The following is a 139,152-nucleotide window of genomic DNA, read 5'->3' as shown; positions in this document are numbered from 1 at the left end:
ATGAAAACAAAACCAAAACTCATAAATCTGTGTGTGTCAGGGGGCAGCACTGGTGCTGGCTGGGGGTCTCTGTACAAATCACAAATGGGACGGGACTGCTGGGGAATGCGTCTCGAGCTGTTTATCTTCCAGCATCACTCTCATTACATGGTTATGGCAATGGGAAGATGCCAGCAGCTCACATCCCCGGCAGCAGACAAAGAACTCAATGTTACAACTCATTTAAAAAGTTTTTTGACCAATCACACAAAGCAAAAGCATATTGACAGTACTTCTATCCAAACACTATGAGCACATGTACCTTTAGTTAAAACAATGCTTGCTTATTTAGAATAAAACACCTACTTGTAAACCTTAAAATACAATGCACAGAGCTCCATTATTAAGCTTAGAACTTCCTAATATCTCACTAGATAAACTTTTCTGTAGCTTAATGAGTTATTGTATCCAAGCTTTAATACACAGACCATTGTTCTATTCATCCTTTCTTTCTACTTCTTATATAACTTTTCTACTGATGAATCTTATGGCTACTGCTTAGCTCTAGTCACAGTCCTGCTGTCTCTGAGGCCTGCCTTTCGCAGCTTTACCAAAACCCTCTGATTTTAAGGATTCCCGCACAACACTTTTCCTTCCAGATGTCTGATGAGCCCTGCTTCACCACTGAAGTGTTATCTGAGGTTGCTGTACCCAATTAAATGAAGACTTGGAAGGAACACTGGGTAAATCTCCCTCCATGGGCCAATGATAAAGCTCATATCACCAGTGCCATCATCATCAGTGCCACCTGGAAGCATACAAAGCCTTGCAGAGGTGATACTCACCTCACCTTAACAAATGTGCAGGTTTGCCAGCTGTCAGACACAGAATGAACACCTGCAGGGAGCTCCCATTGCTATCCATCAGTCACTGCTCAGAGGCAAAGGCTGAAGATTTACAAAATCTGATGACCTCTGGCCCATCATTGCCCAAGGCTCCTGCACTGTGCTCATAGGAAGAGAGGATTCACATGATTACTCACATCATTGCCAGGGTCACCAGCTTCCCCTTCATCACCTTTAGGTCCGACATAGCCTTTTGTTCCCTGAAAAACAGTATGGATGAGTCTGCTGCGTGACTAGCTGTTGCTATTGTGGTGAAGTTGGTGCTGGCATTTGGTGACCTCATGAAAGCTGGTTTGGGACAGGGGGGGAGAGCAGCACACAGGCTCCCAGCACCAGATTTCAGTGTTCTTGATGACGAGAACTTCTTTGGTGGCTTTCACTGCTACAGAATCACGGAATTGTTTAGGTTGGAAAAATCCTCTAAGATCAAATCCAAACATTAACCCAACACTAAATCAATCCCTCAGCATAGCATTATCCAGCTCCCCTGGGTGACATTCCCAACCCCAAACTCTGGCTCTGGGACTGCTTCAGAGAGCACCCAGCACAAGCTGCTGCCCCTGGGTGTTACAGCCAGAGCAGGACACTTCCACTGGAAGCATCCACTGCAGGGAGAGGTGGGCAGAGAGAAAAGAGGGTTCTGGAGATGCAGGTTGCTTCAGGTAGCCCATTCCAACATGCAGTTGATGGAGAAGTTCCAAGTGCCAAACCACCAGCAAGGGTAAATCCTGTGTAGCTGAGGAAGCTGCACACTTACATTAATGCCAGGGTTGCCTCTGTCTCCTGGCTGCCCCTGGGGATGGAGAAAAGGAGCTGTGTTAGGTTGGACAAGTAGACATAATGGTATTACAGTTTCAAGGCAGCACAAAAAACTTACTGGGGCACCTGTGAATCCAATTGTGCCATTCCCAGGAGGACCATCCTCCCCCTGGAAAGGAAGGCAGACACAAATGAGATAAAGAAATGCAGACCCCCTCAGATAGCATGGCAGCAGGATGCTGGTCTCCTTGGACAGTGTATCTCCCCAGCAGTATCACTCACCCTTTCTCCCATCAGCCCAGGGTCCCCAGGCAGCCCAGGTGCTCCAGGCAATCCCTTTGGACCCTGAAAGAGGCAGAAGAAGGAGTCAAGCATTGCACATCATCATGTGAGCTGGGAAAACAATGACTTCTGAGGCAACCAGCTACCAAAACGAGCCCATTGTGGAGGTGTTCTGCTTATACAAGAGCAATGTGAGGATTGATGCCAGAAAGTTCTTTATTCAGAGGCTGGAACAGGTTGCCCAGACAGACTGTGGCTGCCCCATTCCTGGAGGTGTTCCAGGCCAGGTTGGACGGGGCTTGGAGTAACCTGAATAGTGGAAGGTGTCCCTGCCCATGGCAGGGGGGGGAACAGGATGAGCTTTAAGATCAGTCCCAACCCAAACTAGGATTCAAACTAGGATCAAATGTTCTAGGATTTCTATGTAAGCCAACAGCTATGCTTGGCTTCCATTTGCTCCCCACCCTGGGGATCAAACCTGCTGCTGGCAGATTCAGGTGGCTGCCCCCAGACAGCATCTTCCCCAGCTCTCGTGATGGGAAGCTCTGTGGTTTGTGGTGTAGCTATAACCTCTCCAAAAAATGACCTGAGGGAGGTGGGGGAAAAGGCAGCTGTGGCCTGAAGGACCCATGGAAATGCCTGGATGTGTCTGCCGGGAAGCCAGTACTGGAGCCTGTACCAATAGGTTGAATAGCATTGCAGTATCCATGGGATTTGGGGAAAGCCCTAATGGGCAGCACCTGCTGCACATCCCTGCATCCCCTCCCTGCAGAAGAAGCGATGATGAAGCAGCACTGACCTCACTGCCAGGGGGGCCATCATCTCCCCTGTAGCCTTTGGGTCCTGAAGGTCCAGGCTCACCCTAGGGAAACACAGAAAGTTCTCTCAAAGAGGCTTTCTCTTGCTGCCACTCCTGCCCTGAAAGGGCTGGTTCCTTTGTTTTGTGGTTTGATGGGTAGAGGTGCCCATTGGCAAGTTAGGTCCACCTTGGAAAGCCTCAGAATGGACCTATAGATGTGGGTGAATACTGATGGGGAGGTGCTTCAGGAGCCATGCCTGGCTTCTCCTTTTCCTCCTTCCTCCTTTAGCACTATTTTCTCTGTGAAACCCTGTGGGAGGTAGATCCCTGCTGAGCACGAACCAAACCCAAAAACTTTCTGGGCTGAGGTGCAACACTGCAGGTATGGGCCACACATCATGTGCTTTTAGTGGGAGCTGAGGCCCCCAAAGCCATCCCTCTCTTTCAGAGCTCACCCCAGTAACAGAGGACCTGGTGGGAAGAGGACCAGGGAGGATGGGCAGATGCTTTCCAGCATCAAAGCACAGCTGTGTGGCACAGTGGCACCTCATCAGCTGTGACACAGGTGCCCCTGGAGGACAGTCCTTGGTGCAAGCACATCACCCTGAAGGTGACACAAACCTCCATGTGCCTTCTGGCTTGGACAAGTCTGGGTCCCAGCCAGGGTGGCTCTGGGGAGTTTCTGTTCTCAGGAGGCTGCAGAGCCCTGGCAGCGTTTTCTGGAACAGACCAAAGCTGTCACGCTGTCACATCCCATCTGGGCAGTGGCTGCTTGCTCCACCAGCTGCAGGGCTGGCCAGAGGCACCATGAGACAGGAGAGGAGGCAGGAAGAGTGCTCTTTTCTCTGAGAGCTCTGCAGATGCCCAAGGGAGCCCCTCCACCTTCTACTCAGTGCTCACAGCCCTTTGCAGGGTTTGCTTTCCAGGAGGTGAGATATGATGGTGGACAATGAGTGGGTAGTGATGCTCTGCCATCACATCAAATATTCAGGCAGCATTTTGAGTGGAGCTGAGTGTGCAGCCAGTCCTCAGGCAATGGAGAGGACAGAGGGATGCAGAGACCTGGTGCTGAACATCCATACATGTCATACATACCCTTCTCCCAAGGAAAGGTGTCCTTGTGGGTGCAGAAAACTTGAAATAGCACAGTGCAGAGCACTGAACTGCTTCAAGGCATGTGACCTTATTTCTGCACAAAAGCCCAGAAGAGAGAAATCTTGGAAGGAAGGACAGGAACTTGTGATCCTTCACACCAGCCAAGGCTGGAGCCACGGCACCCTTGGCTCACACTGGCCACTCTCATCCTCACTGCAACCACACAGCGCAAATCCCTCATGGTCTTGAAGGAGTTTATGATGGATGATGCAGGATTTTGGGTGAGTATATCTTGTCCACTACTTCTCTGGGTGCAACAAGCACGTGACAGAAGGGATGGGCACCATGGCCAGGAACAGAGAAGGGCCACCAGACCTGTCCCATGAGGCTCAGGGAAAGAGCGTGCTGGCCTTCAGCTTCTCTCAGATAGAAACAGGATGAAAGGAAGTCATAGGTTAGCGGGAGCACTTTCCCCTTGCCAAGAGAAACACACTCCAAGGTCCAGAGCTCGCAGATAACATGGCTTGAAAAATACTTGTGTTTGCCAAGGCCCCACTCTTACCCAAACCTAATTACACATTTATTTTTAATTTGGACGAACACAAGCATTTTTCCTCAGCTAATGGAAAAATCATCCTCACTTTGCAACTGCTGTTCAAATCTCCCTGGAGTGGTGGGAGCAGTGGGGCAGCCTCTGGCCTGGGGAGGCACTGGAGCTGCTTTTGTAATGCTTCCCTCTCTGACAGGGGTTTGACTCAAGTTCAGTGGTGGGGAGGGAAAACTGGTGGCCCATAGGAGATGCCATTCTTTCTCCTCTTCCTCCCCAACAGGAAAGGCTGGCTGGAAGTAGGATCTGTCCCAGCCTGGCTCCCCACTACGCTTGCATCAAATTTTTGTCTTCTACATGGTCTTTCTCCTGCCTTGAACCTGGAACGTGCCTTTACCACACAGAGGTAGAGGCAGCTGGGGCTCCAGCCCCAGCCTCTTTTGCTGGCACCAGCTTGCAGCACTGATCAGTGGATCGTTACATGCACACATCTGAAGAATTGCTTTCCCACCAGGGCCACCTCCCAAAAAGACACCTGAGCAAGCTGGATTCTGCCAAACTTTCTCTGCACAGTGCAGGTCTGACATGGGGGTCACCCATGCTGGGGACAATATGAATGCAACAGCCCCCCCTTCATGTTCTGCACTCCAGATCTTCTCCAAGGGCTCTCCAACACTTGGCCAGGAGAAAGGAGTTTAAAAGCTGTCTCACATCTGTCTGCATGCTGGCCTCCATGCTTCACCTCTTGTGGGAGTCCTGCTCTGCCAGTGTGGGAGTGTTTATCTTGATACATTCCTTTATCTTGGGATCCATCAAAACTCTGATGGTGTGGGTAGAAGGGGAATTGTCCTACAGAGCCCAGTTCAAGGGTGATGTCAAAGTGTGCTTGCTCAGGTGCAAAGATCCTGTTGGCCATTGCAACCAGTGCCATGGCCATGAAGGAATGACCCAGCAACACCTCCAGACCTCAAGTTATCAGTTGGGAAGAAGGAGCCTTCAACTGTGCAGGGGACAGAAGCCTTCCTCAGGCTGGAGGTGGTCAACCCCTGCTCTCCAGCAAGTCTGTGACAAGATGTGTCACTGACACCCCTAAGTGAAGTGATCAGTTTCTGGCCCCAGGCCTGGACATTTTGTGTGTGGCTGCATCTTGCACTTGCCAGTTTCCAGTTCTGTCAGATGTGTTGGCATCTGTTTCCACGGGATTGGGAAATGGTGTGCAGGTTGTTCTGCCCACAGCCCAGCAGCTAAGTCTCCATTTTTTTGGTCCTGTTCATATCCCGGATTCTCATAGAAATCCCTGCCCTTTTTCACCAGCTTTGCTTCCTGGTCTAGAAGATGCTGAGAAGTTGCCCCAAGATGCTGTGTCATTAATTAAACTTCCCATCCCACTCTCTCTGATGTCCCAAACACTTCCATCCAAGATCCAGAAGGTTAAACCAAGCTCTTACCTGGTCGCCAGGTGGACCGAGGGGTCCTTCCCGCCCTTGGTCACCAGGTGGTCCTGGCTCTCCCTGAAAACACACACAGAGGAGCAGGTGTGGGTGCAAAGGGACCTGTGTGCAATGGGGAGCAGGGGTGCAGCACCCACAGTGGGATGGAAATGCAGCCATCCAAACAGGCAAGGATTTGAGGCAGATTCAGGAATTGAGTAGGGAGCTGTCAGAGATGGAGGAAGATAAAGACAGGCTAGTGTGGCCACATTGAATTCAAGAAGATAGCCCTAAGAGGAAGGCTGTGTGAAGCTTGCATCTAGGGGACATTTTCCCACCCATTTTGTGCCACAAAAGCAAAAGTGTGGAGAGATTCATCTTTTGCAGATACACAGAGCTGGCCCTGGGCCCAAACTAGCCACACTCAGCACTCACGGCTGCTCTTCTAGAGCAGCTCCTGCCCTGGGCAGTCTGCATGGGGAGGAGCACAGCTTTCAGGATCCTGCATCCTTCCTCCAGCCTGCCATCCTTATGGAGCTAAGGGGATTTCCATGGGAATGAGGCACAGATGAAGAGAGACACCCTCACCTCTCACTCCCCTCTCCTTTGCTAACACTCAGAGACCTGAGCCAAGGCTCTTTGCAGAGAACTGATAGGACAGTAGGGCACAGAAAACCTGAGTCTCAGTGGTTTTGCACCCCATCAGTTCCACTAGAAGGAAATACCCCATGGACAGGGCTCAGTTCTCTTTCACTGAACAGCCTTCCACAAATCCAGCAGAGCTGCATCTCAACAGGGCAGTGTGACTGCCAAGCCGAGGCTGGCTCTGCAGCACCTTCCTCATCCAGACACATAGCCAGGAACTAACAAGTCAGGGAGGCAGAGGAGAGAGGAATTTGGGGAAAGCAGTTGAGAGGTTGGTGACCTAAAGCTGTTGTTTGCAACCTAGAAGTGTCCAGATGCATAAGCCAAACAGCAAATATAAAACCCAATTTCCAAATGGCCCTGAGACATTTCTGGCAAGGTTGCACAGCCTCGTGCTTGGACTCAAAGTTGGAAGGAAGCAGCACATCGTCTGCTGAACAATTTAACTGCAGGACGCTGGCATGCCTTCATCTCCTGCACATCTGCCCCGCACACCCCGTGCAGTAACGCTGACACTCCCTGAACAGTAAACAGGAAGGGGGAGGCTGCCAGAGGCCCCCTCTGAGCCAGAGCTGCCCTCTTGCAAGGCAGACCTTTGCCCCTGTCCAAGCTGGTGGCTCGCTGTCCTTGCTGCAGGGACAGGAAATGAGTGGTGCAACAGTGGACGGGATTATGGGATGCTGCTGTGCGATGCTCTGGCTCCCACCACCCCCAACCCGCACAGAGCGCCCCTTGCCCCTCCCTATGACGTGTGGCATGGCTGTTGCTTGCCACATGTTTGTCCTGGCCTGCTGAGGGTTCCTGCCTGTCCCTCCCACGCTCACGCTTGATGACTCACCCCAGCAGGCTGGAAACATACTTTCCTAGTGATTCCCACTCAAAAGGGGAGAGAAGAGTGTTTTCCCTTCCATCCATACCCACTCATGCTGCCCTGATGCTGATTGTACCTGTGCCCTCCTACCCGAGTCACTGGTAGCTCACGCAGCCCCTTTCCTCTTCATTAACTAGTTTTCCAGTTGTGAGGAAGGAATTGACAGCTGTTCACTTGCTCTTGGCTTGCTGGGCATGCTCTCTTCTGGATTTTGGCTGTTTGGTGATCACCTGCCAGCATAAAGGGGCAACAGCAGATCCCTCCCAAACTGGAATGTCAAGGCACTGAGCTTGCCTGCTGGCCCAGATGCTGGTGGAGTTAGCTACTGGACACCTATTCCCAGTCCCCAGCTTCCAAGCATCACCCCTCTTGCAAGCAAATGTAGAAGGCTGCCCTGCGTGTGCAGTTACCGGCTGTCCTCTCGGTCCACGGTCACCTGGTGAACCTGGGGGTCCTCTCTCTCCATTGCTGCCCTGCAAAGAGAGGGTGGCATCACAAAATCAAGGCCTGTTCCCAGCAGGCCAAACCCCTCCTTCACTGCCCACCTCTGAGCAGGCTCAGCCCCAGGCCCCCTCCTCCTCTTCCAGAGGGTACCAGCCCCTGCCCTGGGGGTGGGTGAGAGGTGCTCTCACTTACCCGTTCTCCAGGAGGGCCATCCTCACCTAGAGCACCCTGTGGAGAAACAAGAGGGGTAGTCAGGGGGTGGGGATGGCCAGCAAGCACACACATGGGCATCACAGGTAGAGAACTCACCTCATCACCAGTCTCTCCAGCTGGTCCAGGCTCACCTCGGTTCCCAGGAGCTCCCTGCAAGGCATGGGGATGCACACAAGAAGTCAGACAGTTCTGGATCAAAGTCCTGCACACTTGAAGAGCTTTGGGCAAGCTCTGCTTCAAAGCTCAGGCTGTAGCAGGGGTCCTCTCACAGAGAGCAAGAGGATGTTCACACAAGGGTTCTTCTTCACCCACCTTCTCTCCAGGGTTGCCAGGAATCCCCTGTCGGCCAGGCTTTCCATCATTCCCAGGCTCCCCCTTCACAAGAACACAAGGTAGCATCAAGACTGCATCCAGCAGTGGATTTCAGCTCCCACAGCACAGAAGCTGTCAGGAGCCACAGTGCACCCCAAGCATCTTTCAGGGTTTTGGTGTCTCCCCATCCCAACAGATCCCTCCCTACTCCACTCCCAGTGAAAGCCACCTTTTCACAGCACTCCCCTGATATCTCAGGGATGCTTTATGCCAGGCTTGTGGGCACCCTCGAACTGTGGGCACACTGTGGGTGATGGGAGCCTCCTCTAGTGAAAAGGCCAGGTCGGACAGGGCTTGGAGCAACCTGGTCTAGTGGAAGGTTCCCCCTGCCATGGCAGGGGGTGGAATGAGGTGGACTTTAAGGTCCCTTCCCATCCAAACCATTCTGATTCTGTGATAGTCTTGCCCCCAATCAGTGCAAGCAATTTCCACCTCTTCCTCCTGCATCCCTCCTCAGCTGAGGCTGGGCAGAGCAACTCACCTTTGCTCCCTTGGGTCCAAAAGCACCAGGATCTCCCTTCGGTCCAGGCGGGCCTTGAGCTCCCTGTTGAAATTAAAGGCAGTGTCACTGAAACCTGAACTGGTGACACCATCTGCAGGAAACTGGGCATGGACTGAGCATCCCAGCAGCCTGGCAGGCAGCTCCCAGTTGGGATGGACGGGAGGGATATGGTCAGAAGGGACTCCTGCACCATGGAGCTGTGCTAGCAATGCTGCACCCACATTGCTGAAACACTTCTGAAGCTCAGAGGAAAATGATGGAAAAGGTGGTTTTGGGCTGCTGTAGCTGGACTACAGTGACATTGGTGCCAGCACAAATGTGTCATCCTGGGAGCATGGAAAAGGCAGGAAAACTGGGAAAATGCAATGTCAGGTGGCCCCAGGGCAACTGAGGACAGCTTCCAGGCAAGGATGAGGCAGAGTGCCCCAGGGTCAGTCCCGAGGTGCCATGCCTGGGATATAAGCATCACACATTTCCAAGCAATCCCCTATTTCCACACACCATCACAGCAGAGCTGTTCACCTGCATGCAAGGGGCACCCACAGGGTACCTACATCGAATCCAGGAGAGCCTTTGCAGCCAGGTAATCCAGGGTATCCCGCTTCACCCTGTCAGGCAGCCAAAACAGGGGTCCCCAATGAGTGACACTCCCAGGAAGACCCCATCCATCATCCCAGACCCTTGGAAGGGACATTCCAGCCCCATCCCTGGCTGGCAGATGGATGGCCCTGCAGGGAGGGAACCCCACTGCCCCACAGGCTTCATCACCAGACCCCACAATGGTTTTGGAGGGGCAAAAGCCAGGGTGTTTAGGCCAAGCAAAGTCCCCTGCAGCAGAGATTTACCTTCTTGCCATCAATGCCATCGATTCCACGCCTGCCTTTCTCACCCTGAAACAGAGTACCAGGATTGTGAAGTGATTCCCAAATTCCCAGTGCCTCCCAAACGTCAAACAGAGGAAAATGATGCAAAAGCAGAGTCTGACCTTGGCTCCTTTGGCTCCTCTTGAGCCCTGCAGAGGGAAGGACAGAGGTGTCAGATGTCTATGCAGAGCAGATCCATCCCCCCAACACAGTGCAGTCCCCACACCAGCTCAGTCTGAGGACTCAGGCATTTACCACTCCTCTGTACGCCACTGGATCCCACTGGATCCTGCTGGATCCCTGTTCTTGGCTCAGGCAGTGCCAGCAGGAGGGGTGGATGTGGGGGCGCATAGGAGACCCCAACACCACACAGCTGCAGGGCCAGCCCAGGATAACCACTAATGGGGACATAGGGATCTCTCCCAAACATCCCTGCTGTCCTCACCTTTTCTCCTCGGCTTCCTTTGTCACCCTAGAGAGGAAGGGAGAAAGGGAAATGGGAGAATGAGAACACTGGCAGCACAAAGCCCGTGGCCCATCTCTGAACCACCTCTGTGAGCCTGCAACCCCACATACCTTCATTCCTTGGTATCCAACAGGTCCCATGTCTCCTGGTCTGCCCTAGGGGACAGAAACACTGTGTAATAGACGCAGATACAGTCACCACCACTGGACAGCATCCCCCGAGACTCTTGATATGGGACTCAGCTGCCATTCTCTCACACAGGAGCCTCTCCCATAACTCTGCTCCTCGTTTTTCTAGTCTGAGAGCATGGGATCATTGTGGAGAGCCAAGAGGACTTGCCTTCACCTCCACCATCTCCAGCTCTTCATGGAGGTGAGGGAAACTGGGTGCTTGGGGACATGTCATTTGAGAGGAAAGGGAAGAAAACCCTTGGGAAGAAAAAATGCATGGCATGGGGTTTCCAGTTTGGGAGCACACAAGATGGGTAACTGCATGCTTAGGTGTGTGGGAGAAATGTGCCTCCCAAAAATAAGTGTGCCTAGTAAAATAAAAGAGGGAGGAGGAGGGAAATAGTTTCCTCATGCTCTCAGGTTATTTACCAAAGATTTCCCTGTAACACTGCTGTGCTTGTGTCAGAGGAGGCAGGAGGGAGCCCAGAGTCCACCCCTGGGCTGGCACACATGAGTCAGAGACATGTCCTGCAGGAGGGACGGCTATTTTGGGTGAGGAACAAGGAAGCCTTGTAGCAAGAGGAGGAGCCTCCCCACTGCACAACATGCATGACTGCACACCCCATAGAAACAGGATGATGCTGGGGAGGATGCATCCGAGAGGTCTGGCCACAAGCAGCCAAAAAACAGCCCCTGTGCAGAGTCACCAGGGCTGGTCCTTCACTTACTGGGTCTCCAGCCTCTCCTTTCTGGCCGGGCAGACCTGGCTTGCCTCGTTCTCCCTGCAATACAGGAGAGAAACACAGTTAATCATCCCCAGGAACATAACGATGACCTGTTGAAAGAAGAGCAGGGAGGATGGGAGCAGAAATGCTCCATAGATAGAGGGAGCAGATGGTGCTGGCCATATGGGAGCATGGTGTGGGTCCATGCCCCACAGGTGATGCTGAGAATGATAATGATTCCAGGTGTCTGAGCATCCCCAGTGAGCCCATCCCACTGTCCCAGTCCCACAATGCAACTACAACCAATCCCTCACCTCATGGCCAGGGTCACCAGGAGGTCCAGGGGGCCCTCGGGGAGGCTGCGGGAGAGATGTGTGGGTTAGACCAGCCTGAGGCACAGCCTGGGACCACAGGGATAAGAGGGAAGGGGACAGGGCTCTCAAAAGCCTGACTCACCTGGCACTCGAAGGAGCAGCACTGCACAGAGGGAAGGAGGAAACAGCATTAGAGGAGGTGGCAGTAGCAGGGTCACCCTGCACCCTGCTTGGGGGGGGGCTTCCCAGGCTTACAGGGGTTGCCTGCAGGGCAGGGCTGTGCCACCAAGCCCCCCTAGCCATGGGTCACCCACAGGGGACAGGCTCAGTCACAGGGCGACACTCACCGATTGCTCTGTGTTAAGTTTCTGCAAGACAAGAAAGCAAAGAGAAGGGATTTAAGAGGGACAGGAGGGCCTGGGGAGGGGGCGGCCTGGGGAGGGCATGGGCAGTGCTCACAATCATGTCAATGATGGTGTTGATGGTCTCCTCCACATCGATCTCCCGAGTGGGCTTCAGGCTGGTGGCAGTGAAATTGCGGCGGTAGGCATGGTCTGTGGCAATGATGTTCAGCCGCTGGTCCTGGGGGTGGGGAGGGCAGAGTGAGACCTGTGGGCACCTGTGCAGGCTCTGAGTGCCCCTCCTTTGTACCCTGGGGGTCCCATGGTCCCACTGGTGACCCCCTGCCAGGAGCATCCCTGCTGCGTGGTCCCTACCAAGTGGTTGGGGGAGATGGCAACAGAGAAAACTTTGATCCCCAGGAGTTTCGCTTCATTGGCAGCATCATCCAGGCCTCCACAGGGCTCCTTGTAACCTTCCAAGGGATGTCCATCAGTCACCACAATCAGGTATTTATTCTCCTTGTGATGGGAACCACTGGAAGGGTTTAAACACAGGATTTAACGCTGAAAGAATTTAGCTGGAGAGGAGTGGTTGGACATCTGGGGACACTCACCCCAGACAGTGCCCTAGTCTGTGGTCAGGGCGTGGCTCATTCCAGCAAAGCTGGAGCAACTTGCCACCCCTTTCCCCACGCTGTGATCTCTTTTCCCAGCCTGGGGACAGCTCTGCACAATGCACAGGGATGTCCCAACCCTCCACCGACCAGAGCCACACCACCCCCATCCTGCTGTGCCCGCTGCAGCCTCGCCGCCTGACCCAATGAGTAGCTCCTCGATGCCACGCTTTATGGCGCAGTCAGTGTAGGTGCCCTTCCCGATGTAGTTGACAGAAGACACGCGATTCTTCAGCTCGCTCTGCCCGCTGGGCATCGGCGTGAGGCTCTTGATGAGCACCACCTCGTCACTGTAGTGCAGCGCTCCCGCATTCCACACCAGGTTGCGGTCACAGCGGTAGTACCTGCACAGGCACACCAGGACACAGGGTTCACTTCACTCACACCAGCACAGCAAATGCAAATCCTCTGCAGAACAGGGATTTGCCAGGGTTCCCTGCTCTCCTGCAAAGCTGGGCCATGCTTCCCATGCAAAGTACACCATGGGACCCCAGGATAACTTGTCCCATGGGTGGAAGGGCAAAGCGATGCAATGGGTGGGCATCTGCAGGGATCAAACAGCTTGGCAAGAGAGGCTTCTGGAAGAGGTGCCAGGGGCTGGAGCTGGGCAGGAGGGGCTGAGCCAGATAGCCAGGTGTGTGTGTGTGCAAAGCAGGTAACCACCGAAACGTCCCGCAAAGAGGTTTTCCACTGCCAGATGTGTTAACATCAAAGAGGGATGCCTCCCTTGGAAGGATGCTCTGACTTGGGGAAGGATAAGTGTGTGTGTGTTGCAGCCCTGTTCTGTGCACTGACATATCCAGCACCTGTGACTCCCTGGGAAAGAAGCACCACCTGTGCTTTGGCCATTGCCCCAAAAAAGATCTTTTCAGGATATGAGGACCAATCCCAAAGGGATGTGATTTCTTTTTCAGTAAGTGGGGGCCAGTCCCAAAGGAGTGGTGTTGCACATCTTCTCTCTGCCCATCAGGAGCTGTCCCAAAGCCACCTGAGCCTTGTCCACTGCTGTTCCCTCTATCCCACTGCAGAACTGAGCCTGCAGGCCTGAGCACAGGGGAGAGTGATGCTGCACTCATGGAGGCCTGGCAGGTTGCTCCCAAGCACAAGGCTCCTGATCACTCAAAGCCTTGTGAGACAACTCTTCTGCCTGGGCAATGGACAGGTGAGCTGCCCCCTCCTAACCCTCCTGAGATAGGACATTGCCCTTCCAGCTGGTGCAGCACTGGGACATCCCCACAGTGCACCTCTGGGCACCAGCACACATCTCCTGCTGCCCTGAGGAGCTCAGCAAGACCCATGTGCCTCCAGCACTTGTGGTGCCCCTGTGCATCCATGGATCTCCTGCCCGCAGTCAAGCCCAGCACCACCCCCTCTGGGATCCAGGAGCTTTGGTGCTCCTGGGCATCCCTGGGCATTTCCTTGGGAAAGCCAGGGTCCAACCTTGGTTGGTGGCTGCAGAGGTGGGTGAGGAGAAGACAGATAAAGAGCTGGGGAATGGGGTGGGTAAGGGGCACCCAAAGCGGGGATGTGCCAGTGGCAAGGGAGGGTTTGCTCTGCAGCTCACCCTGTGAGTGCTGAATTTAACCCCAGAGGTGCCCTACTGCCACCCCTGCACCCAGGTGGTTCTGGGCCCAAGCACAGGGACCAGCATCACTTTGGCACTGCACAATAACCACATAGCCACCCAGAGGTGGTGGGGTTGGGCTGCCATGTCTGCCACTCCAGCAATTCCTCCCTTTCCTGAGGGTGGGTGCTAGCAGCCCTGTTAAAGCCACGCTGCTGCTGTCAGCACAGACAGAGAAAAAACCAAGCAGCTGAGTGCTGGGAGAGGGGGGAGAGGCTCCCATCCCCCTTCCCAGCATCTCTGCTTTCCTTCTTTTCTTCTGTGGACAGACACACAGGGGGATCTCAGCATCCCACCCAGCAGCAGGCTCCATCCCCAAAGCAGTCTGGATAAACCCTTGGGGGATGTACCTCTGGGTGAGTTTATCAATGAACCGGTTGGTGAAATCTTTCACTTGGGTAACCAGGTCCCCAAAGGGCTTCACCCTCAGGGCAACACTCTCCGATGTGTCCAGGACGAAGAACAGGTCCACAGGGCAGTCTGGGAAGAAGTGGAGAGGCAGGAATTGGCCAGCAGTCCTGCTGCATCGCCTCCCCCTCCCAGGCTTCCCACACTGCCCACCCCATTTCCCACTTAGCAGGCTCCTGGGATCTGGGCTAAGGGGAATGCTTTCACATCTTTATCCCCTTGGCATCAAGAGTAAGCAAGATCACTTTTTCAGAAAACATAATTTTGTGTAATTTAACACTTTCCTATACTTTCTTTCCTGTTTCCATTCAAAGGATATCTTTGCAAGACCTATACTACTTATTATACCAAATAACATGCAGCTGCAGGAACCACTCAAAGAAATAAAACCAGTTTAGCAATCAATGCAGTAAGAAAGTTAAAATTTTCTGACACATCCTGCCAAAAATACAATTTTAAGAAAGAGCAATAACATAAACTCCCCTTAAGAGCCAGCATCCAGCCAGAATAGTTCAGACAGCTGGATTGGTATCCGTTGTTATCCCCCTCTCCTCCATCCCACTGCTACGGGTAACTCCAGACCAGACAGAACCAAGTAAAAAGAGCCAAAAAACACGAAAGGGGGTACTTCTTGCAGATCCTCTCTAATCCTACACTGCTCTCCTCAGCAAGCCCAAACGTCCCGACAAATCTGTGGTGTGTCTGCAGCAGAGGCATCCGTCTGGAGGGAAATAGCAGTCAGGCTTCTCTGCTGATCCTGGGAAGAAAAACCACCCTGGAAAGCATTCCAGGCTTACCTTCTGTGCTGGAGACTTGGGTGATGATTTCTGGGCGCTGAGCACATGAGCCCCCCCACAGGAGGCCAGCCGGGAGCAGCAGAGTGAGCAGAAAGTCTCGCACCCTCATGTTTCTCGGTTCAGATTACCATCGAGCTGGATCCAAGGAAATAAGCAGGGCAGGAAAACCCAGCAGCTGAGCGAGGCCACAGTCTGGAGGCAGGAGTCGCTGAAGATATTTTTTTTTACTGCTTTCCTCTTGGTTTCTGTGGGAGGAAGAGAAGGCAGGAGGGTAAGGGTGAGGAGGAGACTTCTCCACCCTGAGGACAGAGGGAGGGATCAGGAGGTGTCAGCTGTGAGTCAAACTTAGGAAGCATTTCTCCTTGCCCTTTTTATGGATGTCACTATGGATGTCACTATGGATGTCACTATGGATGTCACCTGCAATGGCAGCCCAGCCACTGGTGCCTGGGACCCCCACAAGCCTTGCAGGGAGCCCTGGAGCAGGCAGTGCCCACCAGCTTTGGGGCTCAGGCTGCTTGCTGGAGCAGGGGAGCTTGGGACACCTGCCAGCATTTTCCTCTCAGCTCCTGGGACAAGAAAGCTGCGCCAGGGGGACAGGCATTCCCATCACATCCCAACCTGCAGGACATCTGGTCTGGGTTCTGCCAGGGGAGTCCCCACCACGCGGCACAGCTGAAGCTGGGGGCATAGGGGCACCATGGAGGCACAACATTTTTTGAGAAGCACTTTCTTCAAAGACTTTTGGAGAGACTCTCTTCTCAGTTTTGGAGAAGCACTTTCAGGGCTTTCTGCTCAAGCCAGTCAGGAACAAGAGAGGCTTGTTACTGAGGACAAACCCACAGGGTCACCCAAGATTGCAAAAAACCCTTCTCCTCAGGGCCATGCTCAGGGCAGGGAGTTGGGAACAAGGTCAAAGCTGTCAAGGCCAGGAGGTAGAAACAGGAGCACAAGTCCTTAGGGATATATGGAGATGAGCCTCTTGTCACTTGGTAAGATGGCAGGAGAGCCTGTGGACCTCTACAGCAAGGCACCCCAAGGTGGGATTGACCATCTGCTCTTTATGGCCAGATCTGGAGATAGTCCTGGAGAAGTCCCAGGTCCTGCCAAACCCCACATGGGTGGGAGCATTAATTGCTATGGAGGGGTAGGGGGAGAGGTGAAGTACCTGAGGGCTGACCCTGGTACAGCTGCAGCTGTAACTTGCTCCCAAAAGCACAGGAGGGCACCAAAAGCTTTAAATAAAACATTTTAAAGCATAAAATAAAATAAAAATAAAGCATTAAATAAAACGTTGGTGGCTCCAAAGAGCAGAGTCAACAGCACAAACCCAGCTGGCACAAAGTTTGCACCCAGGCTGGGCACATGGAGGCAGCAGGAGACATGCCACACTGGAGGACCATGGAGGGCTGCTGCCACCTCTGTCACCCTGCCTGTCCTCTGACAGCATCTCTGTGGGGATGGTCAGGCAGAAACATTGCAGGTTTGGCTGTTGGAGGTGTCCCAAGTTGAGACAACTCAGAAGAACCCAGAAGCTCCACTGATTACAAGTTAAAGCAGTGGAGGACCCTGTCCACTCTACATAGGCAGATACATCAAATAATGATGCTTTGGATAAACAGCATCCAAAACCAGTGGAAAATAATCTGCAGAATGTGCTGAACTGAAACCTAACAAACCCAAAAAACTTCAGGCACACTTTTCACTTCAACATGAATTTACAGAATCACAGAATAAGGTGAGTTGGAAGGGACCGTCAAGGATCATCGAGTCCAGTCAACCACCCAGGCACTGAGGTGTGTGGGCTTTGCTGGGCAGCACATGTGGCACCAGGAGATGAGGGCACTGCAAGGCAAATTTTCACAACATCTCAAACCTACTGAAGATGCTCTCCCAGAGAGCAAGCATGCCCAGGACAAGTCCTGCTGCCTGACACTTCATGGGGATCAGACCTGATCTGGCTTTCCAACACACCTCCTCAGGCTCCCACAAGGGAACTCTCCTAGGATTTTGAAAACCAGTCAGCAATTCCCAGAAAAGGTTTGCTGGGAAGGGATCTGTCTTCATGCATCAGCTCAGCAGAGTCATTTCCTCTTAGCATTCTCCTTTCCTCTCTCCCCTTCCCTCACAGGGGATTATCCCAAGAAGAAGAGCTGACCTCCCCCTCCCTGCAGGCAGGGAAAAGCAACCCCTGTTGGGCGCAGCTCTGCAGAGATGGAGAAAGCTGGAGGCCAGCTGGCTGTGTCAGCAAAGACTTAATGATCGTGGTATGGCCTGTGCAAGGCGCCTGCTGACTGTACAAGGCCCGGAGCAGCTGCAGCCTGTCAGACCCCGTATGCCCTGGGGAGCTCTTCTCACCTCACTGGGGACCCCTGTCCCTGCCTGGAACCCGGGCCTGACCCCCCCAGGGCTGTCATCAGGCATGGTGTTCCAGGAGCATCTCACCAAATCGCTGGACTGGAGAAGTGTCCGGCTTCCAAAGCATTTTAAATCATTGTTTTTTCCAGGTCTGTGGTGCTAAACCACGGACAACAGCCAGCAGTGTCCTCAGGACATTGAATAGCTATTTCTTTGGAAGAGCGTGAGCTAGTTTTGCAGGAAACAAATCCACTCCCAAGTCAGTGGAACTAGCAGCATGCCACCGTGTCTCAAAATCCAACAACACATGCCTGTGAAGGATGTCCCCGTCTCCTTCCTCTTCAGATGAGGACAGAGAAATTGAGCCCAATGGCTCTGTCCCCCCTGACAAGAGCAGGGAACCTCCTCCATCTATCATCCTCGCTCTGGAGTGCCATGAAGATGGGCAAGGGAAGCCCCTCCAGGGTACCTAAGTGCCCCAGGGAATGGGTGTCCTCCTTCCCCTGTCTCAGACCACAACACTGCATTAAACTTTCAGTCCAGTTCCAGACCAAACTGGGTGCTGGAAAAAAAATGTACGCTTGAGACAGAATTTTTGCTTTTTCTTCTCCCAGAGATTGAAAAAAGAGTGAGTTTGCTCTGTTTTTCTGATATTAACTCTTCCATATAACCATTTCTTCCCTTTAATCAAATTCACTTGGAAATGGAAAATAGTGCTTCCACAGGAAACATGGAAAGGAGCTGAAATTAATTCCCATGGGAGAAGCCAGGATTGAACCCATCAGTACACACAGAACCAAAGGGTGCTTTGGAAAGCAGAGAAGGACCGAGTGCCAGGTCACAGCTGGGGCTACTTTGTCCCCTCAGATGGTTCTGGGAGATGCCCCAGATAGGGAACACCAAAATTTCCCTGGTTGTAACCACACAAAGCACACCAGTGCCCTGCCAACTGCCTGAGTCATCTTTTTCACCTTCCACCCACTCCTGGGGACGTGGGCACCCAGTGATGGAAATGTTTGGGATGATGGATATTTCCATATGTCTGGTTACCAGGGGCTGCACCTCCCCAGACTGGCTGTAGGACCCCAAGCTGTCTTTCCCAGCCTCCATCCCAGTGTCCTCTCCATCTCTGTGCCCAGTCCTGCACCATAGAAGCAACTGTGCTGTGAGCCCGGTGCTGCACCAACCACAAACCCCACTGGAAAGAACGTGGCTTGTGGTGCTTCTGCTCATGATAATTCAGCTTTCCACAGTGGATCTCTGCAGGAGGAGGCAACGGAGAAACCCCTCTGAGCAGGAAAACATCACCTCTCCCAGAGGTGCCTTGGCAGAATCTCACCATGGCAGAGCAGGCCTAGGCAGCACCAGAGGGGGGTCTGGCATCCACCCACCTGCAAAAACACCCCAAGGAAGAGACAACCCATATTCCAAAACCCTTGATAGTCCTACAAAATGGCCCTTGGCACCCTCTCCTTGCTAAGGGCTCGAAGCCACCCCAGAAGACGCAGCCCAGCTGGGACATTGGTGCTTCTCCGAACCGCTGACCCAGCACGAACTTGCTGCTGTGCTGCTTGCCAGCTGTGTCCGAGCTGGCTGGGGGGAGCCTTCCCTCCCTTCCAGTGCTGCTTGGGGATACACTCTTCCCTTCCCAAGCCACCTCAGGGGGTCACCACCACTCCAGTGGGGAATTCCAGCTCCCATCCATCCAGCACACCGAGGGTGTGAGTGTCCCCCTCCAGCCCACTTTACAGACCCCCTCCATGCTGGCACAGACAGGACACAGCATGGCTCCAGCAGCAAATCCACGTCCCCACACCCAGGATGGTGCGTGCTGGGTTAATGTTTTCCCCATTACTTCACTCTGGCCTCTGTTCCTATGGAAAAAACCAAACCATCTGGTAATAATATTTCCCTAATAGCTGTCTGGGTCTGTGGGAAAGCTTGGCTCAGCTTCTTAGGGAAGATGAGAGGGTCGAATGAGAGGGAGGTTGTGGATACGGCATGGGAGCTGGAGGAGAGGAGATAATGCTTTCAGGATCCCTTTCCTAGGCCACCCCAGTGCTTGCAGGACTTCACGAATCACAGGGGAGCCACAGGACACCAGGATGACACACATTTGGGGTACCCCACAATTTAAGAGTCACACTCTCTTCCTCTGTCCCACAGTGGAGGCGTGAAGGTGGGCAGTAAGATTCACTTTCAGGACTTTCCCCCCACCGCCGTTTTACACTCAGAAAATAGAAACAGCCCAAAGCATGGGGTCTGGGGAGTTGGGAGCATCATTGTTTGGGAACAAAACTGGCTCAAACCAGAAAGATCAGCAGCACCTGCATCGTCTTGCTGTTCTTGGAGAAAAGGCAGCACCCTGGGACATGCTGCCTTCAGCCCTGGGGACAACACTAGAAGAGCAGGGGACAGAGGAACCCCCTCTTGTGGAGTACACCCAGGAAAAACAGATGGAAAACCATGCGCTAACCCCATCAGCAGCTGAGCAGGGAATATTTTCCACTCTTCTTTGATAAAAGGCGTAGCTTGGGTGATTCCCAGGAAGCAGAGCATGCCTGTCAGGCTTGGGCACATGTTCCCTGGGGAAGGCAGGCCCCAGGCGCTCAAGGAAAAGCGGAGCAGCCACCAGACACAGCCCTGCCTGCAGCTGGGGGGACTGCAAGCACTGGTTCCAGCCAGCCCCATGCTCCCAGAGCCCGGCCTGCATCTCTGGACTGCAAAGGGACAGGCTATACAGGTTGAAAACCTGCTTTTCCTCTGCTGTGGATTGCAGCCCCTCTCTGCATCCGTGTGGATGCAGGCATCAAACCAAAGCATCAATCCCAAAGCCTTGGGAAGGACAGAAAAAGCATCTTCCTTGTTGGCTGCCCTCTGCATATCTCAGCTGGCTTTCTGGCACAGCGCAGCACAGAGCCAGCCGGATCCTTTCCATAGTTTTCTACAGGGATTGTCCAACCCAGCCCAGGAGCTTGAGCGTATCTAGCAAGCTCCCAGAAGTTCCCAGTAGCCCCTTCCCAGGCTGTTTCTGCTCCCATTTTTATTGAGCATGCATGTTCATACTCGTTATTTTATCACCTCAGCAGCTGTCCAGGCTCTGGGTGTGTCTGTGCCCTTCCAGAGCAGTGCTGTGATGCAGCAAGGCATGCAGCCCAGCTCCCTCCACACCAGAGCCAGATCCAGCTGCAGCCTTTTCCTAGAAGGATGAAACAAGTCAACCATCCTTCCTGGCAGGAATGCCTTCCCAGCCCACTCTAAGCAGTGCCGAGCATCTTCTTTGGATCTTTCACAGACAATGAGGAGCAAATGCAAACCATCCAGCCATGGAGAAGGGGGAATGACTTTACACTGAAAGTAGGGTTTTGTTGGATATATGGAAGGAAATGCTTCCCTTTGAGGGTGGTCAGGCCCTGGCACATGGTGCCCAGAGCAGCTGTGGCTACCCCTGGATCCCTGGAAGTGTCCAAGGCCAGGCAGGACAGGGCTTGGAGCAGCCTGGGATAGTGGAAGGTGTCCCTGCCCATGGCAGGGGGTGGAATGAGATGGTCTTTAAGGTCCCTTCTAACCCAAACCACCCCATGGTTCTAGGATTGCTCCCTCTCAGGCCTATTTCCTCTGGTCCATGCAGCAGATTCCAGCACAAGCTGCAGCCAGCGGAATCCCAGCAGGGTGTAAAGATAAGCATCTCCCCCCCACAAGTTTATTATTTTTTAGAGGCACAGCCAAAGGTAAACAGGCTGTTTTAATCTCCAAACACTCACCCTCTCAGCAGGAAGCGATGGAGCTGCAGCCAGCACAAAGGGCTGGATGCAATGAACAGGGCTGTGGGGCCTCTGCACCCTTAAATGCCTTCAGTGGGGCACAGCAGCTTTCTCTTGCAGCTGATGAGTCCTGCAGAGGTTAAGCCAGTGCATTCAGGTGGTTCACATCCCTCTGCATCCCATCTCTCCAGCCTGGGCAGGGATTCAAGCCATGTACTGGGGTGGGTGGGCACAATAACCTTTGGGGTTGTTTGTGCACACAGCCCCACTGACTCCTTCCCCAGGGCTTCTCCCACCTGAGGCTGGCTCTGACTCTGGGAAAGTCTCCCAGCTCAGCAAAGGCCACAGAAGGTACTTCATGGATGGCCCAAAGCTTGCAGGGAGGGGGGAAAGGAGCCCTGAGCCACATTTGCCAGAGCATTGCTCTGTCAGTGACGCCCCGCTTTGGGGTGGTCTCCATGGCGCTGTTGCTCTGGGAAGGGGATGGGAACAGCAACAGGGGCTTTTCTCCAAGTGAAAGCATACAATCAATTCCTGGGCAGGAGAAACCCAGGAAACCTGGTTTTTAGTCAAAAGTGGGTGCCAGGCCTGGAGCTGTATGTTGTGGTTGGCTTGTCAGGGAGCAGGGCTGGGCACCCCAGCCAAGGCATGTCAGAGGTGGCACAAACAAGGGGAGGATGACTTCCAGATCCCACAGAGATTTGGAGCTGCTGCTCCCTGGGTTTGAGCAAGGGTGTAGAGAAGGGTTAACTGCCCTGCCTGCCTGCCACCACCCCTTTGCAGGGCCAAATGGGAGAAGGGGTGATGTGCACTTGGAAAATATAATTCCAGATGGAGAAAAAAGGTTAATATAGCTTTTTTGCCTTTGTTTCCACATAAGACAGAGGTCTGGGCAGGCAGTGCTGGCCCCTCCTGGATGTGTGTCAAGCCCAAGGCTGGATGGGCTGGAGATGGAGACCCTCACCGCACCAGGGCAACATGCAGAGCTGGGGCAGTGCTCTGGCTTCTCTTCTCGAGTAGAAAGGAAGCATCCCAGAGGAAAACCATGCCCCAATGTGTCCAAAAATAGCACCAGGGCTGCTCCAAGGTCCAGCAGGGCTGGCACATGGTGGGCTGGTGGGGTGTGTTTGAGAGCTGCCATTGTGTGGGGCTGGATGGGGAGCCTGTACACCATCTAGATCACTAGCAGCCCCTGGATTGCTGGGCTGCTCCCAGGGCCCGGCAGTGACTCACACTTGCTATAAACACGTCTCCCGATGGATAATGAATCCCAGTCATCACCGCCTTTCAGGAACACTCTGGATTCTCTTTGCAGTGCTCCCCCTGTCCCGTTCCCCCTCCCTCCTGGCAGCCCTGCTCCCATGTGGGATCATTTCCTGATGCTGAGTGGAGCCAGGGCTCTGAGGCCCATTTCCCAAACCACGTTTTGCTTCATGGGCTGTTTCCCTATTAACCATTCTGGGGGCATCGAGGCTTTTGTGCTACGGGGGCACCCCAGCACTCCACCTCTCTCCTTGTGGGTGCCCCACTGCCCAAACCCCAGCTTGGTCCCCAGCCTCATTCCACTCACCACGGAGGGCACTTCAAGCAACAAAAGCTTTATTGCAATGACACAGATAAGCCACGAAATACATCGCAAAGCATCAGGGGCGTGAGGGGCGATGAGGAAGTGCAGATAAGGGCGGTGGGAAGCAGTGGCTCGCACTGGGAACCGCTGCACGCTGGCTGCAAGCTGCTGTCCTCCTGAGACCTGCTGCCCCAGCCCCCCGAGCCTGCTGCTGCCCCATGCCCCGGCTGAGGGAGCAGGGTCTGGACAGCCATGGGTGGGGGGTTCGGGCAGTGGCCCCAAGGGTGCCAAAAAGGAGCGGGAGAAGCTCACTGGAAGCTGGCAGCATCTTCGGAGGGGGCTCAAGCATCAGCCATTGGCACCAGGTCAGGCGGTGAAGGTGTTCCTCCCGTGGGGGTCAGGGTCTGCAGAGCTGGGGGGCAAGCAAGGGAGATGGTCAGGGCTCAGCCAAGGCTCCCGTACCAGCGCCTCCTGGCCTCTCAGGCTACACAAACATGAGGCTGCTTCAACACCCTGAGCAACTCTCTAGTGTGATGCTGAAATAACCCACACCCTAAAAAGCCAAGCTGGAGGAGACATGCCCACACAGCTCTGCTACACCACAACAAATCTCCCTTTTTTTCCATTGGAACTCACATCCAGCATGAGCTAGGCTGCCAGGTGAGCCCAGGTGGTTGCCTGGCATGCTGCATTTGCCTCATGGGTTCTTACTGAGGGCTGAGAGTGGCCTTTTGGGAGCTTCAGAGAAGCCATCTGAACACACTGAGGCTGTTGCTGGGCTGAGGATCTGCCCTTTCTCTGCCCTACAAACCCATGCCTGCAGGGATGGTGACTGTGGAGAGCTGGTTCTGCTGGACCCCATCAACAAGACTTGGGTGTGATGAGCAAGGGCACAGCTGTGCTGGGGGTGATGGGCAGCTGAGAGAGGAGCATTGGGGAAGGGCACACATTCCCTACAACCTCTGCCTGGTGCTGCACTGCACCGCCCTGCCTCTGGAAATCACACTTCAGCCCAAAATACGTTGAGGGGAGATCTACTTGCAACAAGAATAAAGTTTAGTCTGCAACTGAAAAATTGTTTTAAGCATAGAAATGGCAGTTTCTCTGGGTTTGCATTTTTAACCGGCTTTTTACTGACAGTTCCTTTGCAGTGCTCCTGTAAGAGATTTGGGAGCATGGCTGCGTGCTGCACAGAGCAGCATCCCTTGGGAAAACCACATCACCAGCTGCAGCAGCAGTGTCAGGTTACATCACTGCAATGTCCTCCCACCAAAAACCCCTCTAGACCGCTAACTGACTGGTTTTGGGTGAGCACATTATGGACTGCTCCTCTTTCCACTGGGAAATCCTGTTGGATATCTGTTGTGGTTTGATCCCAAGCTGTGCACGCAATCCTCAGTTCCGGCGCGATGCTGCCCCATCCCTCAGTGCTCTGTGGGCCTGGCCACGCTGCCAGCTGGCTGCTGGCCCATCACCACTGTGCCCATGCTTGCACAGAGCATCTCACACCCTCAACATGCCCATGCTCCCATGGGGCATCCTGTGCTACCCAGTCCCATTGGACACAAGAAAACCCAGAGAAGCTCCAGAGACAAGTGCCACTCATCCCATTTAATCCAGACACAAATTCTCTCAGACACAGGCTTTCTCCAGGGACAAATAGTGACACTGCCTGCAGGCAACCAGGACACGGCGCTCCAAGTGTGCTACAAATATTCTGGTCCTCATACACATCCCAGCCTATCCTTTTGGGATCAAAGCAATTCCTTCTGGAAACAGCACGTGTGTCCTAAATCAGCCACAGTTCTCTGTTCAGCATGGGGCTCACACACAAAGCTTCCTCCCACTGCTCCATCCTCAGCCCCATCTCCTGGCTGATTTTCTTCCTGTTGTGCAGAGTGGACTTGATCATCATTTCTGGGGAGACATCACTGTGGTTAAACTGCCTAAACACAAGTGTGGGAATCTAGAGCCAGCCTGGCTTTGAACTTGGCTGTATTTGTTCTCTGGGATGCTTTTGCAGCAATCTGGAGTGTCATCTTCCTCTTTGCAGGACAAGGGCGCTGGGGCAGTCAGAGGAGGGCTGCACATCTGGGTGGAGGGAGTTGCACATCTGGTACATTCAGTACTTCCTAAAAGTCACTGCCACGTTACCCTTTGGACGGGGGCCTGGGGCTCGCTGCATAGCACAGCAGATGAGGATCTGCAGCTGCATTCCTTTTGAAGGAAAAACAAAAATATCCCTCTCAGCAGAGTCCCAGCTCCCTGTAACATCCAGCATGGGAGCACGGGGACTGCATGGAGACCACGACCTTTCTGCAAGTCATTCCAGCAGCTGCAGAGGCTCCTGCTGCCAGCCAAGGCACAGAGCAGCCAGCTTGGGAATGCCTCCCTGGGGCCCACAGGCACAGAGACCCGTTGGATCTCCCCAGAAAAACCTTGTCCTTCTGCCAGCCTTCAGAGGGGCTCGGGCCAGCATAAGGGGGCGGCTTGTGCCACCCACGGCCGAGGAGGTGCTCGACACACGTCCTTGCCCATGTGGGCTGGCTCCATGAAGGTCCCAGCACTGACGGGGGGCCATTCCTGCAGAGGGGCACGGTGCCAGTAACCCGCTCGCGTGATGTCACTGCCCGTCACCAGTGTCACGGACACACACAGAAAACCCCACTCCCTTCCCAGCAGCGCGGGATGTTTGTCCTCTGCACGCATTGGAGCAGCGGCTGGAAGCACGGACATCGCAGTGCCGCCCGCATCCCGGCGTGGCTGGGGATGCATTCATGAAAAGCTGGGCAATGGGGACATCTAGTGACCAGCCGGAGGCGCCTAGGCCGGGGCGGGGGGCCGCAGCCAGGCAGGGCTGGGGGAGATGCCTTCCATCCCTGTGGCCAAGAAGAAAATGGGATTAAGCATTCATCCCTGCCACACCACACAGAGATCTCCCAGAAACTCTACCTCTGCCCGTACAGGAGGTACGGCTCCTTGGTAATGGAGCGTAAACTGGGAATTAATATAATTAAAAGTGACTAGCATGGATACAATAACAAATGCTGGAATAACAGCTCAAAGAGAGTATGAAATTTAAAGAGTCTCCCCGGTGAAAGTCACTTTCCCTTAGGGGAAACAGTCTATTTTTTTCAGCCTTATTCTGTACAAGAGGGAAAAAATGCACAGAACAATACTCCAAACAATTTTGGAGCATGATAAGGATATGCCGGGGCAGTGGGGACCTTCAGCTGAGGCTAAAGGGCTGAGCACAGACCTCAACTGCCCCCTCTCTGATGGAGACCTCCACACTCCAGGGACAGGAGGAGGCATTGGACCAATACTTTCTAGTAAAAGTCAGAATATCCCCCTAAATAACTCATTCCTAAAGAGTTTGACTGAGTTGGTTGCTTCCAGAAATGTTAAATCATTCTGGCTGGATAATACTGCATTGTTTTGGGAGAGAAAAGCAATGTACTAAAGCTATTCTGTTGATTAACTGGGACATTCACCTTGTACTGAATATTCACTGCAATATTCGAGTTTTTTTTCCCAGTGGCATGGCTGTGGACACATCATCACAGTATTTTAAGTTAATCTAAAACGGAAACCCAAGACCTATCACAAATCAAAGCAAAACACTGAGGGTCCTTCCAAAGAAAATAGCAAATCTCCTTTTGAGTCATCCCAAGGAAATCAAAGCTGAGTTTGATACATTCCTTGTAATTTTGTTGTTATCCTTGTTGATATCAACATGCTCCCAGGAGATGCTGCAACGGAGCTTTTTTTTTTCTTTTTAAATTTGCAAAATAAGCTTGGCAATGTGACCCCCAAAGAAAAGTTGTGAAGTCAAGGAGAATGCCAGGAGGAGAGATGCTTCAGGTTGTCCTATGCAGTATCAGGAGCTGGACTTGATGATCCCTGTGGATCCCTTCCAGCTGAGGATATTCTAGGATTCTATGACTGTGCAGTGCTCCTGTGAGGTGACCCAGTGACTGCTACTGCTTGGACTGTCCCTTATCCCCCTGTGACCACATCCAGCATTCCCTGGAGCATTCCCATGAGCACAGATCCTTGTGGTAGCACAAGCCTTGACACAACATCTCGGACACCTGCCTGACGCCAGAGCAACACTCATATCCAGCCTCTTCTGCCTCACCCCTGATTCCTGGGGTGACTTTCCTGCAGCCTGGCTGGGTGATGGATGCCTGGCAGTGGGCTGGGATGCGGATGGTACCCAGAAGGGGTGGTTCACTCGTGTGGGGATAGGTGCAGAGGTATTGCTGCAGTCTGCTCCCCCTCTCCAGCAGCCTCTGAGCTCAGCTGCATCTGGCAGACCCAACCTGGCATTTGTTATTTTTGGCAGCACTTTCTCTGTGGAGGTGGGGAACGGCACAGGGAGCACACACACACACAGAGCAGAGGAATTCAGGGCAGCTGTGATCTGCAGGCACTGTGCAAAGACATTTCTGTGTCCAGGATGCTGTCACATTCCCTGGCCTTCCCCAGGTGTCTGAATCCCACAGCCTTGCTGGCCTGTGATGGATTTCTCAGTCTTGGTCAATGTGATTCTGCTGCTGCTATGCCTCCATCTTCTCCTCATGAAGAAGCTCTCCTCATACTCCAGCTTGTCCTACAGCTCCACAGAGGAGCTAAGAATGACAGGATAGGCTGGCTTCCTCCATACACCATCCCCCTCTGAGGAGACAGCACCCCATTGGCAGGCTGCCATGGAGTGTGGTGGAAGCGGGATGGGAAGCTTTTGCCGTGGCTCACCCCCCAGGCCACTGGGGTGGTTATTTTCACTGGGTCTCACACACAGATATTTCATTCTTCCAACAGATAAAACATTTGTTCTAAAGCAGAACGAGGAACAGGAGAAATTGAGGAGTGCCCCTTGCCAAACAGCTCACTCACCACCTTGCCAGGTGGGTCTGTGCTTTGCTAGCCAGTTGGTGACTTGGAGGAGGCCCTGTTTGGTGCCTGACTCCCTCCATCCTCAGCATCAGCACAAACACAGCGGGGAGGTGACAGCAAAGGCTGCCAGCTCCACCTGAGCCCCTCAGCACTCCCCACAGCACCTGTGCTCCTCTGGATGGGGAACCAGGGGATGCTCTTGAGCTTGTGTGGCTGCTGGGCCACCCAAAACGCACAGCTGAACCCAAAGTGCCAGGGAGAGCAGGGCAAGCAGTTGGCGACAGGCAGCAAAGCACCTTATGGAGGATCTGGGAGCACCTGGGAGCACTTTCAGCCACAGAAGCTTGGAACGCTTCAGACAGCTGAAGCAGGAACAGGTTTCAGGATACCTGAGCAGAGCAAACCCTGATGCTCAGTGGCACCACCTTCACCTTTCTGGGCTGCTGGGCTGTGCTCTCATCCTCACCAGCTCCCTGCTGGAGCCCACAACCCCCGGCCCATCCTTGGCTCCACTGATGCAGTGGCATCACCTGGGATCCCTGACACAGCCTGAGTGCTGAGCACGCAGTGCTGGAGACAGGAGGAGAAGTGGCCCAGCATCCTGGCAGGAGAAGGGTGGGAAACTGCCAGTGGTGCCTGCTGGTACTGAGGGTTGAAGAGAGGGAAAGGCCCAGGAAGTCTTGGGGCTCACCTCAAAAAACAATGCATTTTCCATGTGGTACAGTGCAAAAATGTACTGTGTGGCTGCCTCAGCTGTCTGGGGACACAGTGTATCATTGTCCCCTCATGTGCAATCTGGGAAAAGGGACAGTCAGGAATTAACAAATGAAAAATGTACATTTCCCTGCTGGAGAGGCAGGAGAGAGAAGAAAAGTCTGGAAGCAGAAGGCAGGGCTGGGCAGAGAGGGTCGTGGGGAAGGGTGTGGGAGACACACATGGCAGATCTGTCCAGACAAGGGGGCAGTGGAAGATGATGGTTGTCACACCATAACTTATAAATGAATTTCAGGGAAAACCAAAGGATTATCCAAACCAAATACTCTCCCTTTGGAAAAAAAAAAAAAAAAAGAAAAAACAGAAAGCGTGGAATCACTCAGGAAGTGCATTGGTCATTTCTCTTAAAAAATTAAAACAGAAAAAAAATTATTATGCTGATGAGAAATAATAATAGTAATAATAGTAATAATAATGATAATAATAAAAAATTGGAGAACTCTTGCATACAACCCCCACCTTCCCTCCAAGTAGCTAAAAAGGTGTGGAAGGATGCAGAGGGAAGGATGGGGCTGGCATTGTTGGGGCGACCCAGGAGAAGAACAATCGGAGCCCATCAGTACGAGAGCTGCACAGACATTTATTGAACACAAACAATGACAAACACAGCTGGCTCACAGAGCTTCCTGAGGTTTTGCTTGTGGGGGATTGCCAAAAGAGTGCTTTCAAAGGCCCCTGGGGGTGTGAATCCCATACAGCTGAGTTCTTCCCACTTCCAGGTGCTTGTTAGTTAAAAAAGAAAAGAGCATTTGTGTTTATCTGTGTGTGTGTGATTCCCTCAGCTTAGTAGGAAAATGGGCTTGTCTGGACCATGCCATGTTCCAAGAGAGAAGCTTGCGGGCTGAACCCGTACTTGGCTTCTGCTTCCCAAATAACACAGGGTGAAAAGTATGCCCTTACCCTAAGGGCAGGGGATGAGGTGGCGAAGGTGAGCCAGGACAAGCAAGGGGGAGCACCAAAGGAAGGAGGGTGAGAAAAATTAATTCATCTGAAACATGCACAGCTCTGGGTGGCATCATTATGTCCACACGCTACAGAAAGTATCGCCAATGTCAACTCAATGTATAGGGAGCTATGCTAGACTGACACTAGAGACCCCGCCAGCTCCTGAAGTCTTGCCAGTGAGAGAAAAAAAACAACGCCCCCCCCTCCCCCTTGTCCCCAAAAAGCAGATGAAGCAGATGAAGAATTAACACCCTAACGCTGAAACAAGGACCATAACCAAAGAGTTTGGGAGCAGCTTTGGGAGCACAGATTAAAAAGCTTGTAAAGAAACGTTCCAGTGTGTGCATACGCACCTGTGTGTTTATATATATATATATATATATGTTAGTAAAGAAAAGAGTATCTGTGGAGGCAAAGGGAAGACGGTAAAACGGTAAATGTACAGGCAGTACAGGCTGGGTGGAGTGCCGGTGGCTGGAGAGGGTCAGGTGGTGCGGAGTGGAGGATGGTGGGTGGAAATTAGAGTGCGCCCATTCCAGTGACCTCAGACGTCAGCCTAGAATAGACAGGGGCAGAGAGAGGGGTGGGGGGGAGACAAAAAACAAGTGCTTAATCACCAGAGCAGAAAAGAAAACGAAGACCCTGCGGGGCAGCGCTCCTCCTCTTGCCCAGATCCCGTGTAGATGGAGTGGGCAGAGCATCACTGGGTGGCCTGGCGGTCCCCTGAGGAGGACATGGGGGGCTGGAGCACAGAGCCAGCACAATGGCTGGCTGGCTTTCCCTCTCCTCACTGCAGCCAGGACGTGGCAGAGGTGTCACCCACCAGAGGTGCTGGCAGGAGTCATCCCAGAGCACAGCTTCTTTTCCAGCAGCATCCCTTCACAGGGGACAGGCAGCTGTGCCAGCTCCCCAGGCTGCTTTGTTTTACTCTGGTTGAGAGAGGCTGAGCCCTGTTGTGCCGCCCCACCAGGTCACCTCTGCACAGGGGCAGCTCAGCCAGCCCTTCCCAGCAACTAAGAGCCACTTCTTTTTCTTTTCTTTCTCTTTCCTGTCTTAGGGAGGGGGAGGGGGGGGGGGCGGAGATTGGCAAGGATCTGTAGGGAAGCCACTCAGCCATGCCCGTGGGTGGGGGGCTGGCCCCGTCCCTCACCCGAGCCAGGGGAGAGGTGCCACGGGCATGGGCAGCAGGATAGCAGGGCAGGATGGGATGGCGGGGGTCTACTACGGGTCGGGGCTCGAGTGGGTTGGGTGCAAGGAGGAGAAAGCACATACAGACCTCACCGGTGCTCCCAGCCCACACCCCAACAAGTGTCCGTCACCGCCAACAGCCCCCCGTCCTCGGGGCCCTGCCAGCAGCCTCCATCCTGCGCGGATCCAGGGCTGGCAGCGGGCTGGCACAGCATCAATCCTGCCCAGGCGGATGGGCCCATTTGAGTAGCTCTGCCAGGTGGGTGCAAAGATACCAGAAAGGTCCTGTATCTCCTTAAACTCACTTCCCACAAGTCCATAGACACAGGCAAACAGTGTGCACTCTGGACACAGCTCCCTGCCTGCATAGAACAGGTCCCCAGCTCATCTCTGCAGCTACGCCTCACCATGGCACGGGCTGCATCTCTCCCCAGACGGCAGCAGCGCTGGGAACCCTTGGCCCCTCTGAAGTCCTGCAGCGCCAGGCTTTTCATGATGAAAAGGAAGCAGTCAGGCCATTCCCATGTCTTGCATTTATTGGACTGATTGTTTTCACTGAATGGAGGAAAGCCTTTTGGAGGCCTGGAAGCACGTGGAAGAGGCAGTAAGCGATGATGGGATCCCAGAAAGCAGGTCCCAAGTGATGCCTCCCTGCCAGTGGCTCAGCTCCACTCCTGCCCCTGTCCCTTGCCTTATTCACAGGAAAGACGGTGGCAACTTTGCCCACCCACGAGCAAAATCCTTGAGCGAGGGTGGAGGGAAGGCAGGCGCCCAGCGCGACCTGTGGCCACTCCGCCAGCAGCATGGTGGCTCCTGGTCCCCAGCCAAAGTGCCAACTGAGGCCAGATGTCCTGCTGGCAATGTCTGGTCCCTGCTCAGAGGTCTTAGCAAGACACCGTCCATCCCAGCCGGCCTCAGGAAGCCCCTGCTGGCCCATGGCACCAGGAGCGTGGGTTGCTCCCAGTGAGCCAGCGGGACGGGATCGGCTGTGGTGGGAGGCGGTGGAGGTCGGCGGGGGGTCTCACCTGGCGTTGATGAGGTACTGCGCAAGGCTGATGTTTGCAGGGGTTCCTGTGATGGTAATTTGGCGCTCCGATGACCCTTCTGTGGCGTTCGCGATTTTGATCTGCGCTCCCGACATCTGCCGAATTTCATTGATTTTGGTCCCTTGGCGTCCGATTATGCAGCCTATTAGCTAGGAAAGAAAGCACGGAGGGAATGTCTGAGAAGCAGCAGCTCTGGCAGTCACCAGCAGGACATGAGCACACCTGGGACAAGAGTGACCTTAATGCTCATGAAAACAGGAGAGGGACAGCCCAGGGTGATTCCTACCAGCATGTGAGCACGGTCCTCCAAGGACACATCCAGAGTCCTGCTCTGCTCTGCTCCTTGTGGGGAAGAATCTCCATTTTCTGCACATGACGCCCAGCACCTCAGAGGACTTCAAGGAGGGCTCATTTCAGTAATAATAATTTTCATGGTTTAATGAATGGTCAATTTTTGCAAGTACTTATCCCCTTCCCAGTCAAAGCAAACCCAAAGGTGGTTTGGACACATTACTAGAAGGAAACAAGCCTGCTGCCTTCACTGGGGACAGGCCAACCCCAGGAGTCCCCTCATCACCTGGTGCATCCCAAATTTCTTCTATCCCACTGAGACACCCTCAGTACCTCTGCTACCCCTTCTAGCTCTTTTGGTGCAATCCAGTGGCTTGCCAGCGGGCACAAGTGGCACCCACAGAAAAGGTGGACCCTGTGTAAAAACACGTCTTTCATACTCTTTTGAAAAAATCAGAGCCAGATGGAGACTTGAATTTCCTCAGCTGTTCATCCCTTGAATTTCCTCAATGATCCTCAGTGTCTTGAATTTCTTCAATAGTCTTTGCTCATTTGTGCATCTCCCTCAAATCATCTCCAAAGCTTGGTAACGCATACGGGGATATCCAGCTTGACCAATACAGGCATGAAGTGGTCTGCATGCCCTTTTAGGCCGTTTAAGCTCTTTTCCAAGGGCATTTTATACATGGGATGTTCATCTTGGCAGCTGCTGGATTTCTGTACAGTGTAAGTAAAGATGATTACTCCTCCAAATATCCCTGATCCTTTGATCAGACCATGGGGCTGCAATGGTGGTTTATCCCATATGGACCTGAATATACACTGGAAAGGTATCCACTGTCCCAGGGTCCGTGGGGGGATGTTCAGCCCATCCTGGTCTTCACATCACAGAAATAACTCCGAGATGGTTCAGCAAATGAAAATCTGCTGGAGATACCTGAGGACCCAAACTATTTAGGCAGATGCTCAGCTACACCCAAGCTGAACAGCATTCAAGTTTCTGACAGTCAGAGGAGCAGCAAGATGGGTATCATCCGATTTCGTTCCGCTGTAGCACAACTCCAAGCTACACCACTAAAACACACCTGGTGACTCTTAAAGGAACACAAACCTGTCCTCTGCTTCCTGAGAGGGTGTCAGTGGGTGTTTAAAAGCCTTTGGAACAACAATAGGAAGAGCTAAGGAGCAGTTTTTCAAGATGCAGGTGATAACATCTAATATCTCCCAGGTCTGGTGAGAGCTCAGCCTCTGGTGAGTGAACGCTCCAAGTGCTCCTGAGTTCTCAGAGGTCTCCTGGCATCCTTTCCTCCCATGTGAGTTCTTTTGCAAGGGGTCTCTTTATATTTCTGAAGATACCTTCACTGCTACAGTCCTCCATGCTCAGCAGACATGGCTGCTGGAACCTCAGGAGCGCTTGCAGAGCTCTCTGCAGCTTCCTGGAGAGGGGTCCTTGCTGGGTGGAGCAGATCTGGGATCAGCCCCCACTGTCTCCTCTGCAGATCCCTCCTGTGGTGATTTGACCCAGGGTGAAGCATCTCCAAGGGTTTCAGTTAGCAGGTGCTCACAGGGTCTTGCACTGCATGTCTCTTGGGTGGACAGAAGTCTTGGTGCCCGGCACCTGCAGCTGGGATTGCTGACCTTCCAGAGCACTGCCAGGTGCTGGTGAACAGCAGGAAGAAAGAGCAACAGCTGCCAGGCCCTATCCAGGGACTCCTGATGAGGATGGGCTAAAGGTGCTTGTTAGTGATGGAGATGGGAACAGAGACTGGATGTCATCCCTCCACTTGCCCTCATCCTGATTTGAGCACAGACTGGGTCTTAATCCATAGAAACCAGTCCAGAAGCAAGTGAGGCTCATGGATCAGGGTGGCTGTGTCATGCTCTCCATCCCACCTCCTCCCTGCCCAACATGGCTCCAGCCTCCTCCCAGCAAATATCCCAGTCCAGCACCCATGTTACCACAAAGCTTCCACCTATCAGACCCCACAGCTGCCTGCCAGCAGTACTGAAACACACTGTCCTTCAGACACTCACATGGCACTTTGTGGCATCAGAAATGTCACTTACTTTCCTCCTCTTCCCCACCACCCCACCCCATCACTACCCTTGAGTTGGAACATCATCTCAGACCCGCCACGGCCTGATTAAGCAATTAAGAGTTTAATCAGGGCTGGCATAGGAGCTCTCTCCCTTTCCCAATGCTGTCAACTGGGCATGTTTCATGAGCACTGAGTTCACTTGGAAAGGAAAATGGAGCATTAAGGATTGTACCTAGGCAAGCTACCGACAGAGTAAAGTCCAATGGGTGCTTTGTGCTGCAGATTGATCCCCAACCGACTGCACAAGGATGAGGGAACATGGGGAAGGGACATCTCTAAATATATTTAACAAAGCCAAATGGCTGCACATTATACATAGATATATGTATGTATATATAAACATGTATCTGTATACACACACACACACGGACATGCCAAGGAAGCACTTGGATTTACTTACATCATTGGGAATGGTGAGTTCATGAGTACTGGCCGGGGGACTGGCATCCAAACCTGGGCAGATGCAAGGGAACATGGTTAGAGCTGGCAGAGGCAACATGATGAAGCTCCGCTGCTTTCCCGCAACGCTGCCAAGGCTGTGTCCTGCTCCGGGCTGGGAGGGGAAGGGGATCACACACTCCGGGACAAGGAGGAGGAAGACAGTTGCTACCTGACTCTGCTGGATCTGGGTGTCACCTTCCCTGCATCCCACGAGTGCCTCGCTTCCCACCCTTCATCCCTTCCACTGGGAATGGCTTCAGAGGAGGGTGCAAGGTTCCAGCATCAGCAAGGAGAGGTGGGTTAAACACAGCAGCAGAGAGCATGCCAGCTGGGACACCCACCTGTTCCACAGGAATGCTGTCCATGCACCCTCCAGCCCTCTCTGGATGGAGCAGCATTGAGCTGCTGGCATGTGACAGCAGTTTGGTGCTCCAAAACCAGTGTCCCTGTGGGATCCGGCAGCACAAGTCCTCTGCAAGTTAAGCCCCACAGACTCTCATGCTGAATTTGAGCCAGACTGCTAAGACATGCAACCTAGCTGGACCAGGACCACCTGTCCCTCTTATTCCTAAGAGAAAGCAAGATGAACAGTATGGAGATTTAGATCCTGCTTCCCTCCAGAATCACACAGCAAGGAATGAAGGCAGGGGCGTGCTTCCTCCCACCCTCCCCTGGGTCAGGGAGAGCTCTCTCCTCCATTGTGGGAATGGCTGGGGCCAGCAGAATACTCCGTGAATGCAGCTCCAGAAGTAAGAGGACACCATGCCATAGTGCTCCTAGGTTTCCCATATAAAATCACCTCAGTGCCGAAGCAGGGACGTCCTGTGTGAAATCTGCAAGAAAGAAGCTGTATGGTGCCTGACAGGAATTTGCAGTAACTGGAAAAAAAAACCCCCTTATCTTTATGATATAAACCACTGATGAATGCTTGTAAGAGCAGAAGAGACTGCCAGATCTGTATCCATGGAAAGAGGTTGGTTAAGGAGGTGCAGAATGAAGAAGCGCAAAGAGACTGGAACTGCAGGGCTCCTGCAAAACAAGACAGCAGCAGCACCCAATTCCTCACATATTTCCATGGAGGGCCTCAGCACAGAGGAAGAGGAGCTCTGGTTATCTCTGATGTGCTCATGCATGACCCTAGGATGTTAGGAAGTGAGGGTGAGGAGGCCCTGGCACCAGTTGTCCAGAGAAGCTGTGGCTGTCCCATCCCTGGGAGTGTTCACGGCCAGGGTAGATGGGATTTAGAACAACCTGGTCTAAAGGAAGGTGTCCCTGCCTATGGTAGGGGGGTAGAACAAGATGGGCTGTAAGGGCCCTTCCAATCCAAACCATTCCATGATTATGTGACAATGTACTTCCTGTGCTTTCCCGAATGCATCTTCCCAGACACACATCACTGACATTTGCCTGCAGGAGGCTTCCTCACCAGACTTTCCACTTGGGACCACAGAGAGGAGAGGAATTGCAGGGAATGAGGATGCAGATCCTCCAGCTGGCAGCCCTCTGCTGTCATTCACCCCTGCCAGGGGTACTAATGCCAAAACCTGCACAAAACATCGCCTGCCCAGGTATTATACCACAGTCAATGCTCAATGCTGACTTTACAGCACACACTTCACCTGGACTGGCTGGTACACTGAGCCTCCTCACAGTCTGGGGCAAGGTGGACTGCACCTATCACAGACATATCTCTCTGGTGAGGGTGTCCCTCTCCTTTGGCCATGTGTTACAAGCCTCAGTTCAGCAGCAGCCTGGGTGTGGCAGAAAATGTCTTCTAAAGGAAGCAGAGCACCAGTGAGGGCTCTGAGCAGCACTGAGGCATCCAGGGATCTTAGGGAATAGAAACTAAGCTCCTCAGACTCCTAGGCAGCATCCTCCATCCCACACTCAGATGACATGGATGATGCTGAAAACCCTTGCGACACCTGGTGCCATGGTACTGCACCATCCCTGCATCACACAGCCTTTGAGGAATGGCCACATTCCTCTCTGTGATCTGGAGACTGTTTATTTCATCACTCCAGATCCTCCTTTTCTGATATGTACAAGCAGTCCTTGAGGCTGTAACGAGGGTGTCAGGGCAGGATTAATGCCTTGGGTGACTGCAAAAGGCAAAGGGGGCATGCAGAAAACATGGCTGCACAGGTCGGTGTCATGAAATCTGTATTTCTGCAGTCTTGTGGGGTCTATTTGCTCGGGCTATGCTTGCTTTCATAATTAGGTGCTGTCACCAAACCTTTGAGGCATGCATGGGATGGCTGTGTGCCCTAGGTCTGGCTCATCCTGCCTGTGAGCCTCTAGGTCTCAAGACAGCTTCTCTATGCAATGGTAGGAAACAAAAGACAAATCTTTTTCTCACATTCACGTATGGATGAATGTGGCACATCTGACAGCAAAATTTCTCCAAGGCTGCAGCCATGCTTTGGGTGGATCCTCAGGGTCCTGTCCCACTAAAATTGCAACTCACCCTGAATAGCTCGGAGCTGCCTGTCATGGCTGTTCCCATCAGCACTGTTCTGTTGTTTCTGAGCAAAGTTTATGCAAAATTAAATGCAGGAATAAGGGTGATGACTCTGCTATCTTCCTGGTACAGACAGCATTGAGGGAGACCTCACCACACCTGAGGGGCAGCACAGATCTCTGCTCTCTGTGGCCAGGGACAGAACCCAAGGAAACAGCATGAAGCTGTGCCAGGGGAGGGTCAGGCTGGACATCAGGAAAAAGTACTTCCCCCAGAGGATGCAGGGGCACTAACCAGGCTCCCCAGGGAATGGGCATGGCATCAAGGCCACCAGAGCCCAAGGAGCATTTGAACAATGCTCTCAGTCACATGGTGGGATTGTTGGGGTGTCTGTGCAAGGCCAGGGGTTGGAATGGATGATCCTTGCGGGTCCCTTCCAACTCAAGATATCCTGCAGTTCTATGGCAGTTATACACAAACATCACAGAGCCAGGTAATAAAGCCCAGGCACTTTTCCTTTGACATGCTGCACAAGGAGAAGGGTGCTACCCGATCTCTTCCTGCACACCAAGACAATCTGCTGTCTTCTCCATGAATACCATGATTCCTCTCGGAGCACAACAACAGCACAGTCCTATTTACGGAATACATTTCAACCAAAGCCTGCTTACTTCCTTCTAGCTTTGTGTTTTACCTGATGACTGGCCCATCAGATTTTGAGCTTCTTCGGAGGAATGTAAGGGCAGCTTTTCTCCTGAAGAGCAAAGAAGAAACAGGTTTAATGCTTTTCCCTTCGAGGAGATAAGCAATGTCACTTCATCTAGGAAGCTCAAAATATGATGAACATACTGTCAGAAAAGTAATTTCCAAGCAGTACTTTATGTACCTCCATCCCCTGTGCTCTATCTGCCTCCCAGGTCACCGGGAACATGCTGGCCTTGAGGACAAGGCTCGGGCCATGCTGGGGCTGGCTGTCCTCCCATCAGCGCAGCCCCCTTCGGCCATGCCTCCTTCCCACTGTGGGATTGCCATCCTGCCTGGCTCAGCACAGCTCCCCGAGGCAGTACCCCCGGCCAGCCCCGAGCTGCTCCTGCCAGAAAGGCACGGGTGTCCCGCTGGGAGAGCTCGGATGTCCCGCCGGGAAAGTGTGGGTGTTCCGCCAGAATCTGAAGCGGCACGGGAAAGCCCAGACTGAGAGCTTGCCTTGAGCACCACAGCCCCCAAAACATCCTTCAAGCCTCTCCTTAACCTCTCCCCATGGATATTGCCACTTTTTACTCGCCCTGCTCATTTCCATTAAACAACAACAGTTTAGAAAGAGAGAGAAAGTCTACAGGTAAGAGAAGGATATCTTGAAAGGGCGTGTGGGTACGTACCAGGGAAAGCGGGGGTGGTCTGTCCAAGGGGAGTAAAGGGGGTTTGCTGCATAGCCAACTGGTGGAGCTTGGTCAACTGCTGAGGGGTAGGAGGGACATTAGAGCTAAGAAGGTTATTGTCATAGAGTACAACAAGTCACACCGAAAAGCAAGAACAAAATTATAATGGGGCGGGTGGGGGAAAAGGAAAACAAACTGAAAAATAAACTAAAAAAAAAAATCTAAAAAAAACCAAACCAGGAAGCCATGGTGAGACATGGCAAAAACATTAGCAGAAAGGACTTGGCCTGGGTATAGTGCAATAAAGCCCAAATCTTTGGCAGAAGTGCTTGGTCAGGGTCTGAAGTACAATACCAGCAAGAAGCCCATTCTTGGTGTCAGTTCAATTCCTTCTGCCTCCGTGCAGGGCCAGCTGGTGGGCATCACAGCCAGCACCCAGGAACCCTCTTTGTACCACCAGAGCCACATTGTCACCGCTTGTCCCTGCAGCACACACTCTTGTGCTGTGCCTCCAATGGGAAGGGCCTCTGGGACATGGATAAACTGCATTTCTAAATGCCAGCTCATTAGAAATATGGGCTTCAGTCACGACCAGTAGGTATTTCAGACCCTTGTATCCCTTGTGCTGAGGAGGTTTTGCTGCCTGGTCAGGAAGTTTTATAGAGAGGTGTTTGTTTGGAATACATTTTGTGTTCAGTTTTACTGCTCCAAATTAAAAAAAAAAAACCAAAACAAAACAAAAAACAAACAAAAAAAACCCCCAACCAAACAAAACATAAAAAACAAAAAGACAGGAAAAGAAAAGAAAACAAACCAAACTGGGCTGAAGACTGGCAATGAGCAGGAGGGGAGACTCTTTACAACCTCCCACTTTCACACTCTCTGGGAGTTGTCAGCACCATATCACCCTCTAAATTTAAACTCCTTCTTTTGCCCATCATCCCTGGCAATGGGGAGGCAGGAGTTATAGTTTCAATGTTTTGGGGGACAAGAAGACTCAAATGTCTCCTTGCTGCTGCAGCAGGGCTAGGGAGGGAGAGTGAGGAGGTCTGGCTGGCAGCAGTGAGGGGGAAATGCTGGGAAGAGCTGACCTGGGGGCCTGAGCACACTGGGGGAGGCTGGAGGGAAGCAGCAGGAAGGAGTGAAACACCTGAAAATTCCCGGACAGGTTACCTGTGGGATCCCTGTCCTGCCTGGAGAGGTATGAGGACACCCAGCCTCTGCTGCCTCAGGGGAGAGGTCTCACCACTCCACAAGAAGAGGTGTCTGCACATCTCTGTGTCTATTTTGGCTGTCTTTGGCTTATTTTAGCCAAAGGTGTGATATGATGGGTTCCTGCCACAACACAGCTGTCTCCAGATAACACTGGGCATGCTACTGCTCCTGCAGGAAGCAGGGACATCAGCATCTACTGTTTTTTAACTTCAGAACTATCCTGGAGCTGCACCCTGTTTCTGGAATTCCTTGTGACACCTGGTCCCACGGGCAGGACTCCAGATGAAATCTCTTTGCCCAGTGGGCTCCAGCCATGCCCTGGGACAGGGGTCCTGCTTTGACACATGGGGGAGACCAAAATCTTTTCTAACACTGACCTAGTGGACCTTCCAGACATAGTTCAGATAGTGGTATTTATGCAGCCCCTGCAATTAGAGCAATAAACAAGTCTAGGAGAGGAGAAGATGGCTGCATCCAGGTGTCATAGAAAAAGCTGCTATGTCCATCTCTTCCAGCTCATCCCCTCTGCTCTGGTGAGACTGTACCTGAGGTATTGCATCCAGCTCTGGGGTCTCCAGCACAGGAAGGACATGGATCTGTTAGAGTGAGTCCAGAGGAGGTCACGGAGATGCTCCAAGGGGCTAAAGGGGGTCCAAGAGAGCTGGAGAGGGACTTTGGACAAGGGCCCGGAGTTACAGGACAAGGTGGCTTCACATTGACAGAGGGCAGGGTTAGATGGGATTCTGGGAAGAAATCCTTCCCTGTGAGGGTGCTGAGGCCCTGGCACAGAGTTCCCAGAGAAGCTGTGGCTGCCCCTGGATCCCTGGAAGTGCCCAAGGCCAGGTTGGACAGGGCTTGGAGCAGCCTGGGACAGTGGAAGGTATCCCTGCCCATGGCAGGGGTTTGGAGTGAGATGAGTTTTAAGGGTTCTTCCAACCCAACTGAGTCTCTGACTCTAGGATCCCACAGCTTTTGGGACAGCAGGCAGCTACCCATCACATCCCAAACAGCCAAAAACACCCCGGGCAATGCTGAAGCCCCTTATGAGCCAAAGCTTCCCCTGTCCTGGAGTGTTTCTCCAGGGACAAAATCATGGCAGGAGAACACACTGGGCATTCAAAATTCTGCCTGCTTTGCAAAGGGCAGACACTGAACACAGACACCTAAAATGTGTTTAAAATGCCCTAAAAGCACATTCTAGACTGGATTCTGCACTGAACATTGTATAAAATGACCAATCATTGAAAGAACACCCTGAGAGTAAGGATGGAGTGAGTAGCCCCTGTACCAACAGCTTTATTCAGGAAATTTGCTGGGAGTGGGGCAGAGTGCAGTCAGCAAATGCATTTTAATCCTGACAATCAGAGGAATATAGGAACAAGGAAAACACTGAGCTGTTGGCACCACTTGCAAAGAAAACCTGGGATAAAGACTGCATTGATCTATCCTAGCTATACAGGTTATTTAGTTATATTCTGCTTTTGGAGGAAAAGCAAAGAGTACATAGTTAGGAATATTTCTTATCAACCATCACAGCAGGCTGTTCAGAGTACACACATACTGGTGTCACAAGCCAAAGCCTCGATTCCTCTAATTCCAGTGAAACCATTTCTCCTAGGATAAAAATCCAGCCTATAGCTCCTAAATGTTCCCATACGGGGCAGGCATTTGTGGTATCAAACAGCCTTGTCACCTTTTCAATCATGGAAAAAGTAATTCCATTATTTAGTACCCAACGCACTCACTGGAAAAGGGAACTCTGAGCTGCATCAACCCCATCAATCCCCATCCACGGGTGGATGACTGGAGAAGGCTTTCCACCTACTGCCACATCCTCACCCGCACTGCAGATCCCTGCCTCACAGCAGGATAGACCATCTGCAATGGGACCTGATGGGTATTTTATCCCCTTGGAAACACCTTTAGAAAGTCCCTGCCTTTTCTAAGAGCTTCTCAGAAGCTGAGCTTCACTGCTTTCCTCAAAGAAATCCTCCAAACAGACTGATTTTCTATTTCCCTTGGTAATTTCAGGTGCACACATTCCAGCTGTTGATCCCTCCATGTCCCCTCACAGGCATGGGAGCCCAGGAGATGAGCCCAAGCCTCAGTGAGAGCAGCTCAGAGCAGGTCCTGTCTCTGCACCAAGGAACCTGAGGTGAAGTGGGGGCTGTCCCCATGCTGCCCTGCTACCCACAGCAGCTAGACAGCAACCAAACCCAGGGTGACCACATTGGTCTGGGGGCCCTCAGCAAGGTGAGATTCAGCATCAACACCTTCCCTGTCCCTCTGGGACACACGGTGTGAGGTTTGTCCAATTTCCATGTCACCCAAAGAAGCACCCCTTCAGAAAGGCACATACCTGCCCAGGCTTGGAAGAAGCCAGAGCTCTGGCTTCTTCCCACCCCACCAAGGCACTCAGCAGATAAATATGACCTTGGATTACCAAAATTTTAAAGACAAGGGGAAAACAGAAGGGAAAGTTTTGGGTTTTTTTCCCCTGTTTTGATCATTTTGAGGCACAAAATGCACAGGTTTCTCTCAGAACAAAGGGATAGCACTGAATAATGCAAACAATTTAGCATCAGGCCAAGTCCTCTGAAATAATAAAGTTTAGTGCTAACAGGTTAAAAGGCTACTGAAGGTATTACAGATACTACGCATGGCCAGTTACTTTGAAAATACACTATTAATATTATTGGCTAATATTAATATTATGTGAATTGACAGTAGCATGCAGGTGACAGAAAAGTGTATAAGAAAAATTAGGGTAAAACTCACATCTGGGTGTGGAATAGCGTATTGTCCCTGAATTGTATAGGCCTGTAAAGGAAAAGCAAAGATATTACCAGCGCTGGCAGAGCATGAGAGAACTCCATCCCTCTGTTGGGACCCCCTGTATCACATTAAATTCCCTGGGGCACCAAATCCTTGGAGCAGGAGGGAGATGCTCCACCTCCCATTCAACCTAGAGCATGCTGAGCTATCTGACTTCAAGGGCTCAGGCTCAGTTTGTCTTTTTCAGAAGGAAAGAAACAGCTCTTTATAGGTGCCAGCATTGCATGGAGCAGGAATATCAGGCTGTGGCTGGTCTTTGCTGTACAAAAAAAAAGGATCAGTTGCACGGGGGTTGAAAGTGGATGATCTTTAGTGCCCCTCTAACAACCAGAACCTGTGTAGCAGGTGCACATTGACATCACTGCCCAAGCGTGATCCCAAAAAGCAAGCCAGCTCCGTGAGCCTCTCCATATTTCCAGGTGCACAAGTCCCAGTGGAAACTTTATATTCACCCAGTATATTCCAGTGCTCTGCTGGGGCATTGGAAAGGCATGGAGGCGAGGGCTGCCTGCACTGCGATGCCTTTCACCAGCTGTAATTGATAAATCCATGCAAGTATCTGCCAGGCAAATGGGTTTATGTATTTTTCCCATCCTTTATAGCAATCCTTTCTCTTTTTGTTTGTAAATAACCTCAAATAAGTACCAATCTGGGTGAAGAGCCAGACACTAGAGAGCCCAATATTTAGGACTTAACCAGCTAGCAAAATATATCTCACTTGTTGACACATTATTCAGATGATTCTGAAAGAAATGGCAAAAGAGATGGAGAACACTTTGAAAAGGGAGAGTAAAGATTGCCAAGAAAAATGAAAGGAAAAAACCTTGGAACCACCTGCAAATTTGCTGCACTGTTTGCAAAGAGCAAAGTGCTTTGTGTAAAGGAAACCCCCAAAATCATGCAGGAGGAAAAGGGAAAATGGCTGTCCCAGTGCCCACCAGCATCCCAGCACAATGGGGACGTGACAGAGGCTGAAAAGTTGCCTGTCCTGGTGGTTTAATTTAGCCATTGGTTTTTGATTAGAAAAACTGAGTCAAAAAAGGTAATCAAGGGCAGGAAGGTGTCTTGGACAGATGCAACTCAACTCTGACCTTTGAGGGCTGGTCCCTTTGGCAGCAGCTGTTGGCTGCTACATCACTCAGCCTACTGAGCTCCTGGAGGCTCATCCCACCCCAAACACCTGTCATCACTGTCACCAGCTGTCCTCAACCCACCTGCCCCATGCCACCCTCGGGCAGAGCCAAAGGGCTCCTGACATTGGGAAGAACTCTCACTTCAGAGACAGTTGCTTCTTCCCATGATGTTACTTCTGTCCAAGAAACCAGCCATTCACAGCAGAAGAACTGCTGCCTCCATCTCACTCTCCCTTTTGAACAGACCAGGCAGCTGGACTCGAAGTTCTTTTCCAGGACGGCTGCTCAGATGGAGTGACATACTCCTGATCCTGATGATTGACTAATTCAGCTTAAAACAGCCTGTGCTCTGGGCTTTGCTCCTGTTCTTAGTTTGTCCTTCTATTTATTATAATTGGAGAGAAATTAAGTAACTTGTGTGGAGCTGCTTTGGGTGGCATAAGCTGATAAGCTGTGGTTTTGTGGTGCTGGCCCTGCCTGGATGCTGGAGCTCTTGGGAAGGTACATCCCCTGCTGGATGTCATGCACCTCAGCAGAGTGGCATCTACAGGCAGGCCCTCAGTCACCAGGTGAGGTGATGAAATGAGGTGGAGAAAGCAACAGTGCAAGTTCCTTCTTTATAAACAGCCGTGTGCTCAGTTGCTCTTGTTTCTGCTGATTTTTGTTTTCAGAATAACCTCCAGCTCACGCATGTGATGGTTATCCCACAAAGGAAAAACCACCCCAAAGCTCATGCCTGGAAATAGCACGAGATGTCTGCAAGGCTGCAGTGTCACTGGGGTGATACAGTGCAGGCTCTGGCACAGGGGGAAGCAGTACTCCAAACCAGCTGAGCGCCAAGGAGGGGGACACGGCTCTCCCATGGTGGCTGCCCTGAACAGAGAAGTAGCTGTGACAAGCCCTTCCTACGATGGATCAATTACAGCTACAAAAAGGTATTTCTAATTGAGTTGGAGGTACCAGAGAGCAGTGACATCCTCTTGTTCAACAATGCTTTTCTAATCCTCTCCTTCTCAACCACTGACAAATACTGAACTTGGGTCTAGTGAAGTAAATTCTAGCCCTTCCTTTGTGTCTCCCCAGGCTGGCTGTTCCCTTCTGCTCATTGTCCAGCATCCATCACAGGAGCCAAGCAAAGAGCTTTCAGTCCAGCTGCCGTGGCACACAACGGATGGGATGACACCATGCAAGTCAGAAGGCAAGAAACCTGAGTGCACTAACGGGCAGCGGCTGGTGCTGCAGTAAAAGGCTGAGGTTGGCAGTGGAGGCTGCAAGCGGGTCGGCTCTTACCTGACCACCTGCAAAAATGACAGGGGTGGAGGCGGGCTTTGGGCGGTAGGGAATGGTGGCACCTTTTGGTGGGGACTAGGAAAAGGGACAAGGAGAGGGAGAGAAAACATTAGAACAGCTTTCCTGAAACAGCGGCAAAAAGAGTGTTAGAAAGCACCTAACGGAGCACGGCCCCCGGGGCCACCACGGCAACACCCACACCAGGTAACACCGCGTTTCTGGACAGGAGCACATGGGGGAAAGAGGGGTTTCATGGGCAACAAGGACAACCTGGGGCATGGGAGATCCCCTGCCAAGGAACGGGCCCCTAAATGGCCTCCTGAACTGCCTCCCTCAGCTTTGCTCTGCTCTGCGCAAACCATATCACCTGCTCCAGGCTCTGGGAACCCTCCTCAGAACGCCCTGAGGAGAGCCTCAAACAGCAAGATGGGGAGGTACAGCCCATCTGAGCAACCCAGCACCATGCTCAAGCTCTTTGGCTGACCTCATCTTCCTCACCACTGGAAAAGGGTCACCTTCAGGCCTTGGTGCGGTCATCACCATCTGAGCTGTGACGTGGGTGCTGCAAGGCACCTGTGGTCAGCTGAGAGGCGTCCCTGCACATGGCAGGGGGCTGGAATTAGATGGCCTTTAAGGTCCTTTCCAACGCACACATTCTGTGATTCCATGATTCTGTCGTCTTGCTGCTCTCTGTCATGTCCCTGGGTAGGTCTGAGCAGAGCTGCAGTGAATGAGCCGCAGGTGTGATGCGCAGGAGCTGCTCACCCAGGTTCTTCCTCTGGTTTTCTCCTGCACAACTTACATGCTATAGGAAACATGGAAGTTTCTAGGGATCAGGAGAGATTTCAGCTCTCCTCTTCCTTTCTACCCAAAATTAAACAACTCAGTGACTGCTATATAAAGACAGGCAATAGAAATTACACTATCTCATGGAAAAAAAAAAAAAATTCCTGTATGTTCTTTGGATATCTACTTGTAGGAAAGCAGCATTATCTAAATCCTGCTGCTAAGCACCTGTCTGTGGGAAAGCTGATCAAAGTACATCTCCAGCATCGCAAACCCACTTGTTCTTTTATTGCATTACAAATCTTGGAGGGGACGAGACGGGATTATCTGTTTAAGACTGAAAGGTGATATGGAACATCTCTATGAGCCATTGAAGCCAGGGCACTTTCCAGATTTCAGACTGCAAGAAGACTTGTGGGTCTTTCTCTTTCCCATGGCTGAGCTGTACAGAGGAGCAGCACACCTTGCTTTGTGAGAAAAACTTTTTAATACACCTGGCAAGCATCACCTCAGGCTCATCTCTGCTGCAGTCTGATGATGACCCAGATGTCATCAGGTGCTGCAGTCTGCGACCTGGTCATCCAAAATTCCTATGGCAGCAGTGCAGCTGCCTGAGCATCACAGCCAGCAGGGATGGGTAATGTGGCTCCCGGCTATCCCTGCTGAGATGTGCTGCTGCCAAGCTGAAGATGCTTCCATCTGGCTTTGCATCACCTTCGCCAAGCCTTGCCATCCACATCTGAAGCTTTTCCAGTGGGAAACATGCTCCTTCCTGCTGTGAAAGGGCTGTGCAGCTAGGCAGAGCCTTACATTGGTCCCTGTTTTGTCTGTCTCTGGTATGCACCAGGAGTGGAATGTGTCACCATCCTGTGTCCCAGGGGCTTTCCTCCTGGAGCTTCTCCCATCTGAGGTGGCAGGTGTGGACATGAGGCATGTGGCTGAGGTCATCTCCAGCAACTGGTACAGCAGCATTTCTCCATGGCAGAGATCTTGCAGCTCTGCTTGTCACCATTTACCCCAGAAAAGGGCACCTTGGACATATATCCATGTGCCCTACAGTCCCTGCTCTCCACCAGCCTTCCTCACTACCATTCCCACTGTGCCTCACTGGAACACAGCCTTGTGCTCCCAGTTCCAGCTCCCCCAGTGCAGGGGATGCTCTGGCCTCCTCCTCCTGGTTGTGGTCTTTGTGAGGCACAGACCAGGTTCTTGGAGCAGTGGCTGTCTGTAGCCCCCATATCCTTCTCACAGCAGCCTGAGTGCTGCTGGGACGCCAGGCCAGGCTGTCCCAGCTTGCTGGCACCCCTCTGCCCTAAATCCACCCCCTGTTCTGACACAAACCACCTCCTTTGGGGCACCCAACCAGACAGGCTTCCAGTGTGGGACTCTAGAAACTACGGACAATGGTGGGGAAAAGACACAGGGTGTATTTCCAGCAGAGGTACCAGGAAATGAGAGTGTCCGACAACACGTGGTGAAGGGTACGAGAGAGACGCTCTACAGCTCCCAGCACTCTGGTGGGGCCAGCTGGGATTTTTTTTCCATATGTACTTTACCCTCTTTGTTACAGACTGTACCTCCAGCATCACCACACAGATCTGTTTGACACACTGGATAATTGCGTCGGGTGTCCCCGAGATTGTCACCGCCCGCTCTGTGGAGTTGGGCAGCATGTCCCCCGCCACTTGGACCTGAGCACCTGTGGACTGGAGACAGAAAGAGAGAGGAAGGAGAAATCCCACAGCTGAACGCCTTTACTCAGAGCCAGCTCCAGCTCTGACACAATGCGCCTCCTGAGGGCCCGGCACACGGCATCCCGTGGGATGCTGCTCCTGTATCAGCCACACCATCCCGGGAAGCAATGTGATCCGTGATGCAGCACAGGTATGCCCTTTTCCAAGGCAGCTCCCCCTTGGATGCAGATCAGCTCCAAGGAGCTGCACTGAAGGGCAATAATGAAATAGAATCTGCCTTACCTCTCGGATTTCCTTGATCTTTGAGCCCCCCTTGCCAATGAGGGACCCGCACTGACTCGCTGGCACCACCAGCCGTAGTGTCACTGGAGGTTTGCTGGTAGCGGTGCTGTTGCTCATGGAGTTGGTTATGTCCTTGGGAAGGAAAAGTGCAGCACATCAGCCCTTGGTACCTGACCAGAGCCACCTCCAGTGCCCAGGTGGCACATCTACACACATTGTGGTCAGGTGACTAAAGTGTTCCCTCTTGAACACTTCTAGGGATGATGACCACTACTGCCCTGGGCAGCCTGTTCCCAGGCCTGACAGACCTTCCAGTGAAGAAATCCTCCCTAATATACAACCCAAACCTGAGGTTATTTCCTCTGGTCCTGTCACTTGTTACCTGGGAGAAAAGACCAACCCCTAAATGGCTACACTCTCCTTCCAAGAAGCTGTAGAGAGTGAGAAGGTCCCTCCTGAGCCTCCTTTTCTCCAGGCTGAGTCCCCCAGCCCCCTGAGCTACTCCCCATCAGACTTGTGCTCCAGACCCACCCTACTTAGAGATGTGTGAAAGGTTCTGTGCTGAGGCCATGTCCCAGTTAGTAAAATCCAAGCAGGCACTGCTGTCCCCAGCCACGGGCTGCCTCACATTTCTCACCTCCTCAAATTTGTAGGCGATCATGGCAAAAGCCTTGAAGATGGCATCGGTGGGGCCAGTGATGGTCACAATCCGCTCAGGGCAGTTCCCTTCTGAGATGTTGATCCTTGCCCCGCTCTGGAAAGAGAAGAGGAGTCCTGGAATAGCCACAGCCAAGCAGGTTGGGTCCTCTCTCAGCCTGATACCTGTGCCAGCCTCACAGCATTCCAGCTAACCTTCCAAACTCCCACCCCTCCTCTGCAGTGATTTCAGCCCTGCCTTATCCCAACCCTTAGAAAGGGTTTCCAATGTTTTATCGCAAAGCAAACCCATGGGATCGAGGTAAGACCAGCTCATGGGGTCATTGCCTGTGAAGAGTTTTGCTCACTGTCCTGACAACTCCCTGGGAGCTGCAGGCACAAAGACCCTGGAAAAACTCAAAGCATCTTACAAGTAACTTAATTTCAATGTTTCATTAAATACTTGACTCTGGAAAATGTGACAGGAGTTTGAGTGTGAAGGGAAAAAACTGGTCCAAAGAGCTCTGGGGACAGCTGGCTTGCTTGTCCTGACCCTGGGAATTACTGCACATATCACACAGGGCAATATGCAGCTCTGGCCACTCTGCACTCCCTTTCTCCTACAAATCATCCACAGAGCAGGCTGCTCACCTCCTCACGCATCTTCTTCACGGTCTCTCCTTTCTGAAACAAGAGGGAAAACCAAGCCATTACTGAAAATTCATAGCTTCCACCTTTAAAACAACCCTACTGAAAATGCATCTCCCTAACACATGCCAATGTGTAGCCAAAAACATGGGAGCTGTGATGCCTGGCCTTGCATTCACACGTGATGGTCAGCTGAAGAGCTGAGCATGTAAATGATCAAATATGTATATACAAATTCACAACTGTGAATTTTCCCAGAGTTAGACACGCTGATGGAAAAATAAGGCACAAGCATACAGGGAAAACGTGTTCATGCTGAAAATCTTTGCCACATAAACCTTTCTTTTAAAACCACCCAAAAAAACCCCTAATCCTGTAGAGCCAGGACTTTCCAAAACACTGTGGAAACACCAGAGCAACTCAGGAAGCTTTTTTGGACAAGGTAAATGGAGTCCTCTGGCCTCAGAGACAGGGGCTATAGAATTACTTAAAATATAATTGAAATGTATCTGTGTTACATTTTTAGTATCTCTTAATGAAGTTATTTGTTGAAAACACCAGAGCAACATGACTGTAGACGCCCAGCCATCACCCAGTGAAGCAGCTGGAAACAGTTTGGTGGTTGGTGAAGTTTTTAGGGGAATGGTCTTTTGACCCCTTTGTGGGTTTCTCCTAATTTCTGGCTCACAAATGCAGCACCTAGCTCAGGCACCCAACACTTTTCAAGACATCCCAGGGAAGAGGTGACTATGGCATATGCCACACCACAGGTGCAGGAGCAGCATCAAAGGTACATTAAAAGGCATCCTTACCTTCCCAATGATGCTTCCAACTTCCTACACAGAGAAAAAGCCAAAACCAGAGGAACTGACATTAGAAAACATGATAAGAATCCAACCCAACCCCATAATGAAGCGAAGACCTGGTGGACATTGTTCCCAGCAGAGGGACAGGGTTGAGGGGCAGGAATGAGAGGGAGCAGGAGCACCATGCCGCCCTCCCCACCAGCAGGACAGCTATTCCTGGGGCTGGGACAGCTGGACAGAGCTGTGTATGGGGCTGGGCAGGTGGGACAGGGACCTGTGAGGACACCCCCACTGTGGGAGCCCCTTACCTTGCCGTGCATCAGCAGCCGGATGGTGAGGGTGACATTGAGGCCGCCTTCAGAGACCTTGGACTCCATTTCCTACCGGGAACAGGAGACGTCCGCTAGCTGGGAGAGCAGCCCAGCACAGGCAGCACCTTGGAGGGATCACCTGGGGACACAGCGGGGAAGGCTGGCTCTCAGAATAAGTTCCTCGGGGTGGGACAGACCCCACAGAGTAGCTAAAAAACAACTCTGGACCCGGGCATCAGATGAGCAGCCTGGTCAAGGGCCAGCGGCTGCAGTGGGGCTTTAAAGCGACCACAGCACCTAACTAACAAACCAAAGTTCACCATTTCCAGCATAAAGAAAACCACAAGGCACCTTTTCTGTGGTCAGGATTGTCTATCTGACTCCGGGAGCACTGAATGAGAAGGACAGAACTGGCATCCTGGTTGCCACACATCCTGACCTGAGAGCTCCCAGCTGGGCAGACTGTGGACCACACCCCTTCCAGCCACTCATGTCACAAATATCTAAGGAAACCATGCTGTTTTCCTTTTCCATTCTCTCTCTTTCCTCCTCTGCCCTCTAGAGGGTCACTGGTGTTTTGAAGTCAAGAGGGTGAAATAAATAAAAACCACAGAATGGCAACAAATCCTTCATTTTTCACGCCTGATGCCTCTTTAGGAGCATCTCTGCATGAGGACGTGGCATATGAAATGTCCCTGCAGCCCATTGCATGGGGAAAGCAGTCCTGTCCCAGAGGGAGGTGCCAGCATTCTTCTATATGCAATGCTGAGGGATACAGAGCAATTCTCCCTCGCGTTATTTAATCCCTCAGTCTGTATCAGATGGGAGATTTTTCATCCTGCTCACAAGCATCTGGCATTTCCCTTTGCTCAGAGAGGGACTTATGTGAGCAAATAAAGCAGAAGATAAACAAGTTCTCAAGTACTGCTTTAATGCAAGTCAGGATGAATAAACAGCAGCAATGCACAGACCGTGGCTGGGATATGGGTTTGATGCAAAACCTCTTCCCAGAGGTTATTATGAAACCCAAAACGAATAAACCCACGTGGTTTGCAGGGGGATAGAATTCCCCGAAGCTAAAGGACACTGGCTCACTGGGAATGAGGCTGCTTATGACCTACATGCAAACATGGGGCTTGAGGCTGCTGCATGTTACAAATGAAAAAAAAAGATGGAATCCTCACAAGAAGGATAAGAAATTAAATGTGCTGAACACCAAAACAGATTCACTAGCACAGGCTGCCCAGAGGGTTGTGGGGTCCTGATCCCTGACAGCGTCCAAGGCCAGGTTGGACAGGGCTTGGACCAGCCTGGGAGAGTGGAAGGTGTCCCTGCCCATGGTGGGGGTGAAATGAGATGAGCTTTAAGGTCCCTTCCAACCCAAGCTATCTGGTTCTATGTCAAGCCAAAAGGTGCTTTTAAGGGTGGGGAGAAGGAGAATATTTCCAAGGGAAAAAGCGACAACATTGGAGACTAAAGTAACAGGAATGGGCTGAGAGACTGTAACAGAACAGGCAAGATCAGGAATTTTCAAGACTGAGCCAACTGTAAGGTGTACAATGAAGGAAAATAGTAACTAGCTGTGTTGGTTAACCCCAGGCTGACTCCTATGCATGGGAGGCAGTGCCAGAAAGGGTCAATAAGCAGACAGGTGGAGGTCAGCATTTCCAGTGCTCACAATGTGCCAGGAGACAAACTCCTCACCAGAGACATCACAGAATCATAAAATGGTTTGGGTTGGAAGGGAACTTAAGATATCCCATTCCACTCCCCTGCCATGGGCAGCGACACCTTCCACTATCCCAGGCTGCTCCAAGCCCTGGAGTCCAACCTCGCCTTGGACACTTCCAGGGATCCAGCTTCTCCAGGCACCCTGTGCCAGGGCCTCTCCATCCTCACAAGGAAGAATTTCTTCCTAAAATCTCATCTAATCCTCCCTTCTTTCAGTCTAAAGCCATTCGCCCTGGTCCTGTGGCAGGGAGGGTGTTTGCCATCCCCAGCTCCACATCCCTTGCAGGAGGAACCCTGCATCAGGCTGTTACGTAAATGCTTCCAATTGATTGAAAAAGTGGGTCATGTGTTAGCCAAATGCTCCTGGCTTTATCAGCATTATTAAATTAAACACGCTTCATGCTCCAGTGAGCAGGAAAGCTATATTGGCCTTTTCTTAATCATACTAGTGAAAGGTAAGTGTTTTATAGGGGGCTCATGAGCTCAATGGAGGGCATGGCAACAACAGATCCGAAGCATTTACTCTGGGCACAGGCCTCCCCCAACAGCCCTCATTCTACATGGACAAAGGGCTGGGAAAATTATCCCCCAGAGTGTCATTTTGAGCATTTCAGAGCATTCCCTGCCTGGAGAGAACAATCTCAGCCCCTTCCTCTTCACCTTGTGTTCTGCCTTGTTCACCACAGCTTTGAAATGGCTCCTTTGTCCCCCACTTGAAAGCCCCGAGGACACCATTACATGCGGCCCAACGGACAGAGGAGATACAGAGCCCAGCTCCAGCCCAGTGCGAAGCAGGTGCAGCCCCACAGAGGTCAAAGACATGGAATTAGGAGACAGAAGTGTCAAGCTAGGCCCCAGAAGGGAAGTTGCACAGTGAGTCAAGCGAGGCTCTGCCAAGCATCACACCTGGGCAACCACAGGTGGAGGACTGGAGCATCCTTCTTCCATGCATGAGGAGCAGCCAAAAGGTTTTGCACCACAACAAGGGGAGATCTGCCCCAAAGCAGGACTATGTCCTTCCAAAGGATGATCCCATGCCACAGTAAATAGACCTGTTAATTGCAGCTGCCTTTGCAAAAGTGCCTGGAGAAGACATCATCAGTTCTCAGAGCAATCTTCCTTGTTCTTCCTGGTTCTTCCTTGGTTCAAATATATTAAATTCTGGGAAATTTCCTTAATCTATCAGAAATCTCCTATGTCTGAAAAAGCAACTCAGGAATCAGAGAACAAGGCATAGGAGGGAAAAATGAAAGCCCAGACCAGCAGGAAGACTCCTCTTTCCCCACGTGCAAAAGTACACACTCCAATTTTTCTCTTTTCCCATTTTTTAGAGGTTGGAACAATTGCCTCAGCTGGCGCTCTTGTGTTTATGCTTGCCGATACCTCACAAATACCAACACATCCCTAAAATTGGAGCAATTCCCTTCCAATTAGGGGAAATCTGAACACTGTGTATTGAATTAATTTAATAACACAATCATCTCCCATACAGGAGGAGGCACATGAAACAGAACAGGAGAAGGGAAATGGAGCTCTGGGCTGGATGTTGCTCTCCAGCCTAGCTTCCATACAGGAGTTGGAAAAAGCAGATGCTGGGATCCAGGGAATCATGCCTCTGATATCCTATCAGGGATGCTATCCCTGATGGCAGGAGGCTCAGATGAGCTTGAGCAGAGCCCAAATCCCTGAAGGGGGGGTAGGGGACATTGCTGGCTCTGTGCTTGCTGAAGGCAGCCCTTGTTCTCCACTTCCTCTTCCTGCCATGCATTCCTAGGGCTCGCTGGGTGCACGAGCCCCATGCAAGCAACCTTTGCTTCCTAGAGTTGTTTTTGGGGGACATAGGAATGTTATGTTCAAGCCGTCCAAAAACAAACAGAGAGGACAACTCTGTGCAAAGATGCCCCACTGGCATAACTCACCCCCCTCCCTGAAATGTTTGAGTGGAAAGTTCACAGGTGCCACCAAGCCAATGCAAAGGAAAAAGTCTCCATCACCCCCCCACACCCATCACAGGGCCTCTAGAAAATCCCACTTTCTTGTAGGCATATCACAGAATCACAAAATGGTTTGGGTTGGAAGGGACCTTAATGCTCATGTTCCACCCCCCTGCTATGGGCAGGGACACCTTCCATTCTCCCAGGTTGCTCCAAGCCCTGTCCAACCTGGCCTTGGACACTTCCAGGGATGGGGCAGCCACAGCTTCTCCTGGTCAGTGCAGGCTGATAAAATCCAACACCTCAGAGCCCTGTTGACCAAGAGCCCTTGATGACCTGTGCAGGTAAAGAGCAGGGTGGGCAGGGCCTTGGTCTGTGCAATCCCTGCTGTGCCACCTTCCCGAAGGACTACACCCAAAACCCCACCCTGGAGCATCTTGGTTGCTCAGTGGTAATGCCATCCTGGAAAACATCCACCACACTTCCCAGACTCTTTGGTGTTCCACAAACCCCACCAGCACAGATGTTAAAGACAGCCACAAACCCTTGGCATCCTCCAGCACACTGCAATGTCCCACAGCCAGGATTTCAAATAGGGGTGGCAGAATTTAGTGCTGGGAATTAACATCTGGGACAGAACATCCAACACTCAAGACAGCATCTTCCTCTGTGAGGGTGTCTTCACAAAACTCAGAGCAGGGTTTTCTGACCCTTGGAAAATGATGGATGTGTTAAAAGCAGAGAAAAGCCAGAGAGGCCAGGAAAGAGGATGTTTTTCTGACATTTCAGGCTTTCTAGCCCATTTTCTCAAGGAGGGCTGCCTGTCCATCTGCGTAAGCAGGAGCTTTCTCCCCACTCATCTCCCGCTGATTTGATCTTGCCGTTAAGACCTAATCCGGAGATTTCCAGCACGGTGTTTTAGAGGCTGGGAAGCTCGGCAATGCAGCCAGCTCGGGATTATGACGACGGCACAGTCTGGCCAGGTCAAGACAGGGTTGGAAGGAGGAAAAACCTTAAACCACATAGAAATGCATCAGCCACCAACGAGCTTCAGCTGCTGTGGGAGGGCAGTAGCACCATCTACACAAGTGACAACAAATGCCATTTGGGAACAAAGCTGCAATTCCAGCTGCTGCCATTTTCCATAGCTGTAGTCATTTTGGTTGACCTTTCCTCCTCTCCACTCTCCAGCTTTGGTGGAAACATTTTACCAAAAAAGATGCTGTGTGCCGTCCTAGTACATCAGCCAGGAGGATATTCCTGCCTCTCCCCTGCCCATAATCATTAAAAGCAGCACAGGAGATGAACGTCCTGCTCTGGCCCCCACAGCAGGCATCTCTGGAGGCTTCTTTCTCAGTCACCTGCTCCCATTTCCCTGCTCCCCTCCAGCTGAGATCACAGCCTTACAGAATCATTTAGGTTGGAAAAGATCTCTATGAACACCAAGCCCAACTGTTTCCCCAGCACTGTCAAAGTAAAAAACCCTGTCCCCAAGTGCCACATCAATGCGCCTTTTTAGCAGTTCCTGGGATGGGGACTCCACCACTGTCCTGGAGAGCCTGTGCCAGTGCCTGACCACCCTTTCCATGAAGAAATTTTTTCTAATGTCCAATCTAAACCTCCTGGGGCACACCCTGAGGCCATTTCCTCTTGTTCTGAATATCTGCACTGATACAATGATGCAGAGCTCCAGCGCAGTCACACTGCAGTGGGCACAGCCACATCCCAGCCAAACACCTGCCCTCCCCTCCAGGAAACTCCCAGCCGATTTCCTGGTTTTCTCCTTTATCTGGTGAACCCCACTTATGGGCTCAGGCATTAACCTCCACCAAAGCAAGCTCAGTCCAGGGAGAATGGCTCGTTTTGTTGTGATGGCAGAACCACTACTGCAATCTTTTGTATCAAGGTCACTGGATGAAACTGTAGCCTTTCCCTGCCAAGCTCCCCAGGATGATGGTTTGGAACATAATTTTCCCCACTGCAACAGGACAGCAGGATAAGAGTACGTATCTCTGTGCCCTGATACATTTGTGGGAGATAAAACCTTGAGGTTTGTGTTAATTACAGGTTTAGAAGAAATTTAGGTACCTTAGAGATGCATCTGCAGAGATCTAGGATGCAGAATTCCCATTAGCTCACATGAGCTGCTGCAGTGTTGCAAGCAGAGGTCAGACACAGAGTGAGGGAAATGCAATGTAGTAGCAGCAGGATGTTAGATGTCCTTAGGAAAGCCAGAAAACCTTGTCTGGGCTGTTTTCAGGGCTTTTTGATTGTGAGACCTTGAGCAAAACCAGTGGCTTGAACCTGTTTAACCACTACCTCAACAATGTTATTAGAATTATTAAGAGTTATTCAAAGAATAATGGGTCCTCACTTAATTTGTTTAATTAAAGCTAATTTTGGAAAGTTGGGGTGAGCAGGGAGGGGATGGGAACATCGTGCTGTAATTCAGCCACTTCCAAATCACTCTTTTAGTTACTTCTGGAACAACTTGCCAATGAAAACAGTATTTTCAGTGAATGTCACACTGCGTAAGTGCATCAGAAACTTCCCCCTATGAGGTGATGAAAGCCAATGCTCATTGCAGCTGGGTCCACCATGACTCAGTGACCAGAAGCACCGGCACATGTCTGTAAGCCTTTGGCAAGACCCTGAGTGCCAAGGAAATAGCATTTCCTGGGATAAGGAACATCAACTCTTTCTCCTTTTGTCTGCCAGCAGATTAAAGGATATATAAAAGGAATTACATTATTTTCCTGAAATATCAGCTGTCCTTCCAAAATCAAGCCATTATTTTAGAGAGGCTGGGAGTATCCATGGGAGCTGCTGATGGTCCAGCGAGGATCAAGCATTGGCTGGGTCTTGGCTGATGCCAGGTGCCCCAGTGGGCTGAGGGAGGCAGAGCCAGCAGCACTGCACTGCCCACCCAGCCTGGACCCTGCTGCGGGGCTCGGCACTGCAGAGTGGGGCGGGCTCTGCTGCAGAAGCCGAGCCAGGGGAAAGAATCCCAAACGTCATCGCCTGGCACTGCAGAGACCAGGAAAGTGACTGCTTCGGTGACACGCTCTGCGTCCATGTCCCTGACTGCCAGTGGCACTTGGGAAGCACCACAAGCAGTGCTGCAGAGGGCAGCTGGACCAAGCCCACCGGAGAGCGGAGTAACTGTGGGGTGTGCAGGGAGCTGGGGTGGGTGAAACCACTGGAAAATGGCTGGGAAATGCTCTAAAACCCCCCAAAACATTGATCAGGGACACTCCTGTTAAAATGCCAGGTGACAACCCAGGTGGGAGAAGCTCTTGGCAACCAGAGCAAGAAGCCAAAATGAGTGCAGCAATGTGAAGAAAATAAGATAGAATTTTGCAACTTAACTGTGTGCAATTAAGTGCACAGGAACAGAAGAAATGCTCCCCATCCACCTGAAAGTGGCTGGGAGTGACAAGCTGACTTGCAAGACCAGGAGAATGAAACCAGGAATGGTGAACTGGCTCTTCAAAGGAGATCCAGGCAGCAGAGAGCAACTCCACAGCCCTGGGGCCAGCAAACACGGACCCACGGGCAAGGGCTGGAGGAACCAGGGTTCTGCAGCGCAGGAGGGCAGAGGGACATAGGGCCTTGAGTGAGGGGCTTAAGCTGCACTGAAGAAGAACCAGGAAAAGAGCTTCTCCACAGCCATGCCATGCCAGTTATCCTTCTTTAAAACTTCCAAACATTCATGTGTGGGCAAATAAAGCTCATGTCTGTTCAACAACCACATTTACAACCTTGACACCAAGCCAGATGCACCCAATTCAGGGTTATTTCCTCCCAGCCAAAGGCCAAGGAACAGAAGCCAGGAGGTGCCACCTTGCAGCAGGAGATGCCTCCACAGATGCCCCAGGGATGCTCTGCCAGGGTTGTGCATCAGCCCCAAAGGACCCATATCTTGCCCCAAAGGAGCCAGCGCAGTTGGAAACACACCCCAAGGGATGAGACAGTCAAATATGAGCCCCCTAAGTGCCAGATTTTAGATGTCATTTTTCAGGGGAACCCAAAGGACTCCCCAAAAAGGATGCTCACAGCCACAGACCCATGCTGGATGCTAGCAAAAGAGAGAGCACAGGGAGGTGTGTGGACCTCCAGAGACAAGCAGCTTGTTCCTCAGCATTCTGGAAATGAGAGGCACAGCACTGCAAAAAGCTCCAGGCACATTCCCAACATCCTTGCAGCTGGGGGACAGCTGAGAGGAGAATCCCTCCATGGACCTGAGAAAGCAGAAAGTGCCCACCTTCCAGGGCACCCTCCAAAACAGATAAGGATGCATCCAGGAGTATCTCTCCACAATGCCCAGCAGCAGCTATCTCACAACCCCCCTCATTCACCTCCTCCTCCAGAGCCTGCCGGCTGCCCTGGCTTTAATCCCACAGGCAGCATCATGCCAATAATTTCCTCCATTTTCAATCTACTTCCCTCCATTTTCAATCCACTGATCTGGGGGGAGTCCACAAATCCCTTCATCCTGAGAGTAAAGCAATCTACTGCTTCATCTCATCCCATCTCCATTTCTCTAATCCTTGGAAACAGGAATGAGGTTTGGAGCACATGGGCTGCTCCAGAGCAGTCTGTCCAGGCACTGCTGGACAGAAACATGGGGGCTGGGGCTACTCTCATGAATGCCACCCAACTTCTCAAAGCACCTGGGGCAGTTCCAAGCCCCTCCTGATCCAGGGATGGGGGAATAGGTCTTCCCACTCCCCCCAGCTGCCATGCTGGAGACGTAAGGGACAGATTAGGTGCAGCACAGAAACATGTGGGGATCAATCAAGGGTGATGGGAGGAGTTACAAACACCCTGGTCCCATCAATCCCGGTCGAATCCAGTGCTCTTTATCCGCAATCCCAAACCTATGACTTTTCACCCTGGCCATGGATACTCTTTGGGAATGGTAGACTGATCAGTGGGAAATGGGACTATTGTTTCTGCCTTCCCTGGAGTAGCAACCCAGCACCCTGAGGGGCTCGGTCAGGATTCAGACTGACCCCATCCCTCCTTTGCCAAGCACCCACTGGTGCAGGGCTGGAGGAGGCGGGAGCAGGGATCCCACACCAACAGCCACCACAGGACGGTGTCCCACCTGACACTGTCCCCAGCCCAAAGGAAGGGGCTGCAGGGTCATGTGTGACAGGGCCGTGTGGTGGCTGTGCTGGGCTGCACTGTCCCCATCCTGCGCAGTGCTGGCTCTCCCCGCTCCAGCTGGTGAGGAGGAGGATGGGGGCCCTCGGCATCTGGGGGTGGATCGCCAGCGTGCTGCGCTCAGACCCTGACAGCAGGCTCCAAAACTGTCACTCCTGATCTGTTTTCACTTCAGCTAAACCTCAACCCCGATTACAATCAAGGAGAGCCGCCTCTCCTTTCCCCTTCTCCCTGTGGTAGGTCCTCTGTAACCTCGGGTCTCAATGCTGAGCCAAACCCCAGCCAGGCTCTGCTGGGAATTGGGGCTGTTGGTCACGACTGCTCCATCCCTAAACCTGGCCCTGGAAGTGAGGGCACAGGCACTGCAGTGGTTGTATCCCTGAAGAGCCGTGGGTCTGTCAAAATCCATGGGGGATGCGCCACTGATATCACCAATACCACAACCTGCCTCTGCCATGGGTGTTATCCAGCTCCAAGGTTGCATCCATGCAATGGAAGGGGTTTGGTGGCAGTAGGGTGCCCCAACTGCCTGCTGCCAGCTCACTTAGCAACCCCCAAATTAAATAAATAAATTAAACCAGATGTGTGTGTGTGCATGCGATCATAGCACCAGGATGGATGTGTTCAGCAGGAAGCTGGGAAAAAGCTCAGTGGATGGAGACAGCCCTCATCGACTGGGGAAGCTTTCAAATTCCCTTTCCAACTCAGCTGGCCATAAAGCAGCTGCAGAGAACCATCAGACTCCCGTCATAGGGGCTGTCACCCATCCTCATGCTGCAGGACTAGGGGGCTCAAGGAGAGAGGTGCCACCCTGTGGGTTTGGGGACCGTCCCCTGCTCTTCAAAGGCACACAAAGCCTGCAGTCAGGGCTCCCAGTGCTCCACTACCATCGGGACCAAGCTCATCCCAGTGTGCCAGGCATGTCCCGACCCACCACGGAGAGCCGTGCCACCAGCAAGGTGCCCTCTCCACCTGCTCCACAACAAACACCCATTTTCCAAGAGGGGGCCTGGAAAAAGCAACTGATCCCTTGGGAAAAGCAATCCTGGGACCACCAAAGCAGCATGGCTGGCTGGCACCTAGGGGAGTATCCCTCAAGGTGGGAAGTGAGCAGCTCCCCGTGCCCCCTGGTCCACCCCCAAAGGGAGCTGGCCACCACTGAGGGATTTGCTCCATCCACCAGCAATCCCAACAGCATTCCTCTTCCCGCATCCCGCGCTACATTCCCGCAGCTTCACCAATGCTATTTTGAAAGCATTGAAATAATGTTGGAGGCACTTATAAAGAGATTTGTCCCAGCAGCCTTTTGTCCCCACCTCAAAATGACCATTTTTCTTTGAAGGAATAAGCATCCTCTTAATTCAGCAAGATTAAAAGAACATTTCCTGCAGTTATTTCCCAAGAAGAAAAATTTGCTTTTGTGTCTGAGAACGCTCAAAATATTTATATAAACAAATCCCTAAAGGAAAGGGGGAAGTCTGAGATTAAGGGCTTTGGAAATATTACTGAGTTATTCTAGAATTCTGCATTAAGAGCAAAACCCCAGTTATTAGGAAAGAATGCCTGTTGTTTTTTTTTTAATTCAGGGTTGGGTTTCTGTATCAAAATGCAGCCAAGCATCTGTCCTTGCATCTGTCAAAACAAAGGTCAATCATTTTATGGAAACTTAAACACAATGTCCTTGAGCTACTGTTTATTTCTTGTTTATTTTTAAGCTGGACGTGACTTCCAATTAAGATTTTTTATGATGGTTCACATTCAAATCACATTATCCCAGAAATCTCAGATTATGAGAAAAACATATCTGAGGATATTTTTCCTTTATAGTATGGAGATGATAATTTGGGGTTGATTTCCACAGCTTTTAAGTACTCTACAACATTTGCCACTAATATTTCACTTTTCTACTTATAAAGTGATCATGAAACCAAGGAAAATACAACAGAAACATGACAGTATCAGGAAGAATTTTGACACCCTTTTTGAGGAAAATAGGTATCTGAGGGCAAACAGAAAACAAAGTGAGCATCATAATAAAAGGGATTCCTCTCTCTGAATCAAATTTCCCCAGCAAAAGGAAAGAAAATGAATGAAAATAGGATGGAATTAAATAATAAGAATATTTATAGCATTAAAAATTAATGGATGTGGAATGGAAATAGAAATATTTTTTAAAAATACTGGAACTAGAATGGAATTCAAAATAAAAATAAAAGAATATTAAAAGTTTGGAACTATACTGAACTAAAAAGTAGAAATACCTAAAACTAAACAAAACAAAATAACAGAAGGTAAAAATCAAATTAATCAGGGTTGGGGGTTTTATTATGTAGCCACACTACGACATGATTAACATCCCTGTTATTTTAGTGTCCACTCCTTGAAGGCAATTCCATTTGTGCCATTCCCACCCAAGAGCACACACAGGTGACACTGTCCAAAGCCTATGCTGCAAATCACGGAATTTAGGAACAGCTGGATATTCTGGTTAAGGAAGAGATGGATGCCTCCCTACCCACGGTGGCACTGGCTGCTGGGCATGGGTAAAATGGAATTTAACTAAAATAACTAATTTAACTATTTAATAAATAATTTAACTAAAGTGCACGCTTCGAGAACAATGATTTTGCAAAACAAAGTTGCAGCAAGATTTGTCAAATTTAACTCACAAAAAATATTTGGAAATTTTTTTTTTTTTGCAAAAACAAAACCAAAAAGATATTTGGCAAAATAATTTCCAAAAAATATTTTGGGAATTTCTAGGAGAGACTTGGGGAGCAGCCGCTAACTTAAGGGAATCCCATTGCTTGCGTTCCAATGTCTCCCATAATCCCACCTCACACTGCCACAGATGTAAATTTCCTCCAGGAGAGATTCCCTTAAAACTGCTCCTAAGCATTCAAAGCTCTTCCAACCCACACCAGAGCCCAGGACCTGGCTCATTCCAGGACTCTTCCCTGACTTACACTGGTGGGAAAAGTTGCCCGCGGCGGGTGGTCTTCTACCAAGACAATCTATTAAATCTCCTTACCTTTCCCAAAGAACCGCTTTCGTGCTGCTTTGGCGGGAGGGGGATCCAGACAGATGGCCAGTCTTTTCACGTTTGGAAAGGATGAAAAATGCTACAGGGGGAAAAAAAAATCCCAGTGATTTTTTTCTTATTCCGCTGTTCAGCGCAGAAGGGCTCCCAACCTCATTGGCCCTGGGAGATCCACCACGTGGCACGGGATGAAGGGCACGTGACCTATTTTCTCCCAAATCCCTGGGTTTGCTGGAAAGGGGGATGCACCCACTGCTGATGTTCTTGTCATTTCATGGACTTTGATTTATTTATTTATTTTTATTATTTTTTTAAGGCCACTGAGCAAATCTGGATGCCCTGAGGTGATGAGGGCGAACCATCCAACACTTCCAACACGAAGGAGAAAGGATCTCAGCATCAGATGAGCTCTGGTGCGCTGCCTGTGTGAACGGGGAAATTTAGGCATGTTTTAGAGTGTGCCTGCCCACCCAGTGCAGGGCCAGAGCTTCCAGGAGGGACAGGCGGGCTGTGCTAAACCCTCCATCTCAGAGGTAGCAGCACGGTGGGAAGGAGCAGGCTGAAGCCCTGCCTGCACATCCCAGAGTTCAGCTGGCTCCCTGCAGGAAGCGGGTATGTTACAACTGCTCCATCACCCAGACCAGATGATCTCCTGCCCCGATGTTGCTCCTGACCCCTCCTCAGCTGTGCTCATCCTCTGCTGCCCTCCTGGCTGATGCACCCAACAACTGCTCCAAAAGATGACAATTTCCTCTGGAGGCTGCTGGAACAGCTTTCTGGGAAGCTGGACCAAGAGCAGGGAGGGAGCGTGGCACACTCTGAGTGGGCACTGCCCACTGCCACCAGCCCTTGGCCACACCAGGCCCAAAAGGTGTTTCAGTGTCCTGCCCCACAGATACTCACCCAGCCCAAAATGCAACACAATTCTGGGCATCCCAAAAAGATCCCCAAGACTCTGTGGAGCAAAGAAAGCCAAGCCACTGCTCTCAGTATCTGATTTTGACTGTTGCTGGGGGTGTACCCTGGTCCCAGCTCTGAGCCACCACATCCCAGCTGGCCATGGTACACAGGCCAAGCATCTCCTGTCCTTCCCTCAGTAGCCAGGGCAGGTACCAGCCCATTGGTGTCCAGACATTCCATTTGGGGAAGGGAAAAGGAATTTTTGGAGCCCTCAGATATCCTCATGTTTTGTCCATCAGAGCTCAAGCCAGTTGGACCAGCCAGAAGAGGCATTTTTCTGGCAACTCAAGTCTCCACTGGGCTGTGCCAACCCTTGCCTGTGCCATCATTCCATGCCACACCTGTTCACCTGAAAGCTACGGCCAAATCTACCTTGGGCATCTACCCCTAGTAGAGCCCTTCTGCAGAGCAGCTGTCCCCAGCCACCCCATCACCCAAGGGCTCAAGACCTTTTATCCAGGGGGGGCACCTAAGGCTCCTGGGAGGACCAGCTGAGCTTGGTGAAGCAGCCATGGCCACCTCCAGCCCTTCTTGGCATCACCACCATGTTCCAAATGCTGGTTCTTCCTTGCAGATGTTCCCCTTTCACGGCTCTGCACAGAGACGGGAAGCATCAGAAGCACAGCCCCTAATTCCAGATTCTTCCTGAGGCCAGACTGTCTTACCATGCTGTTCCCAAAACCACAAGTACAGCCATAAAAGGCCTCAAACAGTGTAGAAAAGTGCAGGGTTTCACCCAAATCCTCTCTGGCTTGGAGGGTCACGCTCCAGCCACATCATGGGGCACTCTATTCCAATAAATACACACTGAGGGAGAAACTTCCCACACTAAAATTTTCAAACGCAAACTATGGCCACAGCCCAAAGCACCCAGCTCGTCACTTGTCCTTCCCATGTTTTCTGATGGCCACAGAGAAGAAACATGAGCACCCTGGGATAGTGGAAGGTGTCCCTGCCCACGACAGGGTTTTGGAATGAGATGACCTTTAAGGTCCCTACCAACCCAAAGCATTCCATGATTCTGTGGTTCCAAAAACCCCCACCCCATCTTTCAGCCCCCTCCTCCTTCCCCAGCAAAGCTAAAGCTGGGTCCCCAGTAATCCTCCCAATAATTATATAATAGAGAGGCAGCGGATAAATCATTTCAGGCCACTGTGCCGACAGAAAGCAAGCTGGATTAAAAGATCAGAACAAGCAATACTTAGATTAAAATGGTTTGTTATTTTCAGCTGTGGGAAAAAATCTGTGGCTAAAGCACAGAAGACGCGAAACAAAGGTGCATCATCTTCTTTCCCCCCAAAACCTGACCTTTTTACGTATTAGCCAAGACAAGTTCTAATTTTCCAACCTCAAATCAGGTTTTGCTTCCCAATAGTTAAAAAATGCACTTTGCCAGTTCATATGACATTTTAGCTAAAGATTAATAGATGCTTCAAGTTGTTTTTTGCCCACAGGAAGCCATCAGAGCCCTTAACTCAGGAGAACCAGTGCACGGCTTGGCAGACAACGTCACTGCCTACGAAAAATGTGGCTCCTGGCACGATGGGCACCAACCCCTTTCCCTTGTCCCATGCCTCCCCACACCCCCGAGCTGATGGCAGGCGCTTGCCAGGCTTACCGGCAGTGCAGAGGTGGCAGTGGCAACTGGGAGAAGCCCATCAGACAGTGGGATGTCTCTCTACAGGGACCTATATGTTGTCCCCCTAGCCCCCAGCAAGGTCAGCAGCCTGGGGTGCTATGCTCTGACTGATGGCTTTGGAAAGGCGTGAAGGGGAGGCAGGAATAAAAGGGGGAGAGAGGGAGGTGGTGCTGGGGGCTGAGCTCTTCCTCAGGGCACGGCGCTCATCAGCCCAGTTTGGATCGATGGGTGATTCACCTTCAAGTTCAGATTGAGCAGAAGGGTCAAACTGGGAAATGGTTTGGCACTGGCAGGCATGTCCCCATCACCACCCTGCAGCCTCATGTCACAGCTATTTGCCTTGCTGGAATGGACAATTCCCACCCAACAGCATCTCCAGAATCAGCATTCCCATCTGAGCACATTGCTAACCCCGTAGAGTCTCCATCTTCCAGCATGAGCAGTGACCACTCATCCCATCACCTGGATGGGAGATGGAGCAGCAGTTTTTTCAGTATAAAGTACCAGAATATCCTGAGTTGGAAAGGATCCACAAGGATCATCGAGGCCAGGTCTTGGCCCTGCACAGGACAATGCCCACAGTCCCACCTTGTGCTCTTCCAAGTGTCTCTCCCAGCTGTAGTTTTGCTATAAGAACATCACGGTACCACATACACAGGATCAGCCTTGAGTTCCGATGATGGAATCCCATGGGGCAAGAGGTCCAGGACACAGCCTTGGGGAGGGCTTGGACAGAGACAAGCACCAGGCTCCTCTCCCTCCTGTGGATGTGGGAGAGGGGCTGGGACACAGACCTGGGAGATGGGATAGGATGGTGGACAGGGAGCATGAGAAGTCAGAAAAGTTATGTCAGAGGCCTTACCAGAGGGAGATGGGAGCTATGAGATGTTGTGATGTTCACCAAAATTTCACCTTATATTGTAGGAGAGTGTATTCACTAAAGCCAGAGAATAAAACACACTTGCTGGACAGGTGATGGCGGAAACTCAGACCAGACACAACCAGTACCCACCACATCACCAGAGGCCATGGGTAAACCTCCTCACAGTTTTCTTTGGCAAGTTCTATCCTTGCTGCAGCTTACTGGGTCACCTGCGGCTCCACTGGGAAACCTCCATCCCCCTATCCAAAACACACCCTTGTGCTGCAGGTGCAGGCTGTTTGCTCTGGCCAGTCTCTCCTGATGTTTTCCGGGCAGAAAACAGGGATAAGTGACACTCATAAAAGGAATGGGAGAAAAGAGAAATGGATTTGTCTGTCGGTACATTTCTGCTTTATGGAGCTGTCTTCTCCCTCGGAGACACACATCCTCCCCTCCACTAATGGAAATGTTGCCCTGCCTTCCATTCGTGCCAGTCAATGGCTGGGACAACACGATGGCCTAGGGCCACTCCAGATCTATTTTAGTCACAAAAGCAGAGCGGCTGATGAAAATCACTCCGTCTCTGCACTTCCCAGCTTAGCTCTTTTGCTGGTTTTAATGGAATGGCCAGCGTGGTGGAAAGCAGGCGGCGAGGGCAGAGACGGCGGGTTGAGAGACCTGCACAGATGCAGGAGAGAGGCCCCAGCACCCTCCCTGCGGGTGTTTTACAGCCTGAGGGACCTGCAAAGATCGCTCCTCCCAAGATTTGCCCAGAGAAGCTGTTGCTGCCCTGTCCCTGAAGTGTTCTGGGCCAGGTTGGATGGGGCCTGTGGAAGTGTCCCAATGGAACAAGATGAGCTTTAAGGCTCCTTCCAATCTGAGCCATTCTGGGATTGTATGACTTGGAAAGGACCTTACCTTACCCTACTGGATGGCCTCAAGCTCCAGACTGATTCCTGGGAAGGTCTGGCTGCACCAGAAAAGGGCATGCTGAGCATGGGGGGGGAATCCAGCAGTCCACGGCACAAGCCTGCAGACAAGGACACAGCAGAGGTTAAAGCACGGCACAGAGGAAAGACCAAAGCTGCTTAATGTGAACTTGACAGAGAAGTAAAAGACTGGATTGAGGGTCAGGGGAGAATGATCAAGAGCATCACCTCCAGGTTGTGTTTAGTTAGGCAAGCAGATTTTTTTTTTTCCTACATTGCAAACAGGTTTGGGCAGATCCTCAGCATCCACCAACCACAGGAAATCATCCTGTTGAGGAGGAGATCCCTGGAATGACAGAGAGACTCCATGGTGCTCACAGCCCAGCAGACCTCCTCTGTGGTCACCTCCCTGTGGTTGTGCCTAGCTGTGGAGCCAGGAGCCTACTTCCTGCAGAAATCCAGTGGTGGTAGAAAGGATCCAGCACGTTTCAGCGCCATGGGTTGCAGGTGCCAGCTGAATTTTTGCTGCTGCTCCCAGTAAGTTAAGTGGGGCATGCACTACCCATCAATACAATCAATGGAGCAGCCTCAGCCACTAATAAACTGAGTGCCAGAGGGCTGGAAAACCTCTCCACTGCCCAGAATATTCCCCAGGCAGCAGGGTGAGCGAGCTGCAGATCCCTTGCTTGAACTTGGTGCTGCTCTTAGTGTGCTGGGGCACCTTATGTGTTAACAGGGAAAACCTGACTCTCTCAGTGACTCAGCAACCTCCGTGCTCATCCCCAGTACCTCGGCACTTCCCTGCCACAGGAAGGAGCTTGTCAGTGGAAGGGGAGCCCATGGGACCTCCTAAAGTCAGTCTTCAGCCCTGCTGATGCTCACAACAGCATCAGCACTAAGGTCAGAGTGGGTTGCCCAGGGCTTTATCCCTTTGGGGCTGAAAACCTCCAAGGATGGAGCATACACAGCCTCTCTCAGGAACCAGCTGTCCTCAGAATTTATGGTTTTTCTCTCAACAGTTCACTCCATGTCCTCCAAGGTACTGGCTACATCCCCAGCTGGTGTCACCTACAAGCAGCATAGGTGCCAGGATGGACTCTGAGGGATTTCCCTGCTCTCCACTGAGCCTACACCAGCCAGATAAATTTTAAATCCCAGTAACTGCTGCAATTGCAACATCCAGTCCCATGGGCTCTGGCCAAAACTAAAAGCCTGGAAAGGATGGAAACCTCAAAGTGTGACTCACCGTTGGAAGACCCGCAGGGCCAGGTCAGGGATCCCGTGGAGTTGGTGGTCAGCAGTGCCGGAGGCAGGGAAGGATCTGGAAGACAGCACATGCTGAGGAGGCCAGGCAGCCCCCCCCCCTGGAATCTACAGAGCATCCTCCTGGCCCTGCTGCCGTGGCCAAGGGCAACGCAGGGAACAGGGAAGCCCAGGGCCAAATCAGAGGAGTCCTTGGTAATTGTTTTATTCCAATCAGTACCAATTGCTGGTCACTGATTCCAGGATTGATAACAAGAAGGGAAAATCCTCATCATGGCACCAGTCTCATCTACATACCCATGGAAAGGGAGCTCAGGCAAGTATTTAGCAATGCTGGAAGGACAAGGGGTTGCAAGGAAACCCCAATCCTTCTTCCCAGATCCAGTGTGGGCACAAATCAATCTGCATCCCATAAATTCATGGGGGAAGAGACTTGTACTTATCTTCTGGGTCCTAGGTTTGAGTTTATCCCAAGGCAAGGCTTAGCATCCAATGAACTCAGCATTAAGGAATTTTTTAGCAGTTTTCTTAATCAAAAATGGGTCCATCTTTCAGTAGCTCTGCTCCTTGCTATGTCCCACCCCTTCCACCCACCAAGCTGCAGGTGAGATGCCAGCCATGACCCTGTGCTCCTGCAGTAGGCACCAGGGCACACGCAGGAGGTGTTCTCTGCCATGAGGGTGCAGGTCACCTCCAGGCACACAGGTTTGGTGCTGTGCTGGGATAACCTCAGTTCCAGCACAGGTAAAAGTGAACCTCAAGCAACCCAAAAGCAGTGTCCAGGTAGAAACCTCAGCACTGCAAAGGACATCTTGGCTGCTTTAAGCACCATCTGACAACTCCAGTGGGGCTGTTTCCACGACATTCTGCTGGGCACAGCGATCCAGCACCTGCCACATAGCACCACCAGTAGCTCCTTCCTCATCACTGACCAGTCCAAGGCACTCAGGAATTGTCTTAAAAGGTATCATGAGATAGATAAACAACATTTGGGTTGCTGGGGGACAATCACCCTTGCCATCTCCCAAATCCTCTCTCCAGCATGGCTGAAGGCCCTGCACCTTGTGGCTGCCCTGTCAGTAAAAGCAAAGGAACCAATTGAATTTTTTTTCCTGGTTGCTCTCTCCAGTGAAGCATGCATTGCCAGCAGAGGCAGCTGTAGGCTTCTCCCACCAAAAACTTTCCATCTGCTGATCCATGGCAGTGGAGAGCACAGCTCCATCCCTGCATGGCCAGCTTGCCTGCTAGCTCTCATGGACTACATCCCATCAGGAAATTTGGCCAGGAATGTTCAAAAGCATCACTCAGGATGCTGAAGGAGTCATTTCTGAACAGCAGAGTGCCCAAATCCCAGCAAAATCCCGCCTACTCCTCCCAGATAAAAGCACCTGAGGATGCAAGGAATTCCAATGCACCGAGATGTGACCAATCCCAAAAATCAGCCTCTGGAGACTACAGGATTTCACTGCTCTTAACTCATCCCAGTGAGGCCACAGGGACCCAGGGGCTGGGCAACACCTGCAGCTTGATGACCTCACCTGCACTGGAGCCCTTGGCCACCCCATTCCAGGGGGCTCGAAATTTGGTCTGGGATGGGAATGGAGGAAACACAAACACATAGACAAATCTGGGGCCATCAGCAGAATGCCAAGGGGAAGGACCGAGGGGGGCTCCTTGCTCATGCACATCTTCCAAGGTGAGCTGGTGGTACTTTCATGTGGGGGCAGCTCCCATGCCTGGTCCCACAGGGCTGTGAAAACTCCCTGCTTTCCTACCACCCCAAATACCACATTCCCTACTGCACACCACTCCCCTTTCCCAAAAATACCAAAGCCTGCTCTGACACCCACCCTGCCTCTCCTGCAAACTCAGGACTTCAGCTTCCCCTCGCTGGTGAGTCCCTGGATTTTCGTGACAATCAGGAACCTTCCTTGGTATGTTTGGGACCCTGGGGCACATGTGTAAGGTCCAAGCTCTGCAGAGAGCGTGGAGAGCTTGGAGAAGTCCTATAGCTTTGCTGTGACCCTCCAGGGAAAATTCAAGGTCTTTTGGAAGGCATGCTGTGCAATGGTGAGGGAGGGATGGGATGGGATGGGATGGGATGGGGATGGGAATGGCTGCGATGGGATGGATGGCATGGGGATGAGACAGGATATGACGGGATGAGATGGATGGAATGGGGCAGGATAGGATGGGATGGAATGAGATGAGATGAGATGGGAATGGAGATGGGATGGGATGGCATGGGATGGGATGACATGGGATGGGATGACATGGGGATGTTCTCCCACCATACCACCAATCCCTGATCCATAGTACACCCCAAAGACAGGAATACCAGTGACATGGCTCCATCTGCATTGACCCCTAAGCTGCCAGCCTCCTCTGTGCTGGAGGCAACTCCCCTTCTCTCTCCTGGGGATGCAGCAGCCCCCACACTGCCGGATCTGCTTTGCTCTGGGGTTCTGGGCACCACCACTCCCTGTGCAGGGAGAGAGGGATCCTCCCCTGACCTGTGTTCCCATCATCCGCCTGCCCGGGTGTTCCATGCAGACAGAGGCAATGATTTTGATGTCCCAGTGAACAAGCTGTCGGGATGCATCAGCCTCAAAGAGCAGCCTTCAGAGCTGCCTTCTCCTCCTGTGCACTGCCTGGGCAAGGAAAACCAAATCCAGCTTCGAGCACACACACCACACGCACACACACACATACACACAGAGATACACACTGCGTCACCGGTGCCTGAGATTTTCCAGCCTTTTATAAAAATCCTTGCAAACCTTACCCACGAGGAGGGGGAGGCAGCGAGCCTGGGGCGGGGGTCGGAGGGGAGGTGCCGCCCAGCTGGCAGAGGGGCAGCCCCACGGGCAGAGCCCCGTGATGTGATGGAACCTGAGCACTGCAGAGCCGTCAGGAGCATGGGCAGAGATGAGCTGAGAAAAGCCATGAGCAGAGCTGACATCTGCCCCCTGGGTGGATACCTAATGAGCGGAGACACTGTCCATTTGTGGAGATGAGGAAAAGTTAAAAGATTTCCAAGCTGACACCTGGCAGCCTCCATTGGTGTTCCTGACCACACAGAAGGGGAAGGAGAACAGCGTCGCCCCCCGGCTCTGCAGGGGTGGGTGGGCTCGATGGCCGTGGGGTTGACATCTCAGCAGCTCATCCACACTGCCCAAATCTCCCCTGCTTGTGTTTTTCTGCCACCTTAAAAGAGAAACTGGTGCTTTATGGGAGCTGGGGGTGGTGTGGTCTGGCAGGGTCCCATGCTACCCCATACCCCAGGAAAAGGCAGCAGCATGGCAGGGAGCACATTCCTGGGTCTAGCAGCACACCAAACCTGCTCTAGGCTGGGATCTGAGCACGGGCAAAGGCTCCTTTTATCCTGTGGTCTCCACATCACAGGAGTAGGATGGCACTCAGCAATGCCTCAGCCCCCGGCGTGGCCCAGCAGCCCCCCCACACTTCCAAAAACCTAGTTCTGTCAGTCCCTATAAATCCAGCCTCCCTAAGCCAACTTGTCACAAGCTCTTCTGTAACTCACCTCCAGCCTCTTCCCTACCCACCACCTTCCACTGGTGACAAGACAGGAGCGATGGAGCAGGAGAAGGGAGAGCCCTGTATCACTCCAATCGCCTCCCAGCTTTCCCCTCAGGAAAACCTGGGTCTAAAAGTACTTGTGAGCCAGTAAACAGCCCCATTCCCCCCCAAACCCACAGTGAAATGATCTTCTCCCCACCTGCCTGCCTGCTTTCCTAAAGGCCAAGTGGATTTACAGAAAAAACACTTCTCTCCAAGTATTCTGGCTGAAAGGGGAGATCCTGGAGCATCCTCAAGGCTTTTCACCAGCCTAAAAAGCAGCTTAAAAACACTGACATTACTTCACATGGTTTTCACCACCTCCATCAGCGAACAGTCTCAGGTCTAAACCCCATTACAAGCATGATTTCCACCTGCCTGGCTCCAGGGATTTTTGCTTTCCAACAAATATAGCCAGAAATGACCAAAAGAAGGGTGCAACCTTTTCCCTGGGATGCCTGGGAGTACAAACAGCAGCTGGGTTCAGGCTGCTCTTCCCTGGCACCCGCTCACCTGCTGTGCTTGAGCAGATGGAGCAGCCACAAATCCCCCTGTAAGCCAGGGAAGGGACTAATCTCCTAGAGGACAAATCAGTTGGCAAGGGGGGGGAAGCTCAACATTCCACCTTTTCCTCCCTCCTCTGGCAAACCCAGCAGCACCCAGCATACCCAGAGGGATCACAGCACTCCCGAGGGCAGAGGAGGCACCAGGAGTTTGGGCACCTGGTGGAGACCCAGTCTGGGGACAAGCAGACAGTCAGGTCACAGCAAGCTAAGTCTTACATGCCCTGTGCAGGGAGGGGCAGCAGCTGGTGTGTCTCTGTGGAAAACCACATCTGGTGAGCTCTTAAAACTTCCAAAATGCTCTCCAGCCATGACGGGCTGAGGCTTCTTCAAGACTGAGAGGTCCTTGGTGGGTGTGGAAAGCTGGAGGAGCAGCCACTGGGATGAGGTGGATTACCCACAGTGGAATCCTTGGTCTTTCCTCACTGTTGGAGGAGGATTAAGTCCACTGGAGAGGGTTAGTCCAGGTTCACAGGATGAGATCTAGAGAGCCAAACATGCTCTCTCCAAAACACAGATATGCCCAGAAGGACTGGGAATGACAACGTGCCGATGTCAAAGCCCCACAGCAGATCCCACCATGGACATCACCCACTGCTACGCTCACCCCACGTCCTTCAGAAAGGTGTTTCTGCCCCAAAGACCCCAAACCACAGGTCAGCCCAAGGACACACAGCCTGGTCCCGCTCCTGGGGCCATCCACAAGTGCCAACCCTCTCCAACTCATTTTCCTTCTGCTCCAGAGGCCATGGAAAGTAAGAAGGTCAGTAAATTTCGTGCCACCCTTCATTCTTCTGGCTTGTGTTCTTTTCTTTCTTGTGCCCCCTCTTCCCTTGCCTAAGGGCTGGAAAACTCCTGTGTGCTTGCTAGGGACAAATGTCTCGCCAGATATTGTCAGCCCTACTCAGAAAACTCCAAGGCGGGAGTGCTGATGAGGACAGGCACAAGAGCTCTCAGAAATGCTTGGAAGGAGGAAGCTGCAGCCCAGGGAGAGGATGGAAAAGATACAGGCTGGGATGTGCGGCATCTGGGTTTGGATTGCACCCTGCACCTCAGATGGAGGATCATGAATGGCCAGCAGAGCCTGGGGAAGCCCTGATGAGGTGTGATACCCACAAGTGCAGCACAGCACCAGTGCCACCTCTCTGGGTGCCACTGCACATCCAAAGGAATGGCCTGGGATAGAGGGTAAGCCATTGGTGTGTCCCTGGGGATCATGGCTACTCAAGCTATGCAGTCAAAACAGGCAATTTCAAGTCTCCCACAAATCCATCCCCATGTCCTGGAGGGGAGATTTGGGGAAAATCCCAAAATTTCCCTGAGGGAACCCCAGAAAAACCTGTTTCCCAGGTGGGGAAACTGAGTCACAGAGAACACCACCATGGACAGGCTTGCCTGTCCCATGGAGCCACACAATGCCAAGGAAGGGCTTCATTTCCCAGATACCCTGGGCCCATGTTGTCATGCCCTGCCTTCATGTTATCAGTCCAATAAAAGCCTTTAAATAGGGAATTGTTTCTACATTTTAAGGAAAGTTTAGAGGCACAGAGTGAGTGAGCATCTCTGGAGGTCTCTGGCCCAGCTCCCACCCCAAGCAGGGTCACTCCAGAAATGGATTAGGCTGCCTGGTATGAAATTACTCCACCCTGAAACCTCAAAACTTTTTCCAAGCCCTCCATTTTCTGCCTGCACACAAGGAGATGTTCCCTGCATGCCCTCAGCCACTGCTATTCCCAAAGGCCTAATTCTTATCCTTTTCAGAGCACACTGGACAGCAGGGACCTCATCATAGATCATCACCTGGATAAAAGGGGACCACTCCATGGTGGTGCCCACAGTGGTGACGTCCCCATACCCATGGCTGTGACCCCATGCCCACAGCAGTGTCCAGACTGGAATGGCCACCAGCCTGCGTGACTTGTGCCGGGGGGAACATGCCACCATCACCCCAAGGGTCCCCTGGACAGCCCCAGGCCCAGAGTGGGGCTGTTCCTGCCTCCTCACCTCTGGAATGGGCTGCAGGCGCAGCACAACCTGGAGGCACATCTGGCAGCGTTGGAAGGGTGGTGCTGCAGTGGGATGGGTGGCTCCTTCCCTGCGGAATAAAGGGATGAGAGTCAGTTATGGAGCAAAAGCATCCTCCAAACAATGTGCCCCCCACAGGCCCCCATCATGGGGACACCCACACAAGCATTTGAACCCGTGCCAGAAATGTCACCACCACAATTCTCTCAGGACAAGCAAGTCCTAGATGCAGCTTCCCCCAGCCCAGCTGAGCAGAGTCCTATAAGGCATGATCAGAAGTCTCTGGGGCACTTGGATTTTCAGGAAATCATCACCTTGCGCTGAGAAAGTAGGGACAAGAGGGTTTGCTCCTTGGTGGCAGGGCTGCATGAGTCATCCTCCAGCCGATGCCCTTGAAACAGAGCCAAAAAAGCTTTTACCCAAAGTAGCCAGCAACAGGATACCAGAGCTGGAGTTCCAGGATTAACCCGTTCCTGGCAGAAGCTGGCTGGCTGCCCTGCCATGCAGACCCCTTCTCCTCCTCTGCTCAGTGCTGGGTTTTCCCACTGTGTGCACCCACCAGGTGCCAACACTGGCAAGGGCAGGGGGGGACATGCCATGAGACCCCAATGATGGGCTGCTGCCAGACCAAATGGGGTTGGAAACACAGGCCCCTCAAATGGGGAACATCATTTCTCTTCCACGTCTCACCACAAAGCCTACCCAGCAAACAGGACAATGTTTGGGGTCCACCAAAGTGAAAACACAACTCAAAAAATAAAGTGGAAAATTTAAAGCTCTCTATTTCCACTGCTTTGAGGGGAAGGCTCTTGATCCCTGCAGTCCTGAGTCCTTGTTTCATTTAGGAACCCACCAACCATCCGTAGCTCTGATGGGATCCTCATTGTTTGGTGTGCCAAGACTTGATGAGCTTTCCCCAGAATAGGGGGAACTAGCCGGCTGGAGAATCCCATATTCCCTCCTTGATGGAAAAGTGTCCCTTAGGGACAAGTGGGAATTTCTGTGTTAAAAGGAGGTTTCCCTCCCTGCAGGCAGGCAGAGAGGTGGCAGCACCCAGCTTTCCTATCAACCTGATGACAATGGACCTATTCCTGCAGTGTGGAAAGGTGGGAGCTTCAAACCATGGCGTGGCAGTGGGCATGAGCATCACTGAGCTGGGACAGGGCAAGAAGATGGAGGATAATGCTCCCAGCTCCCAGGGCTGGGAGTGGCTGCTGCACAGCAGCCTTGCTGTACAGGGCCCCAAAACAAGCCCAGCCTCTCCTGGGGCCATCAAAAAGAGAAGGGAAAGGTGCTGGGGGTTACACTGATACCCACTAAGGTGGGCTGGAGCCTCCTGCCATGGCCCCATGGACCCAAGCATCAATCGACCCACTCCAGCAGTCTGGCAGTGTTTTGGTACCTGCATGGACCCACCCAGGGCATTTAAAGCAAGACAGAGATTTCCCTCTCATATTCTCCCACAGGCCACTATGCAAATGCTCCTTGAAAGCACAGATTAGGTCACGGAGATTTTGATGAGCTTCACCTTCCCCAGGGTTCTCCATCCCCAGTTTACTTCTTTACAGTCTACAGTCAACCCTGGGGGATCCCTGTGCCCCTGCCAGCCCACCCAGACCCCAGGTGCAGCATCATGTGTCTCCCACCAGGACCACCCGCTCCCTTGTACTGCATCCCTTGTGATGCACCGGTGCTCTCGGATCTCCCAAGGATGGGCAGCATGAACCGCCCAGGCCTGGAATGCCTGGAACACCCAATCTGTGCCACAGCAGCGGGCGTTCCCCAACACCCCCAGCACCAGGGACACCATGGCCCCAGGCTGCCCTGCCTGCCTGCAGTGATTCCCGGGGAGCCATGCAGCATCCGCACGGGGTAGGGATCTCTGCAGTGGAAGGAGGATGCTTCCTCTCTGCTGGAGGATGCTGCACTGACCAGGCTGCTGCACAGACCCCTCCCCAGAACGGGTGTCATCCAGACACTGGGAGGACCTGCTGAAAGGAGGTCAGCAAAAAACACGGCCCCGGGAGCCAGAGCTGAATAAACTGACCCCTCCTGAGCCTGCTCCGTGTGATGAGAGGTGGTGACTCCAGTGGGGAGCACGCAGCACCCACTGCTCCACCACAGGGCACCCACTGCTCCCTCGAGGTCCCTCGAGGCACATGCTGAAGAACCAGCTCAGTGACAGAGTGGGTGACAGCCCTGCCTGCGGCAGGGGGTTAAAATTAGATGGTCTCTAAGGTCCTTTCCAACCCAAATCATTCTGTGATTCTATGATGATTCTGACTTTGGAGGAAGGACAGAAAAGTTCTGCCTGGGGAAATGGGTTCCCAGGAGATATCTACCCAGCTACAGCAGAAATTTTGAGGCCTGGGACCCCTTTTCTCCCCCCAGTACTGATGCTGAGGCTGCATCTGCACCACTTGGTAATCACCACACCTGGAGCGCATCTCATAAATTACTACCAGCCTGACACTCGTGAGACGCCATGGGTGCTGGCACCCAAAACCAGCAGCCAGGGCTCAGAAACGCACCGTGGGACCCCTCGGGATATTCCCACCCAAAGTCATGCAGTATCCCTGCCGTCACCCATCCCTATGCACACTTCTCCCTGCACTTGAGAGTTGGGGCGGGATTGGAAAGCCGTTCCCCTTGGGGACCCTCACTTATCCCCACGCAGGGACAGCACTTTGGAATTGTTTCAGCAGAGCCCGGGAGACTCCCAGGGATGGGAGCCAGGGACAGAAAACTCCCAGCAGCCTCGCAGAGCCACTCAGCCGGGAAGGTGGCAGCACACGGGGGCACCTCTTGGGGACGGGGGGGACACGGGGACAGGGTCGGTGGGTGCACGCCCTCCGCACCTCGGAGCGATGGGGGAGCCGCCCAGCCCCGATGTTGCCGCCACCACACCCATCGGCGTCCCCGCACGGGGACCCTCCTTCCCCGCTCCAGGTCCCGAGCCCCCCAGGCCCAGAACACACCCCTCAGAGAAGGCAAAGTCCTACCTGTGTCCGGACGGACGGGCCGAGGGACGGCTGGGGCAGGGCGGGGGAGCGGCAGGGCTGACTCAGGGGCGGCGGCAGCCGGAGCCGAGCGGGAGCGCTCAGCCCTGCCCGCCACCCGCCCGGCTCTGCCCGGCCCCCCGACTTCCTGCCCCTGCCCCGTCCCTTCCCGTCCCAGACCCAGTCCCTGCCCCTGTTCCTGTCTCTAAACCTGCTCCTCCCCTGCCCCAACTCCTCCTCTAGCCCCTGCTCCTGCCCCGGCCCCTCCACTGCCCTCTCCCTAGTTCAGTCCCTGCCGCAGCCGCTGTACCTGTTCCTCCCCTACTCCTGCTCTTCCCCCTACTCAGTCTCTACTCCTGCCCCCGCCCCGTCATAGCCCTCTCCCTAATACAGCCCCTGCCCCTAAACCGGCTCCTCCCGTCCCAGCTCCTGCTTTCCCCCCTACTCAGTCCCTACTCCTTCCCCCCGCCCTTCACTGTCCTCGCCCTACTACAGCCCCTGTTCCTGTCCCTGAAGTAGCTCTGCCCCTACCCAGTCCCTGCCGCTGCCCTGTGGTGCCTGGGGGCAGTCCCAGCTGACACTGCCCACGGTGACTCTGCCCCAGGGTGACTCTGCCCCAGGATGCTGGCATTTCCCGGGTGCCCAACACCGCCCCGGACCCACACCCTGCAGAGCTCCTGCACCCGGGCCCGGCTGCGTTTACGGCAGGGACCTAACCCTGCCTCCATCCTGGCCATCAGCGATGGACAGACAGGTTCCACCTGCCCGCGGGAGGGGCAGGGTGCAGACAGGGAGCTGACGGACACGTCTGCTGTGGTCTGGCCACCCTCCCCAGGACCACCTGGGGGGCTCAGTAGGGCTGGAAGCCTCTGGGTTGGAATATCCAGGGCTGCCTGGACCTTACAGGCTAGCTTGGGTGGGACGGGTGTGTGGGTGTGTGTGTGGGCGGGTGGGTGTGGGTGGGTGTGTGGCAGTCCCCGGACGTCTGGGATCCTGCTGCCGCACTTCCAGGCGGGAAGACATAAATATTTCACCGGAATAGCCGAGCCCTGTCAGCTTGCATTTGCTTCTGGCAGGGTGAGCGCTGGGAAAGGGGGAGGAAAGGCGGGGAGAGAAGATGCCCTCGGAAGATGGACTCTGAAGATGCATCATCTCCCGAGATGCTCCCGATGGGGCACTAGCTCCGAGGCCAGATTCTCGGGGGGCTCCACCTCCTCTAGGGATGCTCTTCCCTCCGGAAGAAGTGCACGACCATGCTACAGACCCTCCAGGTCCTGAAGGCCGGACTCACCCCATAAGCAACTCTCGGGGGTTGCTGCCAAGCTGGGTGAGGGGATGAGAAGTTTCGGAAGCTCTGCTTGGAGCACAGCGGGGAACTGTTCGGGACCCTCTGGGATACGGCACAACTGCGTAGACTGGAACAAATCCACCCCCAGGAAACAAACGGGGTGCAGAAATAAATCCAAGCAGCCATGGGTATCACAAATCAGCGGAGGGAGGCAAGGCGGGGGCAGCGTTCCCCAGGGCCCGCAGCCCAGAGGCCACGGCAGATGTGCAAGGAGCGGACCCCGGCTGAGGGCAGTGGACAAGGGGGTCCTTCACGCCCAGCCGACGCTTTCGGAGGGGGATTTGTCCCTATACGGGACACAGGCGCCGGAACAGCTCTGTTCCGGCGTGGCCGGGCTTTTCCTGTTCCTCCTCCTCCCCTTCCTCCCTCCCGCTGCACTGTGGGGTTTGTAGTCCCCACGTTGCCCCGCACCTGGAGAGCAACTACATTTCCCGAGGTATTCCTACATTCTCCTCCTCCTCCTCCTCCTCCTCCTCCTCCTCCTCCTCCTCCTCCTGCTGTCTCTGTCCCGGGCTCGCCGCCGATCGGGCTCGGGTGGCAGCGGGGAGCTCCGGATCCCGCCTGGCCTCGGCCCGCAGTGCCCATGCCCGCCGCCCAGCAGGTACGGGGTGCGGGGTGCGGGTGCCGCCGGCGCGGTGCCATGCCTGGTGCGGTCCTGGGATGCCGGCAGTGTTGTTTCCCCCGGGTGCTGGGGATGTGTGCCGGGTGCTGTGTTGTTTCCCCCCGCTCTGTTGTTTCCCCCGCCGTTGTTTCAGGGTGAGCAGGTGCCGCGTACCGCCAACACTCTCCTCTGCCAAGTACACCCCGCACCACCCCGCAGCGCCTATCCCTTGGTGCTGGGCGGTGGGAAGCAGAGAGGTGCTCGTACGGTGGGCGAGGGTGCATTTTCCGGAGCTTCCCAGCCCTTGTTTTAGGGAAGGTACTCCAGGGATTCACGCGCCCCATTCGGCGTGGCAGCTCCGCACATAAGACGTGGCGCCTTGGCAGTGTCAGTTGTATGCCACCGGCACGCTGGGCGGAGGGCATCGCGCCCACTCCCAGGGCTCTCCCCTCTGGACCACGGGTGGCTCTGCCGCCCGTGTCAGCTCTGGCCCCGGGCTGACAGCGGTGTGTGGCGTGACAGTGATCCATGTCAAGGTCACACCCAGATAACTCGGTGATAAACAGGTTCACACGGTGATAACCGACCGGCTCTGCTCCCTCTCCCTCCCTCTCTCTTCTCCCTTTTCTTCTTCCCTCCACTCCCTGGCTTGCACCAGGTACTCATGCCCACTCATCTCGAGCAAAGTAGCTCCATGGATGTTCTGGACAAGGGGGGTAGGGTGCAGCTAGGTGGGTTCTGCTCTGGAGTCCCTTAGTGTGTGGGGACACGCATGCTGGGAGTTAGGAGCCAGTGCTCCTGGGAATGGAGCAGCTTCATGGAGCTGTGTCCTGGATTTAGTGTGGATGGTTTTCTGTGGGCCAGGGATCCATGTATATATCCCTCCTGGATGGACAGGGCAGGAATGGGGAGCAGAGGGTGGCAAACACCCCACAGGAGTTGTGGTGCACGTGGCGGCAAGCAGCTGCTGCAGGTGACATCTACAGCCCAACCTGGGGACAAGAAAGTGATGGAGCAGAGTCCAGGAACTCGCAGCTGGCAGTGGCCCCGGCACGGTGCTGGGCTGGGTGTTTGCCGGGGGTTAGCCCTTGCTCCTTGCTCCTTTTCCTTCCTGCCACTGCAGGGGCCAGTGCTCCAGCCAGTGCCGGACAGGCTCGCTGGGCAGCGAGTGAGTGAGCGCCTCTTTGATCCCCAGGGATCTGTTTAGGGGCTGCCCCAGCCGTGAGCTCTGGCACACGAATGTTTTGGTGACACTCAGGCACCAGTGCTGAAATCCCATGGGAATGCTACTGGAGCGGTGTATCCTCACTGGGGCAAATGGACACTTGGCGTCCTGTAGGTTTAGGTCACCACCAGCTTCCTCTGCCGCCACTGGTGCTGGCTCATGTCCCTGTTTATCCTGCATTATCTGGCAGCAGGGAGGGGATTATCCCCCAATTTCACCATGCAGGATGCAGTGGGACACAGACTAGGACCATGAACTTACTTTTTAATGACCATGATTAGTTGTTCTATGGTTATCTGGGTAATCAGGTTTCTAAACCTTGCTCCTGTGGCGTGTGTTGGAATACGAGGAATCACGTGGCATGAAAAGTCACCTAGGTCACTTCTTGTGGGAGTGGGGAGTGCTGGGAGGACATTAGTCCAGGCCTTCTCCTGTCCCTGCCCTCATCCCATGACTGCTAATCGGGTCTCCTGGCACTGCCAGCTTTCCAGCAGCCAAACCTCAGCATCTGAGCTTTTAATCCTTCTCTGGACCATGAATCTCGTGGCATTTTGCATTTCCTCATTTTGCACAAGCTGGGGATTGTGTCCCCCTGGGATGAGCCAAGCGACAGCCGTTTGCCGGTGGCTCAGCTAAAGTCCTGCCAGCCATCCCGCTACTGAGTAACACGGGTGGCCCCATGCCCGGGGTGCACATTAACTCATTTCCACAGCCAGCACATTCTTGTGCCATCCCCTCCAGAGCATTCCCGGTGCAGGGCGTCTGCATCCCTCTACCTCTGCAGCTCAGAGGAAGTGTTGCTCCAAGAAGCAGCAAAACCCCACTGAGTCTTAAAGGGGAGGAAGAGGAGGTGGTGGGAGCTGAGGATGCCCCACTGTGGATCCAGATGCTCTGTGCATCCAGGCTCCGGATGCACGTGATGTACGAATGCTGCCCAAAATGACCCCCCTCCCCCCCGCTTCTGCACAGCAAGATGCATGGCTGCTTTTCTTCTTCCCAGAACATCTCCTGGGGAGAAGGTAGTGGTATTTATTTGCCTTGCGATTCTTGAGGAATTTTGAGCCTGTGCCAAATGCTGCTTTTTCCACAGAAACTGCAGCGCCCTGGTTTTCCATGCGTCCGAGAGCGCCTGTGGACAGAGAGGGGCTGTGTGGTCCAGCAGAGCCTGTGTAGCTAATGGCTCCCAGGATAATGCTGCTGTCCTGCTGCAGAGCCATGCCTAAGAATGATGGCACCAAAAAGCCGGCGCCGGAGATGGTGCCGGACCAGCGCTGGAAGCTACAAGTCTGCTACCTCTGCTTCTATGGCTTCATGACACAGATCCGGCCCGGGGAGAGCTTCATCACTCCCTATCTGCTGGGGACCAAGAACTTCACAAAGGCAGAGGTGAGCTGTGGGCATCTGGTCCCCCACCCTGGTGTCCCCCTTTATGGCCATGGTCACCATCCTGGGGCTGTACAGAGCATCCCTCAGTGCTTCTGGGGTGCACAGGGGTGTTGTGTCCTGGGCATGGCAGCATGTGGTGACTCAGTGGTGCTTTCTGGGCAGGGAAGGTGGTGTGTTGTGGGGCCTTGTCTCACTTGGCTGTGAGGTCACCCTATCCCCTGAGTCCCAGGCTCAACTTGCCCTGGCATAAAACCTCGTGCCCAGGCTAGCAACTGATTTTGGGGGCAGTGTGTGACCCCTGCCCACCTTAGCAGCCTGTTGGAGGGTGCTGGGCTGGGAGAAGTCATGCCCCATCCCACTGGGGAGACTTTTCCATGATGGCACAGTGCACTGCTAGGCCACTGGCAGTGATGGGGTTACACAAGGAGGGGCCACAATGTCATCATCTCCCAACCAAGGGATGCTGGCCTCAATCCCAGCTGGCTGCTGCGCTGTGGGAATGCTGCATTCCCGGCATGGGAAGGGGCCAAGGCTCAGCCAGACCCCCAGCTGAGCATGCTGCTTGTCACAGTCCTCCCTGAGGAGGTGCTGCCATGGGGGTCAGCAGCCAGTGCCCATACCATTTGCAGGTTGGGGGGCATTGCCAGGGATGTGCCCAGCGCTTAGCCCCTCCTTGCCCTCATGGCAGGTGACCAATGCGATCACACCGGTGCTGTCCTACTCCTACATGGCCGTGCTGGTGCCCATCTTCCTGCTGACAGACTACCTGCGCTACAAGCCCGTGCTAGTGCTGCAGAGCCTGAGCTACATCTCCATCTGGCTGCTGCTGGTGCTGGGCACTTCCGTCCTGGCCATGCAGCTGATGGAGTTCTTCTACGGCATCACCATGGCTGCCCGCATTGCCTACTCTTCCTACATCTTCTCCCTGGTCGCCCCATCCCGCTACCAGCGGATGGCCAGTTATTCCCGCTCTGCTGTGCTCCTGGGGGTTTTCACCAGCTCCGTGTTGGGCCAGCTCTGCGTCACCTTGGGTGGTGTCCCCTTCCTCACCCTTAACTACGTCTCCTTGGGCTTTGTCAGCTTCGGCCTCATCCTCACCCTCTTCCTTGAGCGGCCCCGGCGCAGCCTCTTCTTCAATCGGCCCGGGGGGGCTGATGACGCCGCTGTGCCCACCGAGCTGGACAGGATGGCTGGGGGGGACAGCAGGAGGGGGACACGGGGCTGGCGGGACATGGTGCTTTGCCGGATGCTGCAGGAGCTGGGAGCACTGGCCCGGCAGCCCCAGCTCCGCCTCTGGTCCCTGTGGTGGGTCTTTAACTCGGCTGGGTACTACCTGATGCTGTACTATGCTCACATCCTCTGGAACGAGATCTCTCCTACCACAGACAACCGCCGGGTGTACAATGGAGGCGTGGATGCTGCCTCCACTCTGCTGGGTAACTCACCTGGGATCGGGACACTGGGAGTGTGGGGGGACACTCACATCCTGCTGCATCCTGTGGGAATGGCTGGGGACACCAGAGAGGCGGGGGGTCACTGCTGTCCTGCTGCACCCCTTGGGAATGGTGGTCCTTATGGTATTTTTGGTGGTTTGGCATTGGGGATGATGGGATGGTTACTGGGCTGGGTCCCAGCCTAAGTAGGGCAGGGGATCCTTGAGCTGTTCACAGCATCCTTCATTCCTCCTCAGGAGCTGTCGCCTCCTTCGCTGCTGGCTACGTGAAGATCCGCTGGAAGCTGTGGTCAGAGCTGGTGATTGGAGTGGTTACGGCATTCCAGGCAGGATTGCTCCTCCTTATGAACTCCACCACCAACATCTGGCTGTGCTATGCTGCCTACATCCTCTTCCGTGGCTCCCACCAGTTCCTGGTGCCCATTGCCATGTGCGTGGTGCTCCTGGGGACCCACTCCCACCCTGGCAGCTGGGTTGATGCCAGGGGTTCACCAGTGCTCCCATTTTTCCCAGTTTCCAGATTGCTACCTCCCTCTCCAAAGAGCTCTGTGCTCTGGTCTTCGGGGTCAACACTTTCTTCGCCACAGTGCTGAAGACTGTCATCACCATCATCGTGGCTGACAAGAGGGGCTTAGGCTTATCTGTGCATCCCCAGGTAGGGGTGGGGTCGCACCTAGGATGGAGGTGGTCCCTGAATGGTGCGGGATGAAGGGAGGGCTCCAAGTGCTGTTCTCCCCTCTCTCCTCTTTTGCAGTTTTATGTGTATTTTGGCTACTTCACCCTGCTGGCCGTGGTCTACCTGCTGGCAGCCATCGGAGTGGGTGTCCAGCACAGCCACCGCAGGCAGCCAGTGGAGCTGGCCCTGGCCAAGAAGCCATGCCAGCTCCCAGTGGAAATTCCAGCACAGGAGAAAAGCCCAGAGGTGGGCACCATACAAGCCTGAGTGCTGGTACCACGACGCTGTGGCTGGCTGTTGGCTCCCCAAGTGAGCATTGTCATCGCCACCGTGTGCTTGGTGTCCTGTCCCACTGCTGGTCCTGGCTGCTGTTCTGTCAAGGATGTAACCACTGGGACATGTTTTCTGCTCTGTGAGGACAGGGCTGTGCCCCTTCCCAGTCCCCACACACAGAGAGGGGGCAAGATTCCCATGGTGCCCCTGCCGTGTGTCACACACACATGGGGTATGGATGGGGACCCCATCCCGCTCATCCCCATCATGGCACAGAGCCAGGCTACAAGAGAATGTTTCTTTATTCAGTGCCTTTAGAAAATGGTTTATAGGACACAACTGATGACAAAAAAAATATAAAGATCCACACACTTTAAATTGCATTAATTACACAAAATACAGTAGACTGTAAGAAATAGAAACCGTGTGACTTGCACAGCTTTTATGGTAATAATTTCCATAGAATAACAAAAAAGCTAGTTACAAATTTCTCTTTTTTCTTTTCTTTTTTTTTTGGTTTTTTTTTTAGCACCTTGGATTTGCCCCCACAAATTCCAACCAGCTTTGCTGTGCCTTTGCCATTCAAGCCCAGCAAAGGTGGCACGGGGAGGGGGGGATGGCAGTGCCTGGCCTCGGTACCACACGTGCTCAACACGCACGCACAGAGAGAAACACGTGCCAGGAGCACAACTGGCCACGCCTTGGGGCCACCCTGTCACCCCAGTAACTAGGCTGGCTGGGGCTGTACCTGGGCTGTGGGGGCACAGCCGGGGGTCCCCAGGGTGTGTGGATGGGATGGGGGAGACCAGACCCCCACCAGAGCTCTGCTGGCTGGGAGGTGGAGGTGAGAATGATGATGGGATGGTCCTTACCTGGGGAGGATGGAGACCATCTGGGAGGGCCCCAGCATCAGCACAGGACAATCCCTTGGGTGGGATGCTGGTGTCTTGGCTGGAGAAGACCCTGTGGCCTCAGCAGCAGGGATTTGGTTCCAACCCCAAGCTCCTGGTGAGGACAGCGTGGGGCTGGGGGGCTGGGGTGAGAGAGGCCCCACAGGCTTTTGCGGGGAACAGCCCACATGGCAGCACTGAAAACTCCCTGCCGAGCATCCTCCCACCCAGCCATCCCAAAAACAGCAACCAAGCAGGGAGGGGAACAAGCTGAAGTGGTTAAATATTAGGAGTTAGAAGAGGAGGAGGAGGAGGAAGGCCACCAGCCCATGGCTGCCCTGCCCCAGGTGGGACCTGAGCCCCTGCCAACCCAGGGCAGGGGCCATGTCAATACTCTTTGGCTTCAGGTCTGCAGGAGAAGGAAACCCTGCAGGGCAAGAGTGGGCGCGTGGAGGGGGCTGAGGGGTGCTGGGGTGCAGGCTTGCCCAACCCTCCCCAGGGACATGGGGGTACTCAGGGGTGCCGGGGCAGGTATCACTTTTTGGTGGCGGTCATGAAGCTGTTCTCGATGCAGAGGACAATGAAGGCTTGCTGGCAGCTGCTGGCCACCTGCTCCAGCAGTTTTCCAGAGGCCAAGGAGGAAGCCTGGCCAGTGACTGCACGCTCCTCTGTCCGCCATGTTTCGCAGTAGCTCTCAGGCAGGCGCCGACCCTTGGCATCTGAGCCATGCCAGACACTCTTCTGTGGCCTGGAAGGGTGAAAGGTGGGGGGCTGCTGCTGCCCCACCGTGCTCCAAACCCCAATTCCCCATCACTTGGTCCTGCACTCACCATCCCGCATCCCGCAGGACATCCCGGCCATCAAAGGAGAGGATGCGGGCGCTGGTTCTCAGTGGGGCCCCGCTGCCCGTGAAAAGGGCTTCCCAGTTATTGAAGAGCACTTCATCCTAGCGGGAAGGGTGGGAAAATGGAGGAGGAGGGGGTTTAGCACTGCCTGCACCCCAAGAGCAGCCCAGAAGCTCCAAGCTGCAGCAGCCTCTGGGAAGGGGATGCTTCATGATGGATGGCAGCTTTGCTATGCTCTGCATCCCAGACCTTGGCGGTGCTGGGTTAATAGCTGGACTTGCTGATTTTAAAGAGATCTTTCCCAACCATAATGACTATGTGATCCTATTCTGTGATCCATGAGAGCTCAGACAGTGTTGAGAAGGGGATGGGACGTGCATACCCGGAGGTTGACAATGGGGACGGCGGCGCGGTCGGCCCTGCGCACGATGCTGTAGAGATCCTGCAGGCGCGAGGACAGGAAGGCACGGAAGGTGCCAGCCAGCCCAACCTGTCGGGCTTGCTGGAAGCACTGGAAATCGGCGCCCCGGATACCACGCATGCCACCACTCAGCGGGGTGTTCAGAGCCACCAGGTGAAGCTGCCAAGAGGGGACAACAGGGCTTGAGGGACACAGCTTTGGCCACCATCATCAGCTCCCCTCAGCCGGCATGTGGCACTCACGGCAGGCTGGAAGTCCTGGTGCACATGGGCGGCCACAGGGGCGGGGTCTGGCCGGCGGTGGATGTAGTACCCATTGATGAGCTCGTGCTGGTGGTGGAGCAGGGGCTGCTCGGGCAGGCGGTGCTGGTTGGCCACCACCTCGTCCCCACGCCAGGGATGGGCGGTGGCCGAGGGGACGTGGTTGCGGAGCGGGTGCAGGGGCCCGCGGGGCTGGGGGCCAGCGTAGTGGAGGGTGGGCGGCTTGTCGTACACCTCGTTGTCCTGGGGAGGGGGACAGAGTATGAGGAGGGGCGTGGTGCCCCAGGTGGGGATGGGGATGGAGATGGAGAATGTCGGGGATGGATGGAGATGGTTGTGGTTGGATGAAGATGGGCATGGAGATGGTTGGGGTTGGATGGATATGGCACTGGGAATGGAGATGGTTGGGAATGGGGATTGATATGGTTGGGGATGAATGGGGAATGAGATGAAGTTGATTGATGATGGATAGAGCTGGTTGTGGATGGGATGAGGATAGATGAGGATGGAGGATAGGGATGGGAATCGGAAAGATAGGAATGAGGATGTGCATGGGAAATAGAGGACTCACCAGAGCCGAACTGGGGATCAGGTTGTGCTCCTCCAGCTGCAAGGGCATGGCACATCAGATCCCAGCCACCCCCCTCTCCTCTTCCTCGCGCACGGGTGGGGGGACCCCAAACATCACCAAGAGTCACCACCGAGCCCCCGGGATGGTGCTGTCCACGCTCCCCTCAAGCCGGGCAGTGCAGCCCCGGCAGGGGTGCCCCTCTGCCCCCGCACTCACCAGCACCCTGCGGAAGCCCCCGCGGAGGCGGACGTAGAGTTCCTGCCGGTCCGTCAGGAAGACGAGGCCGCCCTCGGGCAGCTCGTGCGCGGCACTCAGCATCGCCTGGTACGTGGGCATGGCCTGGAGCTGTGGGCACAGCCCGGGGCAGGGCTCAGGGATCGGCTGCCTGCACCATGGGCAACGCCTGCCCAGAGCCCTGACTCACCCCCAAGGATATCCCACTAGTGCCTGGTGGTCCAGGGGGTCCTGGTGGTCCCGGGGGTCCAGGGATGCTGACAGCTGTGGGGGAAGGAGGGTGAGATGGAGAGAGGTACAGCATGAGGAGGAATGCAGAGCTGCAAGGAGGGATGCATGGGATACAATCAGGAATGCTGGGGGGGGCAGGGAGGGATGTGGGGGTGCAGGGTGGAATGCAGTAGAGCAGGTACCTTGTCTGTGGGGACCTGGGAAGGAGGGTGGCCCGGGTGGACCAGGAGGGCCAGGGGGGCCCTGCCGCCCCTCGTATCCGATACCAGGGGGACCCTGAGGTCCTGGAGGCCCTGGTGGCCCAACAATACTGTCCCCCTTGGGACCCTAGGCAGTGTGAGAGAAAATCTGTTGGAGCAAAGCCTCCAGGGATGCCACGTCCCGCTGTGCCCCCCTTCACTCTCCACCCTATCTGGTACTCACTGGCAGCCCGGGGTATCCCTGGGGCCCTGGAGGCCCTGGAAGTCCAGAGACTCCAGGACTGTAGAGTGGGGTGCTGCCTGGCTCGCCCTTCTCACCCTTGGGACCTGCATCCCCCTTGTCACCCTGTGGGATGGCACAGTCTTAGGGTGAGCAACTGGGATGCACTGGCACCCCAAGTGATGCTGGGTTCCAGCTGCCAGTGTGCAAAGGGCTTACCCGCAGGCTGGTACCAAAGTGACTCACGTCATAGGGGAACTGGCCTGTGGAGAGAGGGAGAGGAGGGGAGAGGAGCCAGGATGGGCATGAGCCATCCCCTGCCTGCCTCTGACAGCAGGGACCAGTTATCTACCTGGTGGTCCTGGGGGTCCGGTATCACCTTTCTCTCCCTTTTGTCCTGAGAACTGGTGGAAACCTGTGGGGAGCAGCAGAGATGCCATCTCAGAGTTGCAGCTATAAGGGATGGGAGGGGGTTCCTCCCCAGCCCTGCTTTGCCAAGGTTCCCCAAAATTCCCAGAGGGGGCGGGGAGAGGGACACCCACTTACTAGGGAACGCTGGGTGGCTGGAGTCACTGAAAGTCTGTGGAGATGCAAAGGAAGTGGCTGCAGAGACAGCAGCATCCCTGGGGACCCCCCCTAATGCTGGTGACAGTCCCACATGCCAGCTCCAGCCAGGATGTCACCAGAGCATTCTCTGTTTCCTCCAGGCAGGCAGGGGACATTGGGGGCCCAGTCACCAGCATGGTGACCATGGTGATACTCACATTGCCATTGTTGTAGACTATGCTGCCAGGTGGCCCAGGGGGCCCAGGGGGTCCTGGGGGGCCTGGGGGACCCTGTGGGGGTTGAGAAGATTTGTCAAAGTCCTGCAAAGCTGACAGTCCCCACCAGGGAGGGGGACAACCAACCCCTGAGAGAAGGAGACATGCCCTTTGCCTAAGGGATTGGGGTCCTTGGGGATACCCTCAGGGTGTGTGCCCCGCCCTGCAGGGCCAGCAGCTGGGAGGTCACAGCAGTGCTCACCCGCAAGCTCAGCACGTCTGCAGGGTCACCCTTCTCGCCCTTCAGCCCGTTCATGCCAGGACGTCCCTGTGGATGAGCAGCGCAATGAGCCTTGTCCCCGTTCCCCTGCCAGCCCCTGGTGTCACATCTGGTGCTCCAGAGTCACCTCCGACACCCCAGCACTGCCCCATCCCTCAGGGACACAGCAGGGTGTGGGGCTCAGTGGGTGCAGGACGTGCAAACGCAGAGGGGGGCGCGGTGGAGGAGATGGACACAAACAAACCGGGAGCAGGTCTTACGGGTCTGCCCGGAAAGCCAATCTCTCCCTTCATCCCTGCTCGTCCTGGGGGACCCTGGAAGGGAAAGAAGATGAGGGTGAGAGATGCTCAGTATAGAGGCATCCCCTCTGCCTAGGATCATCTCCATCCCTCCCCATGGGACACAAGGAAGGGGATGGTGATGGTGACTTACCGATGGTCCCATTGGGCCCTGCAGCCCTGGCTCCCCCTGCAAATAATAGAGAGGGACAGGGCATCACCACTGGGACCACCTGGCACTGTCCCAGGGGGATGTCCCCCCCCATTCCTGCCAGGAACCCACCTTTTCTCCTTTCATCTTGGCAGTGACCACAGTCCCATCAGGGCTGATGATGACGCCGGGCTCCCCCTTCTCCCCCTGCAAGAGAAGAGGGGGTGGGAGGGGACACGCAGGGACCAGGCTCCCTCCCATGACAGAGCTGGTGTCACCTGATGGCCAGGTGGAATGGGGGACCAGGAATGTGACCACTCAATGGGGTGCAGGTGGCCTGGAGCAATTACCTTCAACCCTGGGGCACCCTGGGGACCAGTTGACCCCTGGTCTCCTTTCGGTCCCACCGGGCCCTGCAGAAAGGACACAGAGTCCATGTCATTCCCAACTCAGCAAAGGCAGGCTCCAAACTCTCCCTCCATCACCACCACTCTGCAGCAAAGCACAGCAGGACTGGCGACCACAGCTGTCACCAGGGCCACCCCGTGGTCCCCAGATGTGTCACCAACTCACCGGGAAGCCAGCGTGGCCTGGTCTGCCCTGCAGAGAGAAGCAGAGATACTCCTAAGAGCAAACCCCATCTTTCCAAAAACAGGCTGCCCTCCTGGCACTGCTCAGGGGTGGGCACAGGTGGCAGGAGGGCACCTACCTCTGGACCAGGAAAAGCCACCAAGGACTTCTGCAAAAAGAGACAAAATGAGGTTTTTCCCCTGATCTTGGCTCCGAGGGTCAGAGCTGCTGGTGAGGTCTCCCTCATGATGGCTGCTGGAATACCCCTTCCCCTGCCCTATGCTGAAGCCAGGTGCCACCACTTACATCTTCACCAGAGACACTGATGACCTGTCCAGGGGGACCAGGTGGGCCAGGGGGGCCAGGCAGCCCCACTCCATCCTGGCCTCGCTCTCCCTGGAAAACACAAGCCATCAGCCTAGGGCCACCAGTGGCTGGTCCCCCGTCCCCAGCCTGGTGGCACCTACCTTCTCACCGGTACTGCCTTTGTCACCTTTGGGTCCCTGGAAAGAGGAGCAGGAGGGAGTGAGCACCAAATGGAGAGGGACTGTGTCTCACCAGTGCAGACCCCCTCCCACCTCTGGCTCAAAAAATACTACAGGCAACCCCACCTCTGCCTCCAGCTCCAGGCAATGAGCCAAGCTGCAGTGATTTTGGGTGGAGGTGGTGGCCAGTGTGGTGACAAGGTGGGGGAGGACAGGATCCTAGGGGGTGTGGGCACCCCTGACATGTGGTGAACCAGGTCCCACAGCAGGGAGGGGGAATTTTGGCTGCTGGGGATGGAGCTGCTGCAATCAAAGGCGCCCTGCCTGGAGGTGGGGGGGGGGGGTGGGTCTTCTGGAGCTGGGGGGGCTGAAGCTCCTACCTGTGGTCCAGGGAAGCCCTCCAGGCCAGGGCGGCCATCCATGCCAGGCATGCCAGCATCTCCCTGCAATGGGAGCAGGAAAGGGCAGGATGCAGCCCCAGGTCACAGAGCACAGCGGTCCTGCCCACTGCCCTGCACACCCAGGTGCTGGCACAAAGCCATCCCAATCTCCCAGTGCTCCTACCTTTGGTCCCGGCAAGCCAGGCTGTCCGGGGCTGCCGACCTCTCCCTGCAAGGAAAGAGGTGTCAGAGGCATCCCTACAGGCTGCCTGCAGGCATCCCACATGGATAGAGCCAAGAGCATGTTGTAAGGGTTCCTCACCTTCAGCCCCGGTAGTCCTGGCACGCCCTGCAAGCAACAAGGGGACCATGAGCACTGGGTGATGGCAGGGGACATGATGGCTGGGAATTCCCTAGGGAGCCCAGGATGGAGAGGAGGGAAAGGGCAGGAATGGCCCTACCTGTGGTCCTTCAGGCCCAGGTGGTCCAGGGGTGAATGACAGCCCCGAGCCCTCCATGTCACCCTAAATGCAGGGAGAAGGGACTGAGCTGTGTCTGTCTCCGGCTCCAGCTCATCCCATCCCATCCCTGCAGTGACCACTCACAAAGCCAGCCTCGTAGCCTGGCCCCGGTGGTCCTGGAGGGCCGGGGGGCCCTGGCCGCCCTCGGGGTCCGATGGGCCCGGGAAGGCCGGCTAAGCCCATTTCTCCTGGGGGCCCTGCTGGTCCCGTTTCTCCTTTGTTGCCCTGCAAAGGAGACAAAAAGGGCACAGATGGAAGGTGACAGTGGTCACTGCCTGGAGCCTGCAAGCAGGAGGCAGAGCATCCCCTCACAAATCCCCTCTGGGACAGGATATAGAGGATCTCCCTGATGTTCCCCTCTCTAGGGGCTTTGTGGGAGGGGGCATTGCCCAGCTTGGGCACCCTTCATCCCACCAGCTCCCCTTGTAATGTCCACAGTGGCCACCAGAGGCTCGTCTAAAATCATAAAATGGGAATGTCTTTGCATGTGGGGCTGGCTCCACTGCTGCAGCAGAGCTCAGTGCCATAAAGGAATGCTCACAGGCATTCCAGGGATTGCAATGGCTCTGGAAGCAACAGGCTCGGACCTTACACACGCTGCCACCCCATCTGCCCTCTGGGTGCTGCAGAAGTGCAGAAAGTTAGAATTAAGGTTACGAAACCTTAATTTTTGAGGGTTTTGCCTCCAGTTCAGGCTGTAGTGGATGGTGATCACAAGGGGCAGCATCCCAACTCTAAGGGGCTCCCATCCCGGCAAGCCTTTACTTCCACTTTTGGGGATGCAGGGTGGAAAGAAGCTGGAGCAAGCAGGCAGGAGAGAGTAATGCACAGAAGATGGGGTGTTTTCCAGTGGGGTGTGGGCATCTGCCAAGCAAAGTCTCCTCTGTGTCTTGAAACACCCCTACTTGGTTTTCCTGCCCACTTCCTGATGTGGCAGTGCCTGGAGCAAAGCCAAGGCAGGGTGGCAGGAGCCCAGTGAGCATCCTTTGTGGGGTCAGCAGCTCCATGCACCTTTGAGATATGGCCCTGATCTGGGAGGAACACAAATAGCAGCACCCCTATCCCCATTCCTGTGCAAGATGGCTCCCCCAGGCAACATCCCTGCCTCCAGTCTGCAACGGAGAACCCAAAAATTCCACCCCAGGCACAGTACCTTGGGTCCTGGTAGGCCAGGGAGGCCAAGGTCACCCATATCGCCCTGGGAAGGAGGAGGGAGAAGAGGGTGTGGAGAAGCTGCCCAGCCCCAGGCAGAAGCAGAATGGTGCTCCCCAGCCCAGGAACTGGGGCCTCCCAGAGATGTGCCAGTGCTGCCTGTGGGACAGCTGTGACACGCTCTTGGGGCACATGGGACAGGGCCAACCTGCCACTCACCTGCTCTCCTTTGGGCCCCGGCTGCCCATCCTCCCCATCTCTTCCTGGAGGACCCCGAGGACCCTGTAAGATCCCAGGAGTTGGTTCCAGCACAGGAAAACCCTGTAGGGCTGGTGGGCACCAAGCCCCCCACCGCCACAGAGTGGCCCTGGCTGGGTCTCCTTGGCCAACCCACAGACCTACCACTGGCCCCGGGGGCCCAGGGGTCCCGTCCCTGCCTGGCAGCCCAGGCGGTCCCAGCAGGTCTGTGCGGTTCATCCCAAACCTTCCTGGCTCCCCTGGCAAACCAGGCACGCCAGGTGGCCCTGGGGGACCAGGTGGCCCTCGTGGACCCTAGAAGAGACATGGGGGGCCATGGCTGAGGGTGTCCCCCCCCCCAGCTGGCAAGACAGGCACTCAGCCCCACTCACCCGCAGGCTCTCCAGGTCACCACCGAAGCCAGAGCCCTCCATGTCGATGAAGGTCTGGGAGAGAAGCACAAGGGGGATGTCAGGGCACCTGGTGGCACTGGGGCTCGCCCAGGGGCTGGTGGGATCACTCTGCACCTGTGTGGCTTGATGGACCCCCCCCCCCCCCCATCCCTCAAATCCCTGTGTCCCAGGGGGCACCCACCAGCTTGTCATTCTTGGAGGAGGGTCCCGGTGGTCCCGGAGGGCCAGGTGGTCCAGGGGGTCCCCTTGGCCCCACACCTGGGTCACCCTAGCACAGAGGAGAGAGTGTGGTTTGGGGGTGCAGCTGAGCTGGGATGAGAGGAAGGGGGGCAACACTGGCACTCACCTTCTCCCCCTTCAGGCCTGGCTCCCCTGGCATCCCAGGGAATCCTGGGGGCCCCATTTCACCCTGCAAAGGGGAGCAGTGGGGGGTCAGCAGGTGGCAAGGCAAGGGGGTGGCCATCCCCCATCACCCTGCCACCCCCTCCACCCCACTTACGGGTTTGCCGTCCTCGCCAGGATCTCCCTAGGGATGGCAGAGAGGGGACAGGTCAGTGTGTAGGTGGGTAGAGTAGGGGGACAGGCACACCCTGTGTGGGGGGAATTGACTCACAGGCTCGCCATCCCTGCCAGGGGCTCCATCCTTCCCTGGTGTCCCTGGAGGGCCAGTGACCTGCTCCACCACCGAGCCATTGGCATGCTGAGAGAGGGTCCCGGGGAGTCCAGGGTCACCTGGTTCTCCTTTTTGGCCTTTAGAGCCAGGGTAGCCAAATCCAGCACTGCCCTAGGGAGGGGAGGGAGATGGGAAAGGGTGGCAGGTCTCTGAGCTGGCAGCCTGGGCAGGGCATGGCTCTGTGCCAGCTCCCACAGTGATGCTCACCTTGACACCCAGGTCTCCTTTCTCCCCCTGAAGATCAGAAATAGAAAGAAATGTGTGTCAAACACAAGCGTCACCAGCACCCTCGAGCCCCTAGGGATCAACTCTCACCCACCTTTTGACCCTTGACACTGCCTGGCCCTACAATGCCATTGGTCCCTGAGTCTCCTTTCAAGCCACGTTCCCCCTTCTCTCCCTTTTCGCCTTTCTGACCGGTGCCTGTGGAAAAGGAAAAGGACCCAGTTGGGGCTGAGGATGGCCACACCACCACCATGTCCTCACCTGTGCACCCTGGGGAAGAGGAAAGCCGCTGGAATTACCTCCCGTGGAGACCCGCAGTGTCTCCTCTGCTCTGGTCCTCTCGGCTTGCTGCGGGGACCCCCCGCCACTCCTCGGGCCACTGCCCCCCGCCACGGGGGGGGAGGTCACGGGGACAGCATCCAGCAGCCCTGGGACACCCTGCACCAACAACGAGGGGACACCATGACACCCTTCACCTCCCAGTGCCTTCCCATAATGGACAGGTGCTGGGATATTATCAACCATCCCATGACCTCAGCCATGCAAGGCACTCAGCTCTCCGCATCATGAGAATTTTAGGGTCCTGCCCTGAGTGCTACACCTGCCGGCAGCAACTCACCTCGACCTTGCCTGAGGGCTGCTGTCCACCTTCCATCCCGCTGCCAAAATCCCCAGAGACCTGCATTTGCCCATGGAGAAGGGGTGAGAGCTGAGCTGGGAGCATGGTGGGGGCACCCCTGAGCCCTCCCTGGTCATGCCGCCAGTGCTCACCTCTGTGTCATCCTCCTCTTCCTCACACTGGCGCTCAGCCGCCCGAGGGTCCCCTCGGAGCTTCAAATCTGCAATGACCCCCTGCAAGGAGACCGCGCATGGGTGGGGGACATGGACAAGCCACCCAGCTGTGATGTGACCTGCTGTGCCACTCAGCCACCACATCCTCATGTGGGAGAAAAAGGATGGATGAGATCTGCTGTGCACACTGCAAGCAGGTGGAAAAGTTCACCACCCAGCTGGGGGCATTTGCTTGTGAGAGGAAATGATATAATTTTTTAATTATATATAAACTATGTATTTATAATATATTTATTATATAACTTAATCTACTTATAATTCATTAGTATTATGTCACAATCAGCCTAGCTGAACTGCGACTGCCCTGATCCCTATTTTCCTAAGTCCATCACATTTCCTTGTCTGGACGTGGTGCCCTGTACTTTCAGGCCAGCTCTAATATTATTTTTGTTGTCTTGCCCAAAGAAGAGACACCAAGGGGGAGGTATCTTCTCTCTCAGAGTTCACTTCCCAGCATGGTCCCCTGCTCCTCCCCACTGAGATCAGACAGATGGGCAGCATCCCAGCTTGGCAGACTCCCATCCCGACAGCATCCCTGTGCCCCATCCTGCAGCCAGGACTCAGGCTGGGCTCTGGGATGTGCTGGGTGATCCCACTTGCAGTGGGAGCTGTGGGGTTCAGACTGGGACCCGCACCACCTCTCCTGCTGAGTCCCGGATGCTACAGAGGTTTGGCTGGAGGCAGCATCCTTAGGAAGGGATTTGTGGTGGTTTCTTGTATAAACAAGTGGCCTGGATGCACACGGTGCTTGCAAAACACAAATAAATAGTAAGGAAGTGCAGATTATCCCAGGAAATACAACACGTGGGCTGCAGAACCTGCCAGCTGTCCTTGCGTGGGGCAGGGCAGTCAGCTGTGGCCAGGGAGCCCTCAGCAGAGGAAAAACAAGGAGCACAGCCAAAAGATCCCTGTAAAAGCTCTGCTGGGTGTCTGGCCGGGTCCTGGCTGCTACCTCTGCTAAGCCCATGTGATGCCAGCTCTGGCACATGGCTCGTCCAGCCATGCTGGTGGTGCTGGGCAGTGGCTGCAAGGTTGAAAGCTGGGGCTTTCCAAAGGCATTGCAAAAAAGCCACTTCTAAGCCCTGAAGCGAGGCAGTCCCACAACAGATGGTGATAGGGGACCTTTGCAGCCTCTTTGCTCTGATAAAGAGAGCAGCAGCACCAAAGATCTTATAGTAAATCCATAGAATCATGGAATCATTAAGGCTGGAAAAGCCCTCTAGGACCATTGAGTCCAACAATTAACCTAGCGCTGCCAGGTCCCCCACTAAACCATGTTCCCAAGTGCCACTTCCAGCTGCAAACGAATCCTCCTGCCAGGCCCTAGCTGAGACCCCATTTGCCCCTGTGAGAGCTGCTGTCCCAGGGGCTTCTGCATCACCTGCAGGCTTTGCCCCTCCAGGTTTCCTGCCACAGCCACAAAGGCAATTCAGGAAGGAGCAGAGGTGCCAGGACACTCCTCCAGCTGCCTCCCAGCAAGTTCATCCTGAGGCTTGACCCAGGGCCAGGCTTTAAACCACTTGATGCCCCATTAGTTCCAGATAACAGGAGGCAGGGCTGGCTGGACAGTGATAGGAACACCACGAGGCAGTCAGATGCCGCTCCCCTCTCGCCCAGCCAAGGCCTCCTTCCCTCCTAGGCCAGCTATTCCCCATGGGAAAACCGGGGGCGGGCAGTGGGATAAGGGGTTGGCAAGCCTGGGAGCATCACCTGCTAAAAGGGTCTGCTCTGCTCCAGGCTGTTGCTGTGCCTTCCATATGGTGCCAAACCCCTCAAGCTGGGGAGAGGAGCTCCTCCACAGCCATGACCTGGCCCTCCCCGCATGTTCAAGAGCAAAGAAATTGCTCTTCAAGAGAAGAGTTGCTCTTCAAGGGAGCAATCGGAATCCCAGTGCAAACCAGTTTGTAGCCCATCCATGATTAACCCCTTCCTGGGGGAGCTTTCCCTGCCCAAAGCCATTCCAGGGGGGAATGTGGCAGTACAGTCAGGATGATGTTTAAGCTCAGAAACGTGCTTTGCAGAACTCCACAGGAAAAACATTGCTCCCCTCAGCAGAGCCTTTGTTGCTGGGCAAATCCTGCTCAGCCCAGGATAAACCTGAACATTCCTCTCCTCAAGTCCTGCAGGGAATTTCCATGTCAGCTGGGCATTTTCCCCACACTTTCCACAACCCTTATCTGGAACACAAGTCCTGCTCAAAGCACTGGCTGAGCTATCACATCCTTCCTCACCCTCCAAATTCTTCCTGCAGATACCGCCCAACATCAGCCAGCAAAGATATCCTCTAGCCCAAGCATTTTTTCCATGTAAGGGAGACATTTTCCCAGACAAACCAGCTTCTCCACCAAAGGAGCTGGGTATTTTTAGGAATGGGAACAACTGAAGAGGCTCCATGTGTTTGCTGGGAAAAGGCAATGGTGGGAGCTGCATGGCAACCCCATGTCCTCCTGCCAGCCCAGCTTGAGAGCTTTGCCTTGGTGAGCCCCAAGACAGTAAAGCAGTGGCATCTCAAGCCACCTCCATGTCACGTGTTCCCTTTGCCAGGGACACACATGGAGCTGGTTGTCTTCTGGGCATGGGCAGTATCACGTCTCCAGGCTTTTGGGAGATACTCCTTGGGGTGACCCAAGCTCTTACCTGGTATTTATCTGGGTCAGCCCCTCCAGCCTGAGCAACAAAGAGCCCAGAGCCCTCTTCCAACTCCATCTCATCTGGGGAGCGCTCAAAGCGGACACGCTCGTGCTCCTCACAGTCCAGGTAGAGGACAACTTCCTCCTCCTCCACGCTGATGGCGAAGCGCGTCCACTGGTTGAGCAGGGTGGGCACAGTGAAGGTGGCGGCCGGGTAGGAGCTGGGCGAGCCCGGCTCCGTGTAGTAGAAGATGATCTGCTGCTGGCCCGCGCGCAGCTCTGAGAGCTTGACGCCCACATAGATGATGCTCTGCGAGGAGTCCGTGACGGCAAAGAGCACACCGGCCCGGGGCGTGGTGGGCTGGATGTGGAACAGCAGCGAGAAGTCTCGGTAGAACGGGCTCGGCAGGTGGTACCGGGCCACCTGGCCCGTGTTGGCATTGGGACCAAAGACGTAGCCAGGGTTGTTGTCGGGGCCATAAATTCTGTGGATCTCCTCCGTTGGCGGGTCCCCAATCAGCTCCAGCAGGCTGATCTCAGCACTCAGGCTCTCTGCAAGGAGGAAGGACAGGGGATAGTCTCAGTTCCAGCCAAGGATGGCCACTCAGCAAGGACACCCCTGCCCGTGCCTCCCAAATACACTGTCCTTCAGTGTCTCCCTCCACTCACCAGCCCCAAGATTTGTGTGTTGGCCGAGACAGTGACCTTCAGCTGCTCCCACTACATCATTCAGATACATCTCCCAAAATGCTCCCCATTCCCAGCCGCTGGCCCTCCAACCACAGCTGGGACATCACAGAATCATAGTATGACTTGGGTGGGAAGGGACCTTAAAGACCATCTCATTTCAATCCCCCTGCCATGAGCAAGGACACAATCCACTAGACCAGGTTGCTCAGATTCCCTGAGATGGGATAAAACCAAAGGGGTCTTGCCCATGCTAGGGAGATGCTGCTGGAGCATGAGGATGCTGAACCACCATGGAGCCCTGGGGCAGTGTGTTGCATCCATAGTCATTCTGGGACCACAGTAACCCCTTGCATCATCCCAGTACAAGATCCAACAGTCACCCCAGCTGGGAATTATTCAGAGCCATCCCCTCGCAACACCCTGGGAATGCAGCTCAAGCCAGCTCAGCTTCCCAGATGCTCTCAATTTGGAGGTCGCCTCCTTTCCCAACCCCTATTGAAAATTAGGGAATTGGGGAAGTTCTGCTGGAGAGAGTCTCTCCTACCCAGCACAGCTGAACATCTGGTGAGGGTGAGCCAGCGCTGTGTCCGCCAGCTCCCGTTGTTCTGGCAGCCAGCACATCCTCATCGCCCACACACCGGGTGCTGGATTCCTCTTCTCCTATGTCAACTGCTTGGGGCCAGTGCCAGCTCCAAAGGAGAGGCTTTTTAACCTCTCCTTTCCTGAGAGGGAGGAAACCCAACCACCCTGGCTCTGAAACTGCTGAAGGATCTGCACTGGGAATGGATGCTCAGCGTTGAGTTTTGGCCCCATCCCGAGCCAGGAGCAGGAGCTGACACAATTCAGTGTCCCCAGTTCCATCGCTGATTTTTACGTGAGCAATGGGGAGTGCAGGAAATCAGAGGTGTATCCAGAGGTAACCTGGGCTGAACCCAGGAGGATCAGCCAGGAACTTCCACCCAACTCTGAAGCCAGGCATTTTCCTCCAAAGCTCTTTAAAAAAAAGAAAAAAAGAAGAAAAAAAGAAAAAGAAAAAGAAAAAGAAAAAGAAAAAGAAAAAGAAAAAGAAAAAGAAAAAGAAAAAGAAAAAGAAAAAGAAAAAGAAAAAGAAAAAGAAAAAGAAAAAGAAAAAGAAAAAGAAAAAGAAAAAGAAAAAGAAAAAAGAAAAAGAATCAGCTCAGCTTTGCCCAGCCCAAAAGGAAAACACATCTCTTGGGATGGTGATGAAAACCTGGGTGCCTCTTCCAAAGCCTGAGACATGGAACATTCCCAGGCTCCCCTACTGCCAAGCCCCAATGCCAGCAACAGACCCATGACAGAGACCCAGCAGTGGGCACATAAGAACTGCCACCAACTAAAGGTGGGGGCAAACTTTTGCTCTGTCAGAGCCAGACACACTGATCCTCTGAAACTCTGTCTCTGAAACTGCTCTGTGTCCACCCTGCTCCCCAAGCCCCCAGTCCCTCCCAACCTTGGCACCCCAAAACTGAACACCTCACTGGGAGAAAATCTCCTTCCCAGTCTTTCCACCAGTTCTAGCCCCTTCATGTGCCTTGCACTGGGATCAGGCTTCCCCATGGGGCATCCCCAGTCTGCTGAGAAGAGAACCTCTGGATCCTGGAGTCCAGCACCCTTTCACACCCAGATGTGCACAGCCCTACACCAAACCTGATCAGGTCAGTGAGTGGGGCTCCCCCAGACCCTTAGCCTGTCACCCATCCTTGAGTCACCCCATGCTCAGTACCTCACAAACTCATTCCAACTGCAAATGCCAGGATGCAGGGACTGCGTTTATCTGGGGTTGGAGGAAGTAAAATTAATGGCAGCTTTAAGGAAAAAGGAAACCAGAGCTTCCTCCCAGGGGTCTACACGGGGTGTAAGAGCCAGTGCTGCAATTCCTGCAGCCAGACAAGTCACTGTGTCCCCCCCAGAGCTCAGGATGACGGGACACGCTGAAAGAGGCTTTTGTTAGCAAGGCAATTTGCTAACCATTCTCCCTTTGGAGCTGCAGCCGGCTCTGGAGTCTCCCTCCTCCTCAAACATGCCACTCGCCCCCAAGTCCGAGTCCGGGGTGGGAGCTGGGTGCTAGCACTTCCCAAAGCAAATGAACTTTTTTCCTGTGTGACAGAAGCTGGATGGGGACTGGGGAGCAAGAGGGGTAAGGGGAGACCCCTTCAAATATCTGCTCCCCTACAAAAGCCAAGTGGCCCTTCTCATTCCCAGAGCTTTCAGGCCACACCTGCTTTTTCCAAAGGGCATCCAGAACCCAAACATCACAGTCCATCATCCCTGTGGCAAACTGGGGATGCACCAGAGAACATGGAGAGTTGATGGGGACCACAGTGAGTTTGGTGCTAGCACGGGATGGCTGTGGGGATGTCCCTGGACACAGTGAATCTGCCATTGGAAATGTCCCCAGGATGCTCCAAGCCACCTTCCCACGCTGCCATGGCCTTCCTGGCTGACCTGAGCCCAGGCTGCCAGTGTGGGATTCAGGGGATCCCCAGCACACAGCAGCACATCAAGTCACTCCATGGGGTGCACCACAGCCCCCACATTCCCCACTCATTCCTGACACTGCCCATCCAAGCAACCACAGTGCAGTCCCAGATAGGAATGCACCTCCTCTGCAAGCATCCCCATGATCCCAGTGCATCCCCCTGCAAACAGAGCCTCTTTGACACCGAGGGGACCCTGTCCTCGACCCTGGTTTGCCAGCCCCCAGTCTCAGCATTCCTCCTTGGCATCTCCCGGCCATCCCCCAAGGGCACAGGGGTCGGCACGGGAACACAGCCTCATTCAGAGGCTTTGGCAGGGGGAGCTCCAGCTTTCATCCCAACTGCATTTCTCCAAGCACCAGTCACCCCCCTCCCCACTCCCTTCTCTCACCCCCTGCCCTGTCTGGGTCCCTAAAAGGTCACAGCCACCAAATGATGAAGCTGGGAGTGAAGTAACCTCTCCCTCTTTTCCAAGCAGCAGGGATCAAACATTAGCCGCCATCGAGTGAATCATTAACCCCAAAGGGCTGCTCCAGGAGAGGGGAGCATGTGGGCATGGCTGAGGGTCACCTTGAAACCTCCTCCTCGCCAACACGGTGCTGTGGCTAGATGGCCACAGGGTCTGTGTCCTTGCCCTGCACCTGCAGGGAGCTGCCAGCTCTCCAAGTGCTCTGATCCCAGCCAGGACACCCCAAAGCCCTGTGGCACCTGGAAACTGGCCCTAAATGCCAGCACAATGCGCATGGGGAGTACCCCCTGTGCTGGGTGGATGTGATTCACCGGGACTGATGCTTGGTCCTGTGAAGGGACCCAAAACTCACTGGTTCGGCTTGGAAAAGCCAAGGCTGGATAGAAAGTGATTTTGGATTCGGCAGCATTCCATGGGCACAAGGCAGAAGCATCCCCCTGGGGATGCTGGGCAGGGGAGCAGGCAGTGGAGTCTGGGCAGGGGAGCCTAGGGGAGTCTGGGCAGGGGAGACACAACACAGGGACATTGCCCAGCCACGTTACCTGCAGAAGCATTAATAAAGACACAAGAAACCCCTTCATCCTCCTCAGGGAGAGCATCGCAAGGCAGAGGCAGGTGCCTGCCGGCCAAGGGAGTCCAACACAGGTCTCTGACGGCCTCGCAGAAGCCCTGGCACGGCGGGGGGGTTATGGGGACCGAGGGGCTACAGCCGGGGAGCAGCAGCAAGCAGAGGAACCACTCCAGGTAGCGATGGCACCGCGACTCAAGCAGCCCCTCCCACTCATGCAAAGCCGCCCGAATTTCCTCCTCACTGCCATGCTGAAGGTAATTTGGCAGTCGGACATGGGTGGTGCCCAGCACGCTGCAGAAGGGCAGGTGGGTCGGGATGGGCTGGCAACGGCTGGCCACTGGCATCAGTCCTGGAAAGAAGGATGTGAGCCCCACGCCGTCACTCCTGTAGAGCTGCATGGTAGCGCTTAGTAAATCAAACTCCAGAGGGACAGAGTTATCGGCAGTAGGAGAATCCACACCCTTATCCACCCTCTGGTCAGGCCAAGGGGGGCTCTGGCTCCTGCTCCTGCTGGCCAGAGCCAGCCCTGGGTTGCGTGATGCTGCGGGGAAGTAATGGGGAGGTTGTGCCAAGGGGTCCTGGAAAGACACCGCCTGCTCACGGGTACTGTCACCTGCTGAGAAAGGAAAAGGGGCACTACCTGGCTGGAGACCTGCTGGTCTCTGCAAGGACACCTGTGACTCCATTGTAGGAGTTCCCATCCCCAGGAACTCTGGGTCTTCAGGGGTCACTGTCCTCAGGAGCTGTGGGTTCTCAGTGTTCCCTTGGAACTCTGGGTTCTTGGTGGTCACTGTCCTCAGGAGCTCAGTGTTCCTCACCACCAGGAGCTGCAGATTCTCAGTGGTCCTCATGCCTGGGAACTCTGGGTCTTCAGAAATCCCTGTCCCCAAGGGCTGTGGGTCCTCAGTAGTCCCTGTCCCCAAGGGCTGTGGGTCCTCAGTGGTCCCTGTCCCCAAAGGCTGTGGGTCCTTGGTGTGCCCTGCCACCAGGAGCTGCAGGTCTGTGGTGCTCATCATCCCCAGGAGCTGTGGGTCCTCAGTGGTGCCCAACCCCAGCAGCTGCCGGTCCTCAGTAGTCCCTGATCCCAGGAGCTGGGGGTCCTTGGTGGTTCCCATCCTCAGGAGCTGTGGGTTCTCAGTGGTCCCTGACCCCAGCAGCTTCAGGTCCTCAGTAGTCCCTGTCCCCAAGAGCTGTGGATCCTTGGGGGTCACTGACCCCAGGAACTGGGGGTCTTCAGTGGTCCTCATTCTCAGGAGTAGCAAGTTCTCAGTGGTTCCTGTCTCCAGGAACTGCAGGTCCTCGGTGGTTCCTGACCACAAGAGCTGCAGGTCCTCAGTGATGCCTGACCCCAGGAGCTGGGGGTCCTTGTGGGTCCCTGTCCCCAGGAGCTGGGGGTCGTCAGTGGGGCTGCTGGCCACCTGCTGTCCTGGGGCAGGTGACATGCTGTGGAGAGGAGCGATGCTCGGCCACGTCGTGGGCTCCGTGGTTTTGGCTGCGGCTCCCTCACTCACAGGTACTGCTGTAGCAGGATCTGGCTCCTGCTGCCATGGGGTGGTGACATTTCCTGCCACTTTGCCACCCCACATCCCTGGGGACGGGCTGGGAGCCGGAGCCACCGCTGAGGTTGGCAGCTCCGACTCTGGGATTTTCTCACTGGGTAGTTCTGGGCTTCCTGTGGTCTTCGTGCTGTCCCAAACCCAGTCCAGAAGCTGTGTTTCAGAGCAGGAGAAGCAGCAAGCTAAGAGGAGCAGAAACCCCAAGCGAGGTGGGGCCATCGGAAAGGGAAAACAAGCTCCGTTGCTCCCGAGAGCGGAGTGGAGAGGCTGGAGGAAGGAAAGGAGGGAAGAGGCAGGAGTTCTGTCCAAGCCAGACTCTCGGAGCACTCACATCACTCTCCTCCCAAGCTCCGGCACTCAACCCTTCAAACCGGAGCAGAGCAGGGGGAGGAGTGGCCGGCCCTGCCAAGCCTTCCTCTCCCCAGCGCCAGCCTCCCGCTGCTGGCACAGCCCCTCGGGGACCCCGCCACCTGCCTGGGGACTCACCTGAGCCCCCAAAACCTCTGGCAGCTGAGCCAGTCTTCAGACCCACCCTATTGCCTGTCCCAGCAGCTGCTGCCAGATGTTTAACTCCTTCCTGCCCGGAACATCCTAAATAGTCTCTCCCTGCTCAATGGCTCTGGTTAAATCACCAGCATACAGAGCTGTACAAGGTGGGGTCGTGCATGGACATGGTTGTCATGGTCCTCATGGTGTGCCCAGCTTTGGTGGGACACCCCACTTCAGGCCTCGGGAAAAGGTTATAATCTCAGAGCAAAACTGAACGAGGAGGGAAACAAATACCAGAAAACATTTCCAACATTTTCACCAGCCGGAAACAAATCAAGTCCCCAAAGCCAAGTGTTTAAAGCCGCTTTCCCGGCTCGGTTACAGGGCCAGGACCCCCCAGGTGCTGTCGCAGGACGGCCAGGGGAGCACTGCAGCTTTCCTGCCCCCCCAGGCATCACGCGCCAGCAATGCCTCAAAGCCAGGTCTGAGCAATCACAAGTTTCCCAATCACAAGTTTTCCTGGAGCTTGGGATGAAAATCTTTCATGGGCAGTACTGGCACTCTCCCACACCTCAAAAATTTTGATTGTTCTTTGCCTCTGCTTAAAAAAGTTACCCTCAAATCCACTTATCCAGCTTGGGTGACGGTGCCCCTCATTCCTAGGGATGGCCAAGCAGAGATGGAGCATTCCCAGGGCCTACACTACCGTGGTGACACCAGGCAAGTCACCTCCATGGCTCAAGAAGTGTCCCTGAGAACGGGTTTTGATGGGGAGGTGACAATTTTGGCTCCCCTTGGCTGTGTGTGACCAGGAAGGTCAGAGTGTGCCGTACCATGGTCCTACAGAGTAGAGATCTCCACATGCTGGAGCTGATGCTCCAGTTTAAAAATATTCAGGAAAATCACCGAGACAAATGCTCAGATGTTCATTTTGCTTTATGCAACATTTCCCACACTACTTTTGAAGCAAAACAGGCGAGTTTTCCCCTGAAAATGTGAGCTGGCTGCTGCTGCCAGCAGCTCTCCCTGTGACTGATGCTGTTAGGGGCGCCTGCTGTGGAACAGCCTCCACCAATCCGCACGGGGCACGGGTTTGTCCAGATGGCAGAGCTTCCATATGGCCCCCTCCCAGAGCTCCAGTACTTCCATCAGCCTGGGGAAGGAGCCAGGTGCCTGCCAACCTTCTCGGGCGTGTCCTGACGGGCTTGACTGCCCTGGGGCCAGGGTGCGGTGCAGAACTCCTTGGCACATCGAGAGGAATCAGAGCGACTGCTGCTTCCATTCCCAGTGGTGGGATGGAAAACCTTGGTGTCCCTGGAGCCTCTCCCTGCCCCAGAGCTGTGTGGCTCCAGTGTGGGGAGCATCACATGCCCCCATGAGCTGCCTGGTCTCTGCCAGGAGGATTTGGAGAGCAGCACCCTGCTGGGGTAGCCCAAGCATGTGCAGACAGGATGCACAGCCAGAGAAATTCTCGCTTCTCCCTTCTGTTGGAATTAGGCAGCTCATGACAGTGGAGTGCAGCAGCAGCCCCGTGGGACACCCTCATTAAGTCAATGACCTTCATTTCACTGCACAGCTCCTCACTGGAAGCTCCCCAGGAAGGAGCCAGGGCTGGGGGATCCCCAAAAAAGGGATTTCCAAATTAGGTTCCCTGAGGGTGGGCAGGTGGCATGGGTGGCATGGGTGGCACTAGAGCATCTTGGTCCAGTGCAACCAGCTCTGCCACTGACCAAGTAGCCAGGCAGGGACTGGGAAGGCAGCAGCTGGTGAAATATTTTGGAGAAGTATTCCTACAGGGAGAAGCCATGGCAGGTGGCTTGCTGGCAGAGCAGAGAAAACCCCTTGCTTTTGCCTCCTCCAAGCTAAAAGCTCACAAAAAGCGTTTTGCACACTCCATGAGATGCTGCTGCCAGCTTGCCATAACCTTGGACTTCTTGAAAAGCAAAATTGGACCCTCACCCTGGTCCCAGTTCCCTCCCAAAGAGGCTGACTGCATCTTCCCAAAACTGTCTGGCATCTTGTGCTGCAACATAGTTCCTTAGGAAAAGGGGGATTGGGCTGCCCGAAGAAGGCACTGAGGGCTCAGTCCTGGGCCAGAAGAATAGAGGGGGGAGAGGGGAGAAAGGGGGGAAAAGGGAAATGAGAGAAAAAATCAGAGGTGGGGGAAAAGAGTGGAGATGGGAAGAAAAGAGATTGGGGGAAGAGGGTGGGGGGGAAGAGGGTGGGGGGAAAGAGAGTGGGGAGAAGAGAAGGGGAAAATGAGAGGGGAGGAAGAGGGAAAGAAGTAAAGAGAAAAAAAGAGATTGGGGAAGTCAAGGAAAGGGTGGGAAGTGGAGGGAAGTGTGTGGAGGAAGTGAAAGAAGTGGAAAATGACAGTAGGAAAGGAGAGAGAAGGAAAGAGAAAAGAGGGGAGAAAGGACAAAAGAGAGGAAAAAAGAAGAGGCAGAAAAGAGGAAGGGAAAGAACAGAGAAAATAAGAGAAAAAAGAGAAGAAGGGAATGAGAAGGAGGAAAAGAGAGGAGGACAAGGCAAGAGGGGGGGAAGGGGAGGGGAAGAGAAAGAAAAAAAGAGATGGAAGAAAAAAGAGAAAAAGAGCGTGAAAAAGGAGGAAAAAAGGGGGGGAGGAAGGGGAAAATAGATAAAAATAGGAAAAAAGAGCCTGCCATTCAGACCTGCAGCCTTTTATCCGTGGTCAAAGCACACCGATGTTTCTCTCCAGGGAGGATTGCTCTCCCTGCAGGATTTGGGGAGAGGACAGGGAGCCTGCTGCAGCCCAACTCAGCAATTCGTCCTGCACAGGCCAAGAGCTGGGCAGATGGACGGACAGGCAGAGAGACGAATGGATGGACAGCAGAGGGAGCCTCAGGCTGAGCGGAGCGCAGACACTTCCTCAGGAGACCCCACTTGGCTGGACACAGCCCTGAGATCACAGAACTCCGGGCAGAGACTGGGAGGGAGTAGGGGTGGGCAAAGCCCTTCTGGAACCCGGGGAAGGGGAAGGGGAAGGGAAGAAACCCTGATAGGAGCACAGGCAGAAAGCCAGAGGTGGGAGCACTCTTGGACTTAGCAGAAAAATTCAAGGACTGTCAGCAGGTATCTATAAATCCTATTGACATTTGGGATTCTAATCCGTTCTCCATCTGAAAGCCCCACACAGCAGTTGAAAGGCTCTCCTGGAGATGTACGCCAAGGATGTTGCCACATCCGGAGCCGCTGACCTCCCCTGCGGCCAGTCCCGGAAAGAGGCACCCAGGCCATGGGTGGGCGCTCAGCCAGGGACATGGGGAGGCAGGAGACAAGGGTGCACAGGAGCCGAGCTGGTGGGAGTGACAGCAGCCAGCCCAGCCCCAAAAATGACACAGGTGCCGCTCTGCCAGGCTCTGCTGTGCCTCCGGGACAGTGCTCCCCCCTGCCTCTGGATGTGCAGCACCATGGAGCCCCCGGGACCGCAGCGTTCCTAAACATTTACTCATGGAGAGCCAGAAACATCCTCCTGGCAAATTCCTCGATAAGATAAACCGTGAAAATGTCACAACTGCCTGCGGGAGCCATCAAATAGCCCCAGGAGGGGAAGAAGGGTGGTCACGTCCAGACCCCTGTCATTACCTGCATCCTCCTCCTGCCCCTGAACTGAGTAGGGCTGGAAAAGGCACAGCCAAGAGGTGCTGGTGTCCTCCTCTGCCCCATCCACATGGACAAGCGGACAAGGCAGCAGAGAATTGGGGCTGGAGTGACTTTGGCCACTCTGTGAGGTTTCCTGGGGAGAATGGATGGTGGAGAGGGATGATCAATATTTGGGCCCAGCCAAACCCAAAGGAGGTGTATAAAACTCAAGGTGAGTTTGGGGTGAGCTGTAGCTCCCAGTCCCCCCCCATCCTGCCTCCACTGGGGCCATGTCTCTGCTTCCAATCACTCACCTGCCCCCGGAGCCAACCGACAGCCCGGAGATAAGGTGGGGAAGGCAAGGGAAGGAATGCAACCCCCTGGATCATCCTCCTCCACATTCATAAATCATCTTGCAGACTAATTGCTCCCTGGACAGGAGAAGACTCTGCTCCTCACCCCCCACCAAGGTTCTAGCTCACTCAGGACAGGCAGCTGGTGGAGGGTGTTGGCTGCAGTCTCCCTGAGGGACAAGGAGGAAGTGCGTTCCCATTCCCAGGCATTTCTTTCCCTGAGGATACAGGGAGATCAATGCACCTGGCACCCCAGTTACCTCAGAATCTGTAGACAGATTCTGCAGTAGCAGGATGAGGGGAGATGAGGGATGGGATGGAGGGTTTGTGATCCAACTTGATGCCATCCGAACCAGAGAATCAGAGGAGAACAAGGCACCCAGGTGGGTACATGTCCCCAGAGTTCAAACAAACCTTTCCAAGCCAATGATGTCCCCTAACCATGCCAGGATTTTAACCCTCCAACATGATGGAGAAACAACGCACTGTCAGTGGGTAACCCAGCACCAGCTTTGAAGCCTACACAACAAAAACTGGGAGTTGCCTATCCCCAGCTGTTTTCCAGGACTTCAGAAGCAAAGAAAACACCAGCACAGCTTAAAAACCCCAATTCACCAAACAAAGTACAGAAGAGCTACCAAGTGATGTACCTGAAGCTACAACGGAGCGTCACAGCCTCCATCCCACAGAACAGTATCCGTCCTGCCCCCGCCCCAGCCAGGGATGCTGGGTGCCAGCTGGTCCGTGCTGCTGCAGGAGGCAACTGCCACAGCTCATGGATGCTTTATAGAGCCTCACCATGGATTTTCAGGGAGGAAAACCACCTGGCAACTCATTAACCTCATCCTCAACACAGTGTGCAGCAAACAGAATCCAAGCTCACACGCTTGCTGTGGGGCCAGGTGGCGAGGAACGCTATTTTCTTCGGGAATGGACAGGAAAAGGGGGATCGGGGAGGGGAGTTTGTTTTGGGATTTCAGCTGCAATCTCCAGCTCATCCAACCAGCCTGGCTCTTGTCAGTGCTGCCCTCCTGCAGAGCAGGGGACTTTGTTTGGCTTGGAAGCCCCCAGCTGTGCTCGTAATAAGACTCCGTGTCCGCTCTGTGGTCCTTCCACCTCTCTGCACTCCTCAGACAATAGTTCGCCTGTGCCGCTGACTTTGGCAGCATTTCCAAAGTTTTGGCTCCTTCCAAAGTTTCCCCTGCACCAGGCCACCAACCTTGGCCATCGTGCTTTGTTGTCACATCCCATTGCATCCCATCTCGGGCTCTCTGCTGTCTGCGGGGCACTGTGCTCCATGCTGGACCTTTTGGGCCTCCAAACTGGGGACATGACATGGAGAGGTGCCTGGCAGGCCCTTTGAGGATGGATGCTGGGGTCATGAAGAGCCTGGATAGGGGCCAACTGGAAAAGGGAAAGCATCACCCAGGCCTTGAACCCACCCAGCTGCGCACATCCCAATGCCATAGTGAGAAATCAATCAATTGAACACCTTGAAATCACGTTGAGCAATGACAACCTGATATCAGCCAAGGCTGAAATCCCCCTTTCCCTGCCATGTCTCCACAGGTATTTAAGCAGGAAAACTTAGAGCTTTTGAGGAAGTCCAAACAGCCTTGGAGATGGATAGTAAAGGGGTCAAACAGGTGGGTGATCCTTTGCTGCTCCACACAAGTGCTGGGGAAATCCAGCAGGAGCTGGATGAGGCCAGAACTCACATCATCCCTTTCCAACCAACAACCAGAGCCAGTATTTGATTATTCCTTTCAATTATTCCTTCTTTCTACAAGTCACTTCGTTTTAAAGCAAAATACAATGCAATAAACAGCTTTAATGCACTGAAGTTCACCACCTGTAACAGGACAGTTGCCAAGAACAAGGAGGGGTGTAATTTGTGTCCCTGCCTGCATGAAGACTGAGATTCCAGATCAGGTTTGCCCCCTCCTGAGTGCAGGGATGATGCCACAGCCAGGCACCATCCCAGGCTTCAGCATCCCAAGGCAAAGCTGCCTGGCCCATGGGCACAATGCCATGAGCCAAGGGCATCCCTGCAGCACAGCACCACGGAGATGGGTACCCATAAGCTATTTCCTGGGATGATAAGGGGTTAAAAAAAAAACCCAAACCACACAAAAAAGCTCAGCAGGCATGCCTGAAGGGGAGGATTAGAGAGAATAGGGCCATTTCTCAGCAAAGACTATGGCAACCTAAATAGAAAACTAACATTACTCTCAAGACAGGGGCCCTTTCCCTTTACTCCTGCCCTACAATGTCACTATTGTTTTGCTGACAACTGGTAATTATCCCAAGCTGCACACACTGGTATTCCCACCCTTTAACCGGGAGGGATTTTGCAGCCGCCGACCCTCTGACACCAGCAAAAATTCACATACCAGAGAGTTCAAAGGGGGGGCGGGCTGGGAAGGCCGGGCAGCCTTGCGGGGGACGTCATTCACAGGGTCCCGGAGGGCTGAGGCTGGGAAGGCACCTCTGGAGATCGGCAAATCCAAGCCCTGCTGAAGCAGGCTCACCTGCTGGGTGCACAGCACCATGCCCAGGTAGTATTTGGGCATTGTCAGAGGAGGAGAGCTCAGAGCCCCTTCAGAGCCTAAAGGGGCTCCAGGAGAGCTGGAGAGGACTGAGGGACAAGGGATAGAGGGACAGGACATACGGAATGGCTTCCACTGCCAGAGGGCAGGGATGGATGGGATATTGGGAATTGGGAATTGTTCCCTGGGAGGGTGGGCAGGCCCTGGCACAGGGTGCCCAGAGCAGCTGTGGCTGCCCCTGGATCCCTGGCAGTGCCCAAGGCCGGGTAGGACACTGGGGCTTGGAGCAGCCTGGGATAGTGGAAGGTGTCCCTGCCCATGGCATGGGGTGGCACTGGATGAACTTTAAGGTCCCTTCCAACCCAAACCTGGCATTCTGGGATTTGGGATGGTTTTGTTACTGATGGCCATGCTTTGGGTTCAAGGTGCCCCTAAAGTCAGGGGGTCTTTTCTCATATCACCATCCCAGATGAAAAAATGTTCATATCCCAAGCATCCACGTCTAAGCAGTGAATCTTTTCTGGAAAAAAACCAAAAAAAACAAAAAAAAAAACAAAAAAAAAAACAAACCACAACAAAAAAAAAACCCAAAACCAAATGAACGAAACAAACAAAAAACCCAACAAAACCCACATAAAAATAAACCCCCCAAAATAATGCTATGGAAGCAGAGTTTCCCTTCCCTGCTTAAAAGTTCTGGGGAGCTGGGACCCCCAGGATGAGACCTGCAGGCTGCAGCTGTCCTACTGCAAGAGGATAGGGATGAGTCAAATCCATAATTTTTCATTTACAGCATGGAGGAGTCATAGTCCCAACATTCCCTGCCTAACAGGAGTTCATCTTGGTGCCAGCCCCAACTCAGATAAGGTGATAAAAAAACTCTGGAAACTTCCTCAAGATGGATTAAAATATTCCCATGGTCAAAATGTAGATTTTTTTTTTTCCTGCTTTTGCAGGCTGGTACAGGAGCCAGAAAGCCCAGAAAAAGTGAAAAAAAAGCCCCTTTTTTTTTCCTGCCACAGGCTGCAAGCAGCATAGCCAAGGTCAGAACAAGGCAGAGGACACACACAGCCCCCAAAGGACCCAGCTATGAGCACCAGCCTCTCTGGCATCTACTTAAATATTGCTATTTTATTTTTTTCTGCATTTTAATTACACGATCACAGAAGTTTCTTCCTAATGGGAATGCGGGAAACCAGTTTTTCCTGCAGCAAAGCCAATTCCACAAATACTAGCAGTGACCTGTAAAGTTTAAAAAAAAATCCCCATAAATCTTCCCTTCCTCGCAGCAGCAGTGTCACTCACAAGGCTGGGACTTTATTTATTGTTGTTTTAAGCACCCAGGAGAAAAGAAAATGCTTCTAAAACCCCACTTAACCCACTCCAGCTGCAGGGGAAAAAAAATCCCACTTAGGCAGGAGCTACGCTCTGGGACTCCGGGCAAGCTGCAGCCTGTCTCTAGAGCACCCAGCTGGGATTTGGGGGAATGAACCCCCCCTTCTCCCAGGCCCACAGCCTCACCAGCTTTAGCCAGCTCCTCATTAAAGCGTGGGGCTGTTTGCAGGGCGCAGAGCCGGGGCACTGAGGCTCCAGCAGCCCTGACACAGCCTTGCCCTGGGACCAGCACCTCGCTTGGGAGGATGCTGGAGCCTGCAGGAGCTCCTGGAGCTGCACTGGGAGCCAGTTTCTGGCTCCTCTCGTCATAACAGCAAGGATTAAACCAAGATTGTGCTCTCCAAACCCCTTTTGGCTCCTTTGCACCCCGCACTTGGGGACATCAGAGCTCAGTGGCATGGGGAGAATAGCAAAGCTTGCATGGCTCTTGGGAGAAACCCTGGCTGGCCACTCCACAAGGAAAGAAGGCAGAAGAAAGCCCGGAAAGGGGGCGCTGGGAAAGCAGAGGAAAGGCTGAAAAAGACTGAAATGGAACAATGTTATCAGGCAGCTGTGCCACGGATGTGGGGGCTCCGGATGCCCAGCACCCACTGGGAGCCACCCATCGCATGTTTGGGTGCTGAGCTCCGGCACCAGCTGCACACGGGCAGGGAGGCTCCACCAGTAACACCTGGAGGCAAACTGGGCCCTCAGGTGATTGAACAGCAGCACCGAGATAAAATGATTAAACAGCTGAATGAAGGAAATGGGAAGTGGTTTTGCTCCCGACCCAAACAGACACATTTTTACTGGTGTTGCTGCCACCGAGGCTGACCCTGAGGGATGACCCCAGGGGTAAACAGCCACCCCTGCACAGCTGGAACAGAGGGAGGGATGTCCTGGGACCCCCAGGTGCTGGGATACAGATGATGTAGTGGGAGACCAGAGCACTGAGAGGCAAGGAATATTCTGGGAGGGAGATCAGAGCATTGGGATCAGGGGATGCACTGGAAGATCCATTTCCACTGTGAGAGTCAGATTTACAGGGACACAGGCTGTCCCACAGTGCCAGTGTGGAGCATCCCACTCCAGTGCGGTCCCCAAACCAGGCCAAGTGTCCTTCTTGGGGCAGAAGTGCTTCACCAGCGGCCTGGGGTGGATCAAACATCCACAAGCCTGTTCTACCACCAGTATTCTCAATTCCCCTGCCGCTGGGCTAATGTTTGGCACCAGGAGCCGCTAGCAGAGCCCGGGGCAGGCGAAGGGAGCAGGGCCAGAGCCCAGCCCACCTCTGGGGCTGCCCGGCCATGCGAAGCGACTCATCCAGACCCGGGATGGAGCGGGATCCCGCCAATGTCCGCCCGCACCGCGGGTTAATCGCGTTGCTAGGACACCCGCGGGCGAAGAAATACAACACTTGTCGGATTAGAGTCTAGACGGGCTGACCTTTCCCTCCGAAACCGGCCGAAAATCAGGCCCCGTTGGCTAAAAGGAGGGATTTTTGTCGCTGTTTAGGTGTTTGGTTTTGTTTCAGATGGGAGCCAAAGAGGGAGGGACATCGCTGTCGCTGAAAGAGTCATTTCACTACCTGCCGCCGGACAGGGATGTGCAGGAGACGGCCCGGGGCTCGAAACCTGCTGCCAAGCCCGGGCTTTGCCCAGCAACTCGGCTGACAAAAGAGCCTTTCATGAGAGGGGACGATGTCAACTCCGCAATTAGCAGGGGAAAAGAAAAAAGAGCCGAAGGAAGATTACTACCTCCAGCAGTTGCCTCTGGAGGCCCCTCTCCAGTGGCTTCCTTAACTCTTTCAGCTGAGCCCAAGGAGAAGGTGGGAAAGGAGCCATCAGCCAATGGCTGGCTGGAGCCAGGCTGGTAGCCCAGCTTTGAAGGGTGTCATGAGGATTCCCATCCCCCTGGCACCCAGAGGGAGCCAGGCCCACGACCCCATTGCATCCTAGCTGGGAGGGAACTGTCTGATATCTCCATCCAGCCCAGCACCAGGAGAATCCTGGTGGGATTAGACTCTGATCAAGAGCCCAGCCCATCCCATGCCCACACGTGGGCATGGGATGCCAGGACACCCACACACCCTCCATCTTCATGGCCTGACATCACTATCTCCCCACCAAAAAAACGTGCCCAGAGCAGCTGCAGAAGTAACCACTGGTTACTCAAATCCTGAAGTCTGAGCTACCTGGGATAGTGGAAGGTGTTCCTGCCCATGGCAGGGGGTGGAACAAGATGGGCTTTGAGGTCCCTTCCAAGCCAAACCATTCAAAGAATCTACAGTAAAAGCCAAAAATCAGAGGCTGCTGTCACATACCTCTCTCTGCCCACAGTGCCATGGGCTGGGACCTTCTCTCGTGCCCTGATATCCAGGGAGATTTAGTGCTGCCTGGAATCATTGCAGGTTTCTACTCCATCCACTCCCACCCGTCAGTACCCCCCTGAGCCCCAGCTCCCAGCATGACAGGGCACTTCTCCAGTTTTGGAAGCCAGCTGGGGAGATGCTGGCATCAGTGATAGGGTCACACGATGTGTCCAGGATAAGGCCCCTTGCCCCTCTGGAAAGCATTTTGGTATCCCAGGGGAAGGAATAAGCTGTACAGATGCCTTCCCATCATGCCACAAGTGAGCACCACCAGTTTATCTGGGGATTATTAAAAAGTTGCAGTTTATCCAAACGTCAATAATCTCCAACTCAATTAAGTTACAGACTAACAAGGAGGGTGGAAAAGAATAAATTGGTTTGATTACTGTGTCTTCCAGAGGGAAGGCAAGTGGCTAATTTAGGAATGATAAACTCAGAGGTAGCTTCAAGGACCATTGGGCTCTCAGAGATTTATGCCAGTGGTGACAGTGAGAAGAGCATGGGGATGGTAATGCTAGATTCCAGGTGCCCCAGCTCCTATTCCCACCCTGGGCTGTTTAAGCAGACTCCCACAACCTGGGAACAGGGTCAGTGGAACAGCCAGATCTTACAGTCCCCAGGGGAGGAGGAAACCAGCAGACTGAGCTTGGGAATAAAATAAAACTACAATAAAATCCACTAATGACCAATTTCCATCTTAGAAAAGGGCTGGGAGGCCATGCCAAAAAAAAGCAATAAAAATTTCCGCAAAAGCAACCTTTTTAAGACACAGGATGTTCCGCACCAGATGTTGCTTGCTGAGAAAGCCCCAGTGCCGGGGCTGCTGCTGCCAAACGGCGCTGCTGGTCAGAGCCAGGAGCACAGCAAGCCTCTGAAGCCTCGACCCTGGAGCAGCCCCAGCCTACAGCCCAGGGGGTGTCAGTGTCCTGCTTCATTCCAACACTCCCTAGGAGGTCAAAGCCATCCACCTCTGCACGGTGGGAAACACCCCTTCATCCCCAAAGAGCAGATTAACCATGCTCACACCTCGAGAGTGTGGAGGTTTTTTGCCCTCAAGCCTCTCCCTCTGTCTCTCCCAGTGGTTCCAAATCCATATTAAGGCAACGTAAGAGCCCCTGGTAGCTGCACAAATTTCCTAACCATTTTCTAACCCCATCTAGCTCCTTGTGCTTCAATGATATCTTTGGCAACATGCTCCCAGGCTAACCAAGCCTGACACTAAAAGCCACACACGCTGCTGCTACCACGCGCCTTCCTCCACCCACAAAGTCAGGGACTTGTTCCCAATCCCCAGGATTTAAGGGGACTTAGCACCAGCTGAAATCATAGCAGGTTTCCCCTGCACCACCTCCCACCCATCAGCAGGACAGGGCACATCCTCCCAAGGGCAGCAGCACCGCTGCTCCACACACATGGCTACCCAAAGGATGAGGAATGTGGCTGGAGGACAGGAGAGCCAGGCAGAGCACCCCCACAGCTGGCAGAGAGGAAACTGGGACATGGGATGACATGGAGCTCATCCATCATGGAGCCTCACAGAGTGGTTTGGGTGGGAAGGAACCCAAAAGTCCCACCCCCTGCCATGGCTAGGGACACTTTCCACCATCCCAGGCTGCTCCCAGGGACACTTTCCACCATCCCAAGCCCTGTCCAACCTGGCCTTGGACACTTCCAGGGATCCAGGGGTAGTCACAGCTTCTCTCGTCAACCTGTACCAGTGCCACGACACCTTCAAAGGGAAGAATTTCTTCGTAACATCCAAGATACTGCCTCCAGGCTTGCACACAGAGCGATTGCAGCATGCTCTTGGAAAGGATTCCTCTCCAATGCTTTCCCAAATGTCATCAGATACAACAGAAGAATCACTAGAGTGTTTTATTAATCCCATACCTCTGGACTGCTGATATACATCAATACTTAATCCCAGATGTCTCCTTCAGCACTTTGAACTCTCTACCGAAATGCCAGAATTAATTATTTTCTTGGTAAACTATCGAGAGTTTGGGAAAAAAGACAGCACACTTGCTAGGATTGTTATTCCAGGGTTTAGAGTATCATCCCTAACAGTTATGACAGGCCAGAGTGGTGCAGAAGAGACTTGGTGTCCCTGTCACAGAATATGGGGTGGGTGAAGGGACACAAACCTCACCTTGTTCCACCCCCTGTCATGGACAGGGACATCTTTCACTCTCCCAGGGTGCTCCAAGCCCATCCAACCCAGCCTAGAACACTTCCAGGGATCCAGGGGCAGCTGCAGCTGCTCTGAGCGCCTTGTGCCAGGGCCTCACTGGGAGGAATTCCTTCCCAATATCCCATCCAACCTTCCCCTCTATCAGTGTGAAGACATTTACCCTTGTCCTGTCACTCCAGGCTCATGTAAAAAGTCTCTCTCCCTCTTTTTTATCAGAGGATTCAGCCAAGAATGAGTCCTTGCCCCTGGCCCCGCATGCTCCTGCCTCCTCATAAAGAAGTGGTGACATCCCCCCCAAGAGCAAAGCCAGTTTCCCAGCAGCACATTTTTCTCTGCTCAGGGAGTTTTTAAGCCAGGCGGTGACGCTTGAAGCAGTATTGCAAAATGTTTTCTCCAAGGGCTTGGATTTGCTGCTTAACAGCACCCAAGTTTTGTCGCCATAAACACTGGAAGGAGAGGTTAGTCCAGCTGCAAGCCAAAATAAATAGGGAGCAGTGTTACTGAGAGGCTGCTCTTCAGAGCAAAAAAAAAGCCCCACTTCTCCAGAATATGGAAGTGTATGGGCAGGGTTTTCTAGTGACCACAGGGAAGGGCAGCTCTCCATCCTTCCAGGGACATGCAGCAGTGGGGAGGGAGCTCCCAGGATTCACGCTGCTGGGCCAACAGACACCATATGGAAACCTAAAACCAAGGCAAGAGCTCTGGGAGAATGGTTGCTGTGGATGGACCAAGTTCAGGTACAGAGCTGGGGAAGTAATGGAAGAATTAGGATTAGGGCTTGAAAAGGTTGTGTGCTTCAATGGAAGCAAACTCCTGCCGGGGAGCACAGCCACTCTGCAGGAATACTCAGTCTCTTTTTAAACCTAATTTCCAGCCCCAAAGCACCACCCAAGCACAGCCACTTCATCCCTGTCGCCACCTTCTTGGGACAGGCAGGAGGGATGGGATCCACCTGCCAGGGGGGTGGACCAGGAATTCAGAGGTGCTGCAGGAAAATGCCCACAGCCTTGTCTCCTTCCAGCTGCTGGCAGCCTGGGCAGCTCCCCCTCCCCAGCAGCTCCCATGGCACAGATAAGGTTTTGCAAACAGCAGTCCTGCCAGCTGATAAGGAGCTGAAGAGCCTGAGGAGCTTCTGGAGCACAGCATCCTCCCCACTTCCTCCAGCCCCTGCTGGGAACCTCAGCAGTCAAACGACGCTGCTAGAGCTAAGAGGCACCAACCCTGCGTGAGCCAAACCCACGATGCTGGGTGCTGCCCACAGTCAATTCCCCCTGTCTTTTGAACATTCCTAAAATAATGCCAGGAAAGCTCTGTCAAACCCTGTCAAACCCCCCCAGGTCCTGACACCAGAGCAGTTGTGTCGCAGGCTGTAAATCACTTTGCACAGTGATTCCTTGTGAGGAATCCCAGACAGAAGGACCCACAGCCCCCTGGGGATGGAAATTATCAGGAATGAGCCTCTCAACGTGCAGCTCCAGCACCTGTTGTCCACAAGAGTGGGAGGAGGCAGCTTGAATTCCCAGGTGCTGTCTGCACCCTCAGCAGCAGCACAGTAGAGAGCTGGGGCTGCTTTTGGGGCTCTTCCCAGCCCCAAACTAAATCACAGAAATTCAGTGTGAGAGAAAATAACAGAATCATGGAAGCACTACAGTTGGAAAAGACCTCCAAGGTCATCAGATCCAACCACTAACCCAGCACAGCCAGTTCCACCATTAAACTATGTCCCAAAGAGCCACATCTACACATTTTTCAAACACTTCCAGGGATGGTGATTCCATCACTTCACTGGGCAGTCTGTTCCAATACATGGTTGTTTCTACCACCACATTGGGGTGGTCTGGCCAGCAGATCATCCCTATCCAGGGACCCGGGACAGGATTGCCCCCCGGGAATGGGGATTTTCCCAGTGTCTGACCCAGCCCATGCTTGGGGTCACTCACAGCCCTATCTGTGATTCCCCCCACACTCGCCAAACCAGATGTGTGGCAGAATCCCCACACTATTCCTCATGGCTACGTACCCTTTCTGAGGAATCCCAGAGATCCAGTGATAAGAGGCCAGCCCAGCTTGGGGCAGCTAAGCCCCCAAATTTGCAAGGCAGGCAGATAAACAGAAAGGTTATCTCCATGCCAGGACAGCCTTTGGAGCAAACATTCCCCAGAAGCCATCACAAAGGCGGGCTGGCAGAACAGGCCCTGCAGTCCTTGGACATTGAACCAAGGGAAGGGAGGGAAGAAAAAAAGAAAAGAAGGAAAAAAAGCCACACCAACCCGCTGAATTCCTTTAAAACCCGATCTGCAGCCTGCCTTTGGGAGAAAGCCAAGTCAGCTGGGTGAGACGGGCGCTTTCTGCCAGTGGTGACCAGCGCTGGCTGCGTTCCCCCAGCACTCATCCCCTCTGCACACCCTGGGGAACCTCCTGGGGGCCCCCAGCATGGCTGCCCAAAGCTGGAGGATGCACCTGCAGCTCAGCAGAGGGTCCTGGCCGGCCCTGAGTGCCCAAGGATGCTGATGGAGAGGATGGAAAGGGCATGGATAACTCTGCGTACCCACTATTAAAGCAGTGCCAAGCCCTCCAGCTCAGCTTGGCTGCACTGGACAGTCTCCAGGGACCTAAAATAGCCAATTCAGGATTTCACATGGGAATGATGTTCCCAACTCTGCAGATCTCCAAGGGGAGCTTTGTTCCTGTGGCCCCTGGGGAGGCACCCACACCACTGAAAGCAGCATCATAAATGCAGCCCGGGGCACTTGGAGAGCTTCTCCCAGTGTTCCCAGACGTGCTCTGGGAGTGCTGGGCATCCCCACAGCCCCAGCCAGCCTCCTTCCCTCCACAGCTGACCCCGCTGCCCACAGAGCAGTGCCAGAGCTGTTCCTAGATGACACAAAGCCTTGCCCCAGTAAATAATGCACCAATTTCATGGCTGACTTCCAGTTCGCCTGCACCTGAGGATGCTACTAACAGAAATGTTGTGCCCAGCCTGGGACAGCAGAAAGGGACACAAGTGATGCTTCACACCATGCTGGCACAAGCCAAAGACCAGACCACTACCCCAGAGAAAATCCACTGTATCCTTGTTCTTGGATTGTCACTTGCAGCTCAGCTGCTTTGGCAGTTGGGGTTCCTGGGATCCAGGTGGGGGCTCCCTGTGTCAGCCGTGGCTGTTCCCGCCTCCAGGCGCTGGGCACACATCCAGAGACGGGCTGCAAGGGGAGGAGGGCTCTCATCCCGCCTGGCAGCCGGCAGGAAGCTTCCCTGTCGGGGAGGTAAAGTTCACCAGAAACACAGGCAGTAGGAGAACCGGCTCATGTGCCTCGTGGGGAAAAAAGGGCTGGAGAGCTGAGCCAGCACTGAATTCCCCTCTCCCGGCGAACCAGTAGCTTGAGAAGTGGGATGTTACAGGGAGCCCCGAAGGCAGGGAAAAGCCCAGAAGGGTGTGAGAGGTGTTGCATCCCCAGGGCATAGGCTCGAGGCTCCCGACCACTCACAACACTTCCAAGGACATGCACCTACAGGGAGGATTTGTGGAGAAAAGCTAACACATGGAGCACGGCCACTTTGGGGCAACGCCATCCTGCCTGTCCCACAGCCAGCACGGACTGACAAACACTCTCCTCCCAGGGAACTGCAGTCAAGGATTTCCCCAGCATCCCTGGCCGCTGATGGGATGGAGCACACGGGACCCACCGGGCTCGGGAGCCCCAAGGGATGTGGCCATTGAAGGAATCAGCCCCAGCTTCGGGAAGCACGACTGGGCGCAGCATTTGCTCGAGGGGAGACTCCAGCCCCCATTCCTGCTGGGGAGAACCTCCCAAGCGATGGGGGGCGTCAGGACAGGGAGGAGGTATGGGACCCTGAGTACGGCGGCAGGCACTCCCCTCCCCAGTATCCCGCAGCATCCCGTGCACGTTACCCGGCTCCGGGGAAGCAGCGGGGACCAGCAGGACAAAGAGCCCGAGCAGCAGCCGCGGCGGGGGGCACCTGCGGGAAGGGAAGGGGAGAGAGAGGTCACTCACCTTCCTGCCGAATGCGAGGCGCCCCCCAACCCCACCCCGAGGTCCTCCCGCGGTCACAGCCGGGACCCCCAGCCCCGGCGGCTTCAGGGTTCCTGTACCCCCCAGCCCCTCGTGTGTCGGGGCACCGGCTTCCCGCGCTACCCCTGCCCCCCAGCCCGGCGGCTTCCCGGTCCTGGTGCCAGCCTTCCCCGGTGTCCCCGCGGTACCGGTGCCCCTGGGGTCCCGCCATGGTAAGAACGAGGTCCCCCCGCCCTCCAGGGTCCCAGTGTCTCCCTCCCCGGCGGCTCCAGACTCCCGGAGCTGCCTCTCCACGGCGGCTCCGTGCTTCCCGCACTACCTGTGCCCTCCCCATCCCCGACGGTTCCATGGGCCCGGTGCCCCCCGCAGCCCCGGCGCTCACCCCGTGCGCATGGTGCCCGCTCGGCGCCGGCAGCGCAGCACGGCTTGGCTCGGCTCGGAGCGGCGGGATCGGCACGGCCCGGGGGGCGGGGAGGGGAGGGGCGGCAGGGCCGGCCCGCCCCGGGCGGGTGAGCCGGGGCCGGGGCTCTGCCCGCCCCCAGCCCCCGGGGCCGGGACTCTCGCAGCCGGCGGTCTCCTGCAAGGGTCGGGGACACTCCGCGGTGGTGGATCAGTGGGTAGAGGCACAGCTCTTCTCGCCGAGGAGCATCCCTCCCGGGGAACATCCCTTCCCGAGGAGCATCCCACCTCTGCCCGGGGCGCCGGAGAGCACCCTCGCCCCCAAAGGGCACCCACTGCCCGCAGGACCTGCCCGGGCACCTCCTACTCCACCAAGCCCTGGGCTTCGGCCTGCAGGCCAGGTCTGGTCTTGAAGGAGGGAGTGAATCAGCGAGCTGAGATCATTCCCTCTCCCAGCACTTATCCGAGCCCCGGGGCACGGAGCAGGGCTGGGCGCTCTCAGCATGGAACAGCAGTTCTCCTTTCCTGGCCCTTTGCTCGCCCTCACTGCGTGCATGGGGCTCGGGAACTCCACGATCCTGCCTCCTTCATGGTGCCGTGAGTCCAGCCCAGCCCGGCAGAGTGTGGAGCCGGGAGGTTCCTGGACACTCTCCCGGGGCAGCTCTGCCTGCGGGCTGCAATACCAGAGCCACGGCAGCAGCGCCCCACACCTCACCCTACCCGTGGTGGGAAAGGAGTTAAAGCTGAGGCTGCTGCCACTTTCACTCCTCCCCATACCCCAGCTTTCATCTTCCTCCAGTCTCAGGATTATCCCAGCGGGATAATCCCCACAAAACCTGCTGCCACACCTTGCTTTGTCTTCCGTAGCATTTTAGTGCCCCGCGGCAGCAAAAAGCTTCTGAAATCCAAGCCCTGGAAGGTTCGAGGAGATGTAGAAGTGATTCACTAATGATGGCAGAGGCGTGTTTAGTCTAAGGCAGGGTTTGGATCTAGCAGGATAAACCATGACATCCAGCTGCTCAGCTCTGCGCTCGCTCAGGGGCACGCTAGCGCTTTCCGAATTTTGGCTATAAATCTTTCAACGGCATCAAAGGCCGGCAGCCCCTCAGCACAACCCCGGTCTGAGGGCCATGAATAGACACCGAAGCTGCCTCTTGTTTGGCCGCAGAATGTTTTCACGTGGTCAGGACTCTTGAATTTATGCTTTCCCAGCTGGATGCTGAGTGATTTACCAGCCCTTTCTTCTCCCACAGGTGGATTCCTTCTCTCCAGGTAGAGGTTGGAATACCTGAGCTGCACAAAAGGCAACATGTTGGCAGCCCCGAGTCACAGGGCTGCACTTCTGCGAAGGGATTTTGGAGGGCTGGATGGGCTGCAGGGCCTGGAGCAAGGGGGAGGAGAGTCCTGGGACAAGGATGATGCTTGGAAAAGAAATCTCCTTGAAAATGGAGAAGAATCCTGCCTGATAGCAGAGACCTGTTTGGAGTGACCTGGCTTTGTGTGGGCTGGATCAAAGCGGGTGGATAAGTGCTCCCGTGGGGTGGGAGAGCCTGTTGGGAGCTCTGGGAAGGCTGCTTTGGCTCCACGGGGGAATTCTGACCCTTCCAATGTTATCTTCGCTGCCGGGGCCGGGAGGTGCAAACACTCAGGGCTACACTGACCGCCTGCCTGGACCTTCCCACACACGGAGCACAGCGATGTTATCGCTGCTGCAGGTGAATGTGGAGCTGGATTACATCTCACACTTCCTCCTTGCTGCACCTCCGGACTCCACCTGACCCAGCTGCGTTTGTTCGAGCGCATCACCTTCTGCCACCCTCCTGTCTCACCTGTGTCTCAGCCCCGGTGCTGTCCCCACTGCCCCAGCGGGGGCGTGGTCCCCCGCAGCAGACCTCCATGCAAAGCCCGCCTGACACCAGGGCAGTTTCCCATCAAAAAATCTCCTCCTGCTGAGCTTTAAAGTCCAAGCGCCACGGAGGACAGATAATGACGCTCATCTTTTCCCAAGCAAACAAACACTGCCCGCCGCGGGAGGAGGGACACCCACGCTGCCAGTGGAAGCAGCTCTTTCGAAAGCCGACCAAATGGAAAACAGCGATGCTCCGATGCTCTTGCAGCTTGCAGCCCAGACTTCCCAAGCCCCAGCCAAAAAGGCTCTCCTACCCCGCAGGCTCCCAGCTCCAGCAAAGCTTTGGCATTTTTTCATCTCTGTGTGGATCCTACAGTGTCCCGCTGTCCCCCCACCCCTGCGCCTGGCCCCCACCTGCATCCCGCGGCCGGTGGTCTCACGCTGCTGGGTGGCCCCGGGCAGGGGCACCCCGGTGCGAGGACAGAGGGGCTGCCCCAGCTCTCAGCACACAGCCCCTGCCAGCTCAGCGGCCGCGACAGCACGGCCGCCAAAAAATGTCACCCTGGCAACCTTGCGGGACACTGGCCTGTTTTCCCTCCTTCGGGCAGAGAGGAGGGGTTAGAAACTCGTCTGCTGTGGCCCAGGCGCGTCCCCGGCAGTGGCTCCGGGGCTGGCATGCATTCCCAGGCCCCATGTCCCCCTCCCGGCTCGCGGGACGGCTGGTCCGGCGCTGGGAGGGGCGGCGTGTCCCAGGCGCCGGCGGCCCGAGGAGCCGTGACCCGGGAGCCGTGGGAGCGGCGGGGCTGCCAGCGGGCACCGCGAGCTGCCACCAGGGCCCAGAAACGTGCCTCGTACACGGCTGCCTTCGGAGGCTCCTTTGACCTGCCTAGTCCCGCTTGCCACCACGCCGAGTGAGGAGGCTGGGGAGCAGTGGGAGGACATAGGAATTGGGTCAGGGGGGCAATAAAGGACAAGAAGACGGAGGACAATATTTGGCGAGTGCCCCTGCAGAAAAACAAAGGCTGAAGCAGACAGAGGAAGCAGAAAACCACCTCCAGGCAGGGCTGTCCCATCTGGGCCAACCCCCATGGGGAGGCTGTGGCTGGTGCTGCCACTTTGATGTGCCATTTGTCCATGTTAAAGCCACTTCCTCTCGGGTCAGCCTCCGGGTGTGAGTGCTTGGCACCACTGGGAGCAGCTGGTTTTGTGTCTTGCTGCCACATCTGTTGCTCTGGCTCAGAGCTCTGTGTCTGCTAATGGCCCAGGACCTGCCAGGATGTCCTCAGGAAAGGGCAGCGTCATGCCCTGCCTTCAGCTGACACCTCTGGAGAGGATGTGGCGAGGGATGATGTGAAAACCATTCCTCCTTTCCAGAGGTGAAGCATGCACAGCCACAAAGGTGGGCGTTTGGGAAGGACCCAGGCAGTGCAGGCAGGGAGTAGAAACAACTGGAAATCCAGATAATCCCTCAATAAGGAAAGTTGGCAGGCACAAGGGCTTGGCTGAGTCAGGAGCACAGTTACCTGCCCATGTAGGCAGGGGATGAGCTCAGCCAGGCCAGGTTGCTGGGGCTGGGTGTGCAGCAGCACCACACCTGGCCCTGGCAGCCAGAGCTGGTGAGTGTTTTAGAGAGGGGCTGCAGAGAGCACGAGGTGTTCCAGGGGCAGCCACAGACCTGGCTGGCAGCAGAAATGCTGTGGGATCTGGAGCTCACCCGCACCCCACCCATGGATGGGAAGAGGATGGGATGGGACGGGACAGCACAGATTGCTGAGGCTCAGCAGGGAAGTGAGTGGGGCCAGGGAACCACCACACCATCACCTCCTGGCGCAGCAGGGGCAGGACAGGTTCCAGGCGGTGCAGTCCACAACCCTGAGCCCTGCACATAGAGCTGCTGAGCAGGGGACCCCAGGCCTGGCCACATCCTGCAGCTGCTGTGGAGAGCTCCCATCTGGCGGAATCCTGACGTGACAGAGCTGGCCTGGCGCATTCCCAAGCTGGACATTGTCAATGAAATTGCTGTGAGAGAAGGGCAAGTGAGAGCTATGAGAAGCCAGCAGAAACACAGCCACTCACTCAGCAAGAGGGACAGCTGGGAGCTCAACCCTACGCACAGTGACCTCCTCCCCGGGGAAGAGTGAGAGGGACCAAAGGAGAGATCCCCCTTCCTTTCCCAGAACTGGGGAGCCCTGTGTGGTGTCTGCAGAGACAGAGCCAGCCCCAGCTTCTTGGTTCACACACACGTTTCACGCCCTCTGCCCACACCCCTGGGCAGCGCCTACTCCCTCCCACACAGCCTTCCCAGCAGACAGGGCACCTGGGATGTCCGGGCAGCCCCGCTCCCTCCCGACTTTCTCTGTGACTCATCCACTCCAGAGGAAAACCAATACTTCAGCACACATCACAGAAAGGACCGGGAGAAGCATTCCATGGGAAAGGGGACGCGGCGGATGCTTCTCGCATGCCTCATCCCAGCGGTTCGCTCTCAGGTCCCTGCCTCTCGGCTGGCTGTGGGAAATGGCACTTGTTTCCCTTCCCGCTCTGCAGTTGTGGGCCAGCACTGCAACAGGAGGAGGGCAGAGCTCTGCAGCCACCTCAGACCTCGGGGCATCCACGCTCCAGATGCGGGGTGTAGGTTTAGTCCCCCCAAAGCTTCCGAGGGATCCATTGGAGAGAATGGAGAGACCACCCCTTTCCCCCATCCCACTGCACATCCTGCCCAAATCTCCCATTCCTCTGCAGGGCTGGGGCTCGCTGGTAACAAGAACTGTTCCTTACCTCTGCCAAATTCAGGAAGGCTGGGAGAGGTCCCAAAACCTTCTGTGATGCCTGAATTACTCATTCAAGGGAGGAGTCCTCCTCCCACACTAGAACATCCCGGCTGCCATCTCCAGCCCCTCCACATCCCTCCTACGGCCAGTGGGAGCTATCCACAGCCTCAAGTCCTGGCTGGGATGGGTTTCCCAGGATCTCCCTCCTTTCCAGGGACTGTGCCCCTTCCTGTTTTCTCCAAAAAGTGCAGTTCAATTCAATTCAATTCAATTCAATTCAATTCAATTCAATTCAATTCAATTCAAATCATCACTGACTGCCTTCCCTGCTGGGTGTGAACTGAGGCCAGCAGCCACAAAGCAAGGAAACTCATCTGGATTCCTGCTTCCCCTCACCAGCCCTTCCAGAGGGACCACTTGAAGAGCAGTTCATTTTTAACTGGAGAAAAAGAACATGTTCCCCTTCCTTCCTACATTGCCAGACAGGTGTTTGCTCAAGGGAGAGCTTTGAAACCCAGCCAGGCAAGACAAGGACTTCCAGGAGAGAGTAACGGGCCTGAGCCCAGGCTGTCACTTGGGGGACAGCCCTGAAAGCATCCCTGTCACCTTGGCAGGCACAGCGCTGACGTGGCTGTCTCTGGCCTCACAGGGAGCTGGATGTGGACAGGATACAGGCTGCAGTGCAGGGTGGTGGCTGCATGAGGGAGCAGCCGTGCCATAGGGATGCTTTCCCAGTGTGCAGGTAACACAGAGGAAACAGCCCCAAAATGAAAGATCCTGCCATGTTCCCGCTGCTTCCTTGGGGATTGTCCCAGCAGCCTTAAGGCTGTCACCTCTTCTCTCCCAGGCTGCACTCAGCATCTCCTCTGCAGAAGAATGGTCAATTTTGACTCATTTGGGAAAAAAAAAGAGAAAAAAGAAAGAGAAAAAAAAAGAAAAGAGAAAAAAAGAAATCAGTGCCTTTTGCTCCAGCAAGACTCAAAATAGGAGCTGTTTCCTTCCTGGGAAAAGGAAATTTGCAGCTCCCTACTGAGGACTGGACTGCTCCAGGGTCCTCAGCATCTGGATACCCTGAGGTTCTGCCCCAGTTCCCTGTGCCAGGATGCACAGGCTCCCTTCTGGGGAAGGGGAGTGGCCCAAGGAAGGACTGCTCCTGTGAGAATCCTCGTGGTTCCCTAGGTCAGGAGGAGCTGACCGTGCTCCTGCTGACCCATCAGTGTCCCCATCCTGGGGTTGGCCACTTCCAAACTGTCCAGGACATTTAGCTTGTCTCTCCAGGATAACCCCACGAGGATTTTTATTCCAATTAAAGAGCCTTTCCCACCCTGAGGGAAAAAAAATGAGTGGGAGTGTGAATGCTCCCAGGGGAAAGCCCTGTCACTGTGTCCATCTCATCCCTGTGCACCCTTCCCACCTCCCAGTCCCTGCAGAAGACTAGCTGAGCTGGTCACCACTGGTTTGAGCACATTTAGCAGGACAAGCCTCTGGCTTGCTCCTAGTTGTCTTGCTTCCCTATTTATATCTTACTTGATGTGTTTTTTCAGATTTCCTGTTCTTCTGGGAGACCTTCTACTCCTCAGCATCACTTTTCCTTGTACTCTTAATATTTTTTTTCTTTGTGTCTGGGATTGGCCTGGTTTGTTGTTTTTGGGGTTTTTTTTTGGGACACATTTCCTCATTTTCAGAGCAGATCCAGAGTAGCACCTTTTCCTGGTGGTTCTCAGACTTCTTTCTGGGGGAATGGCACCATGTACTGCATTCAAAAGTTATATTCTTATGTCTTATCCCCAACATTTCAATCAAGTCTGCAAGTTGAAGTGTCCCCTTATTACAGCCTCTCCGAAAATCTGTGAGTAGCTGGTTTAGGTGTCTGGTGTTGATGTGGAAGCACATTTAGGTTTGCCCTTGCTCTGTTGTCCAGGCAAAGGAACATGGAGTCATGGAATCATAGAATTCCAGAATGGTTTATGTTGGAAGGGATATTTAAACAGCATCTCATGGGCAGGGGCACCTTTCCCTGGACCAGGTTGCTCAGAGCCCTGTCTATCCCAACCTTAAATGTCCCCAGGGATAGAGCATCCACCACCTCCCTGGGCAAGATGTGCCAGTGTTCCACCACCCTCATCCTAAAAAATGCTGCCTTACATCTAAACTAAATCAATGCTCTTTTAGTTACGCACTTTAGGGCTCTCCTGGCACTGCAAGAGGTTGGATTTGCCTCCCATATTTATTGCAGTTACACTGTTTTCTTGCTGGCATTTTCAGAAGTGAATGTGAGGTGCATTTCCCACCCCAGTCCCTCCATGCCCTCTCCCCCAGCCATCTGCTGCTGGTTTAAATCCCCTTTGACACTGCAGTGATCAGTGTCCTGTATGAGTCCCTTGCATCCCCAGATGTAATCTGAGTCAAACCGTAGCTAAATGCCCCTTCCCGGACCCATTGTCTCATACCACCCTGAGATTCCAGCTCTCCAGGTGTCCCCTGGGTCTCACCCCTGGGAATGGGGGGGTTTTCCTGGGCCCCAGTGTCTGGATGTAGCTGCCAGGTCACCTCTGATGCTCACATGGCGTGGCACCTGCAGGCGCTGTGCTGCAGTCTGGTCATCTCTCTGGAGGTGTGTGAAGCCAGGGAGCATTGGGACACCCTCATGGGCTCCCTTATGGCACACAAAGCTACTGTCCCCAGACACCGCTTCCCCCAGAGAGGCTGACCTGCTGCCTCACCCCGGGGATGAGCAAACTGGGCCATTTTCTTCCAGCACTTACAAGCTGCCTTTGGTTCGTCTTCACTTGCTCAGCAAATGCCCCCGAACAGGTCAGCACTTTCTTCACAGCAAAGCTATGCAAGGAATTTCTCTCCTAAGGCAGCTGGACCCTTTCCAAAGAAGGAGAGCTGCCAGATTCCCACCCCCCCCCCCCCTCCAGCCCCCAGCAGTGAAACAAGGTGCAAATTTGGCCCCTGGAGGCTTTCTGTTCTCTTCCACTTCTGCCCTTGCTGTCTGCTGGAGGTGGGGAAGAAGGGGGCCTCTCCACTCCCTTCCCATGCTGCGGTTGAGTGTAGAAGGGAAAGGGCTGGTTCTGTGCCAGAGAAAACTCAAAGTATCAGAGTTCTTCCCAAATGCAGCAGGTAGGAGACACGGGTGTGGGTTTGCAGCTCCCTGTGCCACCTCACAGTGCTTGCTGGGCAGTGGGCACCTCTCTGCTCCCGATGTGCTCCACGGGGCTGGGGACTCTTGGGCAGTTGCCTCCTGTGATTTATTTATTTTTTCATTGCTTCTCCATACTTCCTGCTATTTATGAGCATGGCTGTTGCTGCAGGAAGGAGGCTGCTGACCTGGGCTGAGGGTTCACAATGCTTCTGCCTTCCACTCCTCTTCCCCAAGGCCGCTGCAGAAGGTGCAGCTCCTCCACCCCTGTCTGGCCCCCAGCCCCTGGCAGAAATTAGCTTTCAGGTGCATCACTGCAGCAGCACAGCTGGATGCTCATCTGCTTCATTTCTCTGCCTACAATTCTTGGACAGGAAAGTTGGGGCTTTTCTCTTATGCCCATCTGCTGGGAAGGGCAAAGAGCATCTCCAGGGGATGAGACCGCTCTGCGCACATTCACATTCCAAGTGCCAAGGACTCCTGAAAGCCAAGTGCCCAGGAGAACATGAACAAGTCAGCCTTGGGTAGCCAATGACCATTTCCAAAGATCAATGACCCAGGTGCTCCTCGGATTTCACAGAAGCAAAGGTACCAGCTGTTGGGGGTACTCTGGGCTCTGGCAGAACCTCTTTACAAACACAGTGCCCAGCTCTTTTTGCTTTTCTGAACCAGCAGGTCACCCCCAAAATAATCTGTAAACTCCTGTCCACACAGGAAAAGGTTACAGGGAGCTGGTCACGACCAACCATGGGGATGGGCACCACCATGCAGCTCCCCTCAGCCCCCATCCTGAGGAGCAGCCCCAAGCAGAGCTGTGCCCCCAAGGCACTCATTTCTCCCCTCTCAAACCCTGGGCTGCCCTAAGTGCTGGACCCCTGAGAGCATTAAGGGGTCTCGCTGACCTCACCTGGGGTCCCCACCCACACATCCTTCAGTCACAGCCCCAGGCACCCGAGCTCAGTCCCAACTGAGCTCTGGGAGGGTGTGTTTATTGATGGCTCTGTCTCAGGTGGACCTTGCACCTGGGCAACAGTAGCTTAATCTCAGCTGCTGCTTCCTGGGTGGACCTCACACTGCTGCAGTAGACAGCTTACTCCCTGTCTCCCAAAGGATGCCGAGAGAAGAACTCTGGCACCTCCAAGAGCACTTTCACTGGTACCCTGTCTGTCTTCTGCCAGGGACCCTGCCCAGCTGTCTGCACCCTCCCTGGGGAGGAGGTCGACTGGACGCCCTGGCCTCCTCTTCATCGTATGTGCCACCTACGGCATTGCAGTAGAATACCGCCTCCTGGGAACTGTCCTCATCCATCCTTCGGTGGGATTGCCCTGCCCTCTGCCGATCTTTCAACACATAGGCAGGACAGAGACGGCGGTCCCTGGCTGGGAGAATGTGGCCATCTCATCAAGGACGAGTTTCCCAGGGATCTTCACACAGACAACGACGTTAGCACAGTCTGGAGTCAGGACTGGATCCAGAGCACGCCCCACTTGTTTGAAAGCCAGCCTAAGCTGTAAAATAGGAGTCTTTCCCAGCAGAATACACAGCGGGATCATCACCCTGCTGCCCGTGCTCTAACGAGCTGCATCTGTAGTGTTCAGTGCTCACCTGGAGCCAGCACTGAGGCACACTGTGGGCAGTGTCCGTTCGTGATTGAAAAGGAGGGGAAAAAATATTCATAGCAAAACTTTATGTGAATTTTAATAAGACTGAAAAGTCAGAGTCTGCTGGTGGAGAGGCAGTGGCCATGAACATGAGTTTATTGATGGAGAGATCATGTTCATCCAAAGGAATGTGGATTGTGGGGATGCATTGTTTTGAGGATGGCCCTGCACAGACACCCCAACCATCCCACTCTGTGTCTGAGAGCACTGTCCAAATGCTCCCAGAGCTCTGGCACCCTTGGGGCTGTGCCCATTCCCTGGGGAGCCTGTTCAGTGCCCTACCACCCTCTGGGGGAACAACCTTTTCCTGGTATCCAACCTAAACCTCCCCTGGCACACCTCCAGGCATTCACTTGGGTGCTATTACTGGTCACAGAGAGCAGAGATTGGAGCTGTCCCTTCACTGCTCTTCACGAGGAGAGAATGCAGACCCAGATGAGGTCTCCCCTCAGTCCACTCTTCTTCAGGGTTTTATTTTGTCCCCAAGGGTCAGACTGCAACCTCCACACAGGTCTCTCATCCTCCAGGAGAAAGAGACAAAGAGATGTACCAATCAACAACAAGGGCAAACAAGCAGGCAGTAATAACCAACACTAGATCTGCCTAGGTCATAGGCACAACACCAAGATGGGTTGGCCTGTGGGCAACCTCAGTGACAGTCAATCCTTTTCGTTGCTTGGTACAGGATCATCACCCTTTGGAATCTGTTAAGGCAGAACACTCTGATTTTGGGGCTCCCATATGTCCCCCAAGGTTATGGAGGGTAAGAAAAACTGTCTGTGCCAGTCGTGCATCCCAGTGGGCTCAGGAGACATCAGCTTGTCTTTTATTCATGTAGAGCTCCTTCGGAGCTGCCCCACAGCAGGGCAAGTTGGCTGGGCTGGGGGAGGCTCCAGGGCACATGGCACTGTGTGCAAGGGCCCTTTATGACAGTGGGCACTGTGGAAGGAACGTGACTGCGTGTCATAGGACACTTTGACACGCAGCTGCTGGTGGCCACAGTGTTCAGAGGAGGCAAGGGGACAGAGTGGTGCTGCAGGGAGGCCCTGTGCAGCCACCTTGTTCCTTGTTGTTCCCAGGCTTTTTAACAATCTTTTTTCCATGTGCCCTTAGGGACAGATCTCAGTGGGACAAGGGAGAGACCTTCCAGCATGGCCAGGAGAAGAAGGAAGTTGCAAACCCTGACGTTACACTGACCACACGGCCAACAGATATCACACCAACTCAGAGCATGGCAAACATGAAGGCTTCTGCTCCCAACCTGGATATTTTTGGGGAAAGAATTGTTTCCCACCCAAATGAAGTAAGCAGCCTGTGGCCAGGGCTGGATCCCCCCAGGAACTGGGGGCTCCTCAAGCCAGGTCTGCTAGGCCCCCCTCAGCCTTTGAAGCCATCAGAGTGTGGTGGAAAGGGGAAGCACTTCTCAGAGGAAGCTGGGGAAGTTGCTGTTCTGGCAGCTCTCCCTGTGCCTCCTCCAGGTGCCAGATTTTGTGAGGAACATGCACCAGAGACTTGTGTCCAGTACACCTCCAGATGACAAGCCATTCATGGACATCCTGAGGCTGACTGAGGCACACCCCACTGATGTTGCAGTCACTCTCCTGCGCTGTGCCCCATCATGTGACAGGTATGGGAGCCACCTTCCTTGTGGTCTCAGGGCTCACTGGCCCTTAGGGCCCATCACCCTGTACAGACAGTCCAGTGGGTCTGACAGACAGGCAGAGAGTTTCAGGACCCACCAGGCTCTCTGTTTCACGGTCATGCCATGTCAGCCACCCAGTCTGCTGCTGTGCTCCCTCCCTGCCTCTCAGGGCACCAGGGCTCTGTCACCTGGGCCCTCACAGCTGCCCAGTCCATGATGCTGCGGCTGAGATCCTCCTGACACACAGCTCTGGTCCCACAGGGCTGCTAAAATTATGTGGAGGACCATAGCCTCATCAGGAATGGCAGTGGACAAGGTGCTGCCAACACTGCTCAGTGTGCTGGAGGACTGGCCACAGCACAGAGTGTCCACCTCCGATGGGGACCAAACGGGTGTCTTTGCCCTGGCTGTGAGTTCCTGCAACTGGCCTTTGCTGGCCCCAAGGCCGCCTCTCCAGAGCTCTCCATCCTCCTTCCCCCACTGCATCTCCCTGCCTCAGGCGCTGGCCTGAAACCTGGCCCAGGGGCAGCTTCAGGCCCACCAGGCCCCATGCTCCCCCTGCCAAGATCTCTCCTGGCCTCTCCCTGCCACACTCGGGCCCAGCCACACGGACACCTCAGCACTGAGCGCTGTCTTGGGGCTTTGTCCTTTGCAGGCAACGAGGGTGGTTTGGGAGATTCTCCACCTGCCCTGGTGCCCAGCACCATTTATGGAATATTCTCCCCGCCTCCTTGTGGCTCTGCTCTTCCAAGTGTTCTTCAGCACAAAAGAGATGCCAGAGGAGGTCAACACCTTCTGGAAGGAATGCCAGGAGCAACTCAGCATTCCCACCACCCCCAACAGGTGCTCCATCCCACTTCTCTCATGTCCTCAGGGCAGGCACCAGCATTCCCAGTGTGACCTGGGCTTTGCTCTGCACACAGGTTTGCAGTGCAGACTGTGAAGGCACTGTTCCGCCATCTGCGGTATCTGGATTTACTGGTGTCAATGGAACGCAAGCGTGGCTGGGACACACTGCTGTGTGCTCACACCCACCACTATGCCGTGGCTCTGCTGGCCAGGTGAGACCCCCCCTTCTCCCTGCTGCCCCTGACATTTGTGTGCTGTGCCTGGGGTGCCCCACACAGTCCCTGTGGCCAGGGGCCAGAGGGTCTTGTCACTGAGGGATGGCCAAGCATACTGGAAAAGGCTGGGAGACGAGGGTGGCCAAGAGTAGCTGCCTCCCAAAGGGCCTGGATCTCCTTGAAGGGTGGTAGGGAAAGATAAGAACTGTGTGGGTCAGTGCTGGGAGAGGCTTGCTCCTGCTGGCTCAGGGTCTTGGTGGCTTTTCCGCCTTCCAGGGAGTTGCACCGTACCTCAAACCCCTTGTGTTCCTGCATTGCACTCCGTTTGCTGGGGCTGCTCAGCAGGCGGGAGCCACACTGGGATCTGCCCGCCCTGGCGTTCCTTGTGGAGGTGAGTCAGGTGTCCAGTGCTGCCTGGCTGAGCTTCCTCCCAGCTCTCTGCCCTCTTGTCGCCACAGCCACCTGGGGCGGTGCCCATGCCCTGTGCTGCTGCTGCTGCTGCCTGGGCCCAGCCCTGTGCGGCTCCGGGCTCCTGCCGGCCGGCTCCCTGTCACTGCCCTGTGCCTTGCAGGTCCTCGAGTGCCCTGACATGAGGGAATGGAGTGACAGTGCCCTGGAGATCATTTCAAGGCGCCTGCAGAGCAAATCCAGGGAAAAGCGTTGCTTGGCACTCAGAGGCCTTGTGGTTCTCAGCAAAGATCCCTCAGTGGTGAGAAGGGGGCAGTGGCTGAAGCCGTGCAGGCAGCGTGGGGCTGGGCAACGCAGTTGCTTGGCCTTGACTGGGCTTGGGGTGCTGGGGCAGCTGCTCCCAGCTCTCCTGCCTCCCGCTTCAACTGCCCCAGTGCTTTGGGACAGGCCTTTGGCCTCTGGGCCCTGCGGCAGCAGGGTGGGGTTGCAGTGCCAGAGTGGCATTGGTGGTGCAGCCATTCATAAATGACTGGGACACAGCACTTGAAGAAATACTAAATAAGTTTGCTGACGATACTACATTGGGAGGAGCTGTTGACTTCCTTGAGGGTAGAGGCCCTGTAGAGACAGATTTGCAGGCTGGAAGATCACCAACCATATGAAGTTGAACAAGGGCAGGTGCCAGATGCTGCATCTGGCATGGGCCACCTGGCTGTGTGGCTAGAGCAGGGAATGAGAGACTGGAGAGCTGTGGAAAGAGACATGTGGGGATCCTGTGATGGCGAGTAGGAGTCAGCAGTGCCCTGGTAGCGAGGAAGGATATCTGGGATGCATCAGGCACAGGATCATCAGCTGGGCAACAGATAGGAATTTCCTGATCTGCTCTGGGCTGGCATGGCCTCTCCTCAAGTGCTGAGTGCAATTTTGGGCACCATCATGTAAAAAAACCATGAAACTATTAGAGATTGTCCAAAGGAGAATATTAAAAATAGTGAAGGGTCTACAGGGGAAGCCATAGGTGATGTGGCTGGGTGCACTTGACCTGTTCTGCCTGGAGGAGACTGAGGGGAGACCTCACTGCAGTCTGCAGCGTCCCTGCAAGGGAAGTGAAAAGGCAGCACCAATCTCTGCTCTCTGGTGACCAGTGACAGCACTCGAGGGAACAGCTGGAGCTGTGTCAGGAGAGGTTGAGGCTTGATATTAGACAAAGGTTCTTCCCCCAGAGGGTGGTGGGGCACTGAACAGGCTCCCCAGGGAATTGGGCACAGCCCCAAGTCTGCCAGATTTCCAGGAGTGTTTGGACAGTGCTCTCAGGCACAGACTGGGATTGTCTGTGCAGGGCCAGGGGTTGGACTGGATGATCCTTGTGGGTCCCTTCCAACTCAGGATATGCTATGATTCTACAGTTCATGGTTTCACAGTGCAGCATTGTGTCCTGCACAGGCTGAAGGCATCCGGAGTCTGACACAGAGTCTCATGGGCCTACTGCAGGATGCAGATGGAGAGGTGGTTACATTGATCCTCTCTGTATTCCTGAATGAGCTCCAGGACAGAGCCACCCTAATATCCAGTCCCACCGCCCTGCAGCTGGCCGAGGTGCTACAGCCACTCATTGACAGTGTAAGGCTCGGTGCCCCCAGCCATGGCCACTGGCTGCTGCCCGGACACTTTGTGCCCATAGGATTTTCAGGCCTGTGCCCAGGTGGGCCCAGAGAAACCATTGCTGGTTCTTTTCCTCTTCCTTTCCAACAGGACAACAGCCATGTGCAGCTGCTCTCCACTCGCCTCTTTCAAGAGGTGATTGAGCTAGTAATGGACAATGGAAAAAAGCCCCTGAAGAAACATGTGAGCAAGAGCCTTCTCCCACTCTTCTTCCACTGCAATGATGAGAATCAGCGTGTGGCAGAGGTGAGGACTCATGGGCTGCTGCTGTCCCCCTGGCAGGGGGCTCGGCTGCCTCCTGCCCTGTGCCTGCTGGACCGCAGCCTCCTCCAGGCCATGGCACGGGGAGGTGGGTCCCGTGCCCTGGGCTGTGGGGCCATCTCCGCATCTCTGCTGCTCTCCAGGCTTCTCGGGAAACGCTGCTTTGTGCAGTCAAGTTCCTGAAGAGGAGGCGTCTGAAGCAGCTGGTGAAGAAGGAGCAGCCATGGAGGTTTGGTGAGCGCTTGGTAAGGAGGACCTGCAAGCCCCAGCCTCAGCCTGGAGAAGGCCCCTGAGGGCGGTGCTCAGATGAGCCCGCGCCAACCCTTCCCTCCTGCCGCTCTCTGCAGCTGGCAGAGGACAGGAGCAGAGCGGCTGAGCACCTGCACCAGGCCCTGCGCTACCTGGAGAGCCCACAGGAGCCCCTGCGAGAGGCGGCCATCAGGTTCATAGGTGAGCCACGAACCCAGGCTCCCTCCCTGTCCTGCCATAGCAGGATCTGGGGCAGGGTCCATAACAGGCTCTGTGTTCACAGGGGTCGCAGGGCGGTACTTGAGAAGGCAGCAGGAAGAGACCCGGCTCATCTACAAGGGTGAGGGCTGTCAGCGGGGGCTGCTGGTGCGGGGATAGCTGCAAGCCCTGCCCTGGCTACGGAGGGCTCTGCTCCTAGAGGCAGAGCACCCTAAGATTTCAGGGCCATGTGGGCCAGTCATGGCCAGCAGCTTCAGGCTAATCCCCTTGCTCCCTGCTCCCTCCTGGCCATGGCAAGAGCCAGCTGGGATGGCCCTTGTAGGAGAGGTCTCCTCAGGTCCCTGCAGACCTGGGCTCTGACACCTGGTGGCAGATGGCTCTGTTCCTCTGTTTCAGCCCTTCAGGACATGACTGATGACATCAGCCCTGCCATCTCAAGCTTGGCAACTCAAACCCTGCAACTCTTAAGAGCTGCACAGAGAGCTCCATATTCTCCAAGTTTCAGAAGGTGCAAGACCACTTCCAGAAGGGTGGGGGGTAGGAAGCCTCCTCTGTGGAGCAGCATGTGGAAGCCTATGAACAACTAATCTCAGGAGCTCTGTCTGCTCAGGCCACCTGAGCTGCAGAGAAGACCTCATCTCAGCATGGAAATATGAAATCGTTGTTGTCATGCACAGAGGTCCAGGATCTTTCTTTTGCTGCCCAGGGTCCACAGGTCATCAGGGAAGGGCATAGGGGAGGGTGCTTGTGCTCAGCCAGCTGCCCCGGCGTGCAGTGCTGCAGGGAAAATGGCCAGAAGCCCCTTGGCCTTTGGTGGTTCTGCTGAAGCCTTTGTGCTGCCCACAGAGCGGCTGGGCAGGGGCTGGAGCTGCGGGGATCCCTGCCAGAGCGGTGCCTGGAGATGGCCACAAGGCCTGTGCCAGGCAGGAAGTGCCATCCGTGTCCTTCTGCTGTGTGCTGCTGGCTGCCTTGCTGAGGGCTCCCAGGTGCCTCTGGATGGGGCTGCTCTGGAGCTGCTGTGGGGCTGCGGCACTGCTGCCAGGCAGCTTGGCTGGGCTGGGGCAGACCCTGAGGAGACGGGGCCATGAAGGGATGAGGTGCTGCGGAAGCCCTGACGGGACGAGGCAGTGGGAAGGAGCAAGGGGGATGTGTGAGGGAGTGGATGGCAGGAGGCTACAAGGGGACAGGAGGCCCCTGAGGAGCCGGGGTGCTGGGAAACCCTGAGGAATTGGTTGTCAAAAGGCACAAGTAGCCCCCAGGCAGCCGCCTTGTCCCTGGCACCTGGCTGCTCTGGCACTTCCCCAAAGCGTCTCCCAGGCCTGCGGCAGAAGCCCTCGAGGCTGGGACACCACCTCAGCAGGAGGGTGGGGACACCCCAGAGGTGGCCAGGCTGGGCTGGCTGGGGACAGGGAGGGCAGGGGGCCGCTGCCAGGGCACGGCCACTGGGTGCTGCCAACAAGGGGCAGGGGGCAGAGGCAGGGCTGGTGGCCAGCCCGGGCCCTGGCGGCTGCCCAGGCCATGGTGCCATGACCGAGGCCCCCCGACCTAGAGCTCTGGGCCCGCAGAGCTGCTGCCACCATGGGGAGGGCGGCTGTGTCTCCTCCAGTAGGGCTGCGGAGTTGCTGCTGCTCCGGCAGCTCTGGAGCCCACAGAAACAGCAGCAGAGCGGGCTCAGCAACAGCAGCACCCCGAAGGGCGGCACCTGCTCGGCCGGGCATCTGCATCCGCCGGGATGCCAGACGGGGGGAGCCCAGGGGCACAATTGCCCCTGCTTTGGCAAAAGGCTCAGCAGAGTTGGCCACAATGGCTCTCTCTTGACTTGCCAGCCTCACAGCAACGCTTGGCTGCTTCAGCTGCTGCCTGTGCCCCTGACTGACTTCCATGGCCAGGCTTGAGGGCAGACTCGCCTTCCACAGGTGACGTCCCAAGGCAGCGGCATTGGTGCCATGGGCAGAGAGACACTCTGATGGGGCACCAGCCCTGCACTGCAGCTGCCCTCCCTCTCCTCCATGCAGGCACCTTAAAGACACATGCGTCAGCTCTGAAATGAAATCCTGGACTTGCTTGGAACAAGGGAGGTGCTGGAGAAAAGCTGGGACTTCCATGGCTGACTTTTACTCTCCGCTTGGGGAATCACAGAATGCCAGAACACTTTGTATTGCAAACTATGATAAAGATCCAGTTCCCACCACCCTACCATGGGCACAGGTGTTGCGCAGGCACAGCTGTCACTAGAATTGGAAGACCACTTTTCCATGTTTACCTTTTCCTCTCCTGGATTTCAAGCTAACATGAAAAATTTAGCTGGTTACAGCTGAATTGTGTAGCTCACAGGACTTGGAACGGGAGTCTCCAGTGGGCCATGGTATGTTCATTCAGCCTTTGTTAGACCATCCAGATGGAGCTCAGCCCTGTGCATACTGACAGCCTGGTCAGAAAGAGAAAGCCAGACAAACTTTCCTAGGAACTGTTCTCTGGAGTTTTGAGAAGGCTGAGAGAAAGAATTAAAACACTCTTGCAGCTGGTGTTTGGAACAGTTATTTTCTCATAAGCTTGTTTACCAAAGGGTGGTTCCTAATTAACCAACAGGTGACAGGTGTTATTAAGAGCCAATCAGGTTCTGGGTGAACAATGTTGGTTATAAATATCGGGAGATTGTAATAAAGTAAGATTTTATGCCTTCTGAAAATGCATGGAGTGTGTCACTCGTTTATCTGTTCCTCACACAAATGTGACATGAATCCGTTCTTGAATTCCCAGTTAGTGCTGTGCAGGGCATGAGGACACAGGAATTGCCCATTTGGCTTTTTGTTGAGCTTGCTGCTCCTGCCTAAAGTAATAATCAGGAGTATATGCTGATGTAAAAGTTATAGCTGAACACAAGGGACTTTTTCTCTAGTGTCTAAAACTAAGCCCTTCTGTGACTGTTCAGAGACTCCAAAATCCAGGGTGAAAATGACAGTTTAGGTATTAAAGAATCCCAGAAATGTTGACATGGGATTTTTCTGGTCAAGGATTTGAATGCTAATGCAAAAATTACAAAAATGTTAAAACTTGTTTTCATTGGCAATCCCTTTTACATGGCATCAGCACACATACAGGGGACAGGGTATGACACTGGGGACAGTGCTTGGCACTTAATGGCTTCAGGTCTGGGAGAGAAATGTTTTGCCTGGCTTCATGCAGGAGTTCAAGTTTTCCCAGGCCGTTGATTGACTGATCACTGCACGCAACTTTCACTAAATGCAAAAGGATGTAACAGCAGAATTTCTGGAGAATGTGTCCTAGGGATAGGGAGAGAACCTTGAAAATGATAACCAGGGTCTGGAAAACTTAAAAAAAAAAAAGAAAAATAGATGTAGCCCTGTGACTTTTCAGGCTCTTTGGGTCTGGAGGAAAAATTTGCCTTGCATCAGCTACAACACAGACAGACATGGGAGCAACTGGAGCGTTGAATATCACAGACTGGGCTAGTGTTTTTCCCAGAAGAACTGACAGAAGATCACATTAAACATGACAGTGCCTCTGTACAATCAAATCGTCCAGGTAAACTCAGCAGCTGATGGTGTTGTGGTGCTACTGCCAGTCCCTTCCATGAAAAAATCCTTTCAGGACTGACTAACAGTCAGTCCTGACAGACACTTCTGACAGAGACCAAGTGTTGCCAGCAGTTTCTCCAGGTGCTCTGCCGATCAGCCCCTGCAGGAAGGAGCACAGCCCCCAATGTAGGTAGGCTTTGGCTCCCTGTGGCACAGAAGCCCCCGGGGGCACAGGTCTCTGGGGCAGGAGACGGGCACCAGCGCTGCCAGGGCTCAGGGGGTGGCAGGTCTGCTTGGGTGGGGACTCTGCCACAGCTGCTGCTGTCAGCG

At 54.3% G+C, this 139,152-nt stretch overlaps 4 protein-coding genes across 28 annotated transcripts in view; 1 reads left to right on the top strand and 3 right to left on the bottom strand.

The window, feature by feature from the left end:
• COL6A1 (collagen type VI alpha 1 chain) overlaps positions 1-15,334 on the bottom strand; it is a 21,744-nt gene extending 6,410 nt beyond the window's left edge. Inside the window, exons 1-25 of the mRNA XM_066553536.1 lie at positions 15,226-15,334; positions 14,371-14,500; positions 12,540-12,740; positions 12,098-12,257; positions 11,841-11,963; positions 11,729-11,749; positions 11,524-11,544; positions 11,382-11,426; positions 11,071-11,124; positions 10,283-10,327; positions 10,152-10,178; positions 9,829-9,855; positions 9,689-9,733; positions 9,398-9,451; positions 8,823-8,885; positions 8,282-8,344; positions 8,066-8,119; positions 7,949-7,984; positions 7,723-7,785; positions 5,815-5,877; positions 2,725-2,787; positions 1,926-1,988; positions 1,762-1,812; positions 1,642-1,677; positions 1,022-1,084 (exon numbers count right to left, since the gene is read on the bottom strand). Of these exons, the coding sequence (XP_066409633.1) occupies positions 1,022-1,084; positions 1,642-1,677; positions 1,762-1,812; positions 1,926-1,988; positions 2,725-2,787; positions 5,815-5,877; positions 7,723-7,785; positions 7,949-7,984; positions 8,066-8,119; positions 8,282-8,344; positions 8,823-8,885; positions 9,398-9,451; positions 9,689-9,733; positions 9,829-9,855; positions 10,152-10,178; positions 10,283-10,327; positions 11,071-11,124; positions 11,382-11,426; positions 11,524-11,544; positions 11,729-11,749; positions 11,841-11,963; positions 12,098-12,257; positions 12,540-12,740; positions 14,371-14,500; positions 15,226-15,334 (1,680 nt within the window). The remainder of the gene's footprint in view (positions 1-1,021; positions 1,085-1,641; positions 1,678-1,761; positions 1,813-1,925; positions 1,989-2,724; positions 2,788-5,814; positions 5,878-7,722; positions 7,786-7,948; positions 7,985-8,065; positions 8,120-8,281; positions 8,345-8,822; positions 8,886-9,397; positions 9,452-9,688; positions 9,734-9,828; positions 9,856-10,151; positions 10,179-10,282; positions 10,328-11,070; positions 11,125-11,381; positions 11,427-11,523; positions 11,545-11,728; positions 11,750-11,840; positions 11,964-12,097; positions 12,258-12,539; positions 12,741-14,370; positions 14,501-15,225) is intronic.
• Positions 15,335-23,178: 7,844 nt separating this feature from the next.
• PCBP3 (poly(rC) binding protein 3) lies at positions 23,179-62,020 on the bottom strand. 24 transcript variants are annotated; one of them, XM_066553753.1, is made up of 14 exons: positions 61,936-62,020; positions 50,068-50,209; positions 49,766-49,789; positions 48,957-48,989; positions 48,307-48,423; positions 47,670-47,801; positions 47,250-47,399; positions 44,839-44,982; positions 42,428-42,469; positions 38,435-38,513; positions 37,753-37,812; positions 34,557-34,609; positions 31,746-31,915; positions 23,179-23,326 (listed from the first exon to the last, which is right to left on the bottom strand). In XM_066553753.1, exons 2-14 carry the CDS (start codon positions 50,134-50,136, stop codon positions 23,281-23,283), a joined length of 1,119 nt encoding a protein of 372 aa, XP_066409850.1. In that variant the 5' UTR covers positions 50,137-50,209; positions 61,936-62,020; the 3' UTR covers positions 23,179-23,280. The 24 variants fall into 24 exon arrangements, with proteins under 24 accessions (XP_066409850.1, XP_066409858.1, XP_066409859.1 ...); XM_066553761.1 differs by having other exon boundaries at positions 44,908-44,982; XM_066553762.1 differs by having other exon boundaries at positions 38,435-38,510; positions 44,908-44,982.
• Positions 62,021-78,482: 16,462 nt separating this feature from the next.
• Positions 78,483-84,212, top strand: SLC19A1 (solute carrier family 19 member 1). 2 transcript variants are annotated; one of them, XM_066553160.1, is made up of 6 exons: positions 78,483-78,547; positions 81,028-81,323; positions 82,012-82,759; positions 83,014-83,206; positions 83,290-83,431; positions 83,531-84,212. In XM_066553160.1, the coding sequence occupies exons 2-6, from the start codon at positions 81,114-81,116 to the stop codon at positions 83,717-83,719; spliced, it is 1,482 nt and encodes a 493-aa protein (XP_066409257.1). In that variant the 5' UTR covers positions 78,483-78,547; positions 81,028-81,113; the 3' UTR covers positions 83,720-84,212. The 2 variants fall into 2 exon arrangements, with proteins under 2 accessions (XP_066409257.1, XP_066409259.1); XM_066553162.1 differs by having other exon boundaries at positions 78,514-78,712.
• On the bottom strand, positions 84,010-103,322 carry COL18A1 (collagen type XVIII alpha 1 chain). The gene is given in 42 exon segments (XM_066553650.1): positions 84,010-85,363; positions 85,446-85,561; positions 85,843-86,040; positions 86,124-86,384; positions 86,713-86,748; positions 86,929-87,057; positions 87,137-87,210; positions 87,360-87,504; positions 87,601-87,723; positions 87,817-87,860; positions 87,950-88,012; positions 88,144-88,177; positions 88,362-88,433; positions 88,621-88,686; positions 88,899-88,952; positions 89,071-89,106; positions 89,200-89,274; positions 89,418-89,480; positions 89,641-89,667; positions 89,777-89,806; positions 89,944-90,033; positions 90,105-90,140; positions 90,503-90,565; positions 90,687-90,731; positions 90,825-90,851; positions 90,964-91,026; positions 91,108-91,248; positions 92,177-92,221; positions 92,395-92,457; positions 92,578-92,727; positions 92,805-92,858; positions 93,007-93,093; positions 93,172-93,234; positions 93,325-93,351; positions 93,439-93,609; positions 93,706-93,732; positions 93,818-93,921; positions 94,023-94,161; positions 94,343-94,402; positions 94,495-94,575; positions 97,213-97,757; positions 101,405-103,322. Coding segments are annotated over 42 exon segments (5,859 nt in total). The 3' UTR covers positions 84,010-85,149.
• Positions 103,323-139,152: the final 35,830 nt, after the last annotated feature.

This window comes from Molothrus aeneus, chromosome 7, assembly GCF_037042795.1.
Source record: "Molothrus aeneus isolate 106 chromosome 7, BPBGC_Maene_1.0, whole genome shotgun sequence".
Taxonomy (NCBI): Eukaryota; Metazoa; Chordata; class Aves; order Passeriformes; family Icteridae; genus Molothrus; species Molothrus aeneus.
The sequence above is the reverse complement of the archived record's forward strand: the minus strand, read 5'-3'. Positions and strand labels throughout refer to the sequence as shown.

Excerpts from the sequence above, each read along its gene's own strand:
- PCBP3 (XM_066553753.1), bottom strand. The coding sequence starts at position 50,136 with ATGGAGTCCAAGGTCTCTGAAGGCGGCCTCAATGTCACCCTCACCATC. Across the intron at positions 48,990-49,765 it reads TTGGAAGCATCATTGGGAAG|AAAGGAGAGACCGTGAAGAA; the intron begins GTAAGGATGCCT and ends CTCTTGTTTCAG. Across the intron at positions 48,424-48,956 it reads TGAAGAAGATGCGTGAGGAG|AGCGGGGCAAGGATCAACAT; the intron begins GTGAGCAGCCTG and ends TTCTCTTTCCAG.
- SLC19A1 (XM_066553160.1), top strand. The coding sequence starts at position 81,114 with ATGGCTCCCAGGATAATGCTGCTGTCCTGCTGCAGAGCCATGCCTAAG. Across the intron at positions 81,324-82,011 it reads AGAACTTCACAAAGGCAGAG|GTGACCAATGCGATCACACC; the intron begins GTGAGCTGTGGG and ends CCCTCATGGCAG. Across the intron at positions 83,207-83,289 it reads TTCCTGGTGCCCATTGCCAT|TTTCCAGATTGCTACCTCCC; the intron begins GTGCGTGGTGCT and ends CATTTTTCCCAG.